Here is a 144,179-nt window from a genome sequence, read left to right as displayed (position 1 = left end):
TTTTAAATAGAGTAGGCAATGCAGCTTATGAGTATCAATATTGAGGAAGTGCATGGGTGATCCTTCCTTGGTGGTTCTATTGGAAAGTGTAGGTGTTTTGGATTCCTTGTCTTATGAGGAAGTCCTGGTGGATATCTTGGATAGGAAATTCCATCGATTGAGTACTAAGTATGTGGATTTGGTAAAGGTTCTGTGGAGGATCCAGAAGGTTGAATAGGCAACTTGGGAAGGTGAAGAGGACATGAAGTCCAAGTATCCGTTCTTGTTCCCCTTTTCAGATAATCAGGCTTAAGGTATATGATATTCTTCATATCTTTATTTTTTGTCTTTGTTAAAGGTAAGAGTGGGTATGTTTCTGTGTTAAATCAAGCTAGGGTACCTTGTATCATCATTCAGGGATGAATGGTCCTAAAAAGGAGAGAATGCAACACCCTCAATTTTTGGTCCTTGAAAATTTCTTTATCTTTGAGCTTATTGTCCTCACTAAGCTTACGGTTTCTTTTTTGGATCTTTTTTGATAAATAAATTAGGGGTTTCTTCCGGTGAAAGGGGTTAAAAAGGTGATAAATGGAGGATTTAATATCAGTCGTTGGTTGCATGAGATCAACGACTATGATTGAAATCAAGGGGGGTCAATCAAATTTGATTGGATTTATAATTGAGTCAAATTAAACTCAATTTAGGCTAAGATTGATGTCAATTGTGTACAAAAATGACTAGAAATTAAATAGATTAAAAAAATTGAGTTGAGTTAGACTGCTATTTAATAAATATAATAATGACTCAACAATAAAAATAAGAAATAATTAAACGTATCAAAATTGTTATTGTTGAAAAAAATTGTATATAAAATTAATGTTACGTAAATATTATATGAAATTGCCGATAATAATAAATTAGGTACAAATTTTAAGAAAATGTAATAATAATAGTAGTAGTAGTAGTAGTAGTAGTAGTAGTAGAGTAGTAGTAGTAATAATAATAATAAGTAATAGTCTATGTGTTTGTAAACTATGAGTATGCATATTTGCAAAAATAATTTAATAAATATTAATAAAAATTTATGTAAAATATTATATTTAAATTAATAAATTATATACAATATAAAATTAAATGATAGAATAAATTGCAAACTTCAAAATTATGAATGTGAAACGTCAGTATTTATTTGATACCAAAATAATACGTTTAGAAATATTAATATTCTAAACGAATATTTTTTGATAAATAGCAGACTAGGAGAGATATGAAGAGTTTAAAATTGAGGGTCAACACGAGCCATCTTATCTAACAACTACTCAACGTTAAACTTGTTATGACTAGGCAAAGTTGCTGGGTATAAAGACGACTGGAACACAATACTCGTAATCACTTATGATGGGTCTTTGTGTTGACTATTTGTAATTGGACCCAAATCATCAACTTTCATATCCTTTTCAGGACAAGTGACCTGATGAGTAGTCTGAGGTGACAAAGACTCATCCTCTAGAGTCATCACCACTGGGCTGAATTTTCAACTTTCTGGACTTAGGTCTGGGCTACTCAGGATGAGTCACACGATGTCTCATCATGTCTGAGAATGAATCATCCTTAAGATTCATTTCCACTAGGTTAAAAATAGTCCTTCAGGACTTTTGTCTAAGTAATCAGGACGGTTCATCCAACGAGTCATTGGCACTGATAATGACTCTTTTGAGTCATTCTGTGAAGATTTTTTTGGTTTTATTTCTCTATGGTCAGTTTGAAACATGATCTTAGAGACCTTTGGGGTGTTACAGATCTCTTAATAACATCAATCAAGTTTGGGATATAGGATGGAAGTGATTTATGCTTCCTTCCTTAGTACAAATTAATTTTATCTATTCAAGTGTTATTGTTCTAACGTATATTCATGTTTACAATGGTAAATGAGACCTCTATACTTTCCAATATCTTGAAGACTCTAAGGTAGAAGTTGATTATATGGCTTTTATTGGTATTAGAAAGCAAAATATATTTGGGAGCAATAATGTATGTACGAATTGTATTTTTTCTGAAAATATGATTCTTCCAGTAAATTAGCTTAATATTTCCTATTTGTCTAATATAATGGTAGAAAGAACTAGAGTGTATGATAATATTTTGGTAATTAAAATGCGACTATTAGTATATATTGCTTACTTTTCCCTTTGATTTGGGTCAAAAATTGCTCCCTAAAACATGTTATAGTTCCTCACTTGATGTGTATAGTGAGTACCAAGATGTGCACTATGTAATCAAGACTGTTTATAAACATATCACGTCAAATTATTATTTTACTTGATCAAGTCTTGGGTTCTCTAAGATAAAAGTTGTGCTACCTACTATTGTGAGTCATGAATCACTCAAGTTGGTTCGGGTGTTGTGCGAACTAAGTTCAATGCTTGTCTAATGTTTTATCCTCTAGTTGATTAATATACTCATTGCTAACTTCTTTTCTAATGGCCTTGAGAAGAAAAATAATGGAAATATTATAGTATTTTTACCATGGAGGTACTATCTTTTATGTTCTTTATATCAATTATATAAAGCTTATGAAGTTTAGGTTGTCATTACTACATGTCAGTGCTCAGTTACAGTTACTAAGTTATGGTTCAAGTTGAGGTTCTTTGTTTGTTGTTTCTCTAAATACCCCAAACTTTGTCCCTTGCAAAATTTCCTGAGTCTTAAACATTCATTGCATCGTACGACTCACCATACTAGTCGTATGGTGTGGGTACAGGTCAAGGACCCTAGTCATATACTGGTTAATGTCACATTGTCTATGTTATGTTCTTGATATAAAAAGACCCCATATGAGTCGTATGTACATAGTAGGAGAAGTATAGTGTCAAACCAATGTTGTCAAGTATCTAGCCTTGACATTCTGCTTAGGGTACGACTTGAAGTGTACTAGTCATATGGTTAGGGTATGAGTTAGGCTAAGGAGTCATTATTGGATAGGATGTGTTGCCCAACTTTGTGATCAAGGTATTGAGCGGAAGGTACCACTCATATGATGTGGGTAAGAGTGGAGGGGTCCAACTGTACCCTCATGCAAGTCTTTTATAGCTTTTAAGCTAATAGGGTTTTAGATATTTCCCATCCCAAGACCTTAAGACCCCACATCTTATAACACTATTTTGCCCCTCATTTCTCATTTTATAAGATCAAAACACTCTCAAAAGTCTCTAAAAACTCTCAAGGAGATTGGGCTAGGGTTTTATCAAGGTGGTCATCTAGAGTCTTAAGGATTGAAATCTCTCCGTGAATCTTTGTTAGGCATGTGACTCCTCCTTCATTCTTAGTTCATAAAAATCATGTTTTTTAAACATTGATCTTGAGTCATAAATGGGGGTTTTGAAGTCCATGGTTGAGGGTTTGAATACATATTGTTGAGTATTGTTCTCTTATGATTTCACTTTTTATGCATATTTTTATGGTGGTTTTGCACATATGGGTGCATGGAAATTGTTGTTTACTAAATAGGTCATGGTTAAACCTAACATGATGGTTTTTTACTTTAATAATGGTTTGACAATGGTATACCCTCAACCTATTTGTGAAAATGTCTACAAGAAGAATTTTGTCACATGATGAGTTGTTTTTTGAACTAATGCTTGACATAAGAATTTTAATGAAGGATGAATGGTTTTGTAAAGTTCTTAATGACCATAAATTAAATTGAATCGTGATTTGAACTAGGCATTGACCTAATAATGTCAGTGGTTGGTAAATGGTTTCATGAAGACCTTATGGGTCATAAATGGTTTTGAATTATAACCTTGGTGGTTTAATTGGTTAAATTGGTTTGAGTCCCTAAATATGAAATTTAATTGATGACTTTGTATAGTTAATAGATTCAAGTCCCAAAGTCGAATGATAATAGTTATGGCATGTTGTACGCTTGTAAGTGGGGTTGGTATAACGATACAAACAGGATTACTTTTGTAAGTAATTGGACTAATCATTGTGTGTATATGTAATGAATGTTTTAAATGGTATTTGAAGCGAGATGTGTAGTCGGGCCGTGAAAGTGAAGTCCAAAGGACTAACACCATAAACCGCGCTAGTCGGTGCGGGTTTCTATATGATCGAGAGGTTTAAGTCCCCTGAATGAGTATATGAATTGGAGTTTCAAGTCCCCTATATTGTATACATTGGTGCTTAAGTGACCTTGGTTATGTCGGGAGTTTTGAGTTCCCCATAATAGCATATACATATATGGATATTCCCTTGTTCATGCAGCTACACGTACTGGGGGCCCTCCAACTAGGGATAGATGGACCTATATAGCCCGTGGGTGCCTTGTTATATGAATCTTATTCTACTCATCCCAAGTTAATGTTTTTAAAGTTCATGCTAAGCCTTGTTCACTATCTCGGCATGATATATATGTATGTATACATGTGATTTCATATGATGATTTGACTTTGTTTTATTGTGGCATTATTTTATTCCTTTATCCTTGAGTTACATGTTAGCACTCTAACTTCTAACCATTTTTAGATATTGTATCCCCATGTGATACAGGAACCGAAGCTTCTTCTTCTTTTCCTGTATAGTGACTAGGTATTCAAGTGGTTTATGAGTTGACATTGAAGTGGTGAGCTTCCATAGTATAGAAGGCATTCATTTCATAGTAGTTTCACTCTATGTCATATACTTTGTCAAACTTGGCTTTTGGCTATTGTCCGGGGCATGTCCGACATTTTATTGGTGTTAGATTATAGAGGCTTTATGGATTACTATGGAATTGGGTGTGTTGATTTAGTATGTTATGGTGATGAATGTTTTATACATTTCATAAGCTATTGGTAGTCTTATTTTGCATATCTTGTTCTGTGTTTGGAATCCATCTAACATTTATGGTTGATATGCTGGTTAGGTTAGGTGAAGGGGGTGATCTCCGATCCAGGTGGGACTTAAGAACCCGTCATGGCCAGGCCCTAGTTTGGGTCACAAAAAAGTTGGTGTCAGAGCCTAGGTTCATGGGCAATTGGGTATCCTCAAAGCCGAGTTAAGTGGAGTTTTTTTATGGGTGTGTAGTATGCCACAATTATAATAGAAAGGCTATGAGACATTTAGGAATGTTTCTCTTTCTTGTTTTCTTAGTTTCGAGCTATAGAGTCTAAGGTCTTTGATTCTTCTAATTTTTGTTTGCTCGTCTTTTAGATCATGCCTCTAAGAAGATCTGATATTCATACAAACACTTTTGTCCCTTCTGAGGACAATATGGATGGAGCTTATTCAACTTTTGGGGTACATACCTGGTCAAGGGTCATTGCATCTAACAGTCCTCATGGAGTTACACATTTCCCCACTAATCTTGCTCTTGAGTATGACACTCATACTCAATCGTCTCCCAGGGAGGTTACTAATGTTGAGTTATGTCACTCTATTACCTTGTTGACTCAGTTAGTGACACTATAGTCATAATAGTCGGGTTCTACTGGTGTTGTTGTAGGCTTGTCTGAGACCACTAGAGTTGGCCAATTCATGAGGTTGCACCCTCTAATGTTTACTGGTACAAATGTTGAGGAGTATCCTTAAGGTTTCATTGATGAAATGGAGAAGATTTTCCGATTATGCATGCTTCTGAGGTTGAGGGTGTAGAGTTTGTTGCCTACCAATTAAAAGATGTGGAGTACCAGTGGTATAAAGAGTAGGAATATTTGATAGAGGAGGATGTTTGTTTTTTCATGTGGGATGATTTCTCTAATACACTTCGAGACAGCTTCTTTCCTTAAAATTTGAGGAAGGCAAAAGCAAAAAAATTTGATAACTTAAAGTAAGGGAGGATGATGGCCAAGGAGTATGCTTTGAAATTCTATTAGTTATCCCGATGTGCTCCTAAATTGGTATCTAATATGAGGGCGCAGATGAGAAAGTTTTCTTTGGGATTGTCTACTGAGTTGGTTCTTAGGAGTAAGGATGCCTTGTTGATCAATGACATGGACATCTCCAGAATGGTTGTGTATGTGCAACAGTTCAAAGAGGAGAAGGAAAAATAGGTTGAGATTAGTGAGAGGCAGAGTAAAAGGTCTCAATTTTCAGAAAGTAGTGGAGGTCAACAGAAGAGTGGGAAGTGGCCTAAGAGAAAAATCTAGGGAAGTCCTAAATCCTATTCTACGACTAGTTCTCCCTACCTAAAGTCGTTGGGAAATAGATATTTTTAGGGTAGTGATGCTTCGAGGGCACAGAGTGCCCAATCTCTTGCCAGTGGTACTGAATCTCACCATCCTACCCTTTTTGTAGATTTTTTGGTCAGTATCATCATGGTCAGTGTGATAAGGAGAGGAACTGATATTTTATATGTGGTCATATTATCCCTCTAGAGTTGCTTCTGGGGCAAACAAGATTCTTGTTGCCTCTTTTTTAACTACTATACGAAAGGGTGCTACCTCTGTCTATGGTACTTGTTGGAACTGCCTTTATGCTTGCACTACTTATCAGGAGTCTTACACATCTCTAGATGTTGTTACTGGTATATTGAAACTCTTTTCCCGTGATGTGTTCTGTTTACTTGATCTGGGGTCCCTCTTTCTTATATGACCTTATTTATAGCTGTGCAATTTATTTTAGTACTGAGTATCTGTTGGACATTTTTTTATATTTCTACACTGGTAGAAGAATCTGTAGTTGTTAGAAGAGTCTATAGGGGGTGTGGTATCTGTCGGTAATAGAGAAACTCTGGTAGATTTGATAGATTTAGATATGGTTGATTTTGATATTATTCTGGGAATGGACTGGTTTCACTGGTGTTATGCTTTCTTAGATTGTCGGACCCATAAGGTCATGTTTAAAGTCCCTAATGAGCTAATTGTTGAGTGGGGGGTGGTTCCCTAGCTCCTAAGAAAAGGTTGATATCATATCTTAGAGCCAGAAGTTAATTTCTAAAGGTTCTCTCTATTATCTAGCCTGTCTTAAAGATTCTAACTCGGAGAGTCCTTTTTTACATTTTATCCCTATGGTGAATGAATTTCTTGAGGTCTTTCCTGATAACCTTCCAGGTGTTCCTCCTGACAGGGATATTGAGTTTGGAATTGATCTTGTTCCAGACACTTATCCAATTTTTTTCCCCCATATAGAATGGCTCCAACTAAGTTAAAGAAGCTTAAGGGGCAGCTAAAGGATCTTTTAGATAAGGGTTTTATTTATTCTAGTGTGTTCCATGGGGTGAACCAATTTTATTCATGAGTAAGAAGGATGGTTCCCTTTGGGTGTGTATTGATTACTGGAAATTAAATAAGTGTCGATAATGAATAAGTATCCCCTTCTGAGGATTGATGATCTCTTTGATCAGCGTCAGGGTGCTAAGATTTTCTCCAAGATCAATCTTCGGTCTGTGTATCATTAGTTAAAGATTACGGAGGTAGATATCCCTAAGACAGCTTTCTGTACCCGATATGGGCATTTTGAGTTTCTAGTTTGTGTTGACCAATGCCCCGATGGGATTTAGGGATTTGATGAATAGGGTCTTCCATCATTTTCTAAATCTATTCATGATTTTTTTAATTGATGACATCCTGGTGTACTCTAAGAGCGAGGATGATTATGTAGATCACCTCCGCCTGGTGTTGCAGACCTTGAAAGATCAGCAGTTGTATGCAAGTTCTCCAAGTGTGAATCTAGGTTGAATGTTATAACTTTTCTGGGTCATGTCGTGTCTAGTAAGAGGATTATCGTAGATTCTCAGAAAATTAATGTGGTTAAGAAGTGGCCTAGACCCACAAATCCAACCGATATTTGGTTTTTGGGTTTAGCCGCACATTATAGGATATTCGTGGAGAGGTTTTTCTTCTATTGTTGCTCGATTGAACAAATTGACTCAAGAAAAGGTAAAGTTCTTGTGGTCTGATGCTTACAAGGGTAGCTTTGAGAATCTAAAAGATAATATGGCTTGAACTCTGGTCTTGACTCTACCTAAGGGTACAGAGGTATTTATCGTTTATTATGATGCATCCCAGGTTGGTTTGTGTTGTATTTTGATGCAGCATGGTAAGGTGGTTTCTTATTCCTCCAGATAGTTGAAGGTTCATGAGAAGAACTATCCGAACCATAATTTGGATTTATTTGTTGTGGTGTTCGCATTGAAAATCTGGCGTCACAATATGTATGGGGTGCATGTTGATATCTTTTTTTATCACAAGAGCCTGCAGTACATGTTCACTCAAAAAGAGCTTAACCTTAGGAAAAGGAGATGGCTTAAGTTGCTGATGGACTATGATATGTGTCTTCACTACCATCCAGGTAAAGCTAATATAGTTGTTGATACTCTTAGCAAGTTATCTATGGGTAGGTTTTCGATGTGGATAAGGATAAGTAGGAATTGGTGAAGGACATTCACCATTTATCTAACTTTGGAGTTCATCTCTTGGACTCTCAATCATCTCTTGGTTTTTAACAAAAGAGACATAGGTATTAGATCCTCTTTTGATGGAGATCAAGGATTATATAGGTATGTATAAGGTGATAGCCTTCGAAATTAGTGATGATTGTATCTTGAGGTACCAAGGGAGGTTGTGTGTTTCAAATATGGATGGGTTGTAAGGAAGGATTCTGGCTAAGGCCCATGAGTTGCGATATACGGTTCATCCTGATTCAACAAAGATGTATCATAATCTCAAGGAGATGTATTGGTGGAAAAACATAAAACAGGATGTGTTCAACTATGTGGCTAAGTGTATGGTATATCGGCAAGTAAAGGCTGAGCACCTGAAGCCCAGTGGGCTACTTACAGAAATTGAATTGCAGGTGTCGAAATGGGAGATACTTAATATGGATTTTGTTACCAGCATTCCTGTGGTCACGGAATTAGTGTGACTCCATTTGGGTCATTGTTAATAAGATGACTAAGTTCGCTCAATTCTTGCTAGTGGGGACGACTTATTCTACCAAAGATTATGCAAAGTTGTTTCTTCATTAAATTATAAAGTTGCATGGTGCGCCTGTCTTAATTATTTTGGATCATGGTACTAATTCTCATTATATTTTTGAAACTCTTATCAACCTGGTTTGGGGACCAAGGTGAGTCTTACTATAGCTTTTCACCCACAGTCAAACAGGCAAGCCAAAAGGACTATTCAGACTTTGAAGGATATGTTGATAGCCTATGTGATTGATTATGGTGGTAGTTGGTTTGACCATTTGCCTTTGAATTTGCTTACAATAATAGTTATCATTCTAGCATTGATATGGCCCTATTTAAAGCATTGTATGATAGGAGGTGTAGGTTTCCTATTAGGTGGTTCGAGGTTAGTAAAGCAGAAATGTTTGGCCCTTATTTTGTTCACCAAGCTATGGAAAATGTGAAGGTAATTTAGGATAGTATTAAGACCACGCATAGTCTTCAAAAGTCCTAGGCTGACATAAGTCAAAGGGATTTGGAGTTTGAGGTTGGAGATTAGGTGTTCTTGAAGGTATTTCCCATGAAGGAAGTAATATGGTTTTAGAAGAAAAGGAAGCTAAGTCCCTGATATGTTGGATCGTATATGGTTTTAAGAAAGGATGGTAATATTGCGTATGAGTTGGATATCCCCCCTAGCAAGAGTTCCATTCATTCGATATTCCATGAGTTAAACCAGCAAGCTCATCGATTGCAAACAAAGAACGTGGCATTGGTGAAGGTTCTATGGTGGAACCAAAAGTTTGAGGAAGCTACTTGGGAGGCCGAGGAGGATATGAAGTCCAAGTATCCATTCCTGTTCACGATTCTAGAGAATCGTGCTTAAGGTATGTGTTGTTCTCAATATCTTTGTTTTATGTCTTTGTTAAAGGTAGATTATGGATTCCTTGATTTTTTTCTTTCTATCTTAAAGGCAAGAGTAGAGATGTTTGGGGTTTAATAGTGGTTATAGTGCCTCATCCCATCATTCGAGGATGAATGATCCTAAGGGGGGAGACCAAAACACCCCTAACTTTGTCCGTTGAAAAATTTCCTAAGTCTTGAACTTTCTATGCATCATAAACTCGCCATACTAGTCGTATGGTATGGCCCTGGGTCAAGGACCCTAGTCGTGTGTTGGTAAGTGTCACATTGGCCAAGTTTTATTCTTGATATGAGAAGACTCCATACGAGTCGTATGTACATGGTACGAGAAGTATAGTGCCAAAATGTATGTTGTCCAGTGTCTAGTCTTGATATTCTGCTTAGGGTATGACTTGAAGGGTACTAGTTGTATGGTTAGTGTACGAGTGAGGCTAAGGAGTCATATGCTATATAGGATGTGATGCCCAATTTTCTGATCAAGGTACAAGTGGACAGTACCACTCATATATGTGGGTACGAGTGGAGGGGTCCAATCGTACCCTCCTATGATCTTTTACAGGTTTTGAGATGAGGGTGTTTTAGACATTTCCCACCCCATGTCTTACAACACTATTTAGCCCCTCATTCTTCACTTTAGAAGATCAAAACACTCTCAAAAGTCTCTAAAAACCTCTGAAGGAGATTGGTCTAGGGTTTCATCAAGTGGTCATCTAGAAGCTTAAGGATCAAAATCTCTCCGTGAATTTTCATAACTCAGGCATGTGACTCTTCCTTCATTGTTAGTTCATAAAAATCATGTTTTTTAAACATTGATCTTGAGTCATAAATAGGGGTTTTGAAGTCCATGGTTGAGGGTTTGAATACATATTGTTGAGTATTGTTCTCTCATGATTTCACTTGTGTTTATACATGTTTTTTATGATGGTTTTGCACATATGGGTGCATGAAAATAGCGGTTTACTAAATAGGTCATGGTTAACCCTAACATCATGGTTTTTGACTTAAATAATGGGTTGACAATGGTATGCCATCAACTTGTTTGTGAAAATGTCTACGAGAAGATTTTTGTCACATGATGAGTTGTATTTTGAACTAATTCTTGGCATAAGAATGTTAATGATGGATGAATGGTTTTGTAAAGGTCTTGATGACCATAAATTGAATTGAATTGTGATTTAAACTAATGCATTGGCCTAATGATGTAAGTGGTTGGTAAATGGTTTCAAGAAGACCTTGTGGGTCATAAATGGTTTTGAATTGTAACCTTGGTAAATGGGTTTGAGTCTCTAAATGTTAAAGTGAATTGATGAATTTGTATAGACAATGGATTTGAGTCCTAGAGTTAAATTATAATAGTGATGGCATGTTATACGCTTGCAAGTGAAGTTGGTATGACGATACCAATGGGATGACTTTGGTAAGTAATTGGACTAATGTTTGTACTTATGTGTAAACAATGTTTTAAATGGGCTTCAATGCAGAATGTGTAGCCTGGTTGTGAAAGTGGAGTTCTAAGGACTAATACTGGAAACAGTGCTAGCTAGTACAGGTGTCTATATGACCGGAATTTGTGGGTCCCCCAAATGAGTATATGAATGGCAGGTTCAAGTCCACCTTATTGTATACATTGGTGCTATGTCTCCTTGATTATATTAGGAGGCTCGAGTCCCCCATAATGGCATATATAACTATGGATATTCTCTGGTATGTGCGGCTATACGCACTAGGGTCCTTTCAACTAGGGGAGAGTTGGACCCATTATACTGTGGGTGCCTTGTTACATGATTGTTTTGCCACAACAACTAGGTTAATGTTTTCAAAGTTCATGCTAAGCCATTTTCCTTGTCTCGACATGATATATATGTATGTATACATGTGATTGCATATGATGATTTGACTTGGTTTTATTAATGGCGTTATTTTATTCCTCTATCCTTGAGTTACATGCTAGTGCTCCAACCATGAACTGTCTATAGATGTTGTATCCCCATGAGATATAGGGACTAGAGCTTCTTCTTTTCCTGTGCAGTGACCAGGTGTTCGAGTGGTTCATGGTGAGCTTCTATAGTTCAGAAGGCATTTATTTCATTATTTTTTTACTCTATGTCATAGACTTTGTTAGAGTTGGGTTTTGGCTATTGTTGGGGGCATGTCGCAATATTTTATTGGTGTTAGATTATAGAGGCTTTGTGGATTACTGTGGACTTTGGTGTGTTCATTTAGTGTGTTTTGGTGATGAATGGTTTTGACATTTCATAAGTTATTGTTAGTCTTATTTCAAATATATTATTATATGTTTGGAATTCATCCGATGCTTGTGGTTGATATGTTAGTTAGGTTAGGTTAAGAGGGTAATCTCCAGTCCACGTGGGACTTGAGATACCCATCACAATCAGGCCCTGGTTTGGGTCGTGACATTTCTATTATATCAGTTGTTTGGTGGAGCAACTACCATTGTATTTATTTCCAAAAGGAAGAAAAGAAGTATCATTTTGTTGTCTTTAGTGAAAGGAATCAACTTTTGTGCTACTCTTTCAACATTTGAACACTTATAGTGTGCTTCTTCTCAGAATTTCTCCTTTGTGAGAGCTAAACTCTATGAAAGCATCACTGGTATACTTATGAATAAGAATAAATTACATTTATTATTTAATGTATTTGGATATATAGAGATGGTCCAAGTTTGGTCGGTTTCAAAGTTTGGTGTTGTGGTCAAAACATATCTAAAAAGATGTGAAATGTCAATTTTTACTTGTGAATCTAGAGATCCATCTGCGGCGGCTGGCAAACCAAAAGTATCAGTTTGAGTCATTCTAAGTAAATAACTAATTACAACTTTATAGGACTGTTGTGTGACATCAAATAGAATGGAGATATTTTTGAGTAGTTATGTTTGAACATGTTATTGAATAGTATGGAGCCCGTGGGGAAGTGTTTGAGTGATGCCAAGGTAGATAATGCTCAAATACAGAAAATGGTTTTTGTTAGCAGATTAACTAGAATTCCAATAATTCAGCAGCTCTTGAAGGACTGCTTCAATGAAAAGAAGATCAACGTGAGTATAAATCTGGATGATGATATGTCTTATGGTGCTCAATTTTATATGCAATCCTAATTGGTAAAGGAGATGAAAAGGTTCAAGAATTTCTAGTGGTAGATTTCACCCTAATAGATCTTATCTTTGAAACTATTAGCAGGATGATAATTATGTTAATTTTCAGAATGCTACAATTTTCCCCACATACTTGGGTCATTAGCTTGAAAATGATCTAGTTGAAGAGCTCATGTCACGACCTGATCCAGGGCCTGGCCGTGACGGGTATCTCAAGTCCATCATGGATCTAAGACAACCCACGTTACCTAATCTAACAGTACCAAATATACCTAGCAGCGGATGAATTTTGAACATATAACAAGATATGATATAAGAGCTTAAAAGACTCTAAGGTAAATAAATAATCCAATATCTAAAAACCAATACCGAAAAACCAATACCAAAGTCCACAGTAATCCACAAAGCCTTCTAATAGAAATCAAAATCAATAAACTTGAGACATGACCCTGACAATAGGAAAAACAACTCAAAAGCAAAGTCTATGATGTAAAGAAGCTATAACATGAAATAAAGCCTTCTAACATATGGAGGCTCACCACTTCAATCTGACTCACGAACTATCCCACGATCAACTAATTAATGTGTAGAAGAAGTAGAATTATTCCCAATTCCTGCATCGTGTGGGGATACAGAAGAAGTAGAATTATTCTCAATTCCTACATCGTGTGGGGATACAGAAGAAGTAGAATTATTCCCAATTCCTGCATCGTGTGGGGATACAACATACGTAAACGTTTAGTAGGTTGCACGCTAGCATGTAACTCAAGGATAAGGGAATAAAAATAATGTCATGATCAATAATTCAAAATCATTCCAAATTCAGTGTACATAATCGTATGCAAATATATATATATATGTATATATATATATCACATGCCGAGGTAGGGAATAAGTCTTATCATGAATTTTAAAACCTTAACCTCAATTGTGTAGCACAACTGTCATAATAGTACCCACAAGCTATATAGACCCTAGTTCTCAACCCCTAATTGAGCCCCAATCATGTAACCGCACGAACCGAAGAATAATCATATATATACTCCATGTAATCGAACCTCTGAATAATATACTATAGTGACTTAAGCACCCGATCATATGATGTGATATGGGGGTCTCGAACCTCCTTGGTCACAGGCAAGGGGATCCAAACCCTAGGCTATTTAGACCCCCATGGCGACAAACGTGGATTCCAGTGTTGGTCCTTTGGGAGTGCCACTTCCACATCCCATCCACATAACCCTCTTTTAATCCCAATTGAAACATTTAGCACACATTCCCAATTAATTAAAGCAATTATGTATTAAGATATTTCACTGGTATCATCATACCAACATCATTTGGAAGTTCATCATTATGCCATATCAACTACTTAGCGTACTGGGACTCTAACCCCTCATCCAAAAAGGACTTAAAAATAATTAGTCATTTAGGACTCAACCCCATTTAATCAATTGGGACTCAAACCCATTTAAGCAATTGGGACTCAAATCCATTTATGTTTTAATAGGCCTATTATGCCATGCAAATAGTTTCAAAGAGAGTTTAATATGCAATTTTTCACATTCAAAACCAATTTTACAATTTTAGGTTGAGGTTGTTACCAATTCAATTATCAATATTCACGAAAATTGAGAAATCACAATCCTAGATTATTAGCCATACTCATGCACCCCACAAGTTCAAAACTATTAGCAAAGCATAAACAATGCATTATGATTTATGGGAAAACAATTTAAGAACCAACCATGTCAAAACCCTCAACCCATGTCAAAAACCACATTTAATTTCACATCAATAATGATTTAAATATCATGCTTTAAGGAAAAAAAGTTTGAGGGTAGAGTCACATGCCTGAAATATTCACAATTATGGAGAAGAAACTTTGAATTGACCCCTTATACTTAACCTTGAGGAAATCCTAGTTGTCTTTGCTTAAGATAATTTGAGAGAGACTATGATATGTTTTTATTGTGTTATGGGTAAGAATGAGGTCTTAATAGTGTTTATAAGTCGTGGGTTATGTGTTGGGCAAGAGGGAAATGTCCAAAATACCTTAGTAAAAAGACTAAAAATTGGTTACCAGTTGTTACAGGTCTCATAATGACTCGTTAAGACTCATTGCGACTCATATCCATAAGTTGTAGTCAAGAAAATGTCAGCAGGAACACACTGTTGACCCTACAACTTGTACACTAAGGCTCATAATGAGACCTTACAACTCGTTATGAGTCTTTACAACTCGTGGCCTTAAGTCGTAATCAAGACAGTGACTCGTACAAATCTCACTGGACACCTTATGACTTGGGTACTATGACCCATAAAGACACCCTACGACTCGTAGGGTGAGTAGTGGTCAGGGCATTGAGCTCAAAGATCAAGAAATTTTTAGGGACAAAAAATCTGGGGTGTCACATTCTCCCTCCCTTAGGATCATTCATCCTCGAATGATGCAACAAAGTATCCCTTAGCATGATTTAATACAGAAACACACCTACTTTTACCTTTAACAAAGATAAAAAAACAAAGATATCAAGGAAATCACAATTTTCTTTAATAAAGTCAGAAAATAAAGATGTTAAGAATGACACATACCTTAAGCACAATTATCTAGAAGGATGAACAAGAACGCATATTTGAGCCTCATGTCCTTTATAGCCTCTCAAAACGTTTTCTTCATCCTAAATAAAGCATCAAGTAAACCATATGTATAACCATACTCCTCCACTATGCTTTAGCTATGAACATAACATTTCATGATTTCAATCTCCTAATTCCCCTGTGAAAGACATAGCTACGGAGGCCTAACTATAACTGGGCATTGTTCTATGTTAAAATCTAACTCAAAATTAGAAGTGCTAGCATAGGTTATAGGACCCTATACTTCATATACCTCAAAAAATACCACCCTGGCTTTACTTTCCATCATAAGGGTTTTACCATATCTCCCCTTCTAAATTATTTCATATAATGGAAATTCGTCCTACTCACCCATCTGTATCTTTGGCCTTAGCCCGAGTAGTCACCCTCAAAATTTTCATATTAGAGAATATCCACTCCCCTATATATAGAACTAATATACTCTCATAGCCACTACGACACTACCAAAAAGAGGGTCACTACACATCTAGAGCACAAGCATCAAGGATAAAAGGGTTACTTCTTAATTATGACCCATATTAGTCGTACTACTCAAGGTGAGACCAATGAAAAAAGATACGGTACCATAGGCACAAAATATTTCATGGTAACCATCTAAATCACAAACACAGGTTCACTATAGAATAAACGTAACATTGTATGAGTCATTCAGACCAGGCATAGTGAGAAATGCGGGTGCATATATTATAGGTCATATAGCATAAAGTTGATATTTATATATTCAAGAAGTCAGACAAGTTTTGTTGCTTGGAACTACTCCCTTTCATTCTAAGGACTAAGAATAGTCACGAGTTTGCATATACAGGGTGACTTTGGGCTTGCACATGACATAAAATGAATTGGTAGCAAATAGAATATATAGTTCTTTAGAACCAAGCATAAAGTGAGACATAAGTTTATGAACATAAGCTGCTTACAGAACTTAGACTTAAGTCATAGGCATAATTTGAATCCGCAAGACATTGGCAGAATGCCCTCCTACTCAAGATTGGAGGGAATCACTAAAATAGGAAAGATTTACCATGACTTCTCTGAAACTTTCCACCATGAGAAAATTTTAAGATTATCCTTAGTTCACCATCTCCCCCCAGTAATTATAATATGTAAACATTACCCACCAGAGATACTCATCTAACCCTTTGTTAGCCCCTATAGCTATCACCCTATGAATCATACCCTTATGATCATACACATCCACGCTAAGATATTTAATAACAAGGACTAGGTACACCTAGCATTTTCATACTTAAAATTTCATCTAACAAGATGCTAAATGAGGCTAGCCATAATCTTATAAAATTAATACTCTTACCCACCTAATGACTTAGCCCCAACTAATTGCTTCAACACTAAACTTCTAGTATGTATCACAATTACCCTCTCTACTATTTTATGAGTTATCAACCTAATCTCTTCTACACATCCCATCAAGCCTACCAATTTACTTCTATAAATATCGAATTGCTATCCTCGAGCCAATATCCCTTTCACCATAATCAACATCTAAGTTCAAACATAGTGGATAGCAACAGTCATTAACCACTAACAAAGTACCCCGCATAATATACCAGTCTACTTCCCAAAGAGGTCACCCTAAATTCCTTATTTAGCTGCCGATAATCAATACATAGCCGGAGGGAACCATCTTTCTTATGCCCTAAGAGAACAGGAGCATCCCACAGAGAATCACTAGGGCGAATAAAACCATTGTTAAGAAGATCTTTCAACTGCTCTGTAAGCTCTTACAGCTCAGCCGGAGCCATTCTATATGGAGGGATAGATATGGAACGGGTATTCGGGAGAAAGTCAATCCCAAAATCTATTTCCTTATCAAGAGTAACTCCAGGAAGATCATCAGAAAAAACCCCAAAGAATTTATTAACCATCAAATAGGTTGCAAAGAAGGACTCTTCGAGTTAGAATCTTTAAATCAGACTAAATACTAAGGACATCCCTTAGAAATCAATTTTCGAGCTCTGAGATATGATATGAACCACCCTTTAGGTGCTAAGGAACTTCCTTCCCATTTTATAAAAGGCTCATTAGGAAATTTAAAAGCGACCCTATGGGTCTGACAGTCTAAGAAGGCATAGTATGAATGCAACCAATTCATCCCTAAGATGACATCAAAATCAACCATGTTTATTCAATCAAATCCACCAAAGTTTCCCTACCACCAATGAATACCTCACAACCCTTACAGACTTTCTATCAACCACATAGTCACCCACTAGGGTAGAAATAGAAAAGGGATAGAAAATATACTCAGGATCATAACCAAAATAGATAGCCACAAATGGGGTCACATAAGAAAAAGTAGACCTCAGATCAAGTAGACAATGCACATCATGAGAAAAGAGTTGTAACATATTAGTAATAACTTCAGGAGATGCCTCAAACTCCTGGCGGGTAGCGAGAGTATAGAGATAGTTTCGACCCATGTCGATACAAGAAGTAGCACCCTTTGGTATGAGATATAATAAAGTGGAAACCAAAACCCTATTAGCCTCGTGAGCAACCCTAAAAGGACAATCCCATTGTAGAAGACCAATTTAATGACAACTGAAATACTGATTCCTCTCCTCTTAACAAAACCCATGATGCAACTCATTGTAAAATTAGCAAGAAGGATAGGATAGGACTAACTAGGCTTCTCTAGGCTGATATTGGGCACATTGTTCCTAGGACCTCCACCATTTTGAAAATAATGACCACTAGATGGCTTAGGGTAAGAAGCTCCATCCGATGGGTATGAACCTAAATTTTTTCCAACTCTTTTCCTTGGTGCACTGTATCCTATGTCTATCACTATTGTGATGGTCCCCCACCCTACTCTAAATATCTAAATTCCTTATTCTGCATCTCCCTTATCCTTTACTAATTCCTTCTCTCACCAATAAGACCAGACTGGCATGACAGAGAGATGACTATCTGGTTCAATAGATAAATAGAATGAAAGATCTCAATATTAGAAATGTATCCTTGGAGTGGTAGGGTATGAACATCATCATCTTAAGAAGCCCGAGAAGGACTGGTGGAACTCCATGAGGACAATCAGAAGTAGTGACCTAAGAGTAGGTTTGTTCCCTATAATCAAACTGAGTTCTATCCATATTATCCTCAAGTGGGACAAAGGAGTTTCTAAAGTATTAGATCTTTGAGGGGAATGGATTTAAAATAGGAACAACCGAAATCAGAGGAGATTCAGGACCTTAGACTCTATATCCTAAAAAGGAATAAAAAGAAAGGTAAATATTCCTAAATGCCTCATAGACTCTCCCTCATAAATGTGGCATATTACACATTCATAAAAGAGACTCTACTTGACACGACTTTATGGGCACCCAATTAACCATGAACCTAGGCTTTGATACCACTTTGTCACGACTGGAACCAGGGACTGGCCGTGATAGGTATCTCAAGTCTGTCGTGGATTGGAGACCACCCCCATTATCTAATCTAATAGTACAAAATATATCTAGCAGCGAATGAATTCTAAACATATAACAAGATAGGATTAAGAGATTAAAAGACTCCTAAGGTAAATCAATAATCCAATAACTAAAAACTAATATTGAGAATCAATACCCAAATCCACAGTAATTCACAAAGTCTTCTAATCAAAATAAAAATCAATAAAGTCGGGAATTGCCCCCAATGATAGCCAAAATAACTCAGAAGCAGAGTTTATAATGTAAAGAAGCCATAACATAAATAAATTCTCTTGAAGTATGGAAGCTCATGACTTTATTTTGACTCATGAACTATCCCACAATTAACTAATCATTGTGAAAGAGAAGTAGAAGTATGCCTAATTCTTTATCACGTGGGAATACAGTGTACATAGATGGTTAGCAGTTTGTGTGCTAGCATGTAACTCGAGGATATGGGAACGAAAATAATACCATGATCAATAATTCAAAATCAGTCCAAATTCAGCGTACATAATCGTATGCAAATACATATATATATATATATATATATATATATATATATATATCACATGTCGTGGTAGGGAATAAGGCCTAGTATGAACTTTACAACCTTAACCTGGATTGTGTAGCTCAACCATCATAATAATACCCCCACGAGATATATAGGCAGTTCTCACCCCTTGGTCGGGGCCCAGTGCATTTAGTCAGATGAACTAAAGAAAAATCATATATATATGCATAGGGGACTCGAATCTCCCAATTATTGAATAAGGGGGACTTGAACCTCCCTGGTCATAGGAAAGAGGATTTGAACCCCAGGTCATTTAGATCCCTACGCTAGCAATTACGGTTTCTAGTGTTGGTCCCTTGGGACCGCCACTTTCACGTCCCAGCTACACAACCCTCTTTTAAGTCCAATAAAAATATTTAGCACATATTCCAAATTAAGTGAACCTATTATGCATTAAGGCATCCCGTTAGTATTGTCACGTGCAAGATTATTATCATGCCATGTCAACTACTTAGCCTACTGGGACTCTAACCCATCAGCTAAAAAGGACTTCAAAATAATTAATCAGGGATTCAAACCCATTTAATCAATTAGGATAAAAACCCATTTAATTGATTGGGACTCAAATTTGTTTAATTAATTGGGACTCAAACCCATTTAATCAATTAGGAATTAAACCAATTTATGTTTCTGTAGGCCTCTTATGGTATGTAAATAGTTTCAAAGATAGTTTGATATGCATACTTTTCACATTCAAAACTAATTTCACAATATTGGGTTGAGGTTATTGCCAATTGTTAATATTAACAAAAATTAAGGGAATTATAACCCCCTAGTTTATTTGCCATAGTCATGCACCCCATAAGTTTAAAACCATTAATAAAGCATAAACAATGCATAATAATTCATGGGAAAACAATTTAAGAACCAACCATGTTAAAACCCTCAACCCATGTCAAAACCCATATTAAATTTTATATTAATAATCATTCAAATATTATGCTTTAAGGAAAATCAAGTTTAAGGGTAGAGTCTCATGCCTGAAGTATTCATAATTATGGATAAGAAACCTTGAATTGGCCCCTAGAAGCTCAACTTTGAGGAAACTCTAGCTTGTTTTTCTTGAGAGAATTTGAGAAGGAAGAGGATATATTTTGATTATGTTATGGGTGAGACTGAGGTCTCAATAGTGCTTATAGGTTATGGTTTATGTTTAGATCAAGAAGGAAATATCCAAAATACCCAAGTTTTTATGGGTCTCATATTGACTCGTTAAGACTCATTGTAACCCATCTTCATGAGTCATAGTCAATACAGTGTCACTAGGACCACACATTGTTGAACCTATGACTCATACATGAAGGCTCGTAATGAGACCCTATAACTCTTCATGAGTCTTTACGACTCATGGCCGTAAGTTATAATAAAAATAGTAACTCAGGTAAATCTCACCCTACACCTTATGGCTTGGGTCCTATTACCCGTAAAGACACCTTACAACTCATAAAATGAGTCATGATAAAGACAATAATCTCAAAGATCATGAAATTTTTAGGGACCAAAAATCTAGGGTGTTATAGCTCACTTGTTTGAATTACTATACTTGGAATTGGGAATTTTGTGGATTCGATTCAACATTTCATCCAAGCAAGGTTTAAAATATACCAATTTGAATGTATAATTAGTTTGGGTAATTATGTGGTGGTGTAATATAATTTTTCTATCACTACTAATGGACGACGGTATTTGGTTAGACCTTCAAAAATTTTGCGTAGATAAATGATCAAACAAAACAATATTGTTGTTGTCAAAGTCCTTGTTAGTTGTCTAACCTCCCTATAAATAAGTCTACATATAAGGATTACCAATTTCTTCAAACTAAATTTGTAGGTATTTATTTTGATCTTGAGGACAAAGATCATTTGAAGAAGGGGGTATGTTCTGATATCAATAATAGTCGATCAAATTTAGTTGTTTGGAATCAAAGTGAAGAATAGAAAACAAATAGAAATGTGTGAGATTGAGAACAAACGCCAAACTTACTCTAGTTTGAAGGAGGCGCAATGATCGTGATAATACCACATGGTAAGGTGGTTTTATATACACATCAGATAAGAATGTAGGAGTAAATGAAACTTGATAAATCAATTCCTCTCTTGTGTTCTTATTTTCCCTCCCAATTCTTTTTTCTCCTCATCTAAATCTAACTTTCTCTGCTCAACTTCTTCTTCTCCTGCAGATTGACTCATTTATAGAGTCCATTATCAATTTGTTTTCTTTTTATAGATAGGATTTTCTTGTCTATTTGAGTTCCATTATTTTATTTTTGATATATAACAAAGAATTCCCAAAAACTATTGCATTGCTTGTTTTAATTTTGCATTTTAATTTTCATCTCGATTGAGATCATAAAAATTAGTATCAAAGCCTTGGTTTTGTGACTTGTGCATAAAGATTAATGATGGAGGATAGAACTAGATTGAGAATAATGGATGTTTAACCTAATAGACAAGACAAAATTTTAGAGGAATTGACCACAAGTTGTAGAAAAATCAATCAAATAGAGGCATCTATTAGGGAAACACTAGAACAAATCTTAGAACAATAGGCCATAGAAAGAAGGTCAGTAAAAAGTAGCAAATTTGAACTATTATGAAATTGGGTGTTTTGTTCTCAACATTGATTGCAAGTTCACAATTTGTATCGAAAGTGATACTACATGTATAAGAAGCATAAAATGTTATGAATGTAGCATCGATTGCGAGTGTGACATATGTATTAGAAGTGATACATCCACAAAAAGTAAAGGTTCGAATTTTGATAAAATGGTGGTAAATCAACCTTTTTATTTTTATGTACTTAAAGGTCCTCAAGTAGAACTTGATTCTCTTGTCCTTGGGTGTGCTCAAGAATTTGATTTGTCTAGTGTGTGCTAAATAGTACTTGGATGGAATAAATGAAAGTTAAAACAACTAGAATTTCTTCCTATTTGTTTGATAAATTGTCTTAAAGGGATTATGTCCAAGTAGTACATATATTAATTAGAACTAAGAGTAAGTTCTCTCTTATATTAGTTGGAAATGGACTGGTTGTTCTAGTAGGGTTGAAGACTTTGAAGTTAGTTGGTCACACTAATTATGTTAGAAGACTATTTATGGATATGACAAGCATGTTTTATTTTCGTAGATCTTGTCATGACCCGATTCTACACCCTAGATGTAACATGGTGCTTAGAGCCACAAGTGACTCTGCGCTAATAAATGGTATAACATGAACGAAAAAACATTGAATATAAGGGATACTGCACAGAAGCTAAAATAGAAATAGGCTAATAAAAGAAGCTTGAACCAATTCTAATACTGAATATCAAAACTAGAAATGTCTAACCTAAAACATGAAGTTGAAATATTTAATAGTTTGTCTAAAATCCTCTACTAAATGATGAGTTACTGGGATAAGTCCATAGCTTACTCTAAATTGTCTGAAAGCTAGAAAGAAATGATGAAATAAATAAAGACTCTTGTCCTTGGGTAATGAGTACTCACCAATGTCAGATGCTGCAATGGGCATTAGAATATATCAATTGTGGGGCTAATGTTTCCATCCAAACTCATATCATGATGCAATATAGAGCAAGAAAAGGTATAAGATTAGTACTTTGAATTTACTGAGCATATGAGTTATGCAAGTATAAAATACTCTGATAAATATTAAAATGTTATACTGAGATATAAAACTAAACTAAAGTACAATGACCCTAAAATGTATATAAACACTGATATGAAATAATAATCTAAAGTGTCATTACTTTAAGCAAATATAACTGAACTAGTGTCATATAATATGTTGGGTCTGAGACTACGGAAGTTCTCATAAATGACATATACCATGTGAGAAACATGGAATCTAACCTAAAACTCAAGTTGAGAGGGTGTTCTATATCTTCTCAAGGGTAAGAACCATGACTGGCGTTAATTCACTCATGAGCCTAGCAAAGGATGTCACTCCCTAGGCAAGGATCCTTTTAACCTATGGTGGTAATTAATTTGGAAATTGGGTTATCTCAACCCATGTTCTCTCAAATGCTCATAATTATATCAAAAGGTGAGTAAAATACAGAAACTTGTATAATTCATTGTAGCTAAATATGACTAAAATCATGGAATTAGTTATATGAAATTTTAATATCTCTAAGAATCTTGATAAAAATGATATGTTAAATAACTATATGAAATTTATAATTTGATTGAATGTTTCACAGTAATTTTGTATGAATCTAGGATCGTGTAAGGATGTGTCATGGTTTCATGGCACTTTTGATGCTTAAAACAGGAAAATATGCAAGTGCTTAGGTCCATTTGGTTAGATATGATGTTTTTTTGTATTTATTTTGAAGGAAACTAGGTTTTGGAGCTTAAAAGAAGGAAAATAGTTAAAGTTTGCAAAAAGACCCCACTTACAAGTTTGCCTACTAGTCATAAGTGCAACTTACGGCCACTGTAAGTGGGATTGTAATTATTAGAGTATGCAAGTTCAGAGAACCTAAAACGTGAAGATTTTTCTTACACTGATGAAGGCCTACTTATGGTGAATAGGTGCCACTTACATCACCATAAATTCCAATGCAGTTTATGAACTCTTTATATTCACAAACATATATTGATTCTGAGATTTGAATTTCTATCTTGATATCCTTTATTCTTAATTATTTGGTTGATTATTAATTTGAGAAATTGGGTTTTGTTCTTAAATTATTGTGAGCTTCATCTTATGCTTTCTTTATTGAATTTCATGGATATTCTTGCAAAAATGATATACTAAATCACCTAACTAGTGTTGTGGGAACCTTGGATGAATAACAAAGTAGAGGAAGTGTGAGATTTTTCTAAATTAGTGTTTATGAATTTATTGTTATCTTCTTTGATTTGGATGCTTTCTTAACTACTTTAGAAGTTAAGAACATGCCTGGATTCGAGATCATATCCACAAGACAGTTGGTAATATATAGCTTATCATATTTTGCGTATAGAGCATTGAGTTAGTCGAACTGATCATGATAAGTCTACAAAGTTAGGAAGACAGGGGGAACATAGTCCTAGTATTCATCTTAGATTGATTTCAACTAAAGCTATCAAGACTTGTTGCTACTTTACTGTTTTCAAAACAAAACCCCTCATTTACTTTTCTTGTATTTTTCTGGATGTTTCAATAAATTTGTGAGAGATATTTGGACTATTCCCTGTGGGTTTGACCCCAACCTCTGTTGGGTTACTATATTTGACATCGACTATATTATAATTCTTGGAGGTGTATTTTTGGGCAATATTAAAATTTTAGTGTCATTATTGGGGAATACGATTATGGATTGTTTGACTGAGTTTGTTGAGGTTTTTGGATTTTAGTTTCCTAATCTTTTTAGGGCATACGCCGGTGTCTGTGAGCTACTAGGAGTCAAGGCAAGCTCTTAATCCCACTTGATCTAGATCTTGAAAGAACCATATGATAGAATCATAGAATATCAAAACATGATAATCTAATTGAATTGCCTCCCTACCTCCATATGGTGCTTAGGATACAGCTGTGTAAACCACTGCATAGTTGTTAGCAAAAGTAACTGTAGAGAGGTATAATAAGGTTGCACATCATGCAGCTCAAGAGGAAAGGTAGAGACAGGAAGTTGATTATCGAGCAAAACTCGACAGAGCTAGAAGAAATAGAGCTCACGCAATCTAGCTTATTAGTACTTGCCACTATATGATTACCTAGAGAATGACCTAGGACTTGTTAAGCTTATTGAAACATGAGTTATCATTCCTCTTGAGTTGCCTCAAGTGGTAAAGTTTGATGTCATGAGTGCTATGATCTAGTTGCTCAATGAATAGGGAGTGTTTGCCAGTTTGCTGAATAATGACGTAAACATGAATATCATGAATTTTGTTGGGATCTACACTTTGTATAGTATACCTGGGGTGAGTTAGGAAGCTTTGAGACTCAGGTTTTCATTCTCTCTAATTGGTAAAGTTACATTATGGTTAGGGGAACCACCTCATGGGTCCATTATTAATTGGAATCAATTGCATAAATACTTCTTAGACCAATTCTTTCCTCCTTCCAAAATTCTAAAATTAAAGAAAGAGAACATTAATTTCAAGCAATTGCAATTTGAACTACTGTATGAGGCATGGTTTAGATTTGAGAAGAAGTTGATAATGGTGCCTAATCATAAAATTTTAGGGAAAATTTTACTTGAAATTTGCTATAAAGACTTGATTACCTATGCCAAAGTTGTTGCGAATACTATTATGGGTGGAGCTTTTATGAGCCTACAATGGGAGGTAGCATCGAAAATCTTAGATTGGATCTCATTTACCAGCTGAGGGTGGCATATTCAGGAGGAAGAAAGATACATTGGCACCTATACTATTGGGTCTTCCAGTAAGCAAATAACCATAGATGATACTGTGCTTCAAGACGTTGTACAGAAGAGGATGGAGATTTGGTTACTGAATAAGCAATTTCCAACTATGAATTCTAAAAAATTAAATATTGTGGGTGCATAAGGTAAAGCACCGAGATTGATTCTGAATTTGGATAAGAGGCAAAGTATCTAGATAAAGGGTTGGAGAGTTTTCAAGCCAAGTTCCAAGGGTCTACTCAAGACATTTTGAACTCGAGGCAAGGAAAATAAGGTCGGAACAATTGTAGGGAAAGATATAGGGATTGGATTAGAGATATAGATGGTGACTAGAGGCGTAAAGATAATTATAAAGAGAAGAGTGATGCATATGTTCCACAAGCGTACCGTGATACTGATTCAAGGATTGAGGCATGGCTTACTATTATGGCTAAGGGTTCTGAAGATCAGGAGAATTTTCTTAAGGCGATTAAGGCAGACATTTCATGTTTGACCTAGAAATGGAATCTCATGCTACTGCAATCAAGCTACTTGAGTAGTAATTTGGTTAAATATTGGTGACCTTGAATCAGCATCAATCGAGCACTCTTTCAAGTAATATTATGCAAAATTTGAAAAATAATAGTCACTGCTTAAATATCACCACTCAGAGTGGTAAGGCTACTATTTATCCCCATATGCATATAGTTGACAGGGTTCAGTATGATGTTGTTAATGCTAATAATGCACCCAAAGTGGAACCTAAAAAGTTGGTGACTAGTGGTGAGTCATCAAAAAAATGATGGGTATTGATAAAAGAGTTGAGAAGGATAAAAGAAATGAGAAGGAAGTCGATCCTGTAGTGAAGACCATTCCATGACCTCGCCCTCATTTTCATCAAGTATTGAAATATAAAAAGGAAGAAAGAAGTATAAGAAGTTTTTTGTTGTACTGAAGGAGTTGAGTGTGAACATTCTTCTTCTTGAAGCTCTTGAGCAAATTCCTAGCTATGCAAAATTTATGAAGGATTTGGTGACAAAGAAGTGAACTTTCATCTATAAGGATATTGGTAGTTTGAATCATTATAGTACGAATCTTGATCACTAGTGCAAAATAATGGTGACCCCGATGCCTTCACAATTCTTTGTACGATTAGGTCATCTCTATTTGCCAGAGCTTTGTGTGACATAGGTGCAAGCATTAACTTGATGCCACTGGCAGTGTTCAAATAGTTGGGATTAAGATCTCCCAAACCAATGATGAGGTGGTTATTGATGGTAGATTGTATGGTGAAAAAGCTCGTAGGCATATCATTTGATGTTTTGGTAAAAGTGGATAGCTTTATCTTTTCTGCCGACTTTGTTATCTTGGATTGTGTAGTTGATTTTGAGATATCCATAATATTAGGGAGATCATTTTTATCTATGGGTGTAGTATGGATGGATATGGAAAGAGGTAAGCTTAAGTTCAAGAAGAATGATGAGGAAGTCACGTTCAATATTTGTAGAACCATAAAGCAGCCGACTAACATTAGGGTGGTTTCAGTAATAAATTGTGTTGATGATCCTATAGGCCAACCCTTTGGCTACCTTGATGAAGTCTAAGTAATCAAGGTACCTACGTCGTGCTGTGATGTTAAATTGGGTGCTGCTTAACAGGCAACCAAGGTATCTTATTATTTTTGCGTTTGTGATAATTCGTGTTAGTGTGATCAACGTCAAATCTACGCACCTAAGGTGCCACAGGAATGTTCCTAACTCTCTTGCTTTGTAGTTTCCCAATGTATTGGGGACAATGTATGTCTATTAGATAAGGGTGGGGCTACTTGTGGGTTTAGATGTCCTCTTGGGGTTTTTATTGTCATATTTCTTTTCCTCTGAGTCTGTTCTTAGTAAAGCCAACATGTTTAGGTTGTTTTGTGTTTTGTGTCGAATATGTGTTAAGTTTTGTTTATGTTTAACAGGAAAAAATAACAAACCTAAGGGAAGTTGATGTATTCTGATTGTTATCAAATGTTTTGAGAAAAGTGATACATTTTTTTGGACTGTGTGATGTGTTTATATGTGTGATCACTATGAATCTTGTTATGGCATTAAGACCTTGATAACGCTTAACTTACACCTCAAATTAGTGTAAGGCGGCCGTCGTCAATATATTTACCCAACTTCGGAGTCGGGGTCGAATCCACAGGGAACAGTATGAGTGGCGATTAAACTAGTTTGAAACTAAAGCTACAAGTTAAATTTAAACAATCGATATAAAAAAATAAAATGGGGGTTTAAGGTTACAGAGAGTTAATTGTCACTTTCAATATTTTGGTGCTTGAAATCAGTCTAAATGTGAAACCAGACCTATGTTCACCAAGGGTTTTGGGGAATTGACAGATACTAGGTAATGCTAGAGATTCTCGGAATAAGTAGAACATCGGAATATCCCTGACGATTATACTATCTGACTTATCTCTCGACCTCACCAAACAATTTATTATATAATTCTCTCGAACTTAGATAACTTATCTATTTCCAATAGGATGTTATCTCAGGTAGATTAATCTAGTTACGACATTAATCATTAAACAGAAGGTTGGTAGCTTCCGTGTCCTTGTTGATAATTCACGTCCTCTAGTCTATTTCTCCGTAAGAAGCAAATAAAACCTAAGGCATAATCTAATGTTTTCAACCACTAGATTTTAGTTAAAACAATAGAATTTCAAGATGTTTTACTACTCTTTGAATCCGTTAAACACCTAGTATCATATCAAACCCTTATCCATAGATCCCATAACTCCAGCTAATGAAATTGGCTCATGATTTGATGAACGAAATAACAAGTTGAATTCATGATTATAATGATAAACTTACGAATGGATAGAAAACAACAAGTAGTTCCTCCGATTTAATCACAAGGTAGAAACCCCAAAAATAGTTGATACAAAAACACAAGAATATTTTATGAAAGAAAGCAAAAATATGTGTCTCTCTTCTTAGAGTTGATGTCTGATAGATGAATTATGAATGAATCAAAAACCCTAAAAGATGTTATTTATACTAAAGCCTAATTAAGGAAATAAAATAACAAAATTAATAAAAAATTTTGGAATAGATGACACCCAGTCTGACGTCGTATCAAGAAGTTGACGCCCTATCACGGATAACGTCAGAGAGGCTTCAATTGCCTTCAGGTTCTATCTTAGGCTGACGATGTGGATGACGTCGCGTCAGGGATCTAATGGTATATCACCAACGTCATCAGATATCTTCTTCCCATGCTAACTTTCTGCTTAAGGCTGACGTTATTCTTGATGCCTTATCACGACTCTGATACCACGCCACCGGCTTCGTCAGAACTACTCCTCAAATTGCAACTCCCTGGTTAAGGCTGATGCCAATGCTGATAGTCTATCACGAAGATGAAGACGTATCACAGAGGTCATCAGCCATGTTTTCTTCTATTTTGCTCAGATTTTCAACTCTTTTGCTCCATTATTGTTTATTCTTATTTCTTCAGCCTTTTTCTGCAATATCATGAGCAAACACATCAAAACAAAAGAGTTGCTTTAGAATTCACAATTATTTTGAGCTAAAAAGCATTAAATATGTTAGCTTTTGGTCACACATTAACACCCTCAACTTAAAACAATTGCTTGTCCTCAAGCAACTACATAACACCATATTACGATGCTTAACCAAGAGACACATAAGATAGCTATCATAGTTGATTATCAAGTTTAGCTCAAAACTCATGCCACTCTCTACGTTCAATCACTTATAAATACAATTGTGCATATCCATGAAGATTAACAATGTAACCCAAAGGAATCAAGATATGGCATCAATTCAGTAACAATAACCATGCATATGTACAAGTTATACTACCCAAACAAGTAAACAGCTAGCAATGCAACCGATGTGCCCTTACAACAAAGAAGTCCCTCCTTATTCATATATGAACTCAAGCATGTCAATGCGGGGACGGTCAAGAGACACTCACTATCAGAAAGAAATTCCAATCAATGTATGTCAAATACCATATGCTTGCCCTTATTTTCATTACCAAGGTGTCCAGACAGATAAGTTAGGATCACTATAGGTCTTTTCTTCGGCTTGTAACGTAGGCTAAGGGCTGGTATGATATTTAATGGCATTTAGAGTTTCTAAGACTCCTTAGCACTACCTTAACTTTTGGGGCCTCACTTATTAACCTTTCTCTCAATTCTTCTCTTCTATTGATCACACACATTGAGGATAGGTGTAGTTCTTCTTTTTTTTTAACAACTATTCTTTTCTTATTCTTTTTTCACAGCACCCTACTTTTTATTCTTTTTCTTTTATTCTACCATTCCTCATACTCAGTTTACATCACGCACCCTTATGATAGCCACTCTCAACTTAGGTTGTTTACCTAAGTCAAGGTGCACAGTGTCTAAGGAGGACCAGGTCCAAAATAGGTTCATTATGATCAAAACAGGAAGGTGATAGGTGTCATAGAAAGAAATGGTCAATTCAGGCTTAAAATAGGGATCAAGAGATATCATGCATACATGGAAGGTCATTTAGGCAAAAAAAAAGTAACTTAAAAATAAAAATGGCCTATGATCCTTTCCTAACCCCTATCTTTAAACCAAGGTAAGACTAACCGGGCAAGTTCTAGATTCAACACACACAGGGAATTGAGTAACACCTCACACACGCATGGCACAATAGTACATCATAAGCTACTACCCATTCGGTTCATGTAATTGTTAGCAGTGATTATCATGTCCCTATTACCAATGCCATAAAAAGATTCACAGTAGCCACATATAAATGCATATCACATAGTTAAAAACAGACCAACGGAGAGGTGTTTATAAGTCTTAAAAATCAACAAAAATATGTCAACTGCTCTAGATACTTATTTTTGTCCAGTTAAACACAACACATCACAAAACAAACATAATACGCCTAAATATGCCTGCTCTACTAGGAACAAGACTCTAGGGAAAAGAGGCACGACAACAAAAACCCCAGGAGGACATCAACACCCACAAGTAGCCTCACCCTCAACTTAAAATCATGCAATGTCACCATTGCATCAACCAAACCGAGAGAGTTAGAAATATAACTGTGACACCATGGGTGCAGAGATCTGATGTCAACATATAATACGAATACAAACAACAAAATACCTTGGGTTGCCTTCTAAGAAGCACCTAATTTAGTGTCGTGGCACCACTCAGTTGTATTGACTACTCAGACTTCATCAAGATACCTTGTGTATAATTATTTATATCTCCACTTGGAGGATTTAAAATGTCGACCCAACTTTTGATTGATACATCTTCGAGGCGCATTGGACAAACATACGAATACAATGACACTTCCTTCATTCGCCACTTTGATGACTTGAATCTCTTACCCAACTTCATATCAAATTTTTGGATAGTCTCTTTGAGTATTGATGAGAACATCAATAATCCATTTGATACATATTGAATTTTTCCTTTACTGAACTTTAAGTAGAGGGTTCCATTTTTCTCTTTTTTAATGCCAAACTCTAAAATATAAGGATTATGTTCCTCATTCTCTAAACACCTCAGTTGCTTGGGTAGGTGGACTTCCATATTATCCACCAAGCACAATGTTGAAAAATGGTTCGAATAAGGTCTTCTCATTAATTTCGGAGTTTCTTCCTTCTAGGCATCCTCACCCCAAATTGGGCTAGAGTCTTTAGAAGAGATTTGTTTGGTTTCTTTCTTTTCCTCTAGCATCATTTCCTCAAACTTGGCATCATTCATCGTGGCTAGTTCGGTTGGTTGGGAAATCATCGAGGGTTTCTCAACATCAAGCACAACATTGATATAGGACTCTTCTTCCTCATCTTCACACTTGTCCATTATGTTAAATGATTCAACATACAAGATATCATCCAAACATAATGTGGAAAAGTGCTATAAATGCTTGACCGCTATATCCATATCCTTAATTATTCTTTTTTTCTCGTTAATTTCCCTTATATCTTGATGCAAATCATATATGATATCATTTGTTATGTCCACACAATCCAATATTAGTTGGAGCATAGCTTCAATGCCACTCTTTTTGGTGCTTCATTCTCCTTGTGCTTGACTATAAGACCTGTTATACTCATAAAAAGAACTAGAACTTGGGTTAGCGCAATAAGGGGGGGGGAATTTGGGAAATCACTCCAATTTCCATCTTGACCACCATATAAAGAACAATTATACTCCCTATAGGATGGAGATGGTGCACACATCTCTCTTCGAGGAGCATATCTACAATCTTGCCAAAAGTGGGGTCCATCACAATATGTACATGGATCATCCAGATAAGATTTCCCACCATCAAACTTACATTCATTCCTTGATGCCAAAGTAAGAAATAAACAAAAATAAAGAAAATCTACCTAACACAAGAAACAAAGGAAATCACAAACAAATATTTACAAGTTTGAATTCAAGCAAATAAGATAGAATTTCAAACTAACTCAATACGCCAAATTATTCCCCGGCAACGGCGCTATTTTTGATAACGCTCAACTTACACCTAAAATTAGTGTAATATGGTCGTCATCAATATATTTACCCAATTTTGGAGTCGGGGTCGAATCCACAGGGAACAATGTGAGTGGCCATTAAACTAGTTTGAAACTAAAGCTACAAGTTAAATTTAAACAATCGATATAAAAAGATAAAATGAGGGTTTAAGGTTCACAAAGAGTTAATCGTCACTTTTAATATTTTAGTGTTTGAAATCAGTCTAAATAGAAAACCAGAGCTATGTTCACCAAGGGTTTCGGGAATTGACAAATACTAGGTAATGATAGAGATTCTCAAAATAAGTAGAACAGCAGAATATCCTGACGATTATACTATCTTATTTATCTCTCGACCTCACCAAACAATTTATTATATAATTCTCTCGAACTTAGATAACTTATCTATTTCCAATAGGATGTTATCTCAGGTAGATTAATCCAGTTACGGCATTAATCATTAAATAGAAGGTTGGTAGCTTTCGAATCCCTGTTGATAATTCACGTCCTTTAGTCTATTTCTCTATTAGAAGTAAATAAAACCTAAGACATAATCTAATGTTTGCAACCACTAGATTTTAGCTAAAACAATAGAATTTCAAGATGTTTTACTACTCTTTGAATTTGTTAAACACCTAGTATCATATCAAACCCTAATCCATAGATCCCATAACTCCGGCTAATGAAATTAACCGCTCATGATTTGATGAACAAAATAACAAGTTGAATTCATGATTATAATGATAAACTTATGAATGAATAGAAAATAACAAGTAGTTCCTCTGATTTAATCACAAGGTAGAAACCCCAAAAATAGTTGATACGAAAACACAAGAATATTTTATGAAAGAGAGCAAAAATATGTGTCTCTCTTCTTAGAGTTGATGTCTGATAGATGAATTATGAATGAATCAAAAACCCTAAAAGATTCTATTTATACTAAAGCCTAATTAAGAAAATAAAATAATAAAATTAATAAAATTATTCGGAATAGGTGACACCCAGTCTGACGCCGCCGTCAAGAAGTTGATGCCTTATCACGGATGGCATCAGAGAGGCTTCAGTTGCCTTCAGGTTCTATCTTAGGCTGATGATGTGGATGATGTCGCGTCAGGGATCTGATGGCATATCACCAACTTTGTCAGATATCTTCTTCCCATGCTAACTTTCTACTTAAGGCTGACTCCATTCTTGATGCCTTATCACAACTTTGATGCCATATCACCGGCCTCGTTAGAACTGCTCCTCAAACTGTAACTCCCTAGTTAAGGTTGACGCTAATGTTGATAGGCTATCACGAGGATGATGACTTATCACGGAGGTCATCAGCCATGTTTTCTTCTATTTTGCTCATATTTTTAATTCTTTTACTCCATTATTATTTATTCTCATTTCTTTAGCCTTTTTATACAATATCATGAGCAAACACATCAAAACAACAAGAGTGTCTTCAAAATTCACAATTATTTTAAGCTAAAAAGCATTAAATGTGTTAGGTTTTGCTCACACATCAGACCTAGGGATAAAATAATCATATCTAGCATTTACATGAACTGAATAGGTAGTAGTTGGTAACATAACCCTATACTATATATGTGTGAGATTTCTTACCTAGTTTCCTTTGTGAATTTAATTCGTAACTTGCTTGGGTAGTCTTTCCTAGGTTGTAGGGTAGTCGATAAGTAAAAGATCGTAGAATGTTCTTGATTTAGTTCACTCTTAGCCTAAATGACTATCTAAATATGAAAAGTATCTCTTGATCCTCGTTTTGAGTATTCATAGTCCTATTGTAACACCCCACACTTTTGACCTAAAGTTAAACCATATTTCCTATGCCTATGGACCCGAACTATAATACCCCATACTATTTTTAGCTTAATTCAACTTTTAGTTGTATGCTTAAAGGGCTTAAGGCTCAAAATTTTCACTAAGTGTTGGGGCCTTAATCATCTTCAAGACCCCTAAACTTTGAGAAATTTTATTTTAACCTTCCTGACCTCGAGATGATAGTTCTTAAGTTAATTCATGTTCAGAGATGTAAAAAGTATGCCTCGAGGGAGTTTTGGATTTTTTGGACAAGGTTTGGGTCATGTTTGGATCACAAATCCATCAAGTCAGCGCGATAGGGCCGTGTCACGATGACATTTCCTTTGGCATGTATATCGCATTGCGGTGAAGGTGTTTTCATCTAATTCTTGATTTATTATTTGTATGTATGTGTCATGATCTTTATCATAGTGTGTGAAGTGCTTATTAGGTGAAAAATGTTGAGCTATGAGCCTTTGATTCATTAAAAGTTTGGTATTCAATTCTACAAGGGTCAACTTTTAACATGTATAACTTTTGATATATGTGGAATTTTTAATCTCAAGACCCATCAAATTGTAGATAATTGAGTTATCTTTCTAACGATACTAATTTCGCCTTAATCCTTACCCGACCAAAAAGTTATGATCATTTTTGTCAGAATCAGTAAGCTACCGCGATAAGACCGCATCGCGGTGAGCTTGAAAAATGCAGTTACGAGTTTAAAATTATCTGAGGGGCAATTATGTCTTTTCCCCTTAATACAATTCATAAATCCATGACTTAAATCACCAACTAGGGCATTATTTGCCTATCTTCTCTCATTTTTCTCTCAAGCAAACCCTATCTCTTCCCAAGAATAAGAACCCAATCGTCCTAAGTTCAAGATTCTCAAGAAAGGTGTTAAGACTAGGGTTTCATTCTTCAAACTAAGCACTTAAGGCATGTGGGACTATCTTAAACTCCATGGGCATAAGTTTTATTATTTTTATCAAATCTAAAGATATATAATCATGTTTAAAGAGGGTTTTTGATATTATTTTGCATAGTATCATGGTTTTGTTTTGATGAAAGTAAATGTTTGTCTTGAACCCCTTTCATACAATTGAATTGTTACCACGTATATATATGTATTTTTTTAGTTTGTAAAGTTTGATTGAGAGCATGAATAACAAAACTCCCTTTCTCATTATGATATTCTTTGATCTCAAATGTTATGGGTTGTTCCAATGCATGATTTTAAAAGAAAAACTTGGGAATTAGTACCTTACAAATATTCATGAATTGATACAATTTATGACATGTCGATGGGGTTTTTTTATTATTTAAATCATTCATTATACTAATTGAGGGATTGTATGAGTCTTAAAGTAAATGCAAGCATGAGATGGCCACCATATGTTTGTAATATTGAGAAGAGAATGATTTGTGAAAACTCATTTGGTAACCTATAGAAAGACTCTCTCTCACATGATGTTTAAAGTTTTGGGTGGTCATTAACATGGTGCTAAATAAGAAAGGGCTACAGATATATTGTGCTAAGAATTGAGTGACTTGCAAGTCCGAATATGACAATACCCTATGTTGATATGCCCTAAAAAATAGCACTGAATTCTTGTAAGCATGAATTTTGATGTTTAAAGAACTAAAATGGGCTTAAAGAGAGCCAGACGGTTACTCGAACAAGGCTCAAGTTCAAATAACTCACAGCCTGAAATCATAATTTGCTGATACAGGACTTATGATATGTTATCCTACATGGGAAGATAATTAGGACATGTCACTAGGGGGGATTCCTACGGTATGCTTACATGGGGGTATTATAAATTTCATGAACTCCAATCCTTGCGACAAACTTGGATTGGGGGCTTGGCCATCGAGTTAAGGGAGGATTTCATATAGCCTATGGGATTGTAGAAATGTAGGGTGTACCATCTAGCTCAGAAGTAAAATAAAGAGTGAGTCATGATTTCCAAGAATTTTTTTGAAGTTCATTAAAGTATGCCCATATGTTTTCACTTATCTTATGTTCATGGTTTTAAGAAATTCTCTCACCTATGTTGTAAAAAGTAAGCTATTTTGGATTATTTTATATATCAGTACATTGTGTATTGACCCCTTATATTTCAGGTTTTGAGGCCCAGTCTCGTGACCCCGCTAATTAGTAGATCATGCCAAACGTTTGGATTTGGTGCGTCTCCCTTATTTCAGAATGCCTTTATTCATGTGTTAATTTCAGTTTATTTTAGTTCATGGTTTGACCAAGGGCCTTGTCCCAGTTTTCAGACAGTTTCAGTTAGTAAAGTTTCATAGACTGGTTATAGATAGATACAGATTTTCTTATAGGCTTGTGTCCCGTATTGTCTAGTTGAAATAATAAAACTACCATGTTTCCATTTTAGTTCCACATTATTACAATTGATGAGTTATGCTTATGATTACAAGCTAAGGGGTCTCTCGGGCCTTCATGGTTTGAGATGTTCGTCGCAGTCAGGGCCTCGGTTTGGGTTATGATATCTATTTTCTTATTTTTTCCTTTCACCTTCCTAATTTAGTTACAATGAACCTATTTTAGACCTAGTCCCTCTTTGGACATTGTGCAGCTCATCTCAGAAAAATCACCTAAGCTGAGGGTGGCGTAATTAAAATTTGGGTATGAAGAAGGGTTTGAAAAAAAGAGAAAAAGAAATTAAGGTTGGGTGTGGTAAAAATAAAAAAATTTGAAAAAGATAAAACAATATATATACATATAAAGGAAACCACACCCAATCTAAATAAGAAATAAAAGAGAAAAGAGGAGAAACAAAAGAACAGTTTCAGTTAAGAAGTGGACCCTAAACATAATTATAGTGCCAAGGAGGCTTAGACACTAAAGTCCTGAATATACCATACCAGTCCCCAAGCCTACATTACAAGGCGAATAAAGTCCTATAGTGTTACTAGTCTGAATATCCAAAAAAACTAAGGTAAAGAAAATAAGGGCAAGCCTATGGTATTCAATGTGCATTTATTGGATCTTCTTTTGTAAGTGTGAGTGTCTTGTTATCATCCCTGCATTGACATGCATAAATATACAATGAGAATATGACTTCTTTATTATGAGGGTATATAAGTTGTGTTGCTAGTTGTTTATCTGTTCTGGTTGTGTAATTTGTACATATGCTTGGTTGGTTAGTTGTTGCTAATATAATGCCATAGGTTGATTCCTTTGTGTTGCATTGTTGGGCTACATAGATACATATAATTGGTTTTGAAAATTTAAAAATAGGAGGGGTGATATGTTTTGAGATAAAATTTAGTTGACTTCCGTAGGTACTTTAGGTTTCTCTTGATTAAGCATTGTAGTGTTTTTTTGTTAGTTTTTATTGCTTGAGGACATGCAAATATTCTAAGTTGAGGGTGTTGATATGTCATGGTTTAATTGCACTTTCGATGCTTAAACCAGGAAAATATTCTAGTACATAGGTTTGTTTTGTTAGATATGATGTGTTTTTGTGTTTATTTTGTAGGAAACTAGGTTTGGAGCCTAAAAGAAGAAAAAAGAGTTGAAGCTTGAAAAAATATCCCACTTACAAAACCACTTATTGGCTTGAAGTACTACTTATGACCACCGTAAGTGGGCTCCTAAGTATCAGAGTATGTAATGTTAAAGTACCTGAAAGTGAAGATTGTTCTACATAGACAAAGGGCTAGTTACGGAGTGTAGTTACCATTTACTCCACCATAAGTACCAATGTAGTTTACGCATTCTTTACATTCACAAATATATATTTATAGTAAGATTCGAATTTTGATATTGGAAGTCTCTGTTCTTGATTATTTAGTTGATTATTAATTTGAGAATTTGGGTTTTGTTCTTAAATTATTGTGAGCTTCATCTTCAGCTTTCATTATTGAATTCCATGGATATTCTTGCAATCATGCGAGGCTAAAACAAACAACTAGGGTTGTGGGAACCCTGGTGAAATAACAAAGTAAATAAAGTGTGAGACTCTTCTAATTCAGTGTTTATGCACTTATTGTGATCTTATTCGATTATATGCTTTCTTAACTACTTCAGAAGCTAATAACTTGCCAACATTTGAGATTATCTTCACAAAAAAGGTCAAGATTAGGAAAAGAAGATTAAGATAGTAATTGCTATCAACTCTCATCTAATCAACTTAACACTCAAAAGGAGATATTTAAACTGGGATCAAAGATAAAGGTTACTAAGGCAACACTTGAGACCCACAACGTAAAAATAAAATTTACCAAAGGCACTCACAAGATGGTTAGTAATACATAGCTTGTTAGATTCTACATGCAGATCATTGAGTTAGTTGGATTGAGCACAATAAGTCTACAGAGTTAGAAATCCATAGGGAACTGATGTGTTATGGAGTTATAGCACTTTCAATGCTTAAAACTATGAAAATATGAAAGTTTCCTAGGTTATTTTGTGGGATATGATGAGTTTTGGATATATTTTATAGGAAATTAGGTTTTGGTTGATGAACTAAAGAAAAATATGAAAATTGAAGTTTTTGGCTATTGTGCCACTTATCGGGCATAGATGACCTAAGTATGTATCAGAAATATAAGTCCAGAGGCTCAAAACTAGGAAAAAAGACTCTACACTTACCTATGTCCACATACGATTCGTATAAGGTCTGGATGTGACCTAGGCATATGCAGATATCAAAAGTCCAAAGAGTTTCAAGATCTGTGTAGAAGTTCTACACTTACGGTCCGTATGTGGTATATACGATTATTATATGGCCTAAGTAAGAGGCCACTGACTAATATTTTCATTTTTCATTAAGGATTTAATTTTTAGGGTTTCTTTGTGTACTATATATACCTTTTTTATGTTCTATAGTTAGGTTACGTACTCTTAACATTCATAAATATATATTTTGATTCCAAGATTTCACTTTGATCTTGGGATTGCTCTTATATTGATTTTGGTTAATAATTCAGTTCTATACTTTGAGTTTTATTCAATTATTCTTGTGATATTATTTGATGGTTTCAATCATGAATTCTTCTGATCATTTCACAATCATGAACAGCTAAAAGCCTTATCTAGGGTTATGGGAACCCTGGCATATTGATAAAGTATGGGAAGTGTAAAAATGTTCTAAAATAATAATTGTGTATACATTGTATTATCTTCAGTTTGATAGATGTTCTAATGGTTGCAATCATTAGGATCTCTCCTAGATTATTAGTACTTACTCCATAAGAGTACTAGTGAGTAAGAAAAGATAATTACAATAGTGATTTGACGATTAACTATCAATCTCGGTTAATCAGTATTATCTGTGTAAGATGGTTATCTGTTATCTAATAACTTGATATTCAAAAGGTAATAGTTAAATGGAATCTAGATAAGGGTTAGTAATGCGACATCCTAAGACTCAAAAGGTAAAAGATTAAATTTGTCAATGAGTCCACAAGACATTTCATGCTACATAACTTATCAGATTTTGCATGGAAAATATTGGGTTAGTTTAGCAAATCATGATAAACCTAAAGATTCGAGAAGCCAGGGGGAACACAGCTCTAGTGTTCGTCTCCGACTATTTTCAACCAAAGTTTTATACTGTTACTTATTCTATAATGTCACTACAAACCCACCCCCCATTTACTTTCTGTTCAGCCCGTTGAGTTCGGCAAACCAGAGACATACATCTAAGTTTCTCTATGGATTCGACCCCAACCTAGTTGGGTTACTTTACTTGACAGCGATTGATTTATCCTCAATTGGAGGTGTAGTTTGGGTGTTAATCAAAATTTTGGTACCATTGTCGAGGAAGACAGTGAAGTATTGATTGAAGTTTATTGATGTTTGTGGGTCTTTACTTTCTATTCTTAGTTGGGTATACACTGGTGTATGCCTAGTACCAGGAGTCAAGGCAATCCCTTACTCCCATTAAATCCTAACCTAGAGAGATTGTTATGGCCTAATTGTATAATGGCAGACTAGGACATGTAGGGAATTTAGAAGGGTTTGGGATGATCTAAATGCAATACCTCCCCTTAATCCAAATTATCCATAGAGTATTGTTGATAGACAAATGGAGCAGATATTAGCAGAGAATGCTAGTTAGAGAAGAGAGGCTGAGAAAGCCTAGTTGGCTCAACAGGTAGAGATATTCAGGCCAAGACCAGTAGTTGATCATCGAATAATATTCGATGGTAATTTATAGTGAGATAGAAGAGCTCAAGCTTAAGTAATCCCAGCATCCCATTACTTCTAGTCGTATGATAATGAGGAAGATATGGGATATGTTGAGCTATAAGAAATAAGAGCTATCATTCCTCCTGCACTTCCCCCCAAGTAAAATTCAGCATAACTAGTGCCATGATCCAGCTCTTAAACTTGAAAGGTGTATTTTTGAGTTTACCTATAGATGATGCAAATATGCACCTTTCTAACTTTGTTGGGATCTACACGTCTTATACTATCCCGGGGTAGACTAGGAGGCACTTAAACTGAGGTTGTTTATCTTCTAATTGACTGGAGAAGTTTTTTTATGGTTGGGGGAACTTACAAGAGGATCTATCACCACATGGAATAAGTTACGCAAGAAATTCTTACACTTTTTCTTTCCTCCGGCCAGGATGTTGTAGCTTAAATGTGAAATATACTATTTCAAACAACTTCATTCTGAGTTGATATATGAGGCGTGGTTTTGATTTAAAAAGAAGTTGAGTATGCTTCTCAACCATCAGATTTCAGGGACAAGCTTATTGGAGATATTCTATTGCCACGACCCAAACTGGGGCCTGGCCGTGACGAGCATTTCGAACCATGGAGGCCCGAAATACCCCTATCTGTCTGGTAATCATGCACCTAATTCATATGATCAAAGAAATACAGAAGAAACATAATAATTCAGAAACAAGGTCATAAATATGAAAAGAAACAATAACGGGGAGATAAGGTTCCCTCAACATCAATTAACCTCTAAACAACTGTCTGTGAAAATCTCTAACAAATGACTGAGTCAACTAACCGTATATAAAACTGGGACAAGGCCCACAGTAGACCCCAAAACTGAATATAAGATAAAAGGACTGTAGGACATAAGACCTTCCAAAACATAGAAGGCTCACCACTTGTCTCTGTAACTCTGTCTGAATGATCTACTGATTCTCTTGACCCCTAGATTGGGCCTCTGAACCTAAGAGGTTGGAGAGGGGAGGGGGCCAGCACAAAAGTACTGGAACGCAGAGATATCAAAACAAAACATAAAATTTTTACAAAATATAAGTGAGAGCCATTACAAAGCAATTTCGTATCAAATCATTTGAAAAAACATGGGCGTAATGAAATAGTTTCTCAACAACAATGAAATGCAAATGAGCTAGGTGGAATACCCTACATAATTTACACCAACTGTCTAACCTCGGTGGCCACCGAGATTAGAGTATAAGTGAGGGAGAGACATACAAGATCACATAGCATGGTGTCTCGACCTAATCGTAGTGCCCAAGATCACTTAGCTCGGGCTCCTACCTATAGTCCCAATTTGGGAATAACATAAAGTCAAGTACACAAGATCACTTAGCCTGGTACCAAATCTCCATCTTGGCAAACACGTTTTCCAGTAATGAGCCCTTACTCTCAAACGCCTTCTTCAGGCATCCACCTTTCTCATGTAAAATCAATGCATTCAAATTTTATCTGATTTAATCACATATCATATTCTGTAAGGTATCATCATATCCGACTTACAAGTCCTCAATATCACTTCCACATATGAATAACCATGTAAAAACCAAGGTGCTTCATCATTTAAAAGTGGTGAACAATATTTATTTCAAATTCATGCTCTTTTTTGTTGATCACAATATGATATGGGGTATCAATACATTATCATGGGAATTTGAAAGCAATTTATCATTCGTATTTATCAAAGTTCCATGGAAAATCTCAAATCACATATGCATAGTTTTAACCATTTAAGTATATAGGTAAACAATTCCTATGACATAAAGAAAGATGACTTAGAAATCATATTGAAAGCAAGTTATTAGCATTTGATTGAAAACCCCCATGTTAAAAGCATGCATGTTCATAAAAACTACACCCATGAGATTTTAGGATAACCCCACATACATCTATTTCCAAGGATAATAGATGTTTCTTCAAGCTTGCGGATTGGTGATTCCAAATATGTAATTATCTTTGAAAACCTATGATCGAATCTTGAACTATTTGGGTTTTTAGTTTGAAACCCTAAGGAGAATCTTTGAGCACCTTTGATGAATGAAGGTGTATTTTGGGGTCCTTGGAACTGAATTTCATATTTTAGGGCTAAGTAAGGGTGGAAAAGGACCACTTTGTCCCCAAAATGGAGTGTTTAAGTCACTAGAATTCTTTACATAGGCGCCGCCCATCCCATTGCCTATGTTCACATAGGCGCCGCCTAGGCTATTGCCTATGCTTTCCAGTGGCGATGGGCAATTGGTTAGGCGACGCATATCACTTTGAAAGGCCATAACTTCTTGCTTGGGTGTCGGATTTTAGCCAAATAGGTATCATTGGAAAGCTAACTCGAATACCTATCATTTGATGATACATATTAGGCTTCCTAATTCGACATATACAGAGAGTTATGGTCGATGGAAGCTGACACACTTTACAATATCCATAAAAACTTAGTCGATCAAAATAGTTTCATCTCGTCCATGCGTTGAAGGACCTCTATGGTCTAAATTCAAGCTTGAATTGATTCACATGCTACACAAATAATTAACATGCTGTATTGTCATAGGATTTTATGGCTTTGGGATTATCAACGCATCAAAATCATGGTCTATATTGTATCCCGAAATGTGGGGCATTACATTTTCCCCCCTTAGGATCATTCATCCCCGAATGATGATGCGGGACATAGACGGACACGATTTCAAGCATAATAAAGGACTAGGAAAGATAAGATAGGAATAGTACCTTCTATTTTATCCCCCATCGAAGCATACAAATTGGGATATCTAATTCTTATGTCATCTTCTGACTCCCAAGTGGCTTCTTCGACTTTCTGATTCCTCTACAGCACCTTTACTGAGGCTATCTCTTTGCTCCTCAACTTTCGAACTTGGCGATCTAAAATTTCAACGGGCTCTTCTTTGTAAGACAAGGAGCCTGTCACCTTGATACCCTCTACTAGTATACCATAGAATGATCTCCAATGTATTTCTTCAACATGGATACATGAAATACCGGATGAACGGAACCCAAACTTGCAGGCAATTCTATCTCATAAGTAATTGTACCAATCTTTCTCAGAATCTAATATGGCCCTACATAGCGAGGGCTCAATTTACCCCTTTTTCCAAACCACATAACTCCTTTCATAGGAGAAACCTTGAGAAACACCCAATCACCAATTTCAAACTCTAGTTCTCTTCTCCAAACATTGGCATAGGACTTCTGACGACTCTGAGTAGTCTTGAGTCATTTCTAATGATCTTCACTTTCTCCATCGCCTGATGAACAAGATCAGGCCCATACAACTGAGTCTCACCCACTTCATACCATCCTATCGGAGACTTACATCTCCTCTCATACAAAGCCTTAAAAGGAGCCATCTTGATGCTGGCATGGTAACTATTATTGTAAGCGAATTTAACCAGTGGCAGGTGATCTACGCAAATACCTTTGAAATCAATGACGCATGCCCTCAATATATCTTCGAGGGTCTGAATGGTACGCTCATCTTTCCCATCCGTCTGAGGGTAAAAAGTTGTGCTTAAATTCACTTGTGGACCTAAACCCTTCTAAAAAGATCTCCAGAACTGAGATGAAAACTGCATACCTCTATTGAATATAATGGACCCTGGTGCCCCATGCAATCGAACTATATCCTCAATGGAAATCTTAGCATAAACCTCTCTCGAATAATTAGTCCTCACAGGCAAAAGGTGGGCTGACTTTGTCAATCGATCTACAATCACCCATAGAATCATACTGGTTTTGGGATCTCAGAAGTCCTGTAATGAAGTCCATGTTTATCATCTCCACTTCCATAAAGGCAGGGCTATCTCTTGGGAAGTACCACCTGGCCTCATGTATTCTACCTCCACTTGTTAACAGTTCAAACACTTGGACACAAAATCAGCTACATCACATTTCATGTTATTCCACCAATACAAGGTTTTCAGATCATGGTACATCTTAGTAGAGCCTGGGTGAATGACATACCTCGAATTGTGTACCTCATTAAGGATTCTTTCCCATAGCCCATCTACATTCAGAATGCACAACCTACCCTGAAATCTCAGAATACCATCACCACCAATTTCAAATGACATAACCTTTTGTTGACCCATATCTTTCTTGATTTGCATCAAGATGAGGTCTTCAACCTGCTTCTCCTTAACTTCAGCACAAAGGGATGACGTAGCGAACTCATGAACAATCACCCCTCCATCTTTGGAATCTAAGAGTCACACTTCCAAATTTGCAAGGCGGTGAATATCCTTCACTGTCTCTTTCTTTCCTCCTTCTACATGAGAAAAGTTGCCCATAGACAACCTGTTGAGGACGTCGGCTACAATATTTGCCTTGTCCGGATGGTAATGCAGACTCATATCATAGTCTTTCAAAAGCTCCATCCAAAGCCTCTACTGGAGGTTCAATTCTTTTTGTGAAAAAACATACTGCAAACTTTATGGTCAGTATAAATATCAACATACACTCCATAGAGATAGTGCCTCCAGATTTTAAGTGCAAACACCACCGCTGCTAACTCCAAGTCATGAGTGGGGTAATTGTGCTCATGCACCTTTAACTTCCTAGATGCATAAGCTATTACCTTACCACGCTGCATCAATAAACAACCAAGTCCCACACGAGACGCATCACAATAAACCACAAAATCATCTACACCCTCGGGAAGGGTCAAAATAGGAGCAGTAGTTAACCTATTCTTCAACTTCTCAAAACTATTTTCACATAAGTCAGACCACACAAACTTCATCTTTTTTTGAGTCAGTTTAGTAAGCAGAGCAACTATGGAAGAAAAATTCTCTACAAACCTTCTGTAAGCCAAACCCAAGAAGCTCCGAATATCGATTAGAGTCGTGGTTTTAGGCCATTTTCTCACTACAACTTTTTAGGGATCCACTCTTATCCCCTCACTGGACACAATATGCCCCAGGAAGGCAATAGCATCTAACAAGAATTCACACTTCAAAAATTTAGCATACAACTGATGATCCTTAAGGGTCTAAAGAATAATTCGGAGGTGATTGGCGTGATCCTCTTTACTCTTAGAATAGATCAGAATATCATCAATAAACACAGTGACGAACAAGTCAAGAAACTGATGAAAAACTCTATTCATAAGATCCATGAAGGCTGCAGGGGCGTTATTCAACTCGAAGGACATGACTAGAAATTCATAGTGACCATATTGGGTTCGAAAGGCTGTCTTAGGTATGTCTGACTCCCTAAATTTCAACTGATGATAACCCGAACGAAGGTCTATTTTTGAAAAACACTTGGAACCTGAAGCTGGTCAAAAAGGTCGTTAATCCTAGGAAGAGGATATTTGTTTTTGATCATGATCTTATTCAACTGACGGTAGTCTATGCATATCCGAAGGGACCCATCCTTCTTTTGCACGAAGAGCACGGGTGCACCCCATAGGGAAACACTAGGACGAATAAAACCTTTGTCTAGGAGGTCTGCAAGTTGTTCCTTTAACTTCTTTAGTTCCGAAGGAGCCATTCTATATGGCAGAAAATAAATAGGACGAGTGTCTGGAAACACATCAATACCAAAATCTATCTCACTATCAGTGGGTATCCCTGGAAGATCTTCAGGAAAGACTTCTGGGAATTCATTCACTACAGGGACTGACTGCAGAGGAAGGTTTTCAACTTTTAAATCTTTTACTCTGATTAGATAATACATACAACCTTTGGAGATAAGATTTTGGGCTCTAAGATAAGAGATAAAGTGACCTCTAGGTTCCATAAAACTCCCTGCCCATACAATTGGTGTCTCATTCGGGAAAGAAAAAGTGACCTTTTGGGTTTTTCAATCAAGGGTAACATAACACGAATGGAGCCAGTCCATCCCAAGGATGGCATCAAAATCTATCATATCCATCTCTATAAGGTCTGCCACAGTTTCCCTACTATGGATAGACATGACATAATTTCTATACACCCTTCTAGCAACAACAGAATCACCTACAGAAGTAGAAATAGAGAAGGGTTCCACAATAACTTCGGGCTCAAACCCGAAACCAACAGCCATATAAGGGGTCACATAAGATAAAGTAGACTCGGGATAAAGCAATACATAAACATCACGAAGAAAAGATTTGTAACATACCGGTGACAACATCTGGTGAAGCTTTCGCCTCCTGGTGGTTAGTCAAAGAATATAACCGGTTGCGATCGCTCCCGGCCGCTGAAGGGGTACCCTTGGAAAAGGAGTTGTAGAGGCAGCTTGGGACTTAGCCCCCCCTCCCCCTCTCGTATTTTCTCCAGAAGAAGGACAATCTCACTGAAGGTGACCCACTTTGCCACAAGTATAGCAGTTTCTCCCCTCAAATCAGCACTTCCCTAGATGATTCCTTCTATAAACCTCACACCGCGGATAAGTATGATGCTGCTGGGCCACACTATCCTGAGACTGTGTGCCTAGAGCTATGGATCCATGAGGAGTCTGAAAACTCTGAGTTTGTCTGTCTGTCGAAGGTCTGGGTGCTGGGGCACTGGCTGCTGATTGTGCATTATTCCAAAACTTCTTCTTCTTCGACCACTTATTACTCCAGTTACCACTCTGTGGCTGACTCTGGTGCTGGTCCGCAAATCTAGCTCTCTTAGCCTGTTTATCTTTCTCTCAAGATTCAGCAATCTTTTTCTTCTTCTCTTCCACCTACTACATATGAACGATCAATCGAGTAAAGTCTGACTCCTTATTCAACATAGCCCCCTGGCACTCAAGTACCAGGTATCAGCAAGGCCAGATGCAAATTTCTTCATCCGGGTTCTCATATTACTAGTCAACTCTGGTACATAGTAAGATAGTTTATTAAACTTCAAAGTGTACTCCTAGACACTCATACTGCCCTGCTTCAGATTCATAAACTTTTTTGCTTTGGTCTCCCTCAACTCCAGAGAAAAGAATCAATCAAGAAAAGCTTCCACAAATTTTCCCCAAACTGTGGGCTCAGCACTTTTACCTTTTGCATCTTCCCAGTCGGCATACCACTGATTCACAATGTCCTTGAGCTGATAGGTTGCTAGCTCCACCCCTTCAACCTCATCCACATGCATCACCTTAAAGATATTTTCCATCTTATCCACGAACACCTGTGGATCTTCCTCCACCTTGGTGCCAGTGAATTTAGTTGGGTTCATCTTCATGAAATGTCCAACTCTAGTAGCCTCAGACGTAACAAATGCAGACCCAACATCTTTTGATTGTTGATCCTGGTTAGCTACCAATTGTGTCAGCATATGAATGGACCATCTGAATTTTACATTTGAATATCTCCCTGAGCAGTTGGGGATGGTTGGCATTAGTCCGTAGAGCCCGAAGTAGACTGGTCGGGACTGGAGGGACTCCTGTAGTAGGGACAAATTCTAGAGTATGAGCCCTATTATGGGTCCGCATCCCATGGGTAGGACGGACCTCATCTGCCTGAGCATTCTGATCGATGATAGGACGTGAAGGCATAACTGTGTTTCTGAAACAGAAGTGATCATTGATTAGGGGACAATTCAGACTCTGAAGCATGAACTAAATCACAAAGAAGGGAAAAATTTCCTAAACGCCTAGTAGCCCCCTGCTTATAAGTGTGGCGCGTTACACACCCATAAACAGGACTCTATCCGATGCGATTTTGCAGAAACCCTGGGACCATCAACTATGCTTTGATACCAAGTTTGTCACAACCCAAACCGGGGCCTAGCCATGATGAGCATTTCGAACCATGGAGGCCCGAAAAATACCTATCTGTCTAGTAATCATATACCTAATTCATATGATCAAAGAAATGCAGAAGAAACATAATAATTCAGAAATATGGTTATAAATATGAAAAGAAACAATAATGAGGAGATAAGGTTCCCTCAAAATCAATTAACCTCTAAACAACTATCTGCAAAAATCTCTAACAAATGACTAAGTCAAGTAACCGTATATAGAAATTGGACAAGGCCCCCAGTAGACCCCAAAACTGAATATAAGATAAAAAGATTGTAGGACGTAAGACCTTTCGAAACATAGAAGGCTCACCACTTTTCTCTGCAACTCTGTCTGAATGATCTACTGATTCTCTTGACCCCTAGACTGGGCCTCTGAACCTGAGAGGTTGGAAAAGAGAGGGGGTTAGAACAAAAGTACTGGAATGCAGAGATATCAAAACAAAACATAATATTTTTACAAAATATTGTTTCGAGCCATTATAAAGCAATTTTGTATCAAATCATTTGAAAACACATAGGCGAATAGAATAGTTTCTCAAAAACAATGAAATGCAACTGAGCTAACTGGAATACCCTACATAATTTACACCAACTGTCTAACCTCGATTGCCACTGAGATTAGGGTATAAGTGAGGGAGATATATACAAGATCACATAGCATGGTGTCTCGACCCAATGGTAGTGCCCAAAATCACTTAGCCCGGGCTCCTACCTATAATCCCAATTTGGGAATGAAATAAATTCAAGTACACAAGATCACTAAGCCTGGTACCAAATCTTCATGTCGGCAAACATGTTTTCCAGCGATGAGCCCTTACTCTCAAATGCCTTCTTCGGGCATCCACCTTTCTCATGTAAAATCAATGCACTCAAATTTCATCTGATTCAATCACATATCATATTCTATAGGGTATCATCATACCCAACTTGCAAGTCCTCAATATCACTTCCACATATGCATAACCATGTAAAAACCAAGGTGCTTCATCATTTAAAAGTGGTGAACAATATTTATTTCAAATTCATGCTCTCTTTTGTTGATCACAATATGATATGGGGTATCAAGACATTATCATGGGAATTTGAAAGCAATTTATTATTCATATTTATCAAACTTCCATGGAAAATCTCAAATCACATATGCATGGTTTCAACCATTGAAGTATATAGGCAAACAATTCCCATGACATAAAGAAAGATGACTTAGAAATCATATTGAAAGCAAGTTATTAGCATTTGATTGAAAACCCTCATTTTAAAAGCATGCATGTTCATAAAAACTACACCCATGAGATTTTAGGATAACCCCACATACATCTATTTCCAAGGATAATAGATGTTTCTTCAATCTTGCGGATTGGTGATTCCAAATATGTAATTATCTTTGAAAATCTACCGTCAAATCTTGAACTATTTGGATTTTTATTTTGAAATTCTAAGGAGAATATTTGAGCACCTTTGATGAATGAAGGTGTATTTTGGGGTCCTTGGAACTGAATTTCGTGTTTTAGGGCTAAGTAAGGGTGGAAAAGGACCACTTTGTCCCCAAAATGGAGTGTTTAAGTCACCAAAATTTTTTACATAGGCACCGCCCATCCCATTGCCTATGTTCACATAGGCGCCACCTAGGCTATCAGCTATGTTTACATAGGCGCCGCCTAGGCTATTGCCTATGCTTTCCAGTGGCCATGGACGATTGGTTAGGCGACGCATATCACTTTAAAAGGCCATTATTCTTGCTCGGGTGTCGGATTTTAGACAAATTGGTATCGTTGAAATGCTAACTCTAATACCTATCATTTGACATATAGTAGGATTCCTCATTCGACATATTTAGAGAGTTATGGTTGATGGAAGCTGACACACTTTACAACGTCCACAAAAACTTAGTCGATCAAAATAGTTTCAACTCGTCCATGTGTTGAAGGACCTCTATGGTCTAAATTCAAGCTTGAATGGATTCACATGCTACACAAATAATTAATATGCTATATTGGCATAGGATTTTATGGCTTCGGGATTCTCAACGCATCGAAATTATAGTCTATATTGTAGCCCAAAATATGGGGTGTTACATCTATAGGGCCTTGAAATCAGTTCTAAAGCTATCGCAGACACCATCACTAGAGAAGCATTAATGAGATTATGCTGGAAAGCAGCTACTGAGGTTCTAGACTATATTTCTCTCACTAACAAAGGGTGGCATACTCAGGAGTTTGAGAGAGGTTTTACACTTATGTTTTCAAAGTTTTTGGTGACCAAAGAACAGTTGATGAGTGTGTGGCATAAGAGATTGTGCAGCTAAGGACCGACATTGGGCTATTGACTAAGCAGTTTTCAACAATGAGTCATAAAAAGTGGGTGCAGTAGGTGGGTAAGGTTCAGCTGTAATAGCTTATGAATCAGACTTAGAGAAGGAGGCTATTTATCTTGATTGCGAGTTGGATGGTTTTCAAACTCATGGGCAATCAAAATAAAGCAGGTCAAGGAAACTAAGGTCATAACTATTATGGTGATAGATATAGAGAGAGCGATAGGGAGTATGATGGTGATTGGAGATGGAAAGAGGACTACAAGGAGAAGGTTTACAGGTATATTCGCCTGGCAGTCATAATACAGAATCAAGGATAGAGGACATGCTGACCAAACTAGTAAGGGGAAAGAAAGTTAGGAGGCTATCATTAAGGAGATCAAGGCTGATATTTTAGGTTTGACCCAAAAGGTTAAATCTCATACAACTACTATCAAGTAGTTAGAGCACTAGCTTGGCCAAATGTCTGCCACGTTGAATCAAAGACAGCCAGGTTGCCTTTTGAGTGATACAGTTCAAATTCCTCCAGTAAGTGGTCAGTGTCTAAATATTACCAATAGGAGTGGTGCCCTTATTGGGACTGATCTCCTTGTGCCCATTTCCTAAAAAGTCAAAGAATAATAGTCCTATAATTTATGAGTCAACTAAGGCAGAGTTTGAGAAGTTGACATGTAATTATAATGATTATAATAGTGATGACAGTGATGACTGGGTCGCCGAGGAGGCTAATAATAATATGCACTATGGTAGTACCATCCCTTTTAAACTATTAGCAGAAAGGAGAGAGGATCCTAGGGTGGTCACTATTCCATATTCTATTAGGCCTTTCAATGTCAAACAAGCTTTACATGATTTAAAAGTCGACATAAATTTAATTCCACTGGTGGTATACAAGCTATTAAGAATGAGGGCACTCAAACCTACATCCATGAACCTATTATGGCCAATTCATCTGTGTTCTGTGTGATGTAAAAGTCAGGGTGGCATCCTTTACATTTCTAGTAAATTTCATGATTCTTAACGACATAGACATTCAAGCCCTTATTATCTATAGTTAGGGAAGTGAGTGATATGGACTTGAAGGAGATAACCTTTAAAATAAATTATGACCAATTGGTTTTTGATGTATGTATAATAGTGTAGCAGCCAGATGATATGCGAGTGGTGTCGGTGATAGATACTACTGATGATGCTGATGTAGAGACTATGCCTATTGAAGAGAGATTTGGGGATGAAGCATTCGCTGCAGTAATCATAAATTTTGAGAGTGAGGGAAACAAAGAATATAATGAGATGGTTAAAGAATTTCATGGTAGCGGTTTGTACACTTATGCTCTGAAAAAGCTGGACCTTGATTTGAAAAACAAAACCACTCCTCTTGTAAAGCCATCCATTGAGAAGCCACTGGTGTTGGAACTGAAGGCCTTCCTATCTCACTTGTAGTATGCATTCTTAGGGGCCAATAATACCTTATGAATGATTATTTTTATATATTTTCTAGAGTCACGGGTGGAAGCATTGATATCCGTATTGCAGAAATTCAAAAAAGCTATTGGATGGACCATAGCATATATTGTGGGAATTCCACCAGGTATATATACTCACAAAATAAAACTTAAGCTAGAATGTATTCCCAGCATTAATCATCATATGCATAAGGTTATGAAGAAAGAAATTATTAAGTGGTTAGATGCTGGAGTAGTTTACTCCATTACAGGCAACAAATGGGTTAGCCTAGTTTAATGTGTATTGAAGAAGGGTGGAATTATAGTAGTTCCCAATGATAAGAATGAGTTTGTGCCCATGATACCCATGACTCGTTAGAGAGTTTGTATGGATTATAAAAAGCTAAACACTTAGACCTAGAAGGACTACTTCCCAGTGCCTTTTATGGATTAAATGATTGATAGACTAGCAGGACGAGATTGGTATTGTTTTCTTGATTGGTACTCCAGTTACAATCAGATCACTATTTCTCTCGAGGACCAAGAAAAGATGATATTCACTGGACCCTTTGGAATATTTGCATTCAAGAGCATGCCATTCAGTTTATGCAATGCTCCCGCCACTTTTTTATGATACATGACGTCTATATTTTTTGATATGGTGAAATATATGAGTAAGGTATTCATGGACAATTTTTTAGTAGTGGGGGACTTCTTTGATGATTTATTGGCCCATCTGGTTTGTGCTCTGCAGAGATTCAAAGAATGCAACTTGGTACTAAACTAGGAAAAATGTTATTTTATTGTAAAAGATTGTATTGTTCTTAGGCACAAGATCTCTAAATAGGTTATTGAGGTGGACAAAGCTAATATAGAGGTAATTGAAATGTTGACACCACCAGTCTCAGCTAAAGGTATATGGAGCTTATTGGGACATGCAGGTTTTAATAGGAGATTTATCAAGGACTTCTCTAAAATCGAAAATCCTCTATCCAAACTTTTAGATAAAAAGGTTAAATTGGTATTCGATAATGTATGCTTGAAATCCTTTAAGTGCCTTAAGGAGCAGTTGATTTTAGCTCTTATCATTGTGTCCCCTGATTGGTCTACACCATTAGAGGTCATGTGTGATGTGAGTAGGCTGTTGTATGAGGCCAAAGTAGAGAGAAGATCCTTCATTCTATATACTATCCCAGCAAGTCATTAGACCCCGCAAAGAAGAACTACATAGTTACAGAGCAAGATTTTCTTGCGGTGATTTTTGCCTTTGAAAAATTCTGATCCTATCTGATTGGGACTAAAGTCATAGTCCACCCTGACCTTGTATCCTTAAGGTAATTGATGTCAAAAAAGGTTTCCAATTGAGACTAATTCATTTGATCCTCTTGCTGTAGGAGTTTGATTTTAAAGTAAAAGACCAAAAAGGAGCGAAAAACCAAGTTACATATCACTTGTCTAGGCTTGAGAAGGAGGCAATGCAAAAAGTAGGGGATGAGCTTGACATAGATGATACTTTTCCATATTAGTGAGTCTTGGTAGCAACTCAATACTTAATCCCCTAGTTTACTAATTTTTTTAATTATTTGTCAAGTGATTTTATCCCAAAAGACCTATCCTTCCAGCAGTGTAGGAGATTTATTTATGAGATGAGGAAGTTCTTTTGGGATGAGTCATATCTTTTTAGGGTTTTTGCATATGGTGTGATTCGAAGATATATCCTGGAGGTAGAGATGATGAGCATTCTTAAAGCTTATCATCCATCACCATTTAAGGGGCATTATAGTGGTACCCATACAGCCCAAAAAATTCTACAGTATGGGTTTTACTAGCCTATAATTTGTAAGGATGCTCATGATTTTACATAAGGCTAAGACTAATTTTAGCGTCAAGGCAATATTTTATGATGCCAAGACCTCCTCATGACACTTATTCTGGAGTTGAAGTTGTTTGATGTATGTAGAATTGATTTCATGGGTCTGTTTATGAGCTCCTATGGCATGAGGTATATTATGGTGGCACTATGTTTCAAAATGGGCAGAGGTAGTTACGCTTCTAGATAATGAAGGAATAATTTTCGCTGTCTTTCTGAAGAAAAACATGTTTTCTCAATTTGACACTCCACATGCAATTATCAGTGATGGTGGGTCTTACTTGTATAGCCTTCTATTTAAGGACCTACTTGATAAATATGGTGTAAGGCATAAGGTGGGAACACTTTACCATCCTTAGAAAAATGGGAAAGTTGAGGTCTCCATTAGAGAGATCAAGTCCATATTAGTGAAATTATGAATACCAATAGGACTAACTAGTCAAGAAAGTTAGATAATGCATTATGGGCCTACTGGACAGCTTGTAAGATTCTTATAGGTGCCTCCCTATATCAGCTTTTGTATGGAAAGGCATGTTACTTGCTGGTTGAACTTTAGAAAAGGAACTATGAGCATTGAAGAAGCTAAATTTTGAGTGGTGTGATGTTGCAAGGTCGACATTGGGCAAGTTAAATAAGTTGGATCAATCCTGACTTCGTGGTTATAAGAGTTCTTCCATATACAAAGAAAGAATGAAGTTGCATCATGATAAGAAAATTAAGAATGGGGTGTTTGAGCCTGTTGATTTGGTGTTGTTGTATAATTCAAGACTTCACTTGTTCCTTGGCAAGCTAAAAACTAGGTGGTATGGGCCATTCACCGTGGTTTGGGTGTTCCCATATGGTGTTATCAAAATAAAGTGTGATGGTGAAGTACTATTTAAGGTAAATAGGCAGTGGGTGAAGCACTATTTGGGAAATATTAAGGAAGTAAAAATTTTGTTGATATGGACCTTGGCAAAGTCTAAGTAGCCAAGGCAGCTGAGTCATGCCGCGATTGTAAATCAGGCGCTGCTTGAGAGGCAACCTAAGGTGATTTCTTTGATTATGACACGAAAACCTTGCATCCCACGTATGTCCTCATTTCCTTGCTTTATATTTATTTAGCGCATTGGGGATAGTGCATAGTTTTCAATTGGGGTGGGGTATACCATATCCTCCGTGGGTTTTTATTGTTGTGTTTTTTCCTTTCGGTCGTGATATAATTGTACAACTGGCATATCTATGTTTAAAATTTATTTTGTCATGTGTTTTGTTTCGTATTGTGTTGTGTTTGTGTATTAGGATATCTGTGAGTATTTAGGACAGTTGTCATGTTTTTATTGATTTTGAGAATAAAATGATACCCCTCTAAAATTTTATTTTAAGAATTGTGTGAATATATATATATGTGTGTGTGTGTGTGTGTGACTTTTGTGGATCTTGTTATGGTGTTAGAATTAGGGACATGATAATCGTAGCTAACTTGTGCATGCATCGGATAGGGAGTAGTTTGTGATGTGACTCTGTGTCATGTGTGTGTGAGATGCTACCTAGTTCTCTTTGTATTTTAAATATATAACCTACCTAGTTAGTCTTGCTTAGATTGTAGGATAGTCGATTAGGAAAGGATCATAGGTTGTCTTTTATTACAGTCCACTTTTACCCTAAATGATTTTCCCAATGTGAAATAGTATCCCTTGATCCCATTTTTTAGCCTTATAGCCTATTTTTCTTGTTACACCTTTCACCTTCCCATTTATGTTGCAATGAACCTTTTTTGGCCCTAGTCCTCCTTGGATATTATGCACCTCAACTCAGGCAAATCGCCTATGTTGAGGGTAGATCATAGGGGTGCATAACGTAAAGTGGATATAAAGAAGAGTAAAATAAGAGAAATGTTACTAAGGTTGGGTGAGGTAGAAAAAGGAAAAGAAAAATGTGAAAAAAATGAATAAAAGAAACCACTCCCAACCTAAATGTGCATAAAAGAATAAAAAGGAGAAATAAGGGTGGAATAAAAGAAAAATAGTTAAAGTGTGGACCCCAAAGTTAGTGTATTGCCAAGGAGGTTTAGTCATTTGATATCCTTGTGTAAAATACCAACCCCACAAGCCTACATTACAAGTCAAATAAAGTCTTATAGCGATCTTGACTTGACAGTCCAAAAACCAAGGTAAAGAAAATAAGGGCAAGCCTATGGTATTTGATGTGCATTTGTTGAACTTCTCTTTTGAGTATGAGTGTCTCTTGACAGTCCCTTTATTGACCTACTTATTTAATATGAGTGAGTGGGACTTCTTTGATTGTGAGGGCACATGGGTTGCATTACTAAGTTGCTAAGTTGTTCGGATAGTGTAACTTATATATATGCATGTCCATCTGTTGCTAATGTAATTGTCATATCTTGATCCCATTGTGTCACATTATTATGCTTTATGTTAACACACAGTTGGTTTTGACTTGATGAAATAGGAGGGGGTAACTTTGTTTAATCTTAAAGTGATGATTGACTGCCTTAGATAGCTTAGATTCTCCTAGTTAAGCATCTTGTTTTAGTTTTGTTTTGTTATGTTGCATGAGGATATGCGAACATTCTAAGTCGAGACTGTTGATGTGTCATGGATTTATAGAACTTTTGATTCTTAAACTATAAAAAAATGCAAGTTTCTTAGGTTGTTTAGTGAGATATGATGTATTTTGGGTATGTTTTCTAGGAAATTAGGTTTTGGATAATAAACTGAAGAAAAAGATGAAAATCAAAGTTTTTGGCCAATTACCAAAGCAATTTTGGGCGTATGTGCCACTTACCGGGTGTAGGTGGCCTATGTATCAGAAATTAAAGTCTAGGGGCTCAAAAGCAAGAAAAGAAAGACACTACACTTACTTATGTCCACATACGATCCGTAAGTGGTACATAAGGACTGTATATGACCCCAGGTATGTGCAGAAATCAAAAGTCTAGAGAGCTGCAGGACCTTTGCAGAATTTTCGCACTTACCAATGTCCACATATGGTCCGTATGTGGTAGTACAATCTATATATAGCCTAAGTAAGTGGCCATCGACCTATATTTTACTTTTTCATTTAGGATTTGATTTTTAGGGTTTTCTTGTGTACTATATACACCCTTTTCACGTTTTGTAGTTAGGTTACGCACTCTTAACATTCACAAATATATATTTTGATTCCAAAATTTGACTTTGATCTTAGGATTGCTCTTGTATTGATTTCGGTTGATTATTCAATTCTAGACTTTGAGTTCTATTCAATTATTCTTGTCATGTTGTTTTATGGCTTTAATCATGAATTTTGTCAATTGTTCAAGCATGAGCGGCTAAAACCCTAAGCTAGGGTTGTGGGAACCCTGGCATATTGATGAATTAGGGGAAGTGCAAAATTGTGCAAAATCAGTACTTGTGCATGCATTTTAATATCATTGGTTTGATAGATGTTCTAGAGGTTGCAAACATTAGGATCCTACCTAGATTATAGCTACTTACTCCACAAGAGGAGTAGTTACTAGAAAAAAGATAATTACAATAGTTATTTGAAGATTAACTATCGATCTAGGATAATCAGTGTTATCTATGTAAGATGGCTATTTATTATATAACAACTTAAAACTCAAAAGGTAATATTTAACTGGAATCTAGGATAAGGGTTAGCAATGCGATACCCTGAGACTCAAAGGGTACAGGATGAAATTTGTCAATGAGTTCACAAGATAGTTGATAGCACATAACTTATCAGATTCTGCATGCAAAGTACTAGGTTGGTTTAGCAAAGTATGATAAACCTACGGATTGGAGAAGTCAGGGGAACACATCTGTAGTGTTCATCTCCGACTGTTACAACCAAAGTTACATGTTGTTACTTTTTTTCCACTGCAAACCCCCAATTTACTTTTTTTCTAGCTCGTTGAGTTCAACAAACCAGAGGTATACTTCCAAGTCTTTCGTGTGGGTTTGACCCCAACATAGTTAGGTTACTTTACTTGACAGATTTCAACTAAAGTGATAAAGACTTGTTGCTGCTTTACTATTTTCACAGCAAAACTCCCCATTTACTTTTCTTGCTTTTTTGACTATTTCTATAGATTCGTGAGAGATATTCAGCCTATTCCTTGTGGGTTCGACCCCAACCTCTGTTGAGCTTCTATATTGGACATCGATCGCATTATACTTCTTAGAGGTATAGTTTTAGGCGACAAAATGTGCTCATAACATGCCAACATATAATCCTATTTAAAATTATGCATAAACTAATATTCATAGTCTTAAGATTTTTAGAAACACAAATATTGAAAGAAATCATAAAATTGGAATTCTTGGGAACGTGCCCTAATTCATGAATTTCATAAAATTGAACTTTGAAAACATCTTTAAGTAGGAGAATGAAATGAGGCAGTCATTGAATATTCACATACCTGAATTTAGAGAATTATTGTTAAGAACTTCAACTTAGATCATTTGGAGAAGAACCCTATCTTTATGGGACTTAGAGAAAAGAGTCTCTCTTCTGTTATGGTTTCTCAGTGACTAGTATGGAATGAGGGTATAGACATATTTAAGATCCTCTAACCCCTTCTCAATAGGCCTTAAAATGGCTTAGTATAGGTCTAAAAAGTAGGGGAAATGAAAAAATACCCCAAATAAAGTGTAATTGATTCTATTGCACCAATCATTGTGGACCATCAAGACAAATCAGCGTATCTAAAAACAACTCATCATTAGACTCATTGTGACTAACAAGAGTAGTTTAGTGTAGGTATGATAGGGATACAACAGCCTGTAGTCACTGATGAGGGATCATTTGTTAACTATTTGTGACTGGCCCAAATGATCAACTTTTAGGTCCTCGTCAGGATGAGTGACCTGACGAGTGTTCTGAGATGACAACGACTCATTCTTTGGAGTCTTTACCACTATCTAAATTTTGAAATTTTAAGATTTGGGTCTAGGTTGCTCAAGATGAGTCACACGATGGTTCATCATGACTTACAATGACTTATTCTCAAGAGTCTTTGCCACTTAGCTGAAAAACAATCCTTTAGAACTTTTGGAAAGTACTTAGGATGGCTCACCCAATGAAGCATTGACACTAATGATGACTCATTATCTAAGTATTTTTGTGAAGAATTTTTTGGTTTTGTGACATGTTTTTATCTGTGAAGATTTTTTTGGTTTTTTGACTAGTTTTCTAGGCTAAGTCTAAGATATGATCTTTAGAACTTTTGGGGTGTTACAGGTCTCTTGATATAACAATCAGGTATGGGATATAGGATAGAAGTGGTTTAAGCTTCCTTATCTGGTGCATATTGATTTTGTCTGTTAATGTGCTACCATTCTAACATATAGCCATGTTTATAGTCTTAAAGAAGACCTCTATGCTTTCCAATCTCTTGAAAACCTCAAGATGGAGTTCTTGTTGGTATTATAGAGCAAATATTTTTTAGATTAATGGCTTATATATGAATTTTATGATATCTAGAAATTTGATTCCTCCAGTTATTTGTCTTAATGCTTTCTATTTGTCTAATAAAATGGTAGAATGAACTGGAGTGTATGGTAATATTTTGGTAACTAGATATGTGACCATCCAGCATGTGTTGTTTACTTTTTCCCTTTGATTTGGGTTAAATATTGCTCTGTACAACATATTATAGTTCCTTGCTTAATGTGTATAGTGAGTACCAAGATATTCGCTGTGTAGCCAAGTTGTTTATGATAGTTGTGCTACCTAATATTGGGAGTAATGAATCGCTCAAGTTGGTTGAAGTGTTGCTCAAATTAAATTAGTGTATGTATCATGTTCTATCCTCTGGTTGATTAACATACTCACTATTGGCTTCTTCTATAATGGCTTTGAGAAGAAAAAATATAAATATTATAGTTTTTTACCCTAGGGGTAGGGTCTTTGAAGTTCTTAATATCAATTATATGAAGCCTATAAAGTTTAGGTTTTCATTACTACATGTCAATGTTCAGTTTTGGTTACTGAGTTACGGTTCACATGAGGTTCTTCATTTATTGTTTATGTTATATTAGTTTTTTGGTGGAGCCACTACTCTTGTAGTTTATTTCCAAAAAGAATAAAGGAAGTATTATTTTGCAGTCTTCGGTGTAAGGTATGAACTTTTTGTGCCCTTACCACGTTTGAACACAATTAATGTTCTTTATATCAAAATTTCTTTTTTGGGATAGTTAAACTCTATGGAAGCCTGACTGGTATATGTAAGGCGTCCAACAGCACACGCAAGTGTATGTGGTTGTGCAAGTAATAAAGTGGCTCTTGCGAGCTTGATGTCGAACCCACAGGGACTTGCCGTTTAAATATTCACTTAGATCAAACCAATTCTTTTTATTTATTCAAGAGATAGAACAAAAGATGTATGAAGTTTAAAATATAAAACTAAACAGTAAAGTATACTAATGATGATAAACTTTGGGTTGAAACAATATCAATGAGGGTACCAGGGTCAAGCTATCTTGAACAATCATGTAAAGCTATACAATCGTGTTGGTTAAGTTAATTATCTTGGTTGTTAATTCACAAGGTTAATATCATGATTATGGTTTTCTCAGCCACTAATTTCTATTTAAATTAGCCTAACACCAACATCATTGAACAGGGATGTGGAAACTAATTCAAAAAAATTTATATTTCATCATTTATTTGAGTCAAACGGGGTAAATTAGGTATATTCATATCCTAACTGGTAATCTAGTATTTATCTCATCTAAAAGACAAGAACCCAATCCTTATGCTCCATATTATAATCTAATGTTACTCCTTACGATTATACAAGACCCATGTGTTATTTTCAGCTCCTAAACATTTCATTCGTGTATAAAATGCACCCTACCTCATTATTATTGTATTAATTGTTTATTCACATGTCTCTTACTGGTATATTATTATTCCAAAGTACAATAATGTTATCACGGCCAAATTAACAATCTCAAAGGTTAAATAAACTAAGTAACACAAATCTAGTTATGTACGAGTGGCAACTCATAGGCAAAAGCCTAGCATGGGACGATCCCACTCCCTTTATATATGGGTGACAACCTAGGGGTGTAAGCCTAGCATGGGTCGGTCCCAATTTTCTTATATATAAATGGCAGCTCAGAGTCGTAAGCCTAGCATAGGCCAGTCTGATTTGTATATTTACCACTGATCAGCAAGTCATTTGTATCATATGGTTTACAAAGATTATAAAGTAAGAAGGGTAAAGTGAAGAAAAGAATGTTATGTACATAATCCCATAAGTATATGTAACAATGTTTTATTAGCACTATCTATACACTTGTACCTAATTTTCTTTGAGCTTTTGTATTATGTATAATTATTTCCAGCCTTACATATCAGTACATATTTTCATACTGGCTCCCTCATAGGGGAACTGCATTTCATTTTGGAGGCCTAGGTGTTCATGTAATACACCTCACCAGTAGGACCATAGGAAATCGAGCGACTATTGGTGAGATCTAGGTTGATTCAGGGCTTTTTAAGTTTGTTATGTATTTTTTGGTATTGTACAGAAGTTAAGAGTAAGGCGGGGGTTTGTCCCGACCTTAACTAAGTATATGTATCTTTTAGAGGATTTGTAAACCAGTTTAAAGTTAAGCATGGTACTGTATTGTCTTTTAGATATTGTGGACCCAATGCTCAAGTCATGTATATACATTTTTAGGCTTGCCTATGTGGTTTATTTATATCGATGCATTATATCCATATACATCATAATGTTTGGTTATCATAGTTACATGCACGAGAAGTATAAGGTTATAGGTTGGTGCTCTCGGGCCTTTACGACTATGGTGCTTGTTCCCCTAATGGGATTTGAGGCGTGAGAAAAGTGGTATTAGATTCAGGTCATCCTAGGGAGTCTACAAAGTTGTGTCTACATTGACTCTTTTCTATGGGTGTATTCTGCACCACATCTATAAATAGAAGTCTACGAGATATTTAGGGGTTGTATTTTTTTCTTCATATCCTAGATCTTGCTATCGAGCCAAAGTTTTAGGTGGAGTTATTTTTTACCATTGAATCTATTTTTCATTACATTATAATAAAGATGTTGGTTACAAGGAGTAATAATATAGGTAAGCAAGTATATGTGGCTACCAGAGAAGGGACCAGTAAGTCACCACCTAGATAAGCTAATCAAAGTGTGGCTCAAGATAAATTTATATAATGAACTTCTTCTACTCCTCCATCTCCAGAAGAGCTAAACGGGAGAGTAGCACCCTCAGAATCACCTATTAATACTACTGAACAAGATTTAAAGAATGTAGTGCAATTATTGACTCATATAGTTGTTGGAAAAGTTCAAGGATAGGCTATTCCAACTACATGTTCTAGTGGTGTGGGTAGGATAGCTAGTCTTTATTCACAGGGTTGGATCTTAATAAAGACCCACAAGACTTTATTGACCAAATCCAAAGGGCACTGGATGTCATGAATATGTCTGATAAAGAGATAGTTGAGCTAGAAGCATATAGGTTAAAAGTAGAGGCATTATTATGGTATAAAGACTGGAAATGACCTAGGGGTATCGACACATCTTCAGCTACTTGGAAAGAGTTCATGGAGGCATTTTTTGATCATTACCTTCTATTTAAGATTTGAAAGGCCCGGGCAAATTAGTTTTTAAATCATTTCCAAAAGAATATGAGCATGAGGGAGTACAGCCTCTATTTTAACTCTTTAGCTAGGTATGCTCCTAATGTAGTATCTACTATGGATGATAAAGTTTATTGATATGTCAATGTATTGGATCTGTATTTGGTTAGAGACTCTATTGCTTCTTTGAACAAAGACATAGAGATAGCAAAGATACAAGTTTTTGCATAAAAATGGAGGATCAGAGATAAAGAAAAAGAAGAACACAAGAATCGGAAAGAGGGCATTCCAAGAGGGATAGATCTATGGGGCAGTTTATGGCATCCCAAGGAGAGTTTAGGCCTTGTGTTTTATAATATACTTCCTAAGCCATCATCTTCTTACTCTGCAGCTAGTGCTCCACCACAATTTCAACGATTCAAGGGCAATTAGTTTGCATAAAAAAAATAAGAGTTGAAGTTCATAGATAGTGTGGTATCAAGAGCAAGGGAGTATGAGTAAATTCAGACCTTCTCAGCAGCCATGTAAATTATATTGGGATATTCATTTAGGTGCATATCGATTTGGGATAGATGCTTTCTTTTGGTATGGTATATCGGGGCATATATGAGAGAGTACCCACAAAGGGAAATGAGTGGTATGGCATGACCTACTAGATAAATCATTGCATCATCATCATTGGTGCCTTCTATAGGTAGGGTATACATCCTACGGGTTATGGTAGAGATGTTAAAAGAGCAGCTAGTTCTAGTAGAGTTCAGTATCATATATATGCTCTAGTGGATCGAAAAAATTTAGAGGCTTCTCTTAATGTGGTTACATGTACATTGTCCATATTTTCACATAATGTATATGCATTAATTGATACGAGCTCTACATTATCATATGTCACTCCATTGGTTGCTGAAAATTTTAAAAGAACACCAGAAGCACTAGTTAACCTATTTGAAGTGTCTATGTTGGTTGGTGAATCTATTATATCTAGGAGAGTGTATCAAAATTGCATAATAATTGTTTGTGATCGTGATGCAATGGTTGACCTTGTTGAGCTATAAATGGTAGATTTTGATGTTATAATGGGTATGGATTGGTTGGCTATTGCTATACCAAGGTATATTGCCAAACTAAGAGGGTGCATTTTCATTGTCCAAAAGAGACAGTCCTTGAATAGAGGGGTAATATTAGTGCCAAGAGATAAATTTATTTCTTATCTTAAGGCAAAAAGAATGATTTCCAAAGGTTAAATGTCATCTAGTTAGAGTGAAAGATATAGATGTAGAGCCACCAATTTTTCAAACTATTCCTATGGTGAATGAATTTCCTGATGTATTTCCTGAAGATCTTTCAGGTTTGCCTCTAGAAGAGAAGTACAGTTTGGTATAAATGTGATTCCAAGTACTAAACCAATCTCTATTCCTCCATATATAATGGCCCCCACAAAATTACGAGATTTGAATGAGCAATTAAAAGACTTGTTAGAAAAAGAATTCATAAGGCCTAATATGTCCCCTTAGGCACACCAATGTTGTTACAGCTAAGAAAGATGGCTCGTTGAGAATATGTATTGAGTATCGGTAACTTAATAAGGTGACTATTAAGAAAAAATACCCCATTTCAAGTATTGATGAATTATTTAATTAATTTCAAAGTTCTAAGTGTTTCTCAAAGATTGACTTGAGGTCAGGTTACCACCAAGTGAGGGTCAAAGAGAAAGATATATCCAAGATAGCTTTTCAAACACGTATGATCATTATGAGTTCTTAGTTATGTCTTTTGGGCTAACTAATGCACCAACAACTTTTATGGATTTGATGAATAGGGTGTTCAATCCATTCTTAGATGTGTTTGTGATAGTATTTATAAATGATATTTAGGTTATTCAAGATCAAAAGAGGACCATGATAGTCACTTCTAAAAAGTGTTACAGATTCTTCGTGATCGTAAGTTATATGCAAAGTTCTCTAAATGTGAGTTTTGGTTGATATTTGTTGCATTGTTGGGTCATATTGTATCTGCTCAAGGAATAAAAGTTGATACTCAAAAGATAGAAGTTGCGAAGAGCTGGCCAAGACCAATAACCCCTACAAAGGTTCTAATTTTCTTAGATTGAAAGGTTATTATAGAAGGTTTATTGAAGGATTTTCTTTAGTTTCTGAACCTTTAACAAAGCCAACACACAGAATTTCCAAGTTTCAATAGAATGACTCATGTGAAAGGAGTTTCCAAGATCTGATGAATAAGTTGAATTCTATTCCCATATTGGTACTTCTTTAAGGCGCAGAAGGGTATACAGTGTATTTTGAATCTTAGAATTGTCTTAGGATATGTATTGATGCATTATGGTAAAGTAATAGATTATGCCTCAAGACAATTGTAGACGCATTAGAAAAATGATCCAAAACATCATCTTAAGCTAACAGTAGTTGTATTTGCTTTAAAGATATAGTTCCACTACATGTATGGGATTCATGTTGACATATATACTGACTGTAAGAGTTTACAATATAACTTTAACTAGAAGGACCTAAATTTAAGGCAATGAAGGTGGATTGAGCTATTAAAAGACTGTGATGTTGATATCTTATATCACTCAGGGAAAGCAAATATAGTTGTTGATGCTTTAAGTAATAATAAAATGGCAAGAACTTATGGGCAGTCAATGAAAATGCAAGGAATGGCTAAGGATCTACAATAACTAGCAAATTTGGGGGTTCACCTTCTTGAAACCCTGAATAAGGGGTTTATTGAGCGTAATTTGGTAAAATCTTCATTAGTGGCTGAAGTAAAAGAGAAGCAGTATGTAGATCCTATTCTATTACAGCTTAAGGAAATTCTACAGCACGGTTGACAAAGGCATTTAAGCTTACACAAGAGGGAGTACTTCAGTGCTAAAATAGATTCTTTGTACCTAATGTAGATGGGCTAAGAATAAGGACTATGATGGTCATTCAAGGTATTTCATCCATCTGGGGTCAACTAAGATGTATCATGATATGAAAGAAATGTCTTGGTAGGGTGACATGAAGAACATTGCGGAATTTATAGCCCGGTGTCCAAATTGTCAAAAAGTTAAAGTAGAGAACCAAAATCTCAAGGGTTATATGCAATGTATAGAACTTCCAATTTAGAAGTGGGACATGATCAACATGAAATTTTTTCATTGGTTTGCCTCGTATATCTCAAAAGTTTGATTCCATATGGGTAATAGTTGATCGACTTACCAAATCAGCATACTTCCTACTAGTTAAAACCACTTACATAGTTGAAGAGTATGAGAGATTGTATATTAAAGAGACATTTTGTTACAATGGAGTTGCAATCTCTATTATATCTAATAGGGGCTCTCAATTTACTATAAATTTTTGAAAGTATTTTTAGAAGTGTTTGGAAACAAAAGTGAATTTAAGTACAACTTTTCATCCTCAAATTGATGGATAAGAAGAATGTAACATTCAAATAATTAAAGATATGCTACAACCCTGTGTATTGGACTTTAAAGATAGTTGGCATGATCATTTACCTCTTATTGAGTTTGCCTACAACAATAGCTTTATTCGAGTATCAAAATGGCACCATCTGAAGATTTATATGGAACAAAGTGTAGATCACCAATTAGATGGTTTGAAGTGGGTGAAACTACCTTATTTGGGTCAGATCTTATTCATCAAGCTTTAGAAAAGGTTAAAGTGATCCAACAGTGGCTAAAAATAGCATAAAGTTGACACAAATCATATGTCAATGTTAGAAAAAAGGTACTAAAGCTTGTTATAGATGATTGGGCATTCTTGAAGGTATCACTAAAGTAAGGGGTAATAAGATTTGCTAAGAAAGGAAAACTAATTCCACGTTATATAGGGACATATAAAATTATTCAAAGGTTTGTTCGGGTCTCATATGAGTTAGAGCTACCACAAGAGCTCTCAACAGGTCATCCAGTGTTTCACATCTCAATACTTCAAAAATGTATAGGAGAACCATCTCATATTACTCCTACTGAAGATGTACATGTTATAGAAGATCTCACCTATGAAGAATTTCTTATTGCTATTCTATATCAGCAAGTTAAGAAGTTAATAAATAAAGAAATAGCTCATATAAAAGTATTTTGGATGAACCAGCATGTAGAAGAGATCACATAGAAAGCTGAGAAAGTAATAAAATCCAAGTACCCTTATTTATTCAAATCCAAAGAGAGAGTTCAAGATGTTGAATTGGATAAATAACAAGTATAAATACTATATGGTAACAGGAAGATTAAACTTAGGCTTGAACTTGTTTATGTTGGATAATTATGCTAACATTTGAGGACGAATGTTCTTAGGGGTGAGGGAGGGTGTAGCACCCTATATTGCATGTACTTATTATATTTATGTGTAACTCGATATAACCTTGTAGTGTAGGTAATGGACTAGATTTGTTATGGGAGTATTAATGGTGTAAATAGGTTTTTAAATACTACCTGTACGTTTTAATGTGATGCGACCAAGTTAACATCGATACAACTATTTAACTTGGAATCGTAGGCTAGTATTTGAGTCTAAAACCCAAGTGACCGAGTGTATATAAGTTTTAAGTTAGACAGAAGGGATTAAGAACTAAAAATGGAACAAAATATTGAGATGCTTGCTTGACTTAATTTAGCTAGTTGTTGAGTCACTACTTTGAGCTATATGGACCAAGTTAATGGACTTGGCTATAGATCAAATTTGGGCCTATATTAATATACTCATTTAAGGGTCAAACTAAGTAAAAGCAAAGGACAATGGAGAAAGGGACCAACACCAAAAAAAATTGCCAAAAGGCCAATAAGTTAAAGGTCCATTTTAGACATTAATAAAGAAAGTAGGTGCAGCACCTACTTTGACCTTTTGAATAGCTTGAACCCTTAAGTAGGTGTATCACCTACTTAGACTAACTTGTAGCTAAAATAGGATTAGAAAGGAGGTTCTATAGGGCTCAATATAAAACTAATATAGCTGGTCTATTTACTTACTTTTACATAATTTACAGTCTTTTAAGTTCAGATTTCTCCCTTTTTTCTCAAGGCGTAAGACAGCAACCCTAATATTCCTTATAGTATTCTTGAAGAAGCCCTCACCTTTTGAAGCCAAGGTAAAATTAGAAAAACATGCTATTCATTCTTAATTATAAGTACAGGGCAGAATATAAAACTAGCTAACTGCTCACTTTTCTTTATTATTAAGAGACTTAGCTTTTATTCTTTGGTTTAAGATGTGAATAAAAGTTCAATTACTTGAAGAGTTCAAGTTAAAAGGATAAGTTATAGAAAATTGAGTTAAGGTGATTGCTCCATTTTGTCCTCCTTATGTATGAGTTTAGGTAAAGAATTATGGTATATGGTTACTGCCCATTCTATTTTGTATATTGTATATTTTGAGGGTGTAATGAATGCAAAGTTATTTTGTGGGATCTTATAAGAATATGTATGATATGTGGATGTAATTGAAGGATAAAAGGTTAAAATAACACTCTTGATTTGATAAATTATGGTCTTACTACCCGACTACTATTTTGGTAAAGTTAAGTAGCCTAAATGTGTTAGTTAGCTACTAATACTAGTTTAACCATATACTATTGTAGATAAGTAATCCAAAGCATCACTTTAATTTGGGTCAGAATTGTACAACGAGGTATGTAAGGCTACTCTATTTCATATTCTTTGACATGAAATCCAACACTTGTGTTACAAAGCAAGCTTCTAAAGTTCTCCTATAGCAAATGATACATAGTGGCAGTGCATGATCTCCCATGTAGCTAACAATCATGGACCAACTCCCTAATGTGTTAAAATACCTAACTACATTCTTATTATTAAGTCTGAATTTTACTTCCACTAGCAATTCTCAAGAGTTCTACTTTAAGTCAAATAAGACCCATTTGTTATTTTCAGCTCCTAAATATTTCATTAGTATAGAAAATGCTCCCTACCTCATTGTTATTGTATTAAGTTTTTATTTGCATATCCAACTGGTAGAATATTATTCCAAAGTACAATATTTTTATGACACCAAAGTAATAATATCAAAGGTTAAATAAGCTAAGGAATGCAAATTTTGATATGTATAGGCGGCAGCTGATGCCGCCCAAAATACACTCCAATTAGAAGTATAATGAGGTCAATTGCAAATATAATAACCCAACTAGGTTGGGGTCAATCTCACAAGGTAAATGTGAATAGTTTCTTGACTTTGATGTAATCCATGAGCAATACAAAAAAATAGATGGGAAGAAGGATCTTTTCTTTCTATTGACCTGGTACAGCCCCTAAGATCACTTCACTAGCGTCACAATAAATCTCAAAAGGTGAAGACTAATTGGGAGACACGATGATTGGTCCAGTCACCAACTTCTCTTTTAGGCTTTCAAAAGCCTTCTTACATACGCCATCAAAATTAAATTTTACATCTTTCTCAAGAAGCTTGCAAAGTGGATTAACAATCTTCGAGAAGTCCTTGATAAATCGCCTGTAAAAACCTATATGCCCTAGAAAAATTCAAATCCCCTTCACAAAAATTGGGTAGGTTAATTTCTCAATTACATCAATCTTTGCTTAATCAACCTCTATGCCCCTCTTTGAAATCTTATGCCCAAGCACAATTCCTTCTTTGACCATAAAATGACACTTTTCCTAATTAAGTACCAAGTTGCATTCTTCACACCTTTGTAGAGCTTTTGCCAAGTGAATGAAACAGTCATCAAAAGAGTCATCAACCACCAAAAAATCATCCATAAAAACTTCAATGGTGTCTTTGACCATATCAGAAAAAATAAACATCATACATCTCTAAAATATGGTTGGGGCATTGCATAGCCCAAATGGAATTTGTTTGAATGCAAAGGTCCCATAAGGACATGTAAAAGTCTTCTTTTCATGTTCCCCAGGCACAATAGTGATCTGATTGTATCCTGAGTACCCATCAAGAAAATAGTACCAGCCTTTGCTTGCTAATCTTTCTAACATCTGATCCATGAAAGGCATTGGAAAATGGTCCTTTTGAGTCCATGTATTCAATTTTTGATAATCCATGCACTCTCCATCCAGTGACTGACCTCATAGGCACTAGCTCATTATTCTCGTTAGGCACAACAGTTATTCCACTTTTCTTCAAAACGCATTATACCGAACTAACCCACTTGCTGTTTACAATAGGAAATACCACACCAGCATCCAACAACTTGATGATCTCTTTCTTAACCACCTCCAATATAGGATGATTAAGACAACACTGATGTTCAATAGATGGGGCATAATCTGGCTCAAGCTGTATTTTGTGAGTACACAAACCAGGCAAAATACCTACAATATCTGTAATGGACCATCCAATGGCCCTCTTAAAATTTTGAAAACTGCTAATAATATTTCTACCTCTAACTGTCTCAGATCAGCTACAATAATAATCGATATAGTGTTGTTAGCCCCCCAAAATGCATATCGTAAGTGAGATGGGAGGGCCTTCAACACTAATGTAGGTGGTTCCTCAATGGATGGTCGAGTGGAGTCATTTTATTCTGTAAGTCTAAATCAAGCTTCTTTGGTGTAAAATTATAAGGACCACTCCCACACAGTGCAGTTACTAACTCCTCATACTCCTTGATACCATTAGAGTTAAAATTTATGATCACGGCTGCAAGTACTTCAATAACTAATCTTTCTTCAACAGGAATAACCACATCAGAACCATCATCCCATAAAGTCACTGCATCAACATCATGGAATGAATCTGTCTCTTCATCATACACATTAATAACAGATATCACTCTCAATTCATCAGTCTGCCTTATGGATTTGCATACATTGAATATCACATATTGATCATTTAATCTTAGCATCATATATCCCATCTCTAGATCAATCAATGTCCTTCTTGTATTCGAAAATAGTCTTCCAAGAATAATTGGGACTTGTAAGTCCACTTCATAATCTAAGACAATAAAATCAATAAGAAAAATAAAAGAAGACACCTTTACCAATACATCATATAGAATAACAACTGGTTTTTTCACACTCTTGTCTGCCATTACTAGTCTTATGGTGGTGGGTTTTGGAGTTCCCAACCCCAATTTATTGAATACCGTAAATGGCATGAGGTTGATGTTGGAACCCAAGTCACACAAAGCACGCGCAAAGTTGAAAGATCTAATAGTGTAAGGTATAGTGAATGCGCCAAGATCCTTCTTCTCTACCAATGATCTAGTAGCTACAGCACTACAATGATAAATATTGTCAACCAGCTCATAACTGACTACTCACTTCTTGGTGATCAGATCCTTCATGAATTTTGCATATCCAAGCATTTGCTACAATGCCTCCACTAGCGGTATGTTCACTGACAGTTCTTTTAGCGTAGATAAAAACTTCTGGTACTTACCAACTTGTTTCTTTTTCATCCTTTGCAGATAAGGAGGAAGAGGTTTTGGAATAGGCTTCAGCACAGAATCTATAGCCTTGTCTTCTCCTTCATTCTGCTTGCTAATTCTCCCTACATCAACCGACTCATCACCATTTTTTTACTCATCAACAGTGGGTACATGTGGATTTGTAGTGACTTTACCGATCCAAGTAGTAATGGCATGGCATTGACTATCATTTCTGGAATTTACCACTGTTTTGCTTGGAAGAGTGCCAGGCTATCTCTGATTTACTATGGCTGTTATCTGACCAAATTATTGCTCCAACTAGTTGATTATTGTAGCATGTGACTCAACTTTCTGGTTTAATCCTGACAGATCATCTTTGATATCCTTCAGGCAGTTCTCTTGACTTTCTTGCCCTTTGACCAGCTTAGACAAAAGTTCCTCCATTCTAGACTTTGGATCTCGACTACCTGGTGGAATATACTTGTCACTCTTCTCCTTATAGTCATTCTTATGCCACCAATCACCATCTTTGTCTCTACTCCTATATCTATATCTATCATTATAATAGCTTCAACCTTGATTTCCTTACCCTTGGGCTTGGAAATCCCCTAATCTCCGATCAAGATACTTTGAATATTCATCAGATTTAATTTCAGATAGTTTGGAAGTAGACCCCTGTGCCACAACTGTATTCACCTTCTCAGCATTCATTGACACAAATTATTTTATAAGCAACCCAATTTGTACGAAGTTGTGCAACTTCTTGTGCTACCATATCATTTGTTGCTCCTTAGGTATTTGTTTCTCCAATAGCATATGTACCACCACCACATTCTGAATCTCTAGTATGCCAACCCTTATTAGTCACCGCGATATCATCAAGAAGTTCCCACACAGCATCCCAACGAAGACACATAAATGCTCCTCCTAAAATAGTATCTGCCATAACTCTCGAATTGTCATTCAGTGATCTATAGAAGATTTCTGAAAACTTAGATCCTCTGATTCTGTGGTTTGGTACCAATGCTTAGTTTCTTCTTCAATTGAAACCACATCTCATACATAAATTCTGCAGGTAACTGTCTGAACTTGTAAATTCCACCCCTTTAACTTAGCATCCGTGCATGAGGGAAGAATCTTCTCAGAAACTACTTTTTCAACTCTTTCCAAGTAGTAATAGATCCTCTTAGAAGTTCCCCTAACCATAGTGATGCTTTTTTTGTCAAAGAAAATGGGAACAACCTCAATCTCAATGCTTCCTAATCAACCCCTGGAATAGTATAAGATGTGCAGATCCCAAAGAAAATTTGCAAGGTACATGTTTGCATCATCCTTCGATGCACCCAAAAATATACCCTTTAGATTTAATAATTGGATCATTGCACTAGTAATATCAAACTTCAAATTGGGGGCTAAAGCAGGAGGAACAATGGCTCCAGACTCAGTTAGCTCAACATAACCCAGATCTTCATCATCCTCCTCATATGGGTCTAAGTGTTGATATGCCAAAATAAATGGATCTCTGCCTCTCTGAACTCGATGATCAGCAACCTATTAAGGCCTGACTAGTCCACCTTGTTGAGCTAAATCTGCCTCTATAGCAAGTCTAGCCTCTTCAACTTTTCTATGCTCCCACTCCACTAGTTGTTATGTCTGTAAGTCTGCAATATTCTGTTGATCCAATGGAACATGCGGGAGTGCCATATTTGGATCCACTGGTGAGGGGATCTTGAACCCCTTCACAAACTTGTCCTGACATCCTTCTCGGTGTTTGAAGGATTCTCTTTGGTTCTTGATCAAAATGAAGTAAGGGATTGCCTCTACTCCTAGTACTTGGCATACACCGGCATATGTCGAATCAAAAACTAAAAAGTAAACACCCGTGAACTTTACCAATTCAATTTACTACTCAATTTGTAATCCCCAGCAATGGTGTCAAAATTTGATGTCTCCTAAAATACACTCTAATTAGAAGTATAATATGGTCATTGCAAATATAATGACCCAACTAGGTTAGGGTCGATCCCACAAGGAAAATGTGAACAGTTGCTTGAATTTGATGTAATCCACGAGCAATGCAGGAAAGTAAATAGGGGGATTTTAGTATCAATTGCAAGTAGTAACTAAATCTTGAGTGCTTTTGAGTTGTAGACAATATGAGATGAACACTAGTCTTGTGTTCCCCCTGGCCTCTCAACTCCGTAAATTTATCGCGATCAATCCAACTATTCTATTGTTCTACATGCAAAGTCTACAAGATAGGTATTATCATCCGCCTTGTAGGTGCAAAGATAAATCTTACCCTTTACCGGTTAGTCTCATGGTGTTGCCTTATTGCTCCTTGCTATGACCTCAGTTCACTATCACCTTTTGGGATCAAGTGATTAGACGAGATGGCGGGTACTAAAAGGTGGAGGTGAATCCCAAATCACTGTCCTAATCTTCTTTTCCCAATCACAAACTCCTTTGTGGGATTGATGCAAATATAAGATATCACAATCTACTACAGCTACTTAAGGTTAATTATTATGAAGAAGATTAGGATACATGTAGAAACCCTAGAACTAATGAGTCTCACACTTCCTCTAGTAGCTAATCAGTCAGGGTTCCCACAACCCTAGTTAAGGAGTTTAGCCGCTCATATTTGTGCAAGAAACCATGATTGTCAATGAAGAACACATAAAATCAATTGGACAAGAATAAATGAATAAACTCCAAAGTCTGTAAATGAATAAACCCTAAAATAGCAAGAACAATTATAAAAGTATTGTAAAGTATTATAATAATATGCAAAAAAGTGTAACCTAATAAAATATAAACCCTAGGGTATTTATAGTATCTCAAAATAACATAAAAATACTAATAAAAAAAGGGAAAGGTTAAGTTATGTCGGCAGTGGGTACGACTCATTCTTCACTCATATCGGCATCATACGAGTCGTACCTTGCCTTATCGTATCTGTTCTAGTGTCTAATCTTCCAAGGCTTCAACTTTTTGTTCGGCATATGACTTCCGCTTATGAGTCGTGCCTGAGTGTATAACTCGTGCCTTTTACTCGTATCTACCTGGGATTTTGTCTTTCCAAGCTTTGAACACTGGTTTGTGTACGACTTTCCTATACGAGTCATAGTCAAACTTCTGACCTGTATACTTCTGAACTTTAATTTTTGGATGGTAGCTTAGGTTCTGTTATGCTTACGGTTGTGTTGTACGACTCGTATCCTAGCTTACGACTTGGATACTTGAGTCGTATCTTCCTCATACTTAGCTCCTCATGTTGGTTTTTGGTTCTGTTATTTATACGATTTAGTATACGAGTTGTATCGGATGTTTATAACTCATGGGCTGACAGAGTTGGTCTTTTTCAGGTCTTTTTCTTCTCTTTTTATACAAACATTATTGTAGACCTGTTTTACCTGCAATATACACTAAAGTGCATCATATCTAACAAAATACCCTAAGTTCACATATATATTCATGGTTTTAAGCATCAAAAATGTCGTTTTTTCATGCCATATCAGTAGCTCAGGGGTATAATCCTATCATGGGTCGATCCCAATCCCTTTATATGTGGGAGGCAGCTCAGGGGAGAAAGCCTAGCATAGGCCGATCCCAATCTATTTATGTATGGGTGGTAGCTCAGGGGCGTAAGCTTAGCATGGATCGATCCCAATTTATGTATTTATCACTGATTAGCTGGTCATTTGTATCATATGGTTTACAAAGATTGTGAAGTAATAAGGGTAAAGTGAAGGAAAAAATGTAATGTACATGATCCCACAAGTATATGTAATGGTGGTCTATTAGTACTATGTATACATACCTGATTTCCTTTGAGCTCTTGTATTATGTATAATTACTTCCAGCCTTGCATATTCAGTATATATTTTTGGACTGACGTCCCTCACGGGGGGGACCTATGTTTTATGTTGCAAGCATAGGTGCTTCAACTATTATACCTCTCTAATAGGAGCACGAGATATCCAGCAGCTATTGGTGAGCTCCAGGTTAATTTAGGATTTTCCGAGTCTGTTATGTATGTTTTGGTATTGCACAATAGTTAAGAACAAGGTGGGGGGTTTTCCTGACCTTAGCTAAGTCTATGTATCTTTTAGAGGCTTTGTAGACCAATGTAAAGTTAAGCATGGTAGTGTCTTATCTTTTAGATGTTGTGGCCCCAACAGTCAGGTCTTGTATATATAGTTTTGGGCTTGCTCACGTGGTTTATTCTCATCGATGCATTATATTCATATACGTTAAAACGTTATCATAGTTACATGCATGACAAATACAAGGTTATAGGTTAGTAATCTCATGCCTTTGCGGCTACAGGTGTCTGTCCGCCCTAATGGGATTTGAGGCATGACAATAAGTAAAAGAAAAAACCCTAATGTAGAGCCCTTGTTGCCTTCTCCTCTCTCCAAACATGTATTGATCCCAAGATGTCTTGTAAATGTGGCTAATTACTCCTTATATAGTGCTTTAGGTCATGCATAGGCAATCCCAAATGAATTATAAACATTGACCACTTTGTCCTCAACTTAATCCAAGTTAAAACACACTTTAGGATGGTTTTTGAGGGGGGTGCATTGGACGGCCCATCGCATGGCCCAAACCATAGCTCCTCTACCTAAAGGGTTCACCCCAAGGCCCCTCCCATTCCATGGGGGGGTGGCAAAGGGTGCCTCCTCAAGGTGCGATTTAGGTCAATCTCTGTTCTCTTCTTCTCGCCTACTTGTTATTTGTTTCCTCACTCCTTGTGAATTGTTTGTAGGCTCCATTTAGCTTCCATAGCTCCTCCATTGGTCTCTTGCAACATTTTATAATAAACATTAGTCCATACGACACAATAGAGCTCATCAAAGTACACTAGAACAAGTATAGCCCAAGCTAGCATCACTAGTTTTTTTGCCTAAACTCTATTTGATCATTTTGACTCTTGACTTGTTTCAAATGCACCTTAAACACTTTAAACATGTAACTTAGCACACAAATACACACTTTCGACTTCATTAAGAACATCAAATTATCCTCAAATCTAAGCTACATGCGTATAGATAATAATACTTAGGTGTATAAATACGCCTAAGATCAGTATACTCGTGAATGAGAATGGATTACATTTTTGTATGATGCATTTGATATATAGAGATGGTCCAGGTTTGGTTACCTTCAATTTTTGGTATTGTGGCAGATAAAGATCTTAAGAGGTGAAATATTCATTTTTTCTTTATGGGCTCGGAGGTTCCTTTGCAGTTGTTGGCACACCAAAAATATCAAGTTGGGTCATTTTGAGGAAATAACTAATCACAACTTTGAAGGATTGTTGGGTGACATCAAAGCGAATGGAGGTATTTTTAAGGAGCTATGTGTGAACATGTTGTTGAAGACTATGCAGGCTGCGGGGAAGTGTTTTAAGTGATGCTAAGGTAGTACTGTTCAAATAAAGGAAGTGGCACCTGTTGGCAGATCAACTAGAATCCCAATAATTTAACAGCTCTTGAAGCACTGCTTCAATGAAAAGAAGCTCAACACGAGTATAAATCTGGATAAAGATATGTCTTATGGTACAGTAGTTCTAGGTGCGATCCAGATTGGTAACGGAGATAACAAGGTACAAGAATTCCTAGTGGTTGATGTTACCCTACTAGATCTTGTCCTTGAAACTATTGGCGAGATGATAAATATGTTAATTTCCATAAATGTTACAATTTTAACTTAAGGAAGAGTAAAGTTTCCCAACCTGCTCAGATCATCAGCTTGAAAATGCTCCAGTTGAAGAGCACATTCGTTTAAATTACTGTACTTGGTATTGGCAATTTTGTGGATGTTCAATTCAACCTTTCATCCAAGCAGGGTTCAATGGATACCAATTTGAATGTCTAATCATTATGGGTAATCGTGTGGTGGTGCAATATGATCTTACTATCACTGGTGATAATGGATAGTGTTTGGTCGGACCTGTGGCAATCTTGCATAGATTAATGATCATACAGAACAATGCTATTCTACTGTTGTCAAAGTCCCAGTCAGTGGTCCAACCTCCCTACTAAGGATGCAACATATGAGGAATACCAGTTCCATCAAACTAAATTTCTAGGTATTGATTCTGATCCTTGAGGACAAGGATCAATTGAAGGAGGGAAGTGTGTTGCGATCTCAATAATAGTCGACCATATGTAGTTGTCTGAATTCAAAGTTGAGAATAGAAAACAAACAAAAACACACGAGATTGAGAATAAAGAACCGAAATTACTCTAGTTTAAAAGAGGCACGAGGATCATGACGATACAACATGACAAGGTGGTCATATATACAGAGGAGAGAGGACACAACTGAAATCTGGTAAATCAATTCCTCTCTCGTGTCCTTAGACCTCCCAATTTTTCTCATCTAAATTTATAACTCTCTTCATCTTCTTCTCCTACAGATCTGACTCATTCATGGAGTTCAGTATCAATTTAGATAGGACTTTCTCGTTATTTTAAGTTCCATTTTTCTATTTTCAATATATGACAGAAAATTCCCAAAAATTGTTGCATTGATTGTTTTAATTCTGCGTTTGAATTCTGATCTCGATTGAGATCATAACACTAAAATTTACAAGAGGCACAGGAATCACAAAATACCAATAGCAACCGTAGATGGCTTGTGGCAGCTGGAGAACAGACGGTAAATCACATGTTCTAACCACAAGATACAAAATCAATTGAATGGTAATCGCAATGTACAAGGCTCTCTGCCAAAATATCTTTCATAAGAAGCCAGAAAAGGGCTCAAGTAGCAAAAGAAACTGAGAGAGAAAATGGAAACCTAAAACAAAATAGATGTAAGGGAACAATGAAAAGTCAATCATGCAAGGAAAGCAGCAACAAAACAATAACAGAGCAAGCAAGATAAATAGTAGCAATCAAGATTAAAATATCCAATTCATCAAAGAGTACGAGCTAAAGCAGGTTCCTTATTGCGGTTTAACTTAATCCCTTGTCCCTTCCAAGTGTTTCCCAAACATCAACTAGAGATTCCACTCCAATATTCATGTACACAACTGCCTACTCTATACAAATTGCAAGTATGTCCTCCCAGATGTTGCAATCTACCAATAAAAAGTTATTCTAGCACCTTTGGGAGACTGGCCATCTCAGTCGCATAAAGAAATCTCAGAATAGCAAGGTAGTAAGCGAATCTCAAGTGCCAACATCTCTTCATTTATTCAGGAAGTTTCTGCCAGGCGGAACATTGTGATCTCTTGCTGTTTGAAGTACCGACGGTCCTCTTCGTCAACAAGAACAAGATTCAAATAGTATTTCACGCTAAACTTGTTGTTGATATTGCGATATGTTGGTGTCAGTTCATATGGACTAAGGAAGAGTCTAATGGGTATTGATTCACCTGTCAATCAAGCACAAATATCAACAACATATTACCAAAAGTCAACGAAGAAGATGACTGCTCGGCTACTAAAAGAAGACAGTATACCCCTGACTGGAGCACCATCCATCAACTCAAACTTGGCCAGTGTCTCTGTTTCAACATGGGTATTTGCCCCAGAACCTGTTGATTCTCGGCGTCTGATCTCAAGATCCATGTTCTTTATCTTAATTCTTACAAGGAGAAAATATATTTTCCCTATGATAACATCTTTCAGATGATACCTGGTTACATATTATAATGCACATTAGAAGAGGCATTTATAATCAATAGATGCTTCCATGAAGAAAAAGACAACCAACATATACAGAACATGTTTTTTTCAGGAACAGAGAGCGCATAAGCATAGACACAAAACTAAACCAAAGTTGTTCCCCTCGTGCTAAAGAAAAACATCTAAACCCAGGAGTTAGTTCTTTTCAGTAAGGATTGCAACATTGTAACAATAGACGGTGAATAGTGTAAAAATCCAAACACGCCATACTTCTAACATTTTACTCACTTGCTTTTGTTGTACTCAAACTCAATATGGAGGCAATCTTCAATACCGACTTCCATCTGCAAGTTTAAGCAATAGAAACCAATAAGCACCCTTAACAGTGCAACGCTCCTCTCTCCTTTCTAATACCTACCTCAGATCTAAATGACTCAATATAATCACAATGTCAGACATTTTGCTACAAGTACCATGCCCACTACTCAGATTTTTGAGTCATTTACACACAACCCAGCAAAGCTGTTTAAATTACTTTCCTTTTCACGTCTCCGTGACAATGCTATATCTAAATGTAGAAAATATTAAAAAGGAAAATTACCTTAATACTATTGTTGATTGATGGAGGCGGGGTATAGTTGCGCACCTGATTCAAGGAAGTCCGACAAATAACTCAGCAAAACATTCAAGATCTCCATGAAACAGATTCAAATTGGAAACTAAGAAAAGAAATTGAAATGCAGAAAGTATCATCTGATATCCAATCCTGCCCCTTCTCCAAACTTATTTTCTTTCCACCAATATGCCCTAGACTTCTTTTTTCTTTGTGATGAAAGATGAATTCAGAATGCCCTTAATATTCAAAGGAAAGAGGTAAACGCTACTAGACTAGGCGATCATATTCTGTGCTACACCGCTGGTAAGCTATTTAGAAGATGTTAATGTTTTTTCTAAGATACCAAGAACACAAGATTGATTTAGTAACACCAAAAATTCAACAAATGGAAAGACAGACACATAATGGTTTGTCAACTATTCAAGATAGGCAAAATATGAAAGGAAGAAAGAGAATGTTACCACGAAGTCTTGATATTCAACTATGCTACCAGCATAACCGCGGCTGATAGTAATTTTAAGGACATACCTAAAGCCAGCACAAAATTTCAGAAAATTGTTATCATTAATCTGGCACGAGATCTATCAAGCTGCTGACAACGAAAACATTTTAGCAAGAACATGCGAACATGGGCTACCAGGAACAGCAAATTAGAGAACTTAATGATACGTATTATGTGATCATCGTGTATATATACGTATTATATGATAACCGTGTATATATACGTATTATATGATAACCGTGTATATATACATATTATGTTATAACCGTGTACATATACTTTTTAGGCAAATGCAGTCTACACAAATAGACTGTCCAATCCTAGGTAATTTCAGAATACCTCCTCAAATGTTAGTCCTATCTTCCATTCAGCTTCTTTAAAAATTTACTTCACCTCTTTTCAAGACCTTAATAAAATGATATAGACTGATCGCCCATTTTTCTCTTTATCGTTAATTTACGATTACTTCATATTCTTCTGGCTAATAAGAGTTTTTTCAGTAAACTGCCTCACCTTCACACATTTGAGGTACTAATTAGAAACAAAACTTCCTTGATTTCCATGTAAAGAAAAGGGGTAGGCTGAGGGAACAAGTAAATGAAGACTAATACTGAAAGAATAGGCTTCCAATAAACTGATAAGTTCAGTGAATATTTTCAAAGTCCAAACATTCTCAGATTTCTGGGATATACAAATACTAACTACTCAAAGCATCCAATTTTAGGTGACTATGAAGAAAAAGATTTTTGTGCCAGAAAGAAAATTCTGATAAAACTAGCCTATTTATAAGAAAATACAATTTTATTAAAGATGGGGGAAAGTTGTGGTACTCAGGAAGCGAGAAGTGCATGAATGGGGTAGGTATCTTGTTAGATGAGGAGCATAGGGGACAGGTAGTGGAGGTTAAAAGGGTTAGCGATAGGTTGATGGCTATTAAGTTGGTCATTGGTGGGTTGACTCTGAACATTTGTACTGCCTATGCGCCGTAGGTGGGGTAGGACGAGGAGAAGAGATTTTGGGAGGTTTTCAGATGTGGTGGTGAGAGGTGTGCCTAGCACTGAGAAGATTTTCATAGAAGGCTATGACGATGTGCATGGAGGCTTTGGGTTCGGGGATAGGAATGGAGAGGGAGCTGACCTTTTGGATTTTGCGATAGCCTTTGGGTTGGTGGTTGTGAATTCGTGCTTTCCGAAGAAGGAGGATCACATGGTTCCTTCCGAAGCGCGGTAGCCAAGACTCAGATTGACTTTTTATTGCTTAGGAAGGGGGATAGAGCGATGTGTAAAGACTGTAAGGTCTTTCCGGGAGAGAATCTTTCGACCCAGCATAGGCTTCTAGTGATGGACTTCGGCAAGAAGAGCAGGGGCGGGGAGGGTTGACCCAGGATTTAGGGTGGCTTTACTCTGGTTAGTGCTCTGGAGATGGGAGATAAGTTGGCGGCATTAAGCGTGTGGGAAGGTTGGGGGGACGTGGATAGTATGTGGGATAGGGCTGCCAATTGCACCAAAGAGACAGTTAGGGAGATGTTGGGTGTCTCGAGAAGACAGTTTGTCCTTCACCGGGGGCATTGGTGGTGGAATGGAGAAGTTAAAAAGGTGGAGACGAAGAAAGCAGCGTATGCTAAGTTGGTCGAGAGTAAGGATGAAGAGGAGAAGCGGGCGAACAGAGAAGAGTACAAGTTAGCTAGGAAAGAGGCTAAGTTAGCGGTTTCAGCAGCTAAGACAACAGCTTTAGAAAGCTTGTATGTGGGATTTGAGGAGAGAGGCGGGAAAGAGGTTGTTTAGCTTTGCTAAGCTAGGGAGCGGAAGGCCCGTGACCTTGACTAAGTGAAGTGCATCAAAGAGGATGGTAGAGTATTGGTGGAGGATATTCACATTAAGAGGAGGTGACAGTCGTATTTTCATAGGCTCTTGAATGACGAGGGGGTAAAGACATGGTGTCAGGGGACTTGGAGCAATCAGAGGGGTGTCGTGATTTTGGTTATTGTAGACATATAAAGGTGGAAAAGGTCAAAGAGGTAATTTGTAGGATGCGTAGGGGTAGGACGACGGGGCCTGACGAGATCCCGATGGATTTTTGAAAGTATACAGGTTGGGCAGGTTTAAGGTGGTTAACCAGACTGTTCAATGGCATTTTAAAGACGGTAAAGATGCCCCGAGGCTTGGAGATGGAGCATGATGATTTTGTTATACAACAACAAGAGTGACATTCAAAGTTGCAACAACTACAGGGGTAGTAAGTTGTTGAGTAACACTATGAAGATTTGGGAGAGGGTGGTCGAGCAGAAATTAAGGATCGTGTCTATTCATGAGAATCAGTTCGAATTTATGCCTGGTCGCTCGACGATAGAGGCAATTCACCTTGTGCGGAGACTAGTGGAGCAGTATAGAGAGAGGAAGGACTTACACATGGTATTCATTGACCTAGAGAAGGCGTACGACAAAGTCCCTAAAGAGGTCCTTTGGATATTCCTGGAGGCTAGAGGGGTCCTGTGGCGTACATCAGATAGATTAAGGACATGTATGATAGAGTGAAGACTCGGGTGAGAACGGTAGGAGGAGATTCAGAACATTTTCCTCCAGGGATCTACCCTTAGCCCATTTTTATTTGCATTGGTGTTGGTGATGGATGTTTTGATACGACATATTCAAGGAGAGGCGCCTTGATGTATTCTATTTGCGGATGATGTAGTTTTGATTGATGAAATTAGGGTTGGGGTGGGAGTGGAGGGGGGGGGGGGGGGGGGGGGGGGGGGGGGAAGGATGATAAGTTGGAGGTTTGAAGACAAACCCTGGAGTTCAAAAGGTTCAGATTAAGTAGGACCAAGACGGAGTACTTGGAATGCAATACAGTGACACACTTGAGGACGATGTGGTAGTGAAGATGGATTCCCAGGTTATACATAGGTTACCTATAAAAGGGATAGTTTTAAGTACTTTGGGTCTATGATTCAGGGGAATGAAGAGATTGACGAGGATGTCGCTCACCGTATTGGGGCTGGGTGGATGAAATGGAGGCTTGCCTCGAGAGTTTTGTGTGACAAGAAGGTGTCTCCTAAGCTTAAAGGTAAATTCTATAGAGTGGCAGTCCGTCCGGCCATGTTGTATGGAGTAGGATGGTGGCCAGTTAAGAACTCTCATATCCAGAAGTTGAAGGTGGCGGAAATAAGGATGTTGCATTGGATGTGTGGGCTCACTAGGGGAGATAGAGTTAGGAATGAGACTATTCGGGAGAAGATGGAGGTGGTTTCCGTGGAGGACAAGTTGCGAGAAGGTTAAGATGGTTTGGATATGTGATGAGGAGGGGCACTAATGTCTCAGTTCTCAGGTGAGAGGTTAGCTTTGGATGGTTTCAGGCAGGGTAGAGGTAGGCCAAAGAAATACTGGAGGGAGATGATTAGACGTAATATGGATCAGTTACAGCTTACTGAGGACATAACCCTAGATAGGAAGTTGTGGAAGACGCCAATTAGGTTAGAGGGCTAATGTGGGTGGGTGGGGCAGCGCTAGTAGATAGGAGTGCTTTGGTGTAGTCTTGTTAGTAGTAGTACTCTGACTGGGGTGAGAGGTGTGCTCCCGGTTTGATAGTGTAGAGTACTACTTTGTTGGTGTGTTTTTTCTTTTTTCCTGTTCTTTCATCTTGTTTCATGTTTTATTTCGACTTTGTTTACTGTATTTTGTCCTCAGCGGGGGTCTATCGGAAACAGCCTCTCTACTTCTTCGGAGGTAGTGGTATGGACTGCGTATATTTTACCCTCCCCAGACCCCGCTATATGGGAATACACTGGGTATGTTGTTGTATACTCTCATTTAAGACAGAGAAAAATCTCTTTTTCCTAATGATAATGGTGTTCAGGCCAACTTACACATGCCTCGACTCCTCCGATTCCCTACTACCTCCCACACCTCCCACCAACATAGGTACCAGGTAACTCACCTATCAGGACTTGGGAAAATGAGAAAAAATCACCTAGTACTTTTTTTTCTCTAGCTGGGATTTGACCCTAAGCCCTCATATAGTTCTCTCCCACTTCATTGATCACTCAGCAACACCCTTGGATGCATGGCATAAAAAGAAATGCTATTAGCTTTACTTCTTTTCTTTCTAACCCCACTCTATAATCTCCAATTTTCATACACATCTTCACTTAACTGTTTTTTTTCTTACTTCATCAATTAGGCCAATCATATTTTTTAGGAAAAAACAGGAACCACCACTCAATTTGCAAATAAACCATTATCTATGGACCTACATGACACCTTTGTTTACCCAAAATTCAGAATAAGCACCCTATATAATTCGATGATTTTTGGTTGGAATAGTAGAACAAATATACTCCACATAAAATTTAACATTGTTAATACAAGGTTCAATTTCATCTTTACTTTTGACATAAGCTTACTGTTGTTTCCATTTTTTCTTTTCGGCATAAGTGATACCTACATAAGTTAGGCGGGAATCCCTGTGTTATTTTATGCAGGATAGAATGTAAAGTAAGAATGTTTGGATGACCAATACATGGATTAAACTATTAAATTACAAAAAAAAATCATGTAGTAATCAGTAACTTTTTTCGTTAAAGAATAAAAAAATATTTTGAAATATATACTATATAATAATTTTTTTTAGTGCAGCCCATGTTTAGATCCTTCAATATCCTTGTCACCACCATGTCAATACTTATACGACAGGATTTGGTTGAGGGTGTGGGATTCGCACCGGATTTGGTCTGGGCGCTTTTCCCACCCCGTCTTTTTGGTACATATAACACCTACTTGGTTTCACACATCCTTTTTTCCTTGAACTTTAACCAGTGTGTACAGCATACTATCAACATGCAAATAAAGTAACATTTTGGAGACTTTGTTTTCCATATCAATCCATAATATTTTGGTAACACCTTTGCTTTCCAAAGAACCTATTAAGATTTAATCGCATGTCCTTTCATGCCATTCTATCAATGACACTGGGTGCTCAACTTCAATCTTTGGAGAGATACATCCATTGGGTAAAGATAGGGAAATGTCTCCTTGAATGTGAACTTCTATCACCCGTCCTTATTACTCTTTATGTCTCAATCTATATGACACTCTTTCCTTTTTTTAGTCAATCCCAAGTGAATGACATCTTTCTATATTTAGTAAAAATTTAAGTTTAAACTTACCATGTTACCCCGAACGAGATGTATTTATAACCATAGAAATTTTGACAACTTGTTTTAGACCACAGATTTCAAGCGTCCTTCTTATTCTCTTAAACTTTGTGTTCAATCAAGCACCTTCACATAAATCAAAATAGAGGGCGTATAGCATGACTGATTGTCTAGAGACTAAGTCATTACATAATACCTAATCCAGAATAGAAATTATTCGAGAGATCACACTATGCTCACTACACTTGCTGACATCTAGCATTCGTGTTGCTTGCATCAATAACTTTTGAAAGAATATCCATCTGCAAAGGAAATTTCGAAGGTACAGTTGAGCTGAACAAAGATATAGCTCATATGGACATGGATCCAATGGCTAGATCAGAGTTCATCCTAGGCTTCACTCGGACATTTCTTCAATTGGGCTTTCAAAGTGTAAGTTTAGTTATCCTACGCATGCGGTTGGCATGAAAGTAAAGCTTGAGGCTCAGGTCATCTCAAAAGAGGATGTTTCAAGTATTTGGGTCTTTAATTCAAGGTAATAGGGAGATCGATGATGATATCACGTATCGTATTGGTGCAAGATGGTCAAAATGGAGGCTCGCCTCTGAAGTCTTGTGTGATATGAAGGAACCGCCGAAACTTAAAGATAAGTTCTATATAATGGTAGTTACAGTGGCTATATCGTATGGGACAAAGTGTTGATCAATCAAGAACTCATATCCTTAGAAGATGAAATTTGTGAAGATAAAGGATGTTGAGATGAATGTGTGGGCATAGTAGGAGAGATGAAATTAGGAACAGAGATATCTGAAATAACGTAGAAGTGACCTATGCGGTGGAAAAGATGAGGAAAGTGAGGTTGAGAAGGTTTGGGCATGTGAAGACCGAAAAAGAGTAAGTGTAGATGCCTCAGTGGGGAGGTGTGAGAGATTGGCAGTGGCAGGCATCAGGCATCAGGAGATGTAGAGGCAGGTCGTCCCAAATTAAGGTAGAAGGTAAGTTGACAATTGAGTAATCTCTATCTTTCCTACGAGAAATGCTTGGTTGTCATACTTGAACCTCCTTTCGTGCCCGTGGTATTAGCACTATTCTCATAGTTACCTGTTCAAATATCGCATTATTTGTTGCTTTACTATTCAATCCTCCATATGTTATATATTGCTCTTCATTTCACTTATTTCTGTAGTACTCCTCTTGTTTTTGTACCCCCTTTTTCGAACATTTTGGATATGCTTTATTTTAAGCCAAGAGTCTATCCGAAACAGCCTCTCTATCTCTACGAGTTAGGGGTAAGGTTTGCATGCACTCTACTCTCCCCGGACCCCACTTGTGGGATTACATTGGGTATGTTGTTGTAATTGGTTTACAGAGTGCTTGGACACAAGACAATAGCAGCAGAATTAGGAAAACCTCGAATATCAAAGGCAGCTACATAACTGCAAAGGGGTACTACTATTGACAGAATGGTGCTATCAAAGAGTCATTGAAGAACCAATACTTTCATGGCTTAGTTACTCTTACTCTAATTATTATCTAAGGATATAGATCAAGGGAATAAGAAAGAAGCAGAAACAAGGAATTGGAAACTCTTGAAAAAGTAAAATTCGCTTGTTAGAGAGAGATGATCTGACTTCTCACTAGAACTTGTTCTTGCAGAACTCATTGATGTTTAATCTACCGATCTCAATCACTCTTTGGTCCTTTCACTCAATATCTTCTCTCATCCCTCGTCATCTATTGGTATATATGTGGATTCCCTTCAATTTAGCCATACCAGACCTAGCCGCGACATTTATTCCCAGCTAAAATCCATATCTTCCAATCTGCTTCTCAGTGATCCGATTCTTGTTTATAATGTAACCAAGCCAATTATAGGGAGGAGAAATGTAAGTTCAATCATCAAAGACTCCCAATTGTCATCAAAGACTCCCAATTATCTGCATTCTTCAATATGGAAAGCAAAAGTTATTCCTCCATCATGTGAAACTGTACTAATTAAACCAGGAAATTATGATGCCCAGCCTTGGGGGAATCATCACTAGTCTAGATTCAAATCTATATACAGTACTAAATAAAATCTATGGAGGAAACAAACATTTATATCGTCACTTCATCAAAACAAAGCAAGGAAGAACATTATATATAAAAGTATCATATATATGCTGCAAGGTTCCAAGAAAAAAGAAACTTACCTAAGTCGAACATTAACCCCATTGTATGTTTCATAGGGCATTTCAACAGTTGAAAACTCAAAAGGATATATTTTCCTTTCATAAATTTCACCAGGAACATCTAGTTCTCGGACTGCAAAGAGAAATATTAAATGGAGTAAACGAAGCAATACAAGGAAAGAAGACTGGTGACAAAGAAGTACTATTAACAAAAGTTAGATAACTATAATTCCAAATGGATGTCAAAGTAGTATAACTGAGTATTTTCATATCAAATAACTTGTAACACCTAAATAGCACTAATACCAAATTTGCATACCCACTAGCTAACAGCTCAAACTGAAAATGCCTAACTTATTGCAGTCCAGCAAAGACAAGTAGAAGATGCAGTGTAGTACAATTTAAGAGATTAACAAACAACAATTGACAATGCAATTTTGCGATCTCTGAAAAAGCTCTGCTAGGTTGACAGGAAAGATGTATCTCTGGACCGTGGATAAATCGAGCTTAATGAGAGGTTCAAGCAAAAGAATGAACAGGACTTCCTGGCATCACTATAATGCTGTGATGGGAGTAATAGAACAGCAGTAGATGAAATAGGGGAAAGAGATTCAAGCAACCTCAACTAAATTTCCTAGGAAAAAACACCGAAGGAATGCTGCATAATGCACCTAAGAACAACAAAGTGCGTACAAAAGTGAAATTAATCCTGATTCTTAAATTCTTGACTATGAAGCAACTAGAATATTAAGAAGCTGCAAAATATAGATGTCCAGCTAAATTTAAAGTTAAATAAAATTGGGTCTACAGCTTATGAGTCAACTTATAAGACATGCAAAGTCAGAAGAAAAGAGAAACATTAGACTACTCATCTAGGTTCCATGAAGAGGAAGTATGGGAAACTCACAGCAAAATCAACGTACTAGAAAACCCATATACTCTAAAAACTTAACATAATCTGACATGACAGGAGCTCAAAAGTCAGAAGCAACAGTCAAATTTAAACTAGAAAATCAATATAGCATGTTTTCACAGGTTCACCCAGCTAAGAAATAAATTTCTCTTTTCCACTTGCATAATATATGAAATACTCACCAAGGGAGGTGAAGTCGTAAAAGTTTCCCCTGTCAAAGTACATTTCTGGACAAGAAAAAGATTACAACATGAATTAATTCTCCACAGTAGGACAATCAGGAAAAAAAATTAGAAAACCACAGATGTACAATACGGAGATCTCTGAATAGCCAGAAAAGAACTAAAACTGAAACAGTTATACCAGCAAAAAACCACGCATTTATCTGAACTAAGAACTTATGGCAAAGCAAACATGAATGTACAAGAGAGAAACTGCAAGGAGGAAAGATAGTTTTCCTTTAGGATAAGTCAAGCAGATGTTCAAATCGCTGAATGCAATTTAGCCGTTAAAGACTACACAAAGAACAGTTATACCAGCAACCAGACATTTACCTGAACTAAATTGTTGTATCAAATTCAAACCTACAAAAAACAAAATGGAAAGCTAGTTCTTCCATTTCTGACAGTCAAGTAGCCGGTTCCACACACAAAATGAAACATCATAAACATGAATGACGTGGCCAGGATCAAAGGAGAGGAGAAACCCAAGATTTTTTATTGATATATAACTGACTATTAAGATATAAGCATACGGACTAAAAAACAAAGTCATTTCTCAGGTTGATTGCAAGCAGCATGCTGCCTATGTAACAGATTAACAGTCTTTCAGCATAACCTTTACTTAAATTGCCAATTACACAAAATGGTTACTTTAGTTGAACACCTCAATGAAAGAAAAGGAAAAAAAAATAGCAAGCAGATAATGGAAAGTATTGTGTATATGGATATGAGAAAAAGTTCAAATTAAAAAAGATCAATGTAATTACATTCGCAATCTGCGCACATGATTCGAGAAGGACACGCGACAGCAAATCGCATGCGGATAAAGAGTTGTTAAAAGTTTGCACAAGTTAAAGCTCACCTATCTGACCAAGAAGTTCAACTTTGATCCCATTATGTTCAGCCTTCTTTCCTGATACTGGTTCTACAGAAATCTGAAGTCATAATGAAACTATATTCTCAGAAGAAAGGTCATGAAATAAATAGGTACTCTTCTACGAGTAACAAATAAAAGAGTATTATAAGAATCATATGCTACATGAATAATACCTTTCCAGCAATGTTTTCTTGACTTTGGAAAAGTGGGACCATAACAGTTTGGCCATTTTCCTTCTTCAAGGGGACCTAACAGAAAATAGGATAGCAAGCAAGCCGTCAACTTGTAGAGTCAACAAGTCTCCAATTTTGTTTTGACACTTCTTCAGTTGAGATATGTTGCATCTATGTTTTTTCTTTTTTCTTTTTTTATTTTTGTTTTTCTGGATAAGTGAGATAGGTTGCATCTATTTACATGCACATTTTAGGGCAGTACGTCTTGTTTCACGGTATATCTGCTTTATACTAATTAGACACATAATTACAGCATCCGTCTGATCTGGACTTCGATATTAAACTTCTCTTTATAAATATTTTGGAGGTGTGTCCCAATAATGTAAAACGCACCATGCCTACTGTTACTACTCCCTCTAAAGAACAAATCTATCAAATTCCTTAACTTTAAGTTACTAAATAAGTTATATTCTTCATCACATAGACATGAGACTGTATCTTATTTTGAAACTGGTAATCAAACATGATATTGTATCTTCTGTCACCTTTTCTATTTTATTACAAAGATAAACTGGGTTTTGGTTTAATGATTTTTGAATATCATTAAACAGGAAGTATCGTGTCCTTATATTATGATAATTACATTGTCTGTCATGCAAAAATAGTTTAAGTGTTTAGGGTGAGGGGATAGATTTGCCATACAACAATAGTGTACCAAAGTAGATTAAAATGAGATTTAATAGACAGCAAGCAACAAAGTTGAGCTTTGATAAGCACATGATGAAGTTACTTTTTCCATCAAGGAACAGCAAGCTGCTATTAGTCGAAACAAAGAATCCCAGCTACTTTTTCCCATCCAGGTTGTGAAGTTAACATTGAGCAATTTAAGACAAAAGTGTCTTACATCACCGAAGACAAAAGTGTTTCTACTAACATGATTAAAGCTCCTGAAGTTGCTACATGTAACTGTAGATTGTTCCATCAATCTCAGCCGAGGGCATCATCTTCACTGACAAGTATTATAAACATGATAAGTGCTAATATCTAAGAAACATGAGAATGATAACTTACCGGTTTGCGGGATTTTCCATCACCGAACGTGATTGAGATGTTGCATGCTGGCTTGAAAGCTCCAATTATATAATTCTGCAAGAAGGATGCCCAATCATTTTAAGGCACAGTAAGCATGGCATATGTCTTAAAAGTTGGTATTTTAAGCATAAAGATTGCATACAGATTAAGCTGAACCACGTATACATGAGGTAGCCATTAGCTGATGTTGAAATTAAAAGGCCAATTACTCATGACAAATAAGTAATTACGCATACATATCTCTTTTTGTGTGTGTATGTGATTGCAGTAAGAAACATATGCCCAACAACAATAAGCAATAGGTGAAACTTTACCATGCTATAAGAACTGAATAGTTAACCAAAATCCTATCTTAGAAGAACCTGCAGATGACATAGTTCAAGATTAGTTCTTGCAACATAAGGATAGGAACATACAGGTCATTCTAGAAGGCTTCCACAGCTAGCAACTATCAAGAACTTCTTTTTCAAAATGACAGTGGCATCCGGGCCAGCTTTCCCACACATCCATTAATTCCATGGGATACCTGTCACCTCACACCAGCAATATGTACGATGTACCAGGTAACTATCAAGCACTTTAAATGCACCAGCATTAATAAAGGACTCATGTGGATAGACATATTTGTAGTTGAAGGGACATTTTAGATCGAATTAAGAAGTCAGACAATGAAATCAATTCTTGGGTAAGAACAATAAGATAGTACGATAATCGAAACACAGTAAACAACAGAGGATGATAGATACCAAATGAATGTATTTGTAAATGACATGCATTTACGGCTTTCATACTGAAAACCCACAATGTGACGTTAGAGATCTCAATTTTAGGTTTTGTTTTCTCTTTATTATTATTCAGCTTCAATTTTCCTTCAGATAAATCTCCCAGAATTAGTCAATAAGATTCAAAGGCAGATTAAACATCAACAAAATTTGAAGTCAACATTGAATGTGAAGAAAATTAGAATGCAAATAAACTTGTAAAATCACAAAGAAGAGTGAAAAATGAACTAGGGTTTTGACTGATGAGATGAGGAAAGATGAGGAAGAGCTCACAAATGAATTTGGCCAGAGAAAGAGATCACCGGAGAAAGAGAGGTAGCCGAGGGTGGAGTGGTCGATCAAACCGAGATGGCAGATGAGTACCCAACAATGGTTTTGTGTCGACTGTTGCACACGACAGCAGGGGGTCCAACAAAAATACAAAAATGGAAGTCGTTGACACACCTACACCCCGTTTGTCAATGAAATTTATTTTTTTTTTAAGTTAGAGTTGGAGTTGGAGTTGGAGTTGAAGTTGTGTTTAATTATAAATATAAATTAAAGTTATTTTTAAAATTTTGTGAGAGAATTATAAGTGAAAAATATGAAAATAAGTTTTAATAATTTTTTGAAGTTAGAGTTGAAAAATTCATGAACAAACGTAGTGTATTTTCACTTTTTCACTAAAATGAAATAATTTTTTGGAAAAAAAGAAAAAAAAATTATGGTCAAACAGCTACCTAAATTATTGAAGTGAATTATACATGCCTAAACTAGCTAAATGTGAAATTTTTATCCCTAAATCTAATGTTGAAAAAAATAATTATTTAAATTTAAATAAAAAATGCCTCTAAACTATAAATTAAAGAAAAAAAATTAAAAATTAAAATATTTCCTCCCCAGTCGCTCCTCTGGACCCCAACATTGCATCTCTCCTCCCACACCCTAAACCATCTTCTTCTTCAGCACTTCCACCCAAAACTTCAACCCCATCCTCAACTAACATATCTTCTTGAGCACCACCACCTCCAAACTCCAACTCCACTCCCAATTAACGCACCTTCTTCGCACCCCACCCCCATTAAATAAAGGTATGTTTCATCTATCACCACTAATTTTTATCACAATACCATTGATTAATTATCTAACTCACCGCCATAATCTTCTACATATTTTAAATTTTTAATATTTTTGGTAGATTTGTTCCATATATCTCTTCCTTCATTATAAAAAGAACAAATATTTCTCGCCTCACTAAAAAGTCAACGAAGAAGAAGAGAAGTTTTTTTATTTAAAAAAAAAAGATCAATTACGGATGAACAACATGATTAGAAGAAATTGATTGTTATGGTAACTTTGTTGGTGAGATAAAATTATGATAGTGATTAATTGATGGTACAACTATGATATACACCATAATAATGGAGGTTTTGTGATAGATATAAAAGAAAAAAGAAGTTTAAATTAAAAAGAAAAAAATATGAAAATAATAAATTTATTATTATTTTCGTATTATGCTAACGTGACACTGACGTGTCAGACGCGTGTGAAATACCGCACCTCATGCAAATGGTATAATACTTTACAGGGAGTAGAAAAATTCACTTTTATATAGTATAGGTTTGTGATGGGGCACTCTAATGGTTTAGGTGTGTCTAGGTGTGTCTTTGACTTTTGAAGTATAGTTTAAGGTGAAAATGATGACTTCTTCCATACAAAAATGAAAACAAACTACTATATAAATAAAGGTATCTGTCATGAAATATTAAAGCAAGAACAAAAAAAGAGTTGAAATATTAAAGTAAGAACAAAAAAAAGAAAGGAGGGAGAACACATAGTAATTCTTATTTCTTGTTTTCGTTTAAACATAGGTATTTTATATCTTGATAGATATTCACTAAATCTTAATAGAAACTATCTCGATTTTTTTTATAGAAATTCACTATAAAATAATATATTATATCAATATTATGACACTCCCCCTTGAATGTCTACTAGATAATGTGTCTCGTTAAAAGCATGCTAAAATGATTTAAAATAGAAAAACTCTAGAAAAGGAAAAGAGTACACATATCTAATAATGTGCATATAGGTTATATCATTAAAAACCTTACAAGAAAAATTCAGTGGACAAAATCTTTGACACGATCCAAATCAGGGCCTAGTCGTGTCACGTGCCTCAAGCCCAATCGGGATCGAAGACCACCCCCAATACCCAACCATAACCGCCCTGCACCCTATGTCGGATGAATTCTGAATATATAACAAGATAAAACAAAATTATAATTGAAAGGGAATAATAAAATCCATAACTATAACCAACCAAACATCCAATCGGTGTCAGCCTCAATACCAATACCAATGTCATGGCTGACACCAATACCGACATCGTCCATGCCCATAGTAGTTACACAAAGCCTCTTACTGAAAACAAAGAACATCTGGTCGGGACATGCCCCCAACCATAGCCAAAACCAAAGTCCTAGAAATAACTAAACAATATAAAGAAGTCCATAATATGAAATGGAGTCTTCCGGAGTATGAAAGCTCACGACTTCAGTCTGACACGAATGTTGTCCCCGAATCCAATCACTAAGTAAGAGGAAGAGTATGGCCGGTCATCGCGTATGGTCGGTTCCTGCATCGCGTAGGGATACAGTGCCCGAAGATGGGTTAGCGGGTGAACGCTAACATGTACTCAGGAATAAGGATAAAATAATGTCAACATTTAAAACTAAGTAAATTACCATGTGTGATTATGTATATATATAAATATATATATATGTATATTCCATACCGAAAAAGGGAATCGGGTTTAGCATGCATTTGAAACCTTTAACCTAGGCTATGTAGTTTGACCGTCCTAAAATCACCCACAGGCTATATGGGTCTAGTGTTACCCCCTGAACGGGCCCTAGTGCATGTAACCGCATGAACCGGAGATATCATAGGAGACGGGGATTCCCGTATACCCTTCTCCCTCCATGATACATATATGAAAGTATAAATGAAGCATTCCAGGCTTGGACATTAGAAAATTTCCTGGAATCCCGTTCTTCTGTCCCAATACGACTCATGGTACGAGCCGTATGTCGGGGTACGAATAGTAAAGTCCTGTCATAAGCTGATCAGTATTAGTTGGTGGGATGATTTTTATCATTGGAATGGATACAACTTAGGAGTGAGTGTCGTATGGTTCGGTACGAGTAATGTAGGTGACTTGTAAGGTAGTCAGTGTTTGATCCTTCTGGTGTTACATTCTTCCAGGATACAGATCATGGGTACGGATCGTATATTGAGGTTACGACTTAGGTAGATGAGTCGTATACTAGACAGCATCTGATCCATGGTTGAGGCTTGGTTACGATCAGATGGGTATCAACCGTAAAGGAGGTTACGACTCGTAAGAAAGTCAGTCGTGACCCTATGTCTGGTTTTTAAGGGATTTGAGTGGGGGTAATCTGGATATTTTCCTACTTACCCTAATAAGGACCCACAACTTCTAATACACTTAGAAGGTTATTTACCTTATTATTTTACTCTTAAACACTTAGAAATCCTTCCTAGACATATCATAATTCTCTCAAGAACTTTTGGGACAAAGAGTTAGGGTTTCAACTAAGGGATTACTTTGGGGCTTGTCTTGGTGAATTTTTTCCATCAATCTTCTTTGTTTAAGGCATGATTCTCTTCCTTAATTTTAATTTCAATTAAAGTCATGGTTACATGGTTTATTTTATGGTTTTTCTCTTGTATGATAATGGCTTTCAACTATTGATTTGGGAGTTTTGATGTTAAATGCTTGATTATGATTTCTTATGGTTTTAATTATGTTTTTTATGCATTAACGATGGTTTTGGACAATTGAATTGCACGGTAATGGTTTAATGGTAATGGAATTTGGTTTTGGTTATATTATGCCCCCAAGGTGTTTGATAAGATGTTTATAAAGATATGTTCATTGTATTGACTAATTTTAATGGCACTCTTGCTTGTTTTCAGCTTATATATGAAACTTTAAATATTTTTCAATGGCTTACAAAGGTTAATGGCTAATTGGTTATGCTTGTGGAGAACATGGTAGTCTCCTAAGAGGTTTAAAATGGCTAATAATAAGGCACTTGAATGTCCCTTTAATCTAAATGGTTTGGTTATGGATAATGCTTGCAAGTATGGTAGTATGACGATATCACTGGTTTATTGAAAGCCTTGGTTAATAACTGGATTGTTTGTTAATGGTTTTAATTGGGCATTAATGGCGTGAAACGTAAGCTAAGCCATGGAAGGTAGCGGTCCCGGGGGGGTCAAAATCGAAAACTCATATTTGTCTATATGAGGAATCTTCGATGGCAACATGCGAGCGTCATGTTTATATTGAAGGGATGTACTAGTCATCCTATAGATATTGCCTGGTCGTGTGACTACATGTACTGGACCCTTCAGTAGGAGGAGCTAAACCTATATAGCCCATGGGTGGTAGGATGGCTAAGCTACACAACCTAGGCAAAGGTTTTAATGGTATGCTAAACCCGGTCCCTTTTCCCAGCACTTACTTATATATGTATGGTTGTTTGCATTAGATGGTTTTCATTTGGTTTTGATAACTGGCATTACTTTATCCTTATCCCAAGTTTCATGCTAGTGTTAACCCGCTAACCTGTCTACTAGCGGTTGTATACCCATGCTATGCAGAACTAACCATTCGACTCCTCCTTCATAGTACTTGATTTGGGGATAGTTTATTGGACTGATGTGGTGAGCTTACATCCTTTCAGAAGACATCATTTCATATTGGAATTCTTAGACTTTTTACTTTCTTTCCGAATATCAGTTTTGTCCATGGTTGGGGGCATGTCCTAATCAGATATTTGTATTCTTATGGATAGAGATTTTGTGGTACTTTTGGGGGTTGGTATGGGCGGGATCGGTAATAGTGTCGGCCTTAGCATTAGCATTAGTGTTAGGGCTGACATCATTGGTCGATATTTGTTGGTTGTTCCATCATATTATATTTTAGGTTTGATTATTATATTATGTTTGATATTTTCTAAATGGTTTGGTATAGAATGGATGGTTGGTTTGGTATGGTTAGATTAGGTAGTGACCCTATCCCAGAGTCTTCATGAGAGCATTGGACAATCTTGTTATATGCTCAAAATTCAGCTCATCCAAGGTTGTACGGTGGTTGAGTTGGGTTAAGGGGGCGGTCCTCAGTCCTAGTTGGACTTGGGATGCCCATTACGACAAGGCCCTCGTTTGGTTTGCGTCAAGTTGGTATCATAGCCTAGGTTCATGGTCAATTAGAAGTCCATAAAGCCATGTCGAGTAGAGTCTCTTTTAGAGATGTGTAGTGCACCACACTCATAAGGGAGAGGTTGCAAGACATTTAGGAATGTTTAACTTTCTTGGTATTCTTTCTCCAAGCTTGACTTCTCAGTCTTGGAATCTCTTCTAATCCTTGTTTGTTCATCTTTCAAATCATGCCTCCTAAATATAAAACACAAGAAAATTCTTCTTACCCATCTGGAAGTGATGCTGATGGAGCACGTTCTACTTTCGAGGCTAATCTTCGATCTCATGGTCCTATTCCTGATTATATCGGAGTTCCTCCTATTTCTCGTCTTCCTCCTCCTACTCCTCAGGTCCCTCAAGGCAACCTGATGAATGTGGAGTTTCATTAGTATATGCATGTTATTGCCCAACTGGTTGTTGCTCAGGCCGAATAGGTTACGACTAGTGTTGTGTCTGCTGAAGCCGTTAGGCTTGGACTATTTATGAAGAGGAGTCCTCCTACTTTTAAGGGAGTGAAGGTAGAGGAAGACCCACAAGGCTTTCTTAATGTGATAGAGAAGATCTTTCGGGTAATGAGGGCTACTAATATGGAAAGAGTAAATTTTGCAGCTTACCAGCTCAAAGAGGTTACTTATCTATGGTATGAGGAGTGGGACAACGATAAGGGTGATGTAGAAGATGATGGTTTGTGGGGGGGCCTTTTCTAATGCCTTCATGGATGGGTTCTTTCCTCAAGAGTTGAGTGATGCTGAGATGGAGGAGTTTGTAAATCTCAAGCAAGGGAGAATGTCTATAAGGGAGTATGCTTTAAAGTTCCATCAGTTGTCGAGGTATGCTCCTGATTTGGTGGATGATAGGAGGTCGAGACTGAGAAAGTTTGCTTCTAGGCTAAACAAAGATCTAATGCTAGAGAGTAAGACCGTTTTGCTCATGAAGCATATGGACATGTCGAGGCTGACTGTTCATATGTAGCAGGTTGAGGATGAGAAAAGAAGGCAGGCGGAATATAGAGACAGGCATTAATAATATAAGTTAGTATGTTTATGCCTTCGTGCTCAGTGTGATTGTATATTCAGATCCTCGATTTATATCAGTTTCCATCACATAGTTTCAGACCTATTATTCATACAGTATCCATGATCTGCTATATCGCAGCTTCAGTTATACTTATATCATTAAAGTAAAATTTACAGAAACTAACTGTAGAGATTAACCATCTTATCATAAAATATTTGTCACTCATGCTTTAAGATATTTCATTTTTCAGTTTATTTCAGCCTATTGGTGAGTCTACTGACACGTAGCATGCATGTTTTATGATTACGTGTGAAATCAGTTTTACTTGTTGCATTCACTCCTGCATACCCAGTACATTCCAGATGTACTAATCCATATATACATCTATGTGTCTATATTATTTCATAATGTTGGTACTAATTATAGCCCACACATCACGATTAGACAGTTACAGATTTCAGCCAACAGGTGATGAGTTCTTCTACTTTGGGAACTCCAGACAGTTTTAGTTCATGTACAATTTATTTATTTTCCATGTGTATTGATTAGTGGTGGTTGGAGGCATGTCCCAACTATCTATAGTTAGTATAGTAGAGGTTTCATAGATGTCATTCAGAGTCAGTCATGAAAATTTCAGTTTCTTCCTTTAGTTTTATCAGATCATAAACTTTATTAGTAATGTATTTATTAATATTATTCCATGATTATGTTTTAGCACAACAGAACTTTTTATTCTTTTTATTATGATTCAGTTGCTTAACAGTATGCCAGTTCATGGGTTAGCTTGGGATCACTTGTAGTTTCAAGCACCGTGTGATGGTTGGGGGTAGTCTCAAGTTGTTACAGGTAGCCCACACCGCTTGCACTAACAGTTCTAATAAATCTCACATATATTGCAATCTCACACCAAGATAGAACAAAAGTACGTGTTATATCACATATAAAAAGAATAAAGGGAACATGCATATACAAGATCATCAAATATAAGTAAAAAAAGATACGATAAATACAGAGATGACAAGTCAATATGCCAATACAACACAACATAACACATTAAATTAAGTGTAATGTATATAATAATGATGATGATGATGATGCACGAGGTCATCGTACAACCTCTGAGATCATCGCATAATCCCCGTATACACCTACGGAGGCAAGCCTCCCAAGGTAGGACCCATAGAGGGTTTGTCAACCCATATACAATCCACATATCCCATATCTCCTTTCCAGCACAACCTTTGGAAAGAGTTTTATAAGATGTTATAATATCTTTTAAAAAGGTGTTGCTAGTGTTTCTCAAATGTTGCCACGGTAGAACCAATATTTCATGAATGAGTATAATATGAAGATATAATTCTCACAACCAATCACAATGAGTATTTCCACAAACAACCATATGATATATTTCCACAACCAACCACAATGATACATTTCCACAACCACATGCGTCAATATTCGCTAATTATTTTCGTATCATCCATGAATTTTCACATGTCTCATTTGCTAATAAAGTATGAATATAATCACAATACATCAATGGTACCACATTAGCATTTTAAAAACACAATACAATTATTCATATGTATTCAAGGCTATCAATATCACATAGAACCCCACACGGTCACACGTATCATATAATATCTCAATTTCGATAATTACATCACATATAAGCCCCACACGGGCACAACTCATAGATAGCCATTTTTAATGATTAGTTCCCACCATTAACATGCATTTTGTACCATCATTTAATAGTCAGCCCAGTCTGAAGAGTTAAGCCATAACCTACCTCGAAAGCTGAAACCAGTCCGCTACGCTTAAACCCAAGATCTTACTTTTCACGAATAATCCCAAACTCCATTAAAAACATCAAATATGAAATCTAGATGTCAAAACAAAACCAATGACATCCATATTGACTATTTTTTGTTTGAGATAAAAACGGACCCCCAAATGAGTTTTTTTAAAAAAAGAGTAAAATCAGAACTTTACTTCAAAAATATATTCCCCATATTTTTAAGAACCTACAGCTGAAAACTCAAGTTAAATCGAATAAAAAAAATGGGGTTCAAATTGAAGAAAAAACCATTTTGAACTTTACCGGGTAAAATCTTTGAAATCTGGATTAGAATCAAGAGTCGGAATTGTTTTGAAGGTTAAATTAATAAAAAACTAGTAATTATAAGATAAAAATATTATTCAAGTGAAAAGGAGTGAAATTTGGGTTTAAAATCATGCCCTAAGATTTTTGAGGTTTTGATAAATTAATCAAGAAATTATTAAGAAATGGGTGAATTTTTACCTTTAATCTGTAATAAAACCAAGAAAAAGGTGTTAATCTAGCTTTCCAAGCTCTCACAAACTCTACTTTTAAGCTCCACACTATTTTAGGTTTAACTCTCAAGAGGAAAGATGAAAAATGAGCAAAATGGACCAAAAATAGGGGTAAATCTGCTATATCTAGCAGAAAATCTGCTATAGTTGCAAATTTTTGTTTTTAAAAGTTAATTTGAAGTTTGATGGGGTGTCCAAAATTCGTTCGGAGTCTGAATTACACAAATGAACTATGCAACTATACTAAATTCGATGTTTCAGACGCAATGGTGATATCAGATTTTCAAAAAAAATATCATTTTTACAAAATTGACTCCTGAAAATTGAAATTATAATTTTCCAAACCGAGAGTCGAAATGAGATTTAAAAGCCATAAAATCATACCAAATATGCTAACACCCTAAAACCGATATTCCGAATCTACTGGCAAAGTCAGATTTTCTATCTGAGGTCGTTTCGATCAAATGTGGGTCGGGTCCCACACTCATATTTCCAATTTTCTAACTTCCGCCCAATAGGGTAAAATGAGCTCAGGTGCACCAGGATCCGAACCAAATATCTACTTAGCCTAAAATTGATATTCCGGAGCTGCTGGTATAGTCCGTTCGGTCATCTATCGTATGGATCAAAAGATATCCCCATAAGTCCAAAATAAGGCTCTTGAAGCCATCGAAAATCAAAATATTGCATAAATGATACCAAAGTGCATCGAAAATCATTCCAATCACTCCCAGACCACAGAAATATCATAATATAACTACGGGATGGGGTAAACAGTCAAATCACATAAAATCACAAATATCACATATTTCATCAAATTTTTAGGTAGTTATAGTCGAAATGCCAATTATCTTTTTATTAATACATCATCCAATTTTATCATTTTTGGGACAAAGATATTTTTATGATTAAGGTTATCTTCCATAAGCATGATATCTCCTTTATTACTAATTATTTTAGCCTTAGGGGCTAAGGTTATTTTCATTAATCTGCAATATACCCTATATATTATTGATATTTCTTTTGTATTTACCTTACTATTCATATTTTTTGTTTTAACATTTACTGTTGAATTACCCTATGTTGAGGGATTTGATGAAAGGATTATTCCAACAAAGACAAGACCCATTCAAATGAACCATGAATTAATGAAATACTATAAAAAGAAAATTAATGATTTATTAAATAAAAAAATTATTCAACCTTCTAAATCACCTTGGAGTTGTTTAACCTTTTATGTCAATAATGGCGCTGAAAAGGAAAGAGGTTCCCCAAGACTAGTTATCAATTATAAGCCCTGCTCTATGACTTCTTGTAGATTTTTAATTTTCGCTTCTACCTCTGGGGGTTTTAAAGAAGATTTAATTCTTTTGATTTTTATTTCACCTTGAAATAATTTATTTGTTGTGAAATTAAATTGATTTAAAGACCTTTTTATTTTTTATAAGGTCACTTTTTGCTTTTGATAAACTATTTAGATAGGGAAAAATAATCTTTTCCCTCAAAATAGTGGTATGGATACCATCTAATTCGGCAGTATAAGGTTTTATTTGATTTGTAAAAGGTATACCTAAAATTATCTCTTCATTTATATCTTTGGTTATTACAAAGTCATTTATGAAATAAATTTCATCATTACATATGTGTGCATTGTGTCGTTTATAATTTATTTTTAATCTTTCGCGTGTTGCTGAGAATAATTTTGTAGTACTTTTTTCAAGATACTTACTGGGGATGATTCCTTTAATGATGCAGTTTCGATCTGCTCCTGTGTCTAGTAGTGATACCTTTTGAATTATGTAATTTTTATTTATAACTAATGTAACGGGTATATGGTAACTTTGTGCTTTATCTTTTGTAATTTTGTCAATTTTTGAATGATTTTCTAGGAACTTAATATCTTTATTATTTCTTTTTATTTTTTATACTTCTCCAAGCTCTAATTGACGTGGTTTAGATTTTCTGTTAGAAGTTAAATTGTTAGTTAGTCAATTATTATTAAATTGCTACTTAAATATTTTTGCTTCTCTTTTTAAGTATTGTAACTATACTTGAAGGTCTTGTATAGTTGTTTCTAATTTTTGTTCTTTGCCTGACATATTTCTCATAGTAGAGGATGCAATTATTTCTTTATCAAAATGTTGATTAAGAACAATATTTTTTAAGGCTATTAAATATTTCTTCCTAAGGCTTGGATCTTCTAAATGATTGATAATATCAAACAACACTTCTTTTTTCCTTTTATTATTGGTAATAACATTAATACAACGATTATTGCAAATGCAGCATGAACCGGTGTATTTATCATAATTAGCTAATTTATTATTGCAAATGTTATTAATATTTTTTGTTAGAGAGGAATTATCTTTGGTTTTTTCAAAGATGCAACATAAATTATTACTTCTGTCTTTTTTATTTAAGATTCTGCAACGTTTAGTTTTATGATTCATATTTTTAGTATCCCAACCTGTACTATATTATTTACATTAGATGTTGAGTTTTTATTATTTTCTTTAATAATGTCATTGGTGACTTTTAATTTGGATTTTAGTCGTCCATTAATTTTTCCTAAAATACCATCAGTTACTTCAAACTTTTGTTCAAATTTAGGAAATTTATCTTTAGAGAATTATGGTAATTTAAAAATTGGATGAGTTTCTAATTTTTTATCATAATAAGAAGAACTCAGTTTATCTTTAAAAGTTAATTTATTCTCGGCTTCGGGAACCTGTTTAGATATTACATGTAATAATTAATTTGTATAATTATTTTGTTGGAGTATTTTATTTATATCCTTATTTATAGGAACACCTTTAGTATCTACTATATCTAATTTAAAAGGTGAGGCAGTAACAATTCTACCTTCTACTGGTAGGCTAATTTCTTCTAACGGAGGAATTATTGATTCTACTACTTTATTATTAGTAGTATACCATTTATTAACAATCATGTTTACCGAATCCTTTTGATCATCTAATTTTTCTGTAATTTCAAACCATTTAAAAATTCAATATTGCATCTTAATCTTTGCATATCATTGTACTATTTTTATCTAAAAGAATATCTTTCTTTTAATGAATATTTTTGTTTATACCATTCCTTTTTAATAGAATTTTCCGGACTATTCCATAATTTGTCTAAAAATTCAAAGTCAGGTACAAATATTACATCTAACCTAATCATGCATAGAGAATTTCTTACTCCTAGTATTTCACTAGCAGTGGGACTTATTGATTTTTTTAGTTTTTAAATTTGTAGATTCATATTCCACTTTTGGAATTATTTTTGAGAAATCAACTCCTTTTAATTTTTTTCAATATCTTCTAATGTTACCCCTTGCCGTATTCATCAATCAAAACTATATCATCCGCGAAAAACATACACCAAGGCACCTCGCCTTGTATACTCCGCGTCAGTACATCCATCACCAAAGCGAATAAAAATGGTCTAAGAGTTTATCCCTGGTGCAACCCGATCAAGACTGGGAAATGCTCAGAATCTCCTCCCACTGTCCTTACCCGAGTCCTCGCCCTCTCATACATGTCCTCAATCGCTCTGATGTACGCCACAAGAACACCCCTCGCCTTCAGGCATCTCCAAAGAACCTCCCTAGGGACTTTGTCATACGCCTTCTCCAGGTCTATAAACACCATGTGAAGATCCCTCTTCCTCTCTCTATACTGCTCTACCATTCTCCGCACAATGTGAATTTCCAGGCATAAATCCAAATTGGTTCTCCAAAATAGACACCATCTTCCTCAACCTTCACTCCACCACCCTCTCCCAAATCTTCATTATGTGACTCAACAACTTAATACCCCGATAGTTGTTGTAACTCTGGATGTCACCCTTGTTCTTATATAGAGGAATCATCGTGCTCCATCTCCATGCCTCGGGCATCTTTGCCGACATGAAAATATTGTTAAACAAGTTGGTCAGCCACCTCAACCCTGACCCACCAAAGAACTTCCAAAAATCTACCGGAATCTCATCGGGTCCAGTCGTCCTGCCCCTTCACATTGTGCGAATAGCATCACCGACCTCCTCTACCCTAAAACACCAACAAAATCCAAAATCGCGACACTCCCCAGAATGGTCCAACTCTCCTAACACCACACCTCTGTCCCCTTCATCATTCAAAAATCTGTGGAAATACTCCTGCCATCTTTCCTTAATGAGGGTGTCGTCAACCAAAACTCCATCATCCCCTCCTTTAATGCACTTCACCTGATCCAGATCACGACCCTTCCTCTCCCTAACCTTGGCAATCCTAAATGATCTTAGGTGTATTTATACGCCTAAGCACCATAATTTATCCATATTTTAGCTATGTTTAGAGAACAAAGTGCCTAGTTTCTTATGTTTTTACTTTACTTCTATGTAATTGAGCTAACCGATGTGATTAGCATGATTTCAGGCATTAATGAGGTAGATGAAGATATTATGGGACTATGGAATGTGAATGTCATATAACACAAGAGAGAGTAGCAACCTAGACCAAATGTGGCGCCTAGAAACTACAATCTGGACCAAACGTGGCGCCTATAAACTACAATCTGGACCAACTGTGGCGCCTAGAAATTATGTCCAAGACCAGTTTGTCATTTATAATTAGCTCAGGAACCTAGAAGGCAATTATGAGAGAAAAGATTACTAAAAGGCTTAATGCTGAATTTTTATTGATTATTCAATTATTCTGTATTATTCAGAGAGGGGAGAATAGCGGCTTAGGGTGGCGAGAGAGAAAAATGTTTTTTCTCTCTTACTTTCACCATTCGCACACCAAGATCGTCTTCTAGTTTTTGGTATGATGAATGTATTTATGATGATTTTCGTTTTATTCATGAGTAGCTAAGTTTATTAGTTAGGGTTATGGAAGCCTTGTAGCATATAATCTATTACTTTGGATTTTGAATTCATTATGCATTGACTTGTTTATATCATACTCTCTTCGCTTATCTTGAATTCTCGTGGTTGCAAACATAGAGGATATGCCTTAAAATGCAACTTATTCGAAAGAAAGGTTGTTGTTCGGAAAAGAGAGTAGTGATAAGAAAATAGGATTACCAACCCCTATTTCATAAGTTAATGTCTTAGCAAGATTAACTACTTGGAGATTTCGTATTGTTTTTGGTAAACGCTTTTGATTCGAGAGAATTAAAGTGAATTAGTCCTTGATGGTTGAGAAACACTAGGATTATGTTATTAAATACAATACGTTTCTTTGTAAACACAATGCATGTATGAAATCATAGCGCCCATAGTTAGAAAGTATTGAAAACTATAAGGTGGACATAACCCTAGCTTGCTATTTCTCTGAATTTGAATACTACTACACATATTTCATCTTGTTAAACTGAAACCATTAATTTGTGAATTGAATCAAATCCCCCCTATTTATTTTACGGAATCAAACGATTAAAAGTCAACTAATCTGTATACAACTTAATTAGCACCATATTCCCTGTAGGAATCGACCCCAACCTAGTTGGGTTATATATTTGACAACGACCGCTTACTCTTTCGTAAGAGAGGTGTAATTTGGGCGTATCACTAAACAACCCTTTCTCCCCGCCTTTCTTCTCTAACACCTTATACAAACTCTTAAAGGCTGCTGTCTTAGCAGCCATGATAGATAACTTAGCCTCCTTTTTAGCTACCTTGTACTCCCCCCTGCTCACCCGCTTCTCTTCTTCAACCTTACTCTCCACCAACTTAGCGTAAGCCGCCTTCTTCGTCTCCACCTTTTTTGTAACCTCTTTATTCCACCACAAATCCCCCCGATACCGGTCAGACCGACCACTCGAAACACCCAATACCTCTCTAGCTGACTCCCTGATGCAACTATCGACTCTATTCCACATACTATTCACATCCCCTCTGCACTCCCACACCCCCAACCCTTCCAACTTAGCCCCTATCTCTAGGGCACTAACCGGAGTCAGAATGCCCCACCTAACATTAGGTCTACCCTTCCTACCCCGACGCATTTTACCTTTCTTGATAACTAAATCCATCACCAGGAGCCTATGCTGAGTCCCGAGATTCTCGCTCGGAATTAACTTACAATCCTTACACAAAACTCTATCCCCTTTCCTAAGCAACAAAAAGTCAATCTGATTCTTGGCTATCCTACTACAAAAAGTAACCAAGTGTTTTTCCTTCTTCAGGAAGCTAGAGTTCATGACCACCAACCCAAAGGCCCTCACAAAATCCAAAAACGCAGCTCCCTCGTCATTCCTAACCCCGAACCCAAAACCCTCATGCACATCATCATACCCTAATGGTGCAGACCCAATGTGCCCATTGAAATCCCTCCCTATGAAGAGTTTCTTCGAACTAGGCACACCTCTAACCACCTCGTCCAAAACCTCCCAAAAGCTCTTCTCCTCCTCGTCGTCCAGGCCCACCTGTGGTGCATACGTACTACGGAAGTTCAAAGTAGACCCCCCCAAGACCAACTTAATAGTCATGACCCTATCAATAACCCTTTTAACCTCCACTACCTACTCCCTAAGCTCCTCATCCACTAAGATACCTATGCCATTCTTACGCCTATCACTACCTGATTACCACAACTTGTACCCATCTACCTCCCTCTCCTTAGAACCTACCCGCTTAGTCTCCTGGACACACGCAATAATAATCTTTCTCCTCCTAAGAATCTTAACCAGTTCTATCGACTTACCCTGCAGGGTCCCAATGTTCCACGACCCTACCCTTAAACTATCAACTCTCTTAACCCCTCCCTTAACACCTCGCACTCCGTAAGTCGAACCTAACCCACCCTCAGCCCCCGACCTCACCCCCGACCCCCAATACCCCCAGGACATGACCCTATTCCACCATGAGCCACCCAAGCCACTACTCACACAAAGTACCACCAAGTCTAAGAACAACAATAACAATCAATGCACACATAAAGCTCAAACTACAATAAAAATTTAAACACTACAAATGCTATAAAAATACAAAAACTATGCGCAGAAGGGAATCAGAAACAAGAACAGGAAAATTCGTAAGAGACAGACCAGAACCAAAAGACAAAAAAATAAACAAGAAGTGACCAAGTAAGGAATCAAACAAGAAACACAATAGATCAAAGTAACCAAGCTATTGAAAGTGCCTAACTAATAAAGTAATAGATGTTACCGAAAGTTTGGTGTCGGAATATAGGTTGCCGGTCAAAGTCTCCGGGAAAAAAGCCGCTGGTGCTTCGCTGGAGTGTCGCCGGTGCGTCGCCGAAAAAGTCGTCGGGGCTTCGTGTGATTATTGCCGGGATTTGGTCGCCAAAATCTGTAAGCCGATGACTGTGTACCAACCTGTTGCTGGTGCATCTTTCTGAGTCAAGCCTATGGACGACGCAGTTTCCTTTCGGCCGTCGGAGTCAGACGGTGATAGCCCGAATCTCCCCGGCAGGCTAGCTGGGTTGATGGTATGGGAAGAGAACAAGACGGGAAGGGAGAGAGAGACCCAAGAGATAGGCCAGAAAGTGAGAGAGGGGATGACGTACTTACTTGTTGCCTCCGCTGTTAAGTCGCCGGTGTTTGTGTCACCGGAGTCAAGCTTGTCAAATGGTAAAGTTATACACTTTACCATTATTATCCCAGTTATACAGCTTTATTATTATTATCCCAGTTATACAGCTTTGTTCTCTGACAATATATGGTAAAGTTATGCGTGTGTGTTTCACTATCTTGTTCCAAATTTTTTTGCATATGTACCTTTTTGTTTTAGGCACCGGTAATCTTGCAAAATTTCTTACAGAAAATTATATAAATATGTATAATTGTGTATGTAGTTCAGATAAACCACTGCATTTTCCATGATTTAAGTAATTTGGAAAGACCACTGCGTTAAGATTGTTTCTGTGGTTTTGAATTTTATGCCAAGAATACTTACGTTTTAGTACTCCCTCCGTTCTATTTTACTTATCTCAATTTAATTTGGTACATTAATTAAGAAAAATAATTAATAACATAATTAATTTATCATAGTACCCTTAATAAATGATGTTTAATTTGAAGAAGTAAAACATGAAAAAAAAATTATTTCTTCTTGATTTGATTTGTGAAAAATGAGAAGTAAAATAAAAAATTAAATTAAAAAATTTATGACAAATAAAATAGAACGGAAGGAGTATCTCTTAGTGGTCCATTATTCCAGTGTCAAGTTTCCATTGCGGATGTCAATTAGGCCGCGGTATTTTTTAAATAATTTACTCTGCCCTTGCCCCATTTAGTCCTTTTTCATGTGTTTCTCTTTAGTTTTTATACCGTAAAACAATACTAATCCCCCAGAGGAAAAAAAAAAAAAAGACACCATGGGAACTGAAGAAAAAGCAACAAAGCTACCACACAGAATTTATTATTATTATTATTATTATTATTATTATTATTGTTATTTACATTTTCATTTTTCCATTTAAGAAATGTGTCCTTTTTACTTGACAGCCTCGACACTTTCACCGTAAAATGCAATGTTTTAACCAAAATATTTTTTTTTTTTTGGAGATACGGCCCTTGAAAAATTTATTTGTTATTCTATCCGTTTAAAAAAAAAATGATCTACTTTAATTTGATAAAAATTTAAAAAAAATAAAGAAGACTTTTGAATCTATTCATTTTAAATTAAAAATTATGTCAAATATATTAAAATACTCTTTAATTTTATGATTATAAACATATCATATGAAAAGTTTAAATTAAAATATTATCAAAAAAAGGAGTCATTCTTTAATTAAAAGTAGGCCACTTTTTGAGACGGAGGGAGTACTACCTCTCCAAAATTACTAATCTCAAATTTCTTAATTTAACTTCTCATTTTACTTATCTTATTTTATTAATTAAGAAAGATAATTTTTTTCTCCGTAGTTTATCGTTGGCATTAATTAGGACTAACAATTTTAACAGGTGAGTCGGTGACCCGCCCTGCCCCATCTAAAATTTTCAAAAATCTAGTTTTGCCTTCCCCGCCCTGCCCTGTTGACAGTTTGACCACCCTGCCCCAGTTGCTGTTCCCCTAGTTTTCATATTTCATCTTCTTGGTCCAATCAAATATTTTAGTCGGATTGTAATTGGTAATAATAGCTTTTCTTTGTCTCTTCAGATGCAGTTCTTGTCAAGACTCACTGGCAAGACCATTACTCTAGAGGTTGAGATTTCCGACACTATTGCTAATGTCAAGGCCAAGATTCAAGATAAGGAAGGAATTCCACCTGATCAGCAAAGGCTAATCTTTGCCGGAAAGCAGCTAGAAGATGGCGAGAATCTTGATGATTACAACATTCAAAAGGAGTCGGCCCTCCATCTTGTCCTCTGTCTACGCGGTGGCATGCAGATTTTTGTTAAAACTACCATCACCCTTGAGGTTGAGAGCTCAGACACCATTGACAATGTAAACGCCAAAATCCAGGACAAGGAAGGTGTTCCTCCAGACCTGCAGAGGTTGATTTTTGCTGGAAAGCAACTTGAGGATGGAAGGACACTTGCAGATTACAACATTTAGAAAGAATCCAACCTTCACCTTGTTCTTCGCCTTCGTGGTGGTATGCAGATCTTTGTGAAGACTCTTACTGGCAAGACCATCACCCTTGAAGTCGAGAGCTTTGATACTATTGACAATGTCATGGCGAAAATCCAAGACAAGGAGAGGATTCCTCCAGACCAGCAGAGATTGATCTTTGCTGGGAAACAACTTGAAGATGGAAGGACCCTTGCAGATTACAACATTCAGAAGGAATCAACCCTTCATTTGGTGCTTCGTTTGAGGGGTGGCATGCAAATCTTTGTTGAGACTTTAACAGGGAAGACTATCACGTTGGAGGTTGAGAGAATGAGAGTTCAGATACGATTGACAATGTGAAGGCCAGAATTCAAGACAAGGAAGGTATTCCCCCGACCAGTAGCGTTTGATATTTGCAGGCAAGCAACTTGAAGATGGGAGGACACTCAGCTGACTACAACATACAGGAGGAGTCGACACTTCATCTGGTGTTGCGTTTGAGGGGAGATATGCAAATATTTGTCATGACACTGACAGGAAAGACCATAGCTTTAGAGGTGGAGAGCTCCGGCACTATTGATAATGTGAAGGCGAAGATTCAGAGCAAAGAAGGGATCCCACCGGATCAGCAGAGGTTCATCTTTACTGATAAGCAGCTGGAGGATGGGCGCACCCTTGCAGATTATAATATCCAAAAGGAATCCACACTTCACCTTGTGCTTCGTCTTTGTGGAGGCGACTATGCAGTGCTTCTATAGCTGCTGTAGGTTGTGTTTGTTTTAATGGCTCTGTTCCTTTCTAAACAAAGGATTGTGTAGTAAGATTTATTGTTGGCTTTTGAAGCAGTCTACTGTTGAATGACAAAGTTTAAGTGGATTTATGATATGATGATTTTCTTTGCTTCTTTTCCTATTTTCTGCCCAAAGTCAGGTCATTCTGTTTCTTGATTAAATGTTGCCTTCCTCATCTTACTCCTGTCCCCCAATTGGCTCTGGTCCATCTAGTCTTATTTTGCACATCGGCAAATACCATTTGAGTATGAAATCGGGTTTTGGTAGCAAAATGTTTCTTTTGCCATTAATTAGCTGGATGCTTTTAAGACGAAGGCTAGTTTGTATTTTTATTGCATCATCAGTCATCATCACTCAATCGTCACAGGAATGCTCTCTCCCATTGTTTAAACACAAAATATGTGGAAAAAAGGGAGTTCAAAGTCTTTTTTAAAGCAAACTTAATTTACTCCGAAAGACACTGAATTGTTTCTGAATATCAGAACTGAAATTGCTTCATTTATTATCTAGATATGTCAACGTCAACGCTCTCAAAACAGTGAAATTATGAAACATTAGAGGGGAGAGAATCATAATTCATAATAAGCAAATCAAAAGCTCTTAGTTATTGTGCGCTAAAATACTCAACTGAATCTATATTGATCTTTTATGCATGTTGAAATGGTGTGAGTTCAGGGTAATCTGTGTTTCACCTAAATAAAATGAACATCCAATTTTGACGTGCTTAAACCTACTAACTTCTGTCCTATTTATTCATTTCAAATATTTTTATGCGGAACTAATTAATGATCAATTTGCAATTTGTTTATGAAATAACGAACTAAATTCACAAAAAGAAAAAAGGACCCCAAGAGAGATTAACGCATTACCTTATAACTTCATCAACCACAAAGTAGTAACCTCTGAAAGAAAATGTAACAGACAGAGAAATGGTCTAATGAAAGTGACCAACACAAAATAAACATTACTTCATTGAGCTTCACCTAAACTATCGTATCCAAAACTAACAAAATGTAAAGCTAACCTACGAAAAGATGGAAGTAGCAAATCTATCAAAAACTAATCATAATACAAGTGCCAAATAGGGAAGCTATGGGGGTTAAAGATGTGACGCATTCTTTGGGGAAACCAGTATTCCAGTTTAACTGAAATTAGTGGCTGCAGTAAATCGCAACACAATGTGATTTCATTTACTCAAGCTTCAACTTTGGCCACCTTTCTCGGTTCTACTTGACCAGTTAGAGGGCACTGCATTTCTGTCCAACTAATTGGAACCATGGTACCACCTGCAAAAGTTTATCAAGCATCTTTTAAGAACTTGAACCCTGCAACCCCAGAAAAATCTGTAACATGTAATAATCATTACTACTCCCTCCGTCCCAAATTGATTAAGAAAAATAATTAATAATATGACTAGTTTATCATAATACCCCTATTAAATGATGTTTACATTTTAATTTGAAGAAAAAGTAATTAATGCAAAGGGTAAAACATGGAAGAAAAAATTTATCTCTTCTTGATTAATGAAAAAAAACAAGTAAAATGAGAAATCAAATTAGGAAATTTGGGACGGGTAATTTGGGACGGAGGGTATAAACAACACTTTCCTATAAATAAACATAGTAGCCTCTGCAACCAAACTGACTACGATATCAACTCAAATCACACCTCCGCACGTCTACCTTAGATGGAAAATGTGAAAGTTCTTATACAACAATCCTGCCATATGATGATGTTTTGGGATTCAAATTTTCTCTGGATAAAGGAAAAACCTCAAAGCTAGATGGAATCCCAATACTTTCTTTTCTTAAGTCAATCTGGAACAGGAGCTACTCCTAAAGCAAATTAGGAATATACCTGCACAAGAAGGTTTAATTTCTAATAATCCATTTATTATATATTTTTATGAGGTGGTGTCTAAGACAATTTGCACACAAATTTACTATTTCATGGGGTACGTGCTACCTCCCCATCAGAATAGGTACCGGGATTCTCTTTACACCAAGATTTTGGCAAATTGGTGAGAAAATTATCATCTATGTTTCTTTGCGGATTTGAACTTGAGACCTCATGACTCTGCTCTCACTTTGTTGACCACCGACTCCAATAACAACATACCCAGTGAAATCCCCTAAGTGCCTAAGTAAGGTCTGGGGAGGATAGAGTACACACAGACCTTACCACTACCTCATGGAGGTAGAGGGATTGTGTTTGAAAGAATCTCGGCTCAAATGCACGCAAAAATCTAGGTACAAAGAGAATGACGCATTGAAAAAATACAGCAAATAACAAGAAACATGGTAAAGTCTACAAAAGAAAACAAGAACAATAAAATAGTACGATAATCGAGACACAGGGATTGTGTTTGAAAGACTCTCGGCTCAAATGCATGCAAAAATCTAGGTACAAAGAGAATGAAGCATTGAAAAAATACAGAAACTAACAAGAAACATGGCAAAGTCTACAAGAGAAAACAAGAACAATAAAATAGTACGATAATCGAGACACAATCAACAACAGACTATAATAGTCCGAAGAGACAATAATACTACGACTAATACAACAGCAAACACCCACAAGCCTAAACCTTCGACAAGCAAGACATCACTCCTACCCGACTAGTCTTCTACTCTGATACGCGTCTTTCACACCCTCCTATCTAAGGTCATGTCTTCGATTTGTGTCAAATCCTGTCTAATCGCCTCTCCTAATTTTTCAACCTACCTCTACCTCTCCTCATACCGACTATATCTAACCCCTCGCACCTCGTCACTGGGGCATCTGCACCTCACCTCTTCATATGTCCAAACTATCTCAATCTTGCTTCCCTCATCCTGTCCACCACGATGGTCACACCTAGTATGCCCACACATCCACCTTAATGTCCTCATCTCTGCAACTTGCATCTTCTGAACATGAGAGTTTTTGAATGGCCAACACTTTGTCCCATACAATGTCGGTCTAATCACCACTCTATAAAACTTACCTTTAAATTTCGGTAGTATTTTTTATCACACAAGACTCCAAAAGAAACCAAAGATATCAAAGAAGAAATTATCTTACTACCTTGAACTATGAATTAGTTAGGCTGAAAGATAAATCTCAAAACAAATACCACAAAGGTTCAGAAGAACTCTAAATATATTATATTCTTCAAAATTTGATTTTCATGAATGAACAAATACCCCTTTATATAGTAGTGAAGAAGGGGTTGGTCAAAGATAATATTAAATAAAATGATACTTCTGGGTAATTGGATTAGCTTTTTTAAGTGACTTACAAGTCAAAAGCTAAAAACCAAAAGTAGGCAGCAACCAACTTTTGGCTTTTTCTTTTTAACTTTTTAAGCCAAAAGTAAAGTACTTAAACACCTCCAAAAATTAAAAAATACTTAAAAGTCAAAAACACCTAAAAATAAGTCAATCCAAACACCCTCTTCCTAGGGCCCAGAAGACTGCCACACACATCATCCTATGAAGTCAATATAGAACAAACCAACCATTAAATGTCACTGCCACACACAGTCCTAGGAATTGAACATAGAATAAAACAACTACTAATTGCAAGTTACAGAAACTAATTAAAAGAAGACTAATTTCGGGTTGCTGCATTTTTGCCATTTTTGGGATTGATTTGGGTCTAATTCCACCTCATCTTGGACTTTAATTTGGGCTTTCAAATAGATGCAAGACTTTGGCAAAATATCTTCATTGGGTCGGATCTCTACTTCTATCACAACACTTTTAATATTTAAAATGCAGCCCATTAAAATGTCTTGATATTCTCTGGCCTTGAATGACATTGAGCTACGATGGATGCTACCATTCTTCCCTTCTTCAAGAAGATTCGCCCTCGAATCTTGATATTGACCTTCAATGGATTTTTAGCCTCCATAGTTGCTATCATCCCCCCACACTTGGGAAGATTTATCCTCAAATCACCAATGCCATACTTGCTCTTGCTAAACAACTTAACATCACTACTGGATATACCATAGTCAAGATATTGTATACCATAGTAAAGATATGGATCAAAAGCAATTTCCTTGAGAAGCGGCTTGGACTGAATCTACAAAAAAGGATCTTTAAAACAACACCAGACTATAAAGTTAGCAACCTCTAAGCACTTGTCCTCCTCCACACTTAACCTGTTAAAGTCTTCATTTAACTCAATATTCTCATTTTTGGCACCAAAATCTCCATCTGTCTCATTGTCTTCACGGGCAACTACTCCAATGGTGTTCTTAAAACACAATGTGGGCCCAATTCCACCTCATCTTGGACTTAAATTTTTTTCCTCCAAATAAATGCAAGGCTTATAAAAATATCTTCATTAGATCAGAGCTCTTCTTTTATCACAAGACATTTTTTTAGATGAGGTGGTCAAAAGCGTTCCGAGCACGGAGATGCTTTTTGTTGAAGGGGATTTCAATGGGCATATTAGGTAATTACCGAGAGGTTATGATGATGTGCATGGAGATTTTGATTTCAGGGAACGAAATAAAGAAAGAGCTTCTCTTTTAGATTTTGCTAGGGCTTTTGGGTTGTGGGTGGCGAATTCAAGCTGCTCAAGAAGGGAGGAGCACCTTATTACCTTCTGTCGATGGCCAAGACACAGATAGACTTCTTGCTCCTTAGGAAGGGTGATAGAGCGATTTGTAAAGACTGTAAGATCATACCTAGCAAGAATCTTTCGACTCAACATAAGTAGTTTGTGTTAGACTTGGAAATTAAAAAGGGCAGAAAGAAGAGGAGTGTGGATGATCGTCATAGGATTAAGTGGGGTAGCTTGACTTTGGCTAGTGCATTGAAAATGGGGGAAAAGTTGACGACTAGGGGGCTTGGGAGTGTAGAGGGGATGTGGATAGTATGTGCAAGACGACTGCTAGTTGCACTAGGGAGATCACTAAAGAGATGTTGGGTGTCGCGAGAGGCCGATCTGGCAAGCACCGGGGGGACTGGACCAGGGGGACTGGTGGTGGAAAGAAAAAGTCAAAAGGAAGGTGGAGCATAAGAAAGTGGCTTATGCTAAGTTTGTTGAAAACAAGGATGACGAGGAGAGACAAACGAATAGGGAGTATAAGGTAGCTAGAAGAGAGGCTAAATTAGCAACTACGACGGCTAAGACAACAACTTTTGAGAGATTGTATGCAACTTTAGAGGAGAAAAACGGGGATAAGAAGTTATATAGGTTTGCCAAGGCCAGGGAGCGGAGGGTTCGTGATCTTAACCAAGTGAAATGCATCAAGGGGAGGATGCTGCAGTGTTGGTTGAGGATGCCCTCATTAGAAAGATGTGGCAGCCTTATTTCCATACACTTTTGAATAACGAGGGGCACAAAGGTTTCACGCTGGGGACTTAGAGAACTCTAAGAGGTGTCGTGATTATGGCTATTATAGACGTATCAAGGTTGAGGAGGTCAAGGAGGCTATTAGTAGGATGCGTAGGGGTAGGGCGATTGGGCCAAACGAGAGTAGATTTTTGAAAGAGAACTGGCGGTGCAGGTTTGAAGTGCTTGACAAAGCTGTTTAACATCATTTTAAGGGCGGTGAAAGATGTCTGAAACTTGGAGGTGGAGTACGATGATTTGTTTATATAAGAATAAGGGGGACATTCAGAGTTTCAACAACTATAGGGGTATCAAGTTGTTGAGTCATACTATGAAGGTTTGGGAAAGGGTGGTAGAGTTGAGGTTGAGGAGGATCGTAACTATTTCTGAGAATCAGTTCGATTTCATGCCCGGTCCCTCAACTGCTGCGGCCATTTATCTCGTAAGGAGATTAGTGGAGCAATTTGGGAAGAGGAAGAATAACTTGCACATGGTGTTCATTGATCTTGAGAAGGCATATGATAGTCCCCAGGAGATTTTGTGGAGGTGCTTGGAGGCTAAAAGGATGCCCGTGGCGTACACTAGGTCGATTCAAAAAAATGTTCGACGGCGCGAAGACTTGTGTGAGGACGGTAGGAGGAGATTCAGAGCAATTTTCCGTTTTGACAGAGTTGCACCAGGATCAACTCTTAGGCCATTTTTATTTGTCTTGGTGATGGATGTTTTGACGTGACATATTCAAGGGGAGGTGTCTTGGTATATGTTATTTGCTGATGATGTGGTACTGATTGAAGAGATTCGAGGAGTTAATGATAAGTTGGAGATTTGGAGACAGACCCTTGAGTAAAAAGGATTTCGGTTGAGCAGGACCAAGATGGAACACTTGAAATGTAAGTTTAGTAATTTGTCGCAAGAGACTGACATGGTACTAAAGCTGGATTCTCAGGCCATTCAAAAAAGGGGGAGTTTCAAGTATTTGGGTTTATGATTCAGGGGAATAGTGAGATTGACGAGGATGTCACGCACTGTATTAGTGCAAGGTGGTTGAAATGGAGACTCGCTTCGAGTGTCTTGTGTGATAAGAAAGTGTCTCCGAAGCTTAAAGGTAAGTTCTATAGAGTGGCAGTCCAACCGGCTATGTTGTATGGAGTGGAATATTGGCTAGTTAAGAACTTCCACATCCAAAAGTTGAAGATGGCAAAGATGAGGATGTTGCGATAGATGTGTGGTCTCTTACCAGGAGAGATGGGGTTAGGAATGAGATTATTCGAGAGAAGGTGGGAGTGGCCTCAGTGAAGGACAAGATGCGAGAAGTAAGGTTACGTTAGTTCGAACATGTGATGAGGAGGTGTGAGGGCTATAGATAGTTTTAGGCGGGGTAGAAGCAGGCCGAAGAAATATTGGAGGGAGGTGATTAGGCGTGATATGGAGCAGTTACAGCTTACGGAGGACATGACCCTTAATAGGAAAGTGTGGAAGATGCGAATTAGGGTAGAGGGTTAGGGGGTAGGAGTGTGTCTGCAACAGTAGAGAAGAGTACTTTGTTTGCGTCTGGAGTTTCTTGTTCGTGGTGTTTTGGTAATATCTATGATTTCAAATAGGTAGTTTATAGTATTATCTTGTGGTTGTATTGTTTCTGTATTAGTGTACTATATTAGTTTATATGTTTTTATGTTTTGTATTTGCTATACTGCTATTTGTCCTAAGCCGAGGGGTCTATCGAAAACAGCCTCTCTACTTCACCTGAGGTAGTGGTACGTTCTGCATACACTTTACCCTCCCCAGACCCCACTATGGGAATACATTGGGTATGTTGTTGTTGTAGATGTAATCCATTAAAATGTCTTAATATTCTTTGGCCTTGAATGACATTCTAGCTTGGATGCTATCATTCTCCCTTCTTCAAGAAGATTCATCCTCGAATCTTGACATTGACCTTCAATGGATTTTGAGCCACCATGGTTGCTATCATTCCCCCCACTTAGGGAAGATTTACCCTCAAATCACCAATGCCATATTTGCTCTTGCTAAACAACTTAACATTACTATCGGATATACCATAGTCATGATATGGATCAAAAGCACTTTCCTTGACAAGTGGCTTGGATTAAATTTGCAAAAAAAAATCTTCAAAACAAGACAAAGATTCTATAAAGTAAGCAATCTTCCACACATGAGCTGGTACATTCTTCATTTAGATCAATATTCTCATTTTTGGCACCAAATCTGCATGTGTCTTATTGTTTTCATTGGCAACTACTCCATTGGTGTTCTCAAACCATAAAGGATTAGAGAACACTTCAATTCTCCAATTTCTTCCCATAATGGGTTATTGTACACTTTCAAATCTTGACATGGGGATCTTGAACTTCCAAAGTTGATAAACATTAGCTGTTACATTCTTCATTTAGATCAATATTCTCATTTTTTGGCACCAAATCTGCATGTGTCTCATTGTTTTCATTGGCAACTACTCTATTGGTGTTCTCAAACCATAAGGGATTAGAGAACACTTCAATTCTCCAATTTCTTCCCATAATGGGTTATTGTACACTTTTAAATCTTGCCATGGGGATCTTGAACTTCCAAAGTTGATAAACCCTTTAATGGCGTTGAGCTACCATGGATGTTATCATTAAAATTAGTCTTCTTAGTTAGTTTCTAGAATCTACATTTAATAGTTGTTTTATTCTATGTTAACTTCCTAGGATTTTGTGTGTCGCAGCATTCTATGTCATTTAATAGTTCCTTTGTTCTATGTTGATTTTATAGGATGATGTGTGTGGTAGTCTTCTAGGTCCTCGAAATCCTCTCCAATTTCCCATAATGATGTGTGAGGTAGGTCTCCAATTTCCCATAATGGGTTATTCTCCAATTTCTCCCATTGGTACACTTTCAATAATGGGTTTTTCTTCCGCATTTCATTTAATTTCATACTCTAGCTTTGGGATTCCCATCCTTCGTGTTATCAAGGTCACACCTAGTATGCCCACACATCCTCTTAACATCCTCATCTCCGTAACATGCATCTTCTGAATATGGAAGTTTTTTATTGGCCAACACTATGCCCCTATAACAACTCCGGTCTAATCACCACTCTAGAAGACTTTCTTTTAAGTTTCGGTGATATCTTTTATCACACAAGACTCGGGAGGCAAGCCTCCACTTTATCCACACCACACCAATACGAATACGATATGTGATATCATCGTCAATGTCCCCACTTCCCTAGATTATAGATCCTAGATACTTGAAACTGTCTCTCTTAGGGATAGCATGTGGGTAAAGCCTCACTTCTTCCACGCGTGCCTAATGCAATCCCTCACTAAATTTGCACTCCAAATACTTTGTTTTGTTCCTGCTCAACTTAAACCCTTTATCTTCTATAGTTTATCTCCACACCTCCAATCTAACAATTTGACCACCGACAACATTTATTAGATGTTTAACATGCCAAACAACTCAGTTTAATGTTTATTTGACAAGGTACTAAATTTAATGTCTTTGCAGAATCAAATATCACATGAAGCTGGCAGACAACTTTAGATTATGTTAACCTACAGTGACTAACTTTTTATGCTTTTCAAGTTAGTCATCATCTGTGTTTTTGTCCGAAAAAAATACTCATCATTTGTGTTTAGCATACTAAACAATGATCGCTACAAGTGGAATTACTCTGGCGAGCGAGATGGGGGTACGTGTTTTATTTATACTTTATATTCAGAACCGGTCAGCCCTGTTCTGAATCAAATTTATAGCATCTACAAAGTCGACCGAAAATGGAAAAGAAAAATAAAATAGTTGACAGAAAGCCTTACCAGACACACTTTCAGCAGATACAACACCCAGCTCATTTTTAGCAGTTGACAGATAATAAGCGCGTGCATCTCCAAGTGATAGCTGTTCAAGAAAGTATATAACAAATTATACTCGATAAGGAGCAAGTCAACAAGCTTTTCAAACAAGTTTAGTTCCAAGAAATCACAATAAAGTTTCTCAATACTCCCAAAACTAAGGAGTCGTTTGGTAGGATGCACTAATTAAAATAGCCACGAAACCTGGGGATTACTTATACTAGGTTAAGTAACACTCAGATAAGAGAAGTAAATGACTAAATTAACCCTCAACCTTTTTACTAAATTTCCCTTTTATCCAGCTAATTGGTAAAGAGTGCAGCTTTTCTGTTCTTTGGAGGGACTTCCTCTTCTTTGGCAGGCTTTTCTCTTCTTTGGCGATGGAGAAGTTGTAGCCGTCTAAGTTACTTGGACTCTTCACTTTCGGTGTTGCACCCGTGTTGACACGAGATGGGTGTGGGTGTGGGTGTGGGTGTGAGATCTGTACCCGAACTGATCAGCTAATTTTGGGTACTTTGACCAAAATCGACGGGGAAAGTCCCGACATATTTAAGAAATTATGTAATCAAAACAAAAGCTAAGGTGAAATTGAAGAAATTGGAATACCTTGTATATAGAAATTTCTATGTTATTGCTTTTCCTTTTATCTCCTATCAGGATTTTCTTCTTGAACAAAATTTTCTCCTCAAGCTTTCAACATATATGTCAAGTTCAAGCTAGGATTTTCTTCTTGAACTTTATTTTCTCCTCAAGTTTTCCACATATATGTCAAGTTCAAGCTAGGATTTTCTTCTTGAACTTTATTTTCTCCTCAAGTTCTATCCATGTACAAACCAAGATGCAGGACACGAAAGGGAGATATAACAAGTAATGCATTGGAAGTTTATGATAGAAATCTCACTTTTACTTATGTGCTACCTGGTTGGGAAGGATCAGTTGTTGATGGTCGTGTATTACGAGATGCTATAGTGCAACACAATGATTTGAAAATTCCTGAGGGTATGTTGTATATGTGCTTATATATTCATATTACAAGACAAAAAAACAATGTATTTTTAGTTTTTGAGTAGGTAACTATACACAAAAAGAATGATATATAATAATGACTAAACTTTATGATTATATTATAGGTAACTATAATTTGTGCGATGGAGGATATACAAATAGAATAGGTTTTCTTTCGCCTTACAGAGGGTATAGATATTGGTTAAGAATTGGCAAGGTGACAAACCACCACCTCGATGGCGTGAAGAACTTTTTAATATGAAGTATGCTAGGGCTCATAATGTTACTGAAAGAGCGTTTGGTCTATTGAAAGGGCATTGGGGAATTCTTAGAAGCTCTTCGTGGTACTCAGTTAAAGTTCATAACAGGATCATAAGTGCTTGTTCTTTGATTCACAACATTAACTGTAGAGAGATGGAAGTGGTCCTTTAGACATGGATATGGAAGCACAAATGGAGTATTAGCTCGAAAACATTAATGTTGTTGAATCATCTGTAGAGTGAACCACTTGGAGGGATAATTTGGCTCAATCAATATGGAATGCAAAGTATAATTAGTGATGACACCTTATATTTATTTTTTGTGATGAGTTTAGTTAGTTTTGACTTTTAAGGTATGCATCAGGAGTTAGATGACTCTTCTGTTAGTTAATTAATTGGAATCTTGATTCCTTTTGCACTTGAATTAGACTTTTAGAATATGCTACTATGAAATCAACAATGGTTCTTAATATGTTACAAAAAAGCTTTCTTGTAGAAAGTTCAAGTATGATCTTAAAATAGTGTAAAATTAATTCTTGGATCAATGACGTCTTTATCCTTTGATATCTGGTACACTGAATTTTTTTTTCAATACATAGTTTATAATTTATGAAAGTTGCTACAGGTCCAATTTTTCTCAACTTTATTGAATTTTTTGTGCAACTAGTAGAATCATTATGCAAAACTAGATCACTTGATTTATTTTTAAGTGATGGTACTCGAGTTTCTACGTGATGCTGAGCGCAATACTCCAACACTTCCTCAAGGTTCTAAGCATAATATTCCAGCACTTCTTGAATTTAATTTTTATCTAGACAGTTTCTGATTTCTCTTTGCTTCAAAACTTCAATAGCTCGTCGGATCACACCCTTTAAGTTTTTACCTGCTTTTCTATGATTCAAACTACTTATTCCGTTAGATAAACTAAGTCTCTCGATATTTTGCTATCAAATGTGGAGTTAAATTATCCAGAAATTTAAAAATATTCTAGTCCCTATTAATGATACAGTAGCTCGGACTCTTTAAAAATATTGCCGCACCCGTGTTGGATCCTTCAAAAATACACTACTTTTGAATGTACCTACACGTGTCTGTAACATTTTTAAGAGTCCGAGCAACATATGATATAATCACTAACAAGTTCCTTAGAGTAGAGATGACTTCCCTGGCTAATTATGGCAAGAGCACCAATCCTAGTCCAATTATCCCACCAGAAGTTGGTATTTCTAGCCTGGATACACCAATTGATGTGTGGTTCAATCAAAGCTTTAATTAGCATCATCTGGATACACCAATACAGTTTTATGTGATTTTATATGCTTTATCTCATACATTTTATTTTCTATATCAAGCGTTTTTAGAATTAGTCTTACTTTAGGTGAAGGTTAAGACTGTGTTCTGGAATGCGAGTGCATCATCGCATTATGCGGTGATGCGATGCGATGCGAGGCTTTTCCGCTGCGAGTAACTGATGCGAAGCTATTTAACAAATACGGCCGCATAACCCCTGTGTGCGAGATGCGGTGTGATGCGAGATGCAAGTCGTTGCGCTCGCATCGTGTTGATTTTATTTGTTGGGTCATTTTTAAATTAAAAATAAAAGAGTCGAGTCAATTTTAAAGTTAAAAAAGAGTCAGAGCATTGTTGCCTTCACTTCTGTGAAATTTTAAGGTTAGCTCTGAAGAGAGTTGTGACTTCATTGCTGCGACCTCTTTTCTTCTTCACTGAGATTTTGTGATAATTTTCTTTCTTTTCTCTCTCCCTTCTTCCTTGTTTTGTCGTTTTTCACTGCTGCAACTTTACTGTTTTTTTCTTCTTTCTTCTTCTTCTTTTTCTTTTTTCACTTCTGCTGCTCACTGTGACGATCAGTTACTGCTTTGCTCTATTTTCTTTCTTTGTTTTTCTCTTTCCTTTTCTTTGTTTTTTTACTTATGCTCCTCGCTTCTTTTTTCTCCAGTTTCGGTGATTTAACTTGTGATTTGGTGTTTCATTTAAACTTTTGTCTATATATATTGTCTTTATTGTTGTTATATAATTGTTGAGGTCTTTTCAGTTATGACTTACTGTTTGGATGCTATTTGGTCTTTTTTCTTTTAAATTGCGCTTTAGTTCAATGATGCGGCCGCATCGCTTCATGCATCGTGTAATGCGTGATGCGGAGTCTTGTCGCTTTTTTCCGCATCACGCTTCCATGAACACTGGGCGAAGAATTCCTCAACTATTACTGTGATTATAATCTTTTTCTTGATTTTTGTTGAAAATCTATTCCACAAGAATATAAAGACAAAATGAATAATCAAACATCTTCAAATAATGCATCAAAAAGATCAAGCAATTCAACTCCTTCAACTCAAAAGTCATGGACTACACAGGAAGAACGGACTCTTATAGATAGGTTAAAAGAGTTGTGTGCTAATGGTTGGAGAGGTGATAATGGAACCTTTAGGCCGGGATACCTCAAGGAGTTAGAATGTTATTTATGTAAACATCATCCTAACAACAGATTAAAAGGTAAACCACATGCCTTATGTAAAATAAGGCATTGGAAGAGATGTTATGCGAGTATGGCTATGCTAAAGAGCCAAAGTGGTTCGGGAGTTCAGTATAATGATGGAGCTATAATAGTTGATGATTCAAAATTTTGGGATGACTTTCTAAGGAGTCGTTTGGTACAATGTATTGAAAAAAATAATGCATGCATTAATTAATGTGCATTACTAGTACATTGTTTGGTACATTTTTTTTGTCTATGTATAACTAATACAAGCATTAGTTATACACTCTATTGTGTATTGAGGTGTGTATTAACAATACACACCATTTCTCATGTATTAGTAATACAAAGATACTAAACACATGTATTAACTTGTTAAATGTCAAAGTTACCCCTCCTTTTCAGCTTTTTTGCTGCTATGATTTGAGTTGCTGCTGCCTCCATTTCAATATCTCACCTGCTGCTAACCATGAGCATGGTAGTATCTCAGCTGAGATACTGAAATAGTAGTATCATTGTGATTGGAATTAGTCCAATTTTATGGACCTCATTCTCATCCTCAAGAACAAAAATGTCACCATTAATACAAGCTTGAGATTTGAAAAAACAAAAGGCAAACTATCATATGAAAAAAAACTACTAATGGCCACAAGGTCAGTTTGACGGGAAATATATCACTCACTATCGAAGTGTAAAAGTTGGATGGTAATATGAATTTGATTCTTGAAGTTGTCATGGTGATCTGTTAGGAATGCAGAAACTCTTCAAACCTTATGCAGCCATGGGTGCTTCCTTGGATTTTTTGACAAGTAGTTGCTGCTACTTTAATGCTTGAAAGAAAGGATAAAAAGAAGGGTATTTTGGTAAATAAATAATTTTATATAAAAATTATATAAATATATATTATTTTTAATACATCAAACCAAACACTGTGAATGAAATAATATCTGCATAACTAATACCTGCATTACTAATACTTGCATTTGTAATTCAAGCATTAATAATACACTTTATTCAGCAATATTCTTATACACTCTACCAAACGACCCCTAAAGGTAATTAATATTACTTAAACTTATTTTAATGTTATACACTCTACCAAACGACCCCTAAAGGTAATTAATATTACTTAAACTTATTTTAATGTTGTTACTTTATATGTGTGTTTTGTTCTTTTTGATAGTTAAACTTTGGTATTGATCACCCGTATTGCATTACATAGCTATAGCTAGGCTTTACACAACCTGCTATGTACTAAATATAGATAACTATCAAATACAACAACATACCCGATGTATTCCCACATTGTAGGGTCTGGGGAGGGTAATGCGTACGCAGTCCATACTACTACCTCAAATGAAATAGAGAGGCTACTTCCGATAGACCCACGACTCAAAATAGATAACAGTATAACAAATAAAAAACATAAAAGCACATAGCAAAATAGGACAACACACTGCTAGCTAGTACAAGAAACAAGACAACCACAAGATAATACTATAAACTATCTATTCGAGATCATAGACATCACCAAAACACCACGAACAAGAAACTCCAAACGTAGACAAAGCACTCTTCCCTACTGTTATAGACGAACTCCTACCCACTAACCCTCTAGCCTAATTCGCGGCCTCCACACCTTCCTATCAAGAGTCATGTCCTCCGTAAGTTGTAACTGTTCCATATCATTCCTAATCACCTCCCTCCAATATTTCTTCAGCCTACCTGTACCCCACCTAAAACCATCCATAATCAGCCTCTCACACCTCCGTACTGGAACATCCGAGCACCTCCTCATCACATGCCCAAACCAACGTAACCTCGCTTTCCGCATTTTGTCCTCCACCGAAGTCACTCCTACTTTCTCCCGAATAATCTCATTTTCAACCCTATCTCTCCTGGTAAGACCACACATCCATCGCAATATCCTCATCTCCACCACCTTCAACTTTTGGATGTGGGAATTCCTAACTGACCAACACTCTCAATTAGTTATTGAAATCTCAACTTTAAAAGCTATTGAAATCCAGAAAACGAAATATTGCACACTCTACATGATGCTTTTAGTTGCCAATTAGTTCTGCACTTTTTCTAGTAATGGATTCCCAAGTTTTGCACTTTTTCTCAAATACCCTTTGGTTTCGCTTAATTCATATAGCAGTACAAACTTTGCACAGGCCATCGAAAAAATATGAGCATTTTATGTTATCCCTTTGCCATTACATAAGACATATCTAAAATGAGGTTCCCAACTGCTATCAAAGTAAGTCTGGTTCTACACTAGCCTCATGTACTAGCAGGTAACAAATTGATAAACTTGTTTCAGCGCTTTCTTGTTGCATGTTGTTGAACTTGTGAAACCAGAGTTCTTGCCTTTAATATTTATTTTTTTTGGCTTGCTAGGGTAAAAGAACTGCATTAAACTAATTTTCCTTGGTATAATAGGCGTGAATCCATCAAATCCATAACTTATTCTATTTATGCTCTAAATCCCTGAAAGTGTTAGCTATATCTGTCTTATTCTATAGTTGAATGTTGATGAGGTTCAAGCCACCTACAGTTTTGGGAGTGCACACCCTATCCAGGGTCATCAAAGCCTTTCTCGATATAGTATTAGTACCAGTCCAAACATAGCTCCTATTATTAATAACCTTACGTACCTTAGCTAGAATAGTGAAAAGTTGTGCCAAATAAACTTGAATTCCAAAGACAACAGATTGCACAAAATATACTCTCCTAATGTAAGAGATCTTAGTTGTCCATGAAGTTAGTTATGTATATATATGTGTTTTTTGAGTGAGTTAGTTAACTGAATAACATACATTGCTTTGCATTTTCTTAATGATTATTTTCTAGATTGATCCAAATGCCAAAAATATGAATACCAGAAAAAGGGCCGATGTTTAGGGATTGGGAGGAAATCTTTGAAAAGAATAGAGCAACGGGAGAGTTTGCCAAAGGACCACTACATGCCGTTGAGGAAATTCAAAGGAATCAATGTCCAGAACTTTTTAATGTCATGACTTCGGGATTTCCTATTGACGTTGATGGTGATGAAGAAGACGATGTTAGCCATAGACCACATGCGGCTAATGGAGAAGCTGAAAATGCTACTGGACCTACTGCATTTACTGGAGCATTCAAAAACGAAAATGTTGGAGCATTTGAAACTGAAGAAGCTGGATTCAAACAAGCCAACAAACAAGGTGAGTATACTAGAAGGTCATCTAATGTCAATGAAAAGGAGAAATGCAAGAAAAGAAAAAAAATGTAGAGAATGATAATAAGACAGTTCTTAAAGGTATTATGAAGGTTATAAAAAGTTTTACTAGAAGTCAAAACAAACGAATGAGTGCCTTGATTGAAAAGATAGGGGATCGTGACCAATCCAATCTTCGTGGTCAAATTTATTCCATCATTGAATCTCCCATATTTGAGTTGTACTCAACAGAGCAACACATCAAAGCAACAATGGTTCTTTGCGATGATGTCAAAAACATGGAATTGTGTTTATGATTATCAATGATATATTTTAAAGTATGGTAGACGTGTGTATAAGTGATGGCTCTACTTTGTGAGTTTTTGCTTAACTAAAAACCTCCAAAGGTTTAGGTTAATTGTAGTGTAATTTTTTGATACCTCGGATTACGTCCTATATTGACTATGAATATGATTGGTGTATGGGCACGAGGATCATAGTTTTTCTATAACTAGTATCTATGGAAAAATTTGAATGTGGTGGCACTTGTAATAAACTCAAATGATGTATGTAAACGTAATTATTAAGTTGCATAATATATCTTTCGTCAATCGGTGTACTTGCTTAAGTTTAGGGACTGAACAAAAGGTCCCATTTCAATATTATGCAGAAGTTCATTATTCGAAGTTCAGGTGAGCAAAATTTCTACCTGCACAGCATCACACAGAGAACAATTTGGTGAATGAAAACAAGAGATGTGGTTATAATAAATTGCAGTAAAAAGGATAAACCATAAAAAATGCTTGATTTTTGGTGGTATGTGAAGTCTCCATATCCACTGGAAATCCAATTGTGATGGATGGTTCTCCATAAGGGCTTCGTAACATGTTTGTAAGCCAAAATCTCCGTGTCTGTGAGTCCCCAAGAGATTTGATCATATGTATTGGAGTATTCTGGAAAATAAACCACACAAACGACCTCAAGGATGGACTGTGGCAGATTTAAAAAAAGGGTATGTGAGGTTCCAACAATTGTTTGATTGATAATGACTTGGCAGGATGCATTTCATGATGTGGTAGAGGTCCGTAGATCATTTGACGAAGGGTCTATGCACTTCATGCATCTGAACTATTCATATTTTAATTTTTAAGTTGTCAAGTTAAATAAAATAGAAACTCCACAAAAAGATCAAGGGCATAATTGTAAAGAAGATATTTGTAGAATCTTAAACCAAACACAATACATTATATTTCTAGCTTTTAACACAATGAACCAAACACTTGATAAAAAATAATCCCTGCATCCTTGTATTAGTAATCCCTACATTACTAATCCTAAATTACTAATCCTAGCATAACTAGTTTTCCTAGCAAACGACCCCTAAGTGCAAACGGCCAATGGCTCGTAATGATTCTCTTTGTCAAAGATAGACTAAAATGCAACCTGCACTATAGCTCTTTTTGTCTTCTGAATTTGGAATTTGAATCTTACACTCTTTGTATTTTTTTTACTTCAGTTGCCAGGACAAATATTGTTAGCTGCATTTGCCTTAGGCGGCATCTAAGAATTAGCATACAATCAAAATTTAATCCTTTCTTAGTCATTTAAATTAATAGGAGATTACCACCAATGCACGAACAATATCACCTGGGCGGAAGGACAAATGCATGTCAACTTTGTCAATCTCAGTTGCTCTGACATCTTGATGCCTGTTGATTCAGAAGAAAGTTTTAGATTTTCTGTGCCAAAATCTTGCAGCACTGCAGAGTCAACTTGCATATAAAGCAAAGTCAACACGTTAAAAAATGGGATTCTATAAGTAATCTGGTGACTGAATACAGCTGAAAATTTAAGGCTCGGTTCTGCGACTATTAAGTACAATATTAACATAGTGCTATTGAAATTACCAACTGATGTGATTCAACAAATGGATGTAGTAAAAGTGAAGATTGAAACCCAATATGAATTGTATGCACTAAGATATTTAGATGTAGTAAAACTGCCGTGATATTAGAGGGTAAACTTTTCTTTATCCCCTTCCTTTTTTTCTTTTGACAAGTCTTCATCCCTTTTGCTTTAACACAAGATTATTGTTAAGGCCCTATATTAAACTCAAATTGTAAAATTAATCCAGCACGACCTGACAAGGAAATTTCAGAGACAGAATATCCAATACAAATGTTAGAAACACAAACATATTGAACAGTATAACCATGTATTTTATACAGTTTCCTACTGCATTAGGGATGATTCTTGACCTACAACACAATAACCAACTTTTAACTAAAAGATACAGCAATCCATAAAAATAGCAGTGAAGCTCATTTTCAAAGTAATCAACGCAACAATGTGCAATTCTGTCATTATAATTATATGGAATCAACAACAACAACATACCCAGTATATTCCCATCATGTGGGGTTTTGGGAGGGTAAGCATACGCAGTCTATAACACTACCTCAGAGAGGTGAGATAGAGAGGCAGTTTCCGATAGACCCTCGGCTCAAGATAAAACAATCTAGAAAAGAAATAGTAAAAGGACAAGATACAATACAAATTACCACACTCAATAATACCATAAACAAGACTCACCAAGTAATACAACAAACGATACAACATTCTGAGATAATACTAGTATTATAGCTACTAACATGGATAAGAAAGTCCTCCTACCTACTAACACACTCGTTCCTACTATCCTTCTACCCTAATCCAACTACTCCACACCTTCTCGGTAAGCTGAAGTTGCTCCATATCATGTCTAATCACCTCCTTCCAATACTTTTTCGGTCTACCTCTACCTTGCCTAAATCCATCCCTAGCCAACCTCTCACACCTCCGCATTGGGGCATCCGTGCCCCTCCTCATCACATGTCTGAACCATCTCAACCTCGCTTCCCTCATCTTGACTTCCACCGAAGCCAATCTCACCTTGGCTTCCACCGAAGCCAATCTCACCTTATCTTGAATAACCTCATTTCTAATCTTATCTTTCCTAGTAGACCCACACATCCACTATAGCATTCTCATCTCAGTCACCTTCATCTTTTGGATGTGAGACTTCTTGACAGGCCAACACTCCATCCCATACAACAAAGCCGATCTAACCATTATTTTGTAGAACTTGCCTTTAAGTTTAGGAGGTATCTTTTTGCTCCCAAGGGTGTGGCCTAGTGGTTCAATGAAGTTGCGATAAGCATCATGAGGTCTCAGGTTCAATTCCCAGCAGAGACAAACACTAGGTGTTTTCTTCCTATTGTTCTAGCCTTGGTAGACAGAATTACCGAGTACCTGTTGCTGGTAGGAGGTGGCAGGTATCCCGTGGATTTAGATTTAGTCGAGGTGCGCGCAAGCTGACCCGAACACCACGGTTATTAAAAAAAAAAAGTTTAGGAGGTACCTTTCTATCACACAAGATTCCGAAAGTGAGCTTCCATTTCATCCACCCTACCCCAATATGATGAGTGACATCCTCGTCAATCTCTCCATTCCCGTAAATCATAAACCCCAGATTAAAAAGAAGTGTGTTAACCATTTTCAGAAAATCAATCATATTTTGCAACTTTGTGACATTTAGAGTGGTTGGTAAGATTATATTGCGTTGAGAATTAGCATGAAAAAAACAGTAAGCAAAATTAACCCACGATAAAATCATCTGTATCTATATGATTCATACTTTTAATAAGTGCATGTAGGGATGGAACTTGTACAAACAAGTCTACAAATACCACATACTACATAGAACCTCAATCATTCACCCTATCTATACTAGAACATACTAGAACATGCCCTGATCTATCTCCTATCACAGAAGACCAAGTTAGACAGAAATCAGCCTCTCAAAGCAGAAACTATCCTGTTAATACTACGTATGTTTCAGCCCAACTATCATCAGCACCCTGACATGATAGAAACACCACTCCTATCTTGCCATTATCCTAAACTAATATACACCATAGCCGTCGATTAAAAAGTTGTTATACACCAGTGCATAATTTATATTCTTTGTCTCGCACTTCATTACAAGAGCAACTATTCTGTCAAGTGAGGCTCTATATTAAGCCCCAGCAGAGTTCAGCCATTTTGGCCAAAATACTTGAGAAATGAAAAACCCTTGATGAAATCCCCCATCAAGAGCCACCTTGAAACTGTAGTCGTAATTTTCAACTGCAAAAGAAAATCAATTTAACTCACCTAATAATGCCCGTAAATTTCTCACGCACAGATTTGGAATCAACACATACTACGTCTGCTGTAGCCGTTCTAGCCATCACCTTAGTAACCTATCAGAGAAAGTAGACTAATTAAAAAGAGAACTCATCTCAAAAATTCTGTAGTCTCTGACCAAAGATATGACTATCAACTAATGATTAAAAATGAAGTCAACTGCTTACATAAATCTAATTAAATTTGAAGGTTATTGATGTACCTCAAGTTATAAAAACTTATTCTAGGAGGCCAAAATAAGCAATTGGAAAACTTAGTAACTGTCATGAGACAATTACATTGGGTGTTTTTTTCTGTAGAAAAAGGGGCAGGACAGTGAGCAGAGATATTCAGAAAAGAAAAGGAAATCTTCTGGGAGAGTTCTAGCCTCTCGAATGTCTAGGTCTACTGGAATTTGTGTAATCTTAGTAGTATGTACTGTATTAGTGAATTTCATTCATGTGTTCGGTTGTATTTTAAGGTATTAACAGTTTCCTAGTGACTGTTTTCAGAATTATTGTTGTAATATCAGTACATCTAGTGTAAAACATCAATATTTGTTTCTTTATTTACTGTTTTTCAAAGTAAGTCTATCAATTTGGTATCAGAGCAGTGACGTTCGGGTATGGTGAGTAAAATGGAGGGACACGTCGAATAGGTAGAGACTAATTTGACAGGGGGAGGGGGTCAAGATATCAGAAAGGATGGTTTCAAGAAATGAGAGTCTCTTGCAAGAATTGAAGCCCAAAGGCGAACTGTGATGGTAGAAGCATCCACTTCTCAAACCAAATCCATCGAAAACCAAGACAAGGGAAGCAATGTCAACTTGGTTGAAGAAAAAGATAGGAAGAAGTTTTGAAAACTACAATTACCAGTTTTCGAAGGAGAGGATCCTTTAGGATGGATTTTTAGAGTGGAATGATATTTCGCTGTGAATGAAATTTTTGAAGTGGAAAAATTACGGGCAGCAGGTGTTTGATTGAAAGAAAAAACTTAAATTGGTATTATTGGATGGAATCTCAACAACAAATATCAACCTGGGAAGACTTCAAAAGAGAGTTGTTGAACCGATTTCAAGATTCTCAAAAGATCAACCAATATGCTGTTTTAATAGGGCTGAGGCAGATGACAACAGTCGCTGCGTTTCGTGAAGAATTTGAAAAGGTGTCAGCATGACTGAGGCGTCTGATGAAATGTTATCAGGAGTGTTTCTGAATGGACTGAAAGAGGAAATTTGAGCAGATATGATGCTGTTACGGGCTCAAACATTAAGGGAGATAATGGAGATGGCTCAAAAGGTGGAGGATCGAAATTCTATGTTGCAACAAATTCATAGTTTTAAATTTGAACCAACCAAAGGAAATTCAAGAAACAAACCGGTTGGATTTAGAACCAATTATCATCGAGTTGCAAACGTACTTGAAACACGGAGTCAAAAGCCAGAACAACAAGTCATAACACTGAACAATTGCATCCAGCCACAAAGTCGACTAGTTTTAACTCTTCGGTAGCAAAATCTAACGGACAATTTAGAAGGTTGATTGATTCAGAATTTGCTCGAAAAAGACAACTAGGGTTATGTTTCAGATGTGATGAAAAATTTGGCCCCAATCATCATTGTAAAAACAGGCAGCTTAACCTATTGATTATTTCAGAGACACCCAAGATAGATGAGGATGATACAGAAAAATTCTTTGAGCTTACCGGAGAAGATTTAGATGAAGAGGAAACGAAAGGTACTATGATGGTGTTGAATATGAATTCAGCTATGGGACTTACAGGAGGTAGAACAATGAAATTCGTAGGGAAGATTCAGGGCACAACGTAATTGTTTTGGTCTATAGTGGGGCTACCCATAATTTTATATCTTCCACCCTTGCTCATCAACTTCAATTATCTATTAAAAAGACCAAAAGATTTGAAGTAGTAATTGGTAATGGTAAACCGGTTAACGGGAATAAAGTATGCAAAGAGGTAAGGCTGGATGTGCAAGGAATCCAAATCAACCAACAGTATTTTCTATTCGAATTAAAGGGAACTGATTTGGTTTTAGGGATGGAATGGTTAGTCACATTAGGCAAAATGAGGGTAAACTGGAAACTTTAACCATGAAATTCAAAGATAAGGGAAGATCAGTGTTGCTTCGAGGGGATATAATATCTGAGATTGAAAAGTTATAATCCAATTATCCAGAAGTAGGTGAACAAACCTTGGGTCTACCACCACGTCGTTCTTGGGATCATGCTATTACTCTTCAACCTGGAGCACAACCACCAAACATTCACCCATATCGATATCCTCATTCTCAAAAAGCGGAGATCGAGCGTTTGGTCAAGGAGATGTTGCCTGCAGGAATCATTAAGGCTAGTTCTAGTCCCTATTCTAGTCCAGTATTACTGGCTAAGAAGAAGAAGGATGGAAGTTGGCGATTTTGCGTAGATTATCGGGCTCTTAATGATATCACAATCCCCGATAAGTTTCCAATACCATGCATTGATGAGTTACTTGATGAGCTAGGGGGAGCAACCATATTTACAAAGTTGGATCTTAAGTCGGGTTATCATCAAATTTGCATTCAAGCTGGAGATGAAGAAAAAACAGTCTTTCGCACCCATGAGGGACATTATGAGTTTATGGTCATGCCATTTGGCTTGACCAATGCACCCTTGACTTTTCAATCACTGATGAATGATATTTTCAGGAATTATTTGCGAAAATTTGTTTTAGTATTCTTTGATGATATTTTGATTTACAGCAAGGATTATGCTTCACATCTTGGGCATCTGAAGGTTGTTTTGGACATTCTCAAAGAGAATCAACTGGTAATCAACAAAAAAAAAATGCATGTTTGGCCAGCTTAAACTTGAATATCTGAGCCATATCATTTCCTTTGAAGGAGTGCAAGTTGATCCCTCCAAGATTGAGAGTATGATATCTTGGCCAGTTCTTAAAGATATCAAGTCTTTACGGGGATTTTTGGGACTCACAGGATATTATAGAAAATTTGTCAAAGACTGGTAAGATCGCTGCCCCTTTGACTGATTTACTTAAAAAAGGATGCCTTTTCATGGGAGAACTAGCCCAACAATCATTTGAAGCGTTGAGGTTGGCTATAACTCAAGTGCCCATTTTAGCGATGCCGAATTTTTCTCAGCCTTTTGTAATTGAAACTAATGCTTTGAGATTTGGTGTCGGTGCAGTTTTAATGAAAAATGGTAAACCTATCGCTTATTTCAGTCGAATGCTTTCTTCTAGAGCAAGACAATGTTCGGTATATGAACGGGAGCTAATGGCTATTGTGTTAGCTGTCAAAAGATGGAATCACTACTTGATGGGTCATCATTTCATCATCAGAACAGATCAAAAGCCCTTAAATTTTTGCTGGAACAGAGAGTCAATGATGAGAATCAACAGAAATGGGTCTCCAAACACATGGGTTATAAGTTTGAGATCAAGTACAAACCAGGTGCTGAAAATAAAGTGGTTGATGCATTGTCAAGAAGCGGGGAATCGGCAGAGTTATATGCATTTTCAATTTGGAAATATGAAGACAAGAAAGAATGGGACCAAGAAGAACAACGAGACACCAAAATGACTTTTATTTTGCAAAAGTTAATCTTAAGACAGCAAATAGATGACAAATACAGCTTGAAGAATGGATGTCTACTATTCAAAGGACGTTTGGTTTTGCCAAAAGGATCATCTCGTATACCTAGTCTATTGAAAGAGTTTCATTCTTCTCCTGTCGGAGGCTATTCAGGGTATCTTTGCACATATAAGAGGTCGTCTAAGAATATCTATTATCTATTGGGAAGGTATGAAGAGGGATGTGCAAGACTTCATTTCCAGGTGTGATATTTGTCAAAAGAACAAGTCTCAAACTTTGAGTCCTGCAGGGTTACTTCAACCTTTGCCTCTACCTCATCATGTCTGGAAGGATGTAACTATGGACTTCATTACTGGCCTTCCTAAATCCCATAGGTTTGATACTATATTGGTTGCGGTGGATCGCCTTACTAAGTATGCACATTTTATTCCACTTTCACACCCTTTTAATGCTAAAGATGTGGCTGCTGTTTTCATTGAGGAAGTGGTTAAATTGCATGGATTTCCAAAATCTATTATGTCTGATCGTGATCGTGTGTTCATAAGCCAATTTTGGAAAAAGTTATTCAAAATAGCAGGTACTACCCTATGCTATAGGTCTTCATATCATCCGGAAACCGATGGGCAAACGGAAGTCATGAATAGGAGTTTGGAGACATATATCTCTATTCTATGGCAGGAGAAAATCCTAAACAATGGTCCCACTGGTTATCTTGGGCAGAGTATTGGTTTAATACATCCTTCAACAGATCCGCAGGTATGACACCCTTTAAGGCATTATACGAAAAGGATCCACCATCAATTTTTCACATGGATGACATGACTTCAGCGGTAGAAGAAGTAAATGAGCAGGTACGCATTAGAAATATGATCTTGACTAAACTCAAAGAACATCTACTGCAAGCACAACAAAGAATGAAGAATCAAGCTGATCGACATCGTCGAGAAGTGATTTTTGAGATTGGTGAAATGGTATATCTCAAACTTTGGCCCTATAAACTACGTTCTTTGGCTAAGAAGATCAATGAAAAACACAATCCCCGTTTTTATGGCCCTTTCAAGACTCTAGAAAGGATTGGCCCCGTAAGCTTATCGGTTGGAGTTACCAGTTGGAACGCGCATTCATTCAGTGTTTCATGTTTCATAGTTGAGAAAATGCTTGCTTCCAACTACTCTTGTTCAAAACCTACCTCCGTTTCTCACCCAAGATTTAGAGCTTCAAGTTGAACCTGAAAGCAGTGAGGCAGAACAGGAGGCTAATCAATGGTAAGTGGGAAATGTTAATCAAGTGGAAGACCCTGCCAGAAGTTGAAAACACTTAGGAGGAATATGCAATCATTAATCTGCAATTTCCTGATTTTCACCTTGAGGACAAGGTGAAACTTATAGGGGAGGGTAATGATGTACCTCAAGTTATAAAAACTTATTCTAGGAGGCCAAAATAAGCAATTGGAAAACTTAGTAACGGTCATGAGACAGTTACATTGGGTGGTTTTTCTGTAGAAAAAGGGACAAGACAGTGGGCAGAGATATTCAGAAATGAAAAGGGAATCTTCTGGGAGAGTTCTAGCCTCTCGAATGTCTAGGATGTCTAGGTCTACTGGAATTTGTGTAATCTTAGTAGTATGTACTGTATTAGTGAATTTCATTCATGTGTTAGGTTGTATTTTAAGGTATTAACAGTTTCCTAGTGACTGTTATCAGAATTATTGGTGTAATATCAGTACATCTAGTGTAAAACATCAATATTTGTTTCTTTATTTACTGTTTTTCGCAGTAAGTCTATCAGATATATTTCTAACTAACCTAAAGAATCTGCACCTCTATATCACAATCCAGAATGAGTTGAAGCAGAGAAAGGGCATGGATAAGTACCTAGATTTTTATTTCTTTTAAAATATAGTTCTGCCAGGTTGAGACAAGAGCATATGTTACCAGTTATATGACAATATTTCAAAAAGGGAAGCTGATCTTTTCCAGTCTACAGTAAGTCTAAAATCGAAAATACTCGCAGTTCTTTCAGTTTTCTGTTTTACAATTGTATAGTCTGTTTTCTGTTTTACAACACATCGATAATCTTCCACATTAATGGCATTCACCGGAAGAATCAAAAATGAAGGTACGCAAGATGAACTGCAATTGAAAAGAAGTGATACAACTAGTAAAGTCCTTGTCAATTTTCCTTTTATTGGATAGTAAAATCCTCGGCAGTTTAGAAAAAGAAGATAGAAAAAATTAGGAGTAGCTAAAGCACATAAGTTCACCCAATGACAAAGAAAAGGAAAGAAAAATGCCATAGTTTTTGCCTAGTACCGCACATCTACACTTCTAGGTTAAAAATTATTTTTTTAAAAAAAGGAAAAGATGAAAAATATCATATAGTAACTGTTTTTGGATAGACTTAATCTTTGAGACAAGAAACAATGTCTCCCTATAGACAATGTTTACACTCAGGCAAGTGCTGCTAGAGAGAGTGATGAGTGTGTCATCATACTCAATAAAAAAGCTATCAAGTTCGGGTAACACTAAAACGTCAACACAGAATTTTCATGGAAACTATCATTAAATCGTCTTAATCAAGAAAACTCACTCTAGCAAAAACAATGGAACCAGGCTGAGGAACTGCTCCATGGGCTTTATGACCGGTAACTTCGACTGTTGATCTCTGAAGAAGATTGACAAAATGGAGGAAAAGATTGTCATTTCAAGCAACAGAAAGTGATGAAAACCTCAGAATTATCAGAAACAAAAGGATACACTAATCTGCCAAACAATAATCTTATGACTGTGATAATCATGCCCATGCATGACAGCTCTTAAGAATCTGCTACAATTATTCATCTCACATCAATGCAACTAGAGAGCAAACAATGAAGTTCTTTGATCAGGACTTGTATGAAGTAAAAACAATCTAGTGAAACTGGAGTATAATGCCTGCCTTCTTTTCTTTTTGGGTCAAATCATTCCAGATTGTCTTTCTTAGCTAATTCATTTGGGTCGTTGGTAGGATGTACTAGATATTCTCTTAAAAAAAAAAAAGGGCAGCCCGGTGCACTAAAGCTCCCGCTATGCAAGGGAGGATGTACTAGATATCTAATACATATATTAGTCATGGTATTATTTAATCTTTTGTTTCGTATGATTTTCAGCCAATGTATATCTAATACATGTACTCCCTCCATTTCAATTTGACAGGCTTATTTTGACTTGACAAGGAGTTTAAGAAAGTAAAGAAGACTTTTGAACCTTATAGTCTTATACATGCCGTATGGATAGTTGAAACTAAAGGGTTGCTAAAAAAGAAATGGGTCATTCTCTTTGAAATAGACCAAAAAGTAAAGTAGGTCAAACAAATTGAACCGGAGGGAGTATTAGTCATACAAGAGCTCTTAATACATGGTGCATGGTTAAAGTTACAATTGCCCTTAATACACCAAACATGGATATGAAATAACCAGGGGTATGTTGTTGTTGTTGTTGTACGTAGTCCCAACAGTACTAATAGACCCTATTCAGTAAAATTCCTGTCCACTCTCCTGAACGACAAGGGCTCAAAGAATTTGACCTTTCCAAGAAAATTCCAATTGGCACCCAAGGGTGTGGCCGAATGATCTAGGAAGTGGGTTGAGAACTACGAGATCTCAAGTTCAAACCCCAATAAAGACAAAAACGCTCGGTGATTTCTTCTCATTCGTACTGGCCTTGATAAACAGAATTACCTGTTGTTGTTGTTGGTAGGTATCCCTGAAATTAGTCAGAATGCACGCAAACCGACCCAGACACCAGGGTTATAAAAAAGATCCAATAGGCAAAAGAAAATAGTTTCAAGTTTCAAATCATGTGTGACTAAAGAAAACTTAGAGGACATTAAAGAATGCAAAACAGTAAAGATTCGGGGGAGTAACAAAACCTGGTCAACAGAATCGGAAGGTGGACGTATAAGAGAAAGGAATCCGGTGAGAGAGGCGTAAGTGGTGCCGTTCTCTGTTGAAACGTAAGCACCCTTTCCGGCTTTCAACTCTGATGCTTTACCCAACTCTTGTCCTGGCGTCGCCAACTCTTCCATTGCAATGCTCATTCTCAAAAACTTTGTTTGGGCTGTTGGCAGTGTTGCAAGTGCAAGTGAGTGTCTAAATTATTTCTGTTATATATATATACACTATGATATGGATGGGTGGTACGGGCACCAACCCAATATATTTTATTTTTTTATCACAATTTAAATTATTAAAATAATTTATATTTTTAATTATTATAATTTAAGTATAATTTTTTCCTGTTTCAATTTAAATAATGTTGGTATAGTTTCGAGAGTCAACCAAATATTTTATATTTTCTAAATTTCTTAAATTGTTAATTATGTGATTTACAATGTCTTTTACATTATTTTACAATAATATATGAATATTCTTCCTATCTCAATTTATATGGCACAGATAAATTTTCGACAGACAATCAAATTTCCTTTACAGATATACTTTTATATTAAGTTCTTAATTATTGTGAATTATAATACTTTTAATTTCATTTTCAACTAATATATGTTATGTTATGTCTTGTTCTGTTCTATCCCAATTTACATGCACTAATATAATTTCGATAGTCAATCAAATTTTTTTATGTTGACATATCTTCTTTGTCTCTTTTACCTTTTTTATGAAATTCTATCAATTTTTCAATGCTCAGATGATCATAATAATTAGTTAGGAGTGATATAATAAAATTAAGATGAAAGCAATGAAGCACACATGTCTTAACTGACTTGTAATAACTAATTAGAAGCGACATAGCAAAATTACTATAAAAAATACTTGTATAATAATTAATTAACGATAGTACAGTAAAATTACGATTGAAACAGTTGAAACAGTCATAATGTCGATTTTACTTTTTTCTAATTAAATATTATTAATTTTTTAATATGTAAATGACTTATAATATTTAATTAGGGATATAATAATTAATTAAGAGTGATATAATAAAATTATAATTGAATCGGCTGAAACAGACATGTCATAAATGTCTATTTTAATTTTTTATTAAATATTATTAATTTTTTAATACATAAATGACTTATAATAATTAATAGGGATGATATAGTAAAATGACAGTTGAAGTAGCTAAAGCAGGCATGTCGACCTCGTGCCTGCTTTGTTGATACCGTAAAATTACGGTTGAAATAGCTGAAATAGTCATAAATTTTTATTTTATATTTTTTTCTAATTAAATATTATTAATTTTGTAATACGTAAATCATTTATAATATTTAATCAGAAATACAATAATTAATTAGGGGTGATATAGAAAATTACGGTTGAAGCAATTGAAGCAGACATATCATAAATATCTATTTTAAATTTTTATTAAATATTATTAATTTTTTAATACATAAATAATTTATAATAATTAATTAGGAGTGATATAGTAAAATTACAGTTGAAGTAGCTGAAGCGGGAATGTCGACCTCCTACCTTCTTCAGTTGTTCAACTTTTTTGCTTGGGTAAAAATTTTATTCTTCCATACAGTTCATAAGCTATTTGAAATTCTTGTATATTTCGATTTTCTTGTATCATAGGTCTGGATGGTCGCGCGGATTACCGCCAGCCTCTGATCCTGCAATCTGGTATCAAAGCCTAGGAACATTCATGGTAACTATGTAATAGTTCTGAACTATTCAGCATAGATATGAATTCTTCTACTTATGAAAATGGGAGAAGTGAGCACAAAAAGTCCTAGACTTGAAGAGGTAGATAACCTCAAGATCTTGACTTGTTAAACAAGTGGACTATTATAAAAATCATTTATGATTATGGTTGGTTTGATAAACTTTCTTCAAAATAAATTGTAAAGACAGCTGAACAGTCTTTAGCTTTAAATTCGTCAGAACAGACTATTCGTTTATTAAATAAATGAGATATTGATTTAAATAAAAATCATTATAATTTTCTGCATATTAGTATGGTCCAAATAACTTTTAAACCTTTAACCCTTTAAGAGTTACTAAAGACGTTTTTGGCAGCACTTAGAGATGCTAGAAACTTAAATTCGACAATCTTTGATGGGTTCGATTGAATCTACTATGGCATATGGTCTAGTTAATTTTAATACTCAATCCAATTTACAATTATCACTGTCTGATGTTAATATACTTGATGCTTTAACATTAAATGTTAAAATGCATAGTTATAACTATGCACCTGGTTTTAAACTTATATGTCTGTCACACAAAATTTATTATAAGTTATTGTCTACATTAAATCCTAGATGTAAAATTAGATGATACATCTGATCAGACCATTTTGATAGAAACTAATTTTTCAAAGTCTAAGGTCAGCCGAGAATACCTATCAGGTGAGGTGAGATTAATTTTTCTGCTTCTTGGACTTTAAATTCGGTTTTATCCGAAAGTCAGATTGCTAATGATTTGACAAACAGCGAACTTTCGCATATTACTCAAAATTCGGAGGTAGGCTTTGCATTCAATTTGATGATCAGTCTACTGTTTATAACAGACATTCATTTTCTCAATCTCAGTCTAGGTTATTACCTGCTCTACATTATATTTCTCCAATAGAACCATTATATGGTCCATCTCGTAATCGTGTTGTTTCTTTACATATTATCAATACTGCTTCTTCACAATTCGTTGAAAAGATAAAAATTAATCCTCAAACGAATGTTGTTCAAGATAATGATAATATCTCCAATAGAGATATCCCTACTGCTTCTGAAATAAACTTCGATCCAAATGATATTTAATGATCTCTCACCAAATTGATTTTAGTCCAGGATCCCTGGCAAGACAACATATTCAGAAAGAATTTTTGATAAAAAAATGAAACCATTTTAAAACTTGATTTTTCGTGACTTATAGCGCAGAAAAATTAAACAACATATCTCAAGAATTTTATGAAACTTGTGCACTGCATAATCAAATTATGTATTTTGTTCCTTGGTTTATAACCATTTATTTACCTTTATACATAAAGGTTTTAGAAATACCTTATAGGGATGTTAATTGTACAATTATTAAAGCAATTTACCCACCCCAAGCACCTTTTTTTTTGCCGAATAATATTAGTATTACTTTTTTTGCATTTCAAAAATTCATTGATAATGAAGTTGCCAAGGTAAGCATTGCCGAAAACAATAATCTAATTTCTTAAAATAATTATTTGAGTTTGTATGTTAAAGTTTTAGGGAAATATATCAGCTCTCTTGATAAAAAACTCGATGAGTTAACTGATTTAATTAAAAAATGACTACTATTCCAAAATCTACTGACGTTGTCTCCTCTTCGGGAAGAAAGCTAGAGATTCAAACTATTTCTGCTAGTATTCAACGACCTCAAGATATTCAGGGATTTCAATTTAGTTCAGCTTTAAAAGATTTAGAAGAGCTTATTAATAAAAAGATTTCTGGTTTGAATGTTAAACCTATTGATTTGTCGAATGAATTTACTGATCAAATCAAAACTACTCCTGATTTGATAACTCAGACGTGGTCAGAGCTTAATAAGTTCGAAGGTATGGTTAGAAAATAATTGGGTAAAAATCCCAAATATGCTGATTCACCACGTATGGAAATATATTACTATCTGTGGCTTACTCCTCAAGATATTTTAATAAAGGAATGAGATTGGAATTAGAGTAATACGCCTTATAGCGGTTCCGACATTTATGAATGGAATCTTGATGGTTTGACTGATAAACAATTGACTATTCTTGTGCAGCGTATGATGATGTATGCAACTATTTACAAAAATGTTAGTGATAAGAATACTGGTAGAATTATCTGCAGAATGATAATTGTAGGTTTTACTGGCCAACTTCGTGGCTGGTGGGACAATTTTTTAACTCTAGAGCAGAAAACTGTTATTGTTAACACTAAAGCTACTAGCACTAGAGTTGATAATTTAGGTATGACCCAAGTTGAAAACAGGGAAGATGTTGTTTATACCCTTGTTTTTACGATTTTAGAACATTTTAATGGTAGATTTACCAGTCAACATGAGATTGTCTGTATTCTCCTAAATGATCTTCGACATAAGACACTAGGTGAATTTAGGTGGTATAAAGACACCTTTATGAGTAGGGTTATGGAATTATTCGAAAATAAGCTTGCTCACTGGAAGACTAAGTTTATAGATGAACTTCCTCCCTTATTTATGAAAAGAGTAAGAAAAACCCTTGGAGGACCTTTCGGTGAAATCCCTTGGGAAAATTATACCTATAAAAAATTAATAAGTGTTTGTACACAAGAAGGATTAAACTGGTGTAATGAGTTAAAACTATCTAGACAGGTTAAGATGGATAAGCTTAAGGAAAGATCTCAATTAGGAGATTTTTGCACTCAGTTTGGAGTACCTGAACCAGTTTCTTCTTCTAGGAGAAAGAAACCCAAATACCATAGATATTCTAACCAAGAAAACCAACTTTATAGGAAAAAGAGATCTAGATATAGATCTAAAAAAGAGCGTGAAACTAGGAAATCTCCCCGTAAGTCTACTAGATTTGTGAAAAATAGGTCCAAACGTGATCTTGCTAATATTAAATGCTACAAATGTGGTAAATTTGATCATATTGCTCCAAATTATAAGCTTCAAAAGCTAAAATCTTTAGGACCTGAAGATGATTTGCATGATAAAGTTTATGGATTGTTATACACCTCTAGATCAGAATCAGATTATAATTATGAGTCTGAATCTAAAGCTGAAATTGATTTACTTGATTTATCTGATAGTGATAAAAATATTGATGTTGCTTGTTCTAATTTTAAAGGTGATACCTGCACTTGTAATGATGAATTTGATAAATTATAATCTTAATTTGAAGATCTTAATATGAGAACTATTACATCTGATAATTTGTTAGAACTTTTGAAAGAGATTTTCGATGAGAAACTTCGTGAAAAAATTATAAATTTATCCACGAGTTCAAAATGAACGACTTTTAATATTGCTGATAGCAATCCTCCTAGTTGTGAGAAAAAATTTAAATATTTTGTGCCTTATTCTCTGGCAGAAGTTAATAAACGTCTTGCTAGAAACTCTGCTCCTAGTCGGGATACTTTTTTTGATGATTTAAAAATTGAAGTTGAAAACTTCAAAAAGGAGATTAAATCTCTTAAACAAAATCAAATGATTTGTTATCACTGAATTTTTCAAATAGAGAAAAATTCTCCTACTACTTTCAAAGGGAAAAACATTAGTCCCGAGGAAAATGGAGAAGATATTCTTAAAAAATCTCTTGATTTAAAAAATGATTATTTTTTAGGAATGATGCAAATTATTACTGCTTACAAATGGTATATTAAATGTACTATTTTCATTAATAATGTGTTTTCTATAACTGATATTGCTATGATTGATAGTGGAGCGGATGTTAGCTGCATTCAAGAAGGGTTAATCCCTACGAAATATTTTCAAAAACTACTCATGTGGTCAAATCTGCATCTGGGCATGCTCTTGATATAGAGTATAAATTACCGAATGCTCACATTTGTCGAAATAAAGTTTGCATTCTTTATTTCTTCTTTTTAGTAAAAAATCAGTTATACCCTCCAATAATACTTGGAACTCCTTTTATTAATGTTATTTATCCTTTTACTCACCTTGATGCAAAAAGAATTTTCTGCTAATTACAAGAATAAAGAGATATCTTATTCCTTTGTTACAGATCATATATCTAGAGATATTAATGCTTTAATTGATATGAAACAGAAGCATGTTAATTCTCTGCAACTTAAACAACTTAGCATGAACATTGTTGATACATTACAATCTGCTAAGGAAAAGAAAAAAATTAAATTAATTTTCGAACAAATGGTTGTGGATATTTGTGCTGATCGCCCAAGTGCTTTCTGAAATAGAAAAAGGCATATTGTCACTCTTCCTTATGAAGATAATTTCTCCGAGGATGATATCCCGATCAAATCATGACCTTGTCAGATGAATACTGAATTAATAGAATTCTGCAAAAAGAAAATTGATAATTTGTTACAGAAGGGTTTAATAAAACCTTCCAAATCTCCTTGATCTTGTACTGCCTTTTATGTTAATAACGCAGCAGAAAAAGAACAAGGTGTTCCCAGGTAGGGGTGTATATAGGTTGGGTTGGTTTGATTTTTATTAAAAAAAAAAAAACCAATCATGTCGGTTTATTAAAACTATAAACCAAATCAAACCAACATAAAATTGGTTTTTTCGGTTTAGGTTTTAGTCGTTTTTTTTGGGTTTTTCGATTTTTTGGTTTTTTTTGGTTTTTATAAATACTCCCTCCGTTTCACAATAAGTGAATTGTTGGAGCAATTTTAGTGTTTCAAAATAAGTGAACGGTTCACAATTCAAGGTAAATATTGGAAAATTTTTCCAAATTTACCCTCCA

General features: G+C 36.2%; 2 protein-coding genes, 1 long non-coding RNA gene and 1 pseudogene across 3 annotated transcripts; 2 read left to right on the top strand and 2 right to left on the bottom strand.

Annotated features, from left to right (window-relative positions):
* Positions 1–21,391: 21,391 nt before the first annotated feature.
* Positions 21,392–38,064, top strand: LOC107849902. Its single transcript, XR_001668323.2, has 3 exons — positions 21,392–21,572; positions 36,352–36,412; positions 37,731–38,064. It is a non-coding gene; the product is annotated as an uncharacterized LOC107849902 (long non-coding RNA).
* Positions 38,065–77,678: 39,614 nt separating this feature from the next.
* Positions 77,679–91,432, bottom strand: LOC107850652 (vacuolar protein sorting-associated protein 26A). The gene is made up of 12 exons (XM_016695333.2): positions 91,195–91,432; positions 90,454–90,501; positions 90,119–90,193; positions 89,048–89,122; positions 88,860–88,932; positions 87,959–88,003; positions 86,885–86,996; positions 79,500–79,566; positions 79,024–79,068; positions 78,711–78,766; positions 78,257–78,432; positions 77,679–78,169 (listed from the first exon to the last, which is right to left on the bottom strand). The coding sequence occupies exons 2-12, from the start codon at positions 90,454–90,456 to the stop codon at positions 77,991–77,993; spliced, it is 906 nt and encodes a 301-aa protein (XP_016550819.1). The 5' UTR covers positions 90,457–90,501; positions 91,195–91,432; the 3' UTR covers positions 77,679–77,990.
* Positions 91,433–108,494: 17,062 nt separating this feature from the next.
* LOC107851249 lies at positions 108,495–110,544 on the top strand (annotated as a pseudogene).
* Positions 110,545–110,694: 150 nt separating this feature from the next.
* Positions 110,695–137,934, bottom strand: LOC107850660 (exosome complex component CSL4). Its single transcript, XM_016695344.2, has 6 exons — positions 137,704–137,934; positions 136,384–136,458; positions 130,176–130,264; positions 127,606–127,690; positions 118,988–119,069; positions 110,695–111,127 (listed from the first exon to the last, which is right to left on the bottom strand). The coding sequence occupies exons 1-6, from the start codon at positions 137,869–137,871 to the stop codon at positions 111,036–111,038; spliced, it is 591 nt and encodes a 196-aa protein (XP_016550830.1). The 5' UTR covers positions 137,872–137,934; the 3' UTR covers positions 110,695–111,035.
* Between the last annotated feature and the right edge of the window lie 6,245 nt (positions 137,935–144,179).

The sequence above is a fragment of the Capsicum annuum genome, chromosome 12 (assembly GCF_002878395.1).
Source record: "Capsicum annuum cultivar UCD-10X-F1 chromosome 12, UCD10Xv1.1, whole genome shotgun sequence".
In the NCBI taxonomy this organism is placed as follows: Eukaryota; Viridiplantae; Streptophyta; class Magnoliopsida; order Solanales; family Solanaceae; genus Capsicum; species Capsicum annuum.
The sequence above is the reverse complement of the archived record's forward strand: the minus strand, read 5'-3'. Positions and strand labels throughout refer to the sequence as shown.

Coding starts and splice junctions, on each gene's coding strand:
- LOC107850652 (XM_016695333.2), bottom strand. Junction 79,567..86,884: donor GGGGTTAATGTTCGACTTAG/GTAAGTTTCTTT, acceptor TGCTGGCTTTAG/GTATGTCCTTAAAATTACTA. Junction 78,767..79,023: donor CAATCAACAATAGTATTAAG/GTAATTTTCCTT, acceptor TTAAACTTGCAG/ATGGAAGTCGGTATTGAAGA.
- LOC107850660 (XM_016695344.2), bottom strand. CDS start 137,871: ATGAGCATTGCAATGGAAGAGTTGGCGACGCCAGGACAAGAGTTGGGT. Junction 130,265..136,383: donor GTTCCATTGTTTTTGCTAGA/GTGAGTTTTCTT, acceptor TTTCTCTGATAG/GTTACTAAGGTGATGGCTAG. Junction 127,691..130,175: donor AAATTTACGGGCATTATTAG/GTGAGTTAAATT, acceptor CTGAATCAACAG/GCATCAAGATGTCAGAGCAA.